Here is a 144,179-nt window from a genome sequence, read left to right on the forward strand (position 1 = left end):
ATCATATATTTGGAGCACCCCATGAACCCCTATACCTTGTTCAGGGTGACTTGGGCATTAACTGGGCATTCCTCTTTATACTAGGGACCCCTGTACGGTTCTGGGGATACTTTGCACCCCTATGCAACTTTTACCTTTCTGGTCTGTACTGAAGCAGGGACTCCGGGAGTCATAAGAAAGTTTCCAGGGCAGAATTTTCATGGGACCATTGTGCCTATATGTATCCGGGATTCCGACCTGATTCCCGGCTAAATTATAGGGGTATCCAGCAACTCTGTACCCCGACTATCTAGGCAAAATCTGACAACACATTCTCCGCGAAACCCAACCTGAAACCCATAGCCTTGCAATCTTTGCTTGCTGGCACTCCTGGAAAGGCAAAAACATAAAAATAATTTATTGTCGCACTTTATACATTCAGTAGAGCAGTATATGTACAAACAGTCAGGTCCAAAAGCTGACACTCTAGGACCCCAAAACATGGATCAGTTGTAACAAGACGAGCTTGACCTTTATTAATGAGCCTGATTACCCCCTTACCGTCACAAGAACATATTACAATTAGAGAATACACAATGAATGACCGGTGGCAAAAGTAAGTAAATATATACATACATACACTTCAAATCAAAATCATAACCCACTGTTCCTTTTACCGTTTTGGTTGGCTGTCTCCCTGGGTGAGGCGGGAAGCAGAGTGGGTCATTATCTTGTTTGTGTATGGTTTATTTATTCCTTACTGCAATCCAAAAATGAGAGTGCTAGCTTATTCCGTTCGCAAGTTAGCTTATTTAATTGAACGGGCTATGATGTAGTTTTGCTGCTTAACCCAATTCTCACGTCAATTGACTTTCCCTCTTTCAAGTTATGAAGCTAACAATATAGCGGATACATTTTTACAGCAACCACTTCAGGTAGGCCGCAAACCACTTACTCACTTAACCTTGCGGTTGTGAGGTCGAGCGCTTAGAAATGGATAACTATACTTTCAACGTGGCCACCCATACATAGCACGTGTCTTCAATCAGCGCTTGGTTTAGCGCTCACAGCTCCCTCTTGTGTCTCAAAACCAATTGGCACAGTTTGAATACATTTCTATTACTGCAGCCAGGGAATGGACTGCAAAATGGGGACAAGAAAGATGTTGTAGGGGCAAACATATCAGTGTGGTGCAAATACCGTTAACCCCTTCAGTCCCATTGATTTTTAGGGTTAATCAGCTGGGTATAATGCCTTTATAAATGGCCTGATTAACCCCTCCATCGCCACAGGGATTTCATAGTTAATGCCCCAGTCACCCAGAACCTGCATATGGGTTCATGGGTTTGTTCCCTGCTTCAGCACAGACCAAAAAGGTAAAAGGGGCATAGGGATGTGAGGTGTCCCTGAAAGAGTCATGGGGTGCCTAGGTTAATGGGGAAACCCAGTAAATGCCCAGGTCACCCAGAACTGGTATAGGGGTTCTGATGTGCTCCAACAATACACATAAGGTTGTGCGGGGACTCTTACAATCCATACTAAGTCTATGCAATAGTGTGTGGGGAATATGGCTAGTGAAAAATAAAGTGCAGCTTTTTATTCTATTTCCCATAGCAGAAAGACTTAGGTTTTTAAAGTGTATATTTTATTAACAAAGTATGTTAAGTACATATATGCTTTGTGCACAATAAGCGAGCTGGGACTCTCAGAATCAATGTTCTGACAGGCCACTGAGGCTACCAACATGGTGGAAAGTGAAGAAACAGGCACACGGTCTTAATCAGCAACAATGAGGTTTAATGTGCCATGAAAACCAACGTTTCGGCAGTACAATACTGCCTTTCTCAAGGTGAAGGCTACCAAATACAAGTGAGCTACACATATATATATACACAAATTCCCCCCTGTACTTACCCCTCCCTGCTCAGATTCACTGTCACGACGTCAACGCCCACGTGATGATGTCAGCGCGCCTCCGTGGCGCTTCGTGATTATGTCAGACGTCGTGGTGTGGGTCCCTGGTAGCACAGCACAGAGCTGCACTGGGAAAACATGGCCACACCACACACCAAGTTGTCGACGCCCCCGCGATGACGTCAGCGCGTCAGTGCGACGCCACGTGATGACGTCAGCCGTCGGGGGGGGGTGGAGTTGGAGAGGGTGGCGGGTCTCCACCAGTGCAGTACTCACGGGGCTGTGCTGGACATGTGATCCGTCGCCATGGTTACATAGTCTGAGCAGGGAGGACTGAGATTCTAAGTGCATAACCCTGTAAGTGCAGAATAACCAAAAATGAATAAAAAAATAAAGCATATGAAATATGTCAAACACACCATATACCTGTACTAATAGAAACAATGAACTGTTAGCTGCAGATGACAATATCCTGAAGGGCTATAGAGCCCTAAGTGTATATACATATACACATATCTTAACATGAGCATCAATATACTTGTAATGCTGTGTAACCTGGGGGAGAATACAAGGGGGAAACCCCAGGTTACACAGCATTACAAGTATTTTGATATACTGCTCATGGTAAGATATGGGTATATGTATATACACCGAGGGCTCTATAGCCCTTCAGGATGTTGTCATCTGCAGCTAACAGTTCATTGTTTTTATTAGCACAGGTATATGGTGTGTTTGACCTATTTCATATGCTTTATTTTTTATTCATTTTTGGTTATTCTGCACTTACAGGGTTATGCACTTAGAATCTCAGTCCTCCCTGCTCAGACTATGTACCCATGGTGACGGATCACATCTCCAGCACAGCCCCGTGAGTACTACACTGGTGGAGACCCGCCACTCTCTCCAACTCCACCCCCCCCCCGACGGCTGACATCATCATGTGGCATCGCACTGATGCGCTGACGTCATCGCAGGGGCATCGACAACTTGGTGTGTTGTGTGGCCATGTTTTCCCAGTGCAGCTCTATGCTGTGTTACCAGGGAACCACACCACGAAATCTAACGTTATCACCAAGAGCCACGGAGGCGCGCTGATGTCATCACGTGGGTGTCAACATCGTGACAGTGAAGCTGAGCAGGAAGGGGTGAGCACAGGTTGAGATTTGTGTATATATGTGTTGCTCACTTGTATTTAGTAGCCTTCACATTGAGAAAAGGCAGAATTGTACTGCCGAAATGTTGGTTTTCATGGCACATTAAACTTCATTGTTGATGATTAAGACAGTGTGCCTGTTTCTTCACTTTCCACTGGACTACCTTGGGACGTCAGGAGCTCCCCAGAACTGTGCACCGGCAGCTAAGTACCCCACATTCACCAGTATATCTGAGTGCGTGCACTACTTTCTATTTATGTATGCTACCAACATGGTGCCATTAGGTCTGGCAGGACACCAGAGATGAAAGCCACAGAGGATGTCTGAGGTGTCAAGACCATTTGGGCAGGAGGGATGAGCAAGTACCCACATCCTGGGATGAATGAAAGTTTTCTATATTAACATTTGCCCCACCAGACGTGGTGGAGCCCAATCAAGCGTTTGGTTTCTGAATAGCAAGTGGAAGAGGTGGCAACCTGGCTCATGCCCTTGGCAGATTCATAACCCCCACTTGCCATGCTTCACAAAACCTGCATCGCTCTGATTGTCTGAATCAGATTTGTAGATTCTAAGCAGTGTGTCCAGCAAGTAAATTCAAGTCCTCTAGAAAGAGGGGAGCGGTGGCATCAGGAATTGCAGTGTAAAATTGTCCTTTACTCCAACTCAGTATGGACCTTCCCCTACAACTCGGAAGACCCTCTCGAGAGGCCACAACCATCTAAGGTGCTGTATTAGGAAAAGAACGAGCGCTCGTAGGATGAAGTAAGCGAGACAGACAACAGCTCAAATACTTTCTCCTAGTTTATTAACAGTTTTCAATCAGGTTATATAGCTAAGCAAGTGAGCGAGTATACGTGCAGAAAACTTACTTCCCATTTACTAACATTAACTCCTTATCTAAAAGTCACACCAGTCTGTCTTTGAATGAAGTCATAAATTCTGACTTGAGACTTGAGACACTAAAATGCTGAGATAGTACAATGTGAAATTGTGTATGTGTCCAGACTTCCTGCTTTTACAGGAACTGCCATCTGAACACATACTTGGCATTCATCCAACATATAGGGGCAAGATGGTGAACAACAGAATGGCTAGATTATTACAAAGCAACTTTATAAATCAATATGGAGTACCCCCTATAAAATACACATTATCAATTCCCTCATTTTGTCATGAAAATGACAATTACTATTTTTGATCTTGTTGATATACTATGTCGTACTGAACTAGTGGTGCAGGTTTTGCGGGGGTCAGAGAGAAATATGAGTGCAGACACGCGGTGTGGGTGGGAGAAATATATGGTCACAGGAGCTCTTGTTTGTAGAGAGATGTGTATCGGTGTGACTGGTATAATGTATTTTCTGTTTACCAGGTTGACTATTACTACAAAACCCATTACCAATTTCTAAATTACTATTCACACTGTTCTTCTATAACTACTAGCACATTGTGGCGGCTAAAAATTTCTGTGAATTGGTGGGGGTTAATTTCTACTTGGAGCGACTGCACATGCATCCTGCTTGCACACATCTTTCATACTGCATTTATTCAGAATGGCAAAACAGCAAAATGGCTGCTATGATCAAAAATGGCTGACTTGGAATTCTTTCCTTGTGGTTGACTCAAACCCCTGGGTGACCTCACCACCTTCCTTATAGCTTCATATCCGATCCTCTGAGTCCCCTCTTATTCTTAAGAGAAAGTCTATTTAGAGAACAGTTAACCACTTTATTGTTCTGCTGGACCAAGAAAATTGTCCAATTGTGCATAACTTCATTCCTTTCCGGCCATTATGTCGGCCCAGTTGATTTCTTCTTTGGTCTCTGCTTCTGGGGGACTGCCGACATCTTTATCACCGAAAAGAGGCATTGCGTCGATGGGGGATTGCAGCGCACTTCTGGATTAAAATTTTGCTGTACTTAACACATACATAGAGAGTAATGAGTAGAACAGACACACATACAAAAACATCCGCTAGCTTCGCTTCCAGAGAACTAATCCAACCACCAAGTCCCAACTAATCCCATCCCTTATCTCTACCTTTAATCACTGGAACTACTTTTCCCAAAAATATAACCTGGTCTAGTTGCAGGGTTATTTTCTATCTGTCCTTCTACCCAGAGTTAATAACTTCCACAGGGCAAACTCGTAGTTCTACACCCTTCGTAACCAATTTCTTATAGATAGTTCTACAAATATCTTATATCATATTGTCCTTTTCTCAAGGGGTTAAATATAACACACATATTCCTGGGGTGCAACCTATTGAATATAGATAGTACATTGGGTTACATTATACATACAATATGGGCTTTGTCTACCAGGATTTCATTGTGTGACTAAAGAGAGTATATATATACCATTCACAAAACAATAAAAACAAAATAAAAAATACTAAACAAAATATACCTGTTACTACCCTATCATCTTTGTGTGTACACTACTTACATAAATCTAATAGAACATACATTATAATTAAAATAACAAAACCTGTAAAGAAAAAAAATTATTAAAAAGTTCAAAGTTCATGTGTTGAGGCCCAGACTTTTATCATGCAGGCTGATTTCAGTTCCAGAACATTTCAGGATAAGTTGCTGTCAGGGTAATCTTTGGATTTAGAAGCCCCAGCAACTAGGAAAGTATAGTTTTCACCCCCAGACTCCCAGTAAGTGTGTATTTTCTTATGTAGTTTTTGTAACATTGTGTGTCTGCCTTTTCCTGTGAATAAATTTACAATTTATTTCAATTACCTGTTTTGCTCAATGTATGATCCTGGTAAAAGGTGTAAATGCCTGGTCTCCCGTGACAGCAGGTACTGTATGAATTCAGCAAACTTAAAAAGCAATATCTATTTAATCTGATATAAACATTGAGTTTATTTATACTGAAGCATCAAGTTTGAACAAACCCCTTCACTGTCAATAGAGCCAGCCAGGGGAGTAGCCAACGCTGTTTGGGGCCCTCTCTCCCCCCCTGTCGGCGGCCATGCTGACCATCTCTCTCTTCTCACCCAGTTAGAGGCAGGCAGGGGGAGATGATGGTATGTGGCAGCGGGCCACAAGAAGGAAGTAGAGTAGCAGCTGGCAGAGGAGTTAGGAGTTACACAGAGGCAGAGCAGAACAGCCAGGGAGGAGCACGCTCCACCAGTCCAACCAGGACGTCTTTCTTATTTCCGGTGTCAATGCTGCTAGAGTGCACTCCTCCCCGGCTGTCCTGCTCTGCCTCCTTGCAACTCCTAACTCCTCTGCCGGCTGCTCCTCTGCTTAACTCTGGTGGCCATCACCGGCGCATACCATCATCTCAACCCCTGCCCCCCGTCTGCCTCAATCACCACCCTGTACCACAGGTAGGCATGGAGGGGAGGGAGAGGAGGGCAGAGAGCTGGGGGGGGGGGAGAGAGCTGAGGGGGAGAGCTGAGGAGAGATGAGGAGGGATGATGAGGAGAGGTGAAGAGGAGATATGAGGAGGAATGAGAGAGCTGAGTAGAGATGATGAGAGAGATCTTCCAATTTAAATCGAGACAAATTTTTCTGCTGTATCTATGGAAAAAGTTTACTTATAATGTGGCCCTGAAATATGTTTTTCCCGGGGGCCTGCACATGTCTAGCTACACCACTGGAGCCAGCAAAGTATAGCAAACATACAGCATTTCCTCTTCAAATAATTACACTAATCTTCAATTTGTTTCTCTTGTTTTCAGTATCTGGGCGTATTAGGAGGCCCTAAGTAAAATGTAACCCTTTCACTGCCAGAGTGACCAGCAACTAATCGCAAATATGTTCAGTATTGGTTTTGAATATACAGATGTAGCAGGCTTCACTGTTCCTTTCTGCTGTGATATTTTGGGATAGGTCGTCTGCCAGCACTGCCATTGAATGCTATGAAAACATTGTAATATTCTGCATTTTAACAGGTTTGAATTTTTTTGGGGGAAAAATGAAGCCTCATACATCATTAGGTACAATAGGGAAGGGTACCTTTATTTTGAATCTACTATAGAGTACAGTATAAAAGTAACATATCGAGTCTTGACTGATAACATCACTTTGTGATATCTCTCTATTAGAGAAATGTGGAAGATGTTGTGCCAAACAATCTTCCTGATCCTTGTCAGTATCATTGGAAGAGATTCTGTCAACAGTTCCGCATGTGACTTAGAGACTAATATGGAGCTTCTGAGCTACAGCAAACAGGGGGACCTCATCCTTGGAGGAATCATGCAGATGGCCATACTTAAGCTATATGAAGATTTTGCCCTGACAAGAAAGCCTGCAATCATTTGTGCTGTGTAAGTACACCCTTTCTGCTAAGTTTCACAATGGTTTTGATAACTAGGTAATTGTATAATGTACAATGCTACATCCAACGTGACAAAATACAAAGTAAAAAAAACAAACAATAAACGATTGTTTATTTTAGATTGACATACCTGTATACATTGAAACAAAACATAATATGAAAAAAAAGACATATGTTTACATCATATACTGTACATGGAAAGCCATACAGTATTGTAACTTCAAATCATTAGGATATCTGTCAGATACGTGAGAACTGGCTGCTTACAAATCTTCTCTCGTATTTTCACTTTTAAACATATTAACATTTAAACAAACAAACTTTTAAACAAAACAAAACTGATGGCCTCTAAGGGAATTTACGGATTAGGGTGGGGCACAGGGATATATCTTATCCTAAGCATACTGATATAAATAAAAAACACAAGTACCAGCATTGAACCAACTCGTGAGACAATTTTATTTATTTAGTTATAAAATGTTTTACCAGGAAGTAAAACATTGAGAGTTACCTCTTGTTTTCAAGTATGTACTAGGCACAGTTATGATGACAAATAATACATGGTTACAAATACAGTTACATAAGTGAACAGGGTATACATTACAGTATATACAAGACATAGCATTCACAGTTACAGATAATATATATTATAGGTGTACAGTATGTAATAGTTACAGATTAAAATGGGAGACAGCTTTAGTTTTGAAAGAACGTAAACTAGTGGCAACTGTGAGAGTCTCCAGTAGATTGTTCCAGTTTTGGGGTGCACAATAAGAGAAGGAGGAGCGGCCGGATACTTTTCTGAAACTTGGGACTATGAACATTTTTTGGGGGTCAGATCTCAGATTATATGTGCTGCATGTGGTAGGGGTGTGGATCTTGTTCAGATAGACGGGAAGCTTACTGTGGCGAAATTGTGGGTAATCAGTGCATTAATAAAGGCAGTATGCTTGGCTGGTTACCCCTATTTCATATTGGGAATGAAGGGGTTCATTTTATGTGCACTGGGCATGTATTAGTTTTCCCTCTGTCCCTTGTTATCCCCATTTTGCAGGATTGTATAGGCCTGCGGTAATGTATTGCATTGTATAACTGCATTACTGGGTTTGGACACAAGATGCCGCTGCTAGAGTCAAACCGCAAGTTAATTGGAGAAGCGTGGCGCGGTCTCTTTGTTCCATTGAGGAACATAGGTATCCATTACTGAGGCTTGACCTCGCAACCGCGAGGTCAATTGAATCAAAGGGTTGCGGTTTTCAGTCTCAAGTGGTTACCAGATACAATGTATCCCATCCCAGTGAGTAGCGTAACTTGAAAGGCGGCCGGCAATTGCCGTGGGTACTCGGTCAATTGACGTGGGAACTCTGTTAACCGCAAGTCAATTGACGTGAGAAGCCCATAGCCCAGCGTTGCCAGCTCAAGGAGAAGCCCTAACTCGGGAACAGAATGGACTAGCACCCTGAAATGTGGTGTGCAGCCCCAGAGTAACACCCCAAGCACACACATATCAAAAATATAACTTTAGGACAAGTAGAACATATATTTTTAATAAAGTACCTTTCTGACTGCAGTTTTAAATGTACAGGCAGGATTAAGTTTTTTCTACTTGCCTTTGTAATGCATCCATTGACCAAATGTTTCAACACCCATGAGCTGGGAGCACTTTCGTATCCAGACTTCAGAGACCCCATGTTGAGGCAGTGTCTATAAGTTTAGGGGAGTGTTACAAATTAAAGCCCCCAGAGCAGGATGTGTGAATTAGTCGGGATGCTCACTGAATGGGAGATCCTGTTAGTCATCGGGGCTTGTTCACACCTTTGGTCCAACTCCTAGCCTGGGAGACGTTAGGTAAAAATGGGAGTACACATATGGTAAGCAGCCCAGGTGTCAGAGTTGCACAAGCGCTGTATCATCCGGAAATCCCGGTTGTGCCCACACTGCAAACTGTGGGCAAGATAGAGATTGGTGGGATGGAGATTCCCACGAAGGGGATTGGGTGGGTACGTTGTGGATATGCTAGCAGACCTTATATCCCCATTGTCATTCATCTTTCTTTTACAATGTGAACAAATTTCCACTTTGCTTCTACAAGCGGATAAGAGCAGCAGCAACGATTCCCGAACACAACGAGTTAATTACACCGGAACTGGACGGTCTTAACCAAGCCTTCATCTTGAAGGTGGATGTGTGATGGTGAGGGGGTAACCTGCCTCAATAATAAAGGGTAAGACCACTTCATTACCCCTGATCCGTGTGTAAAGGTCCTAGAGTGTCGGCTCCTGGACCCAAATGTTGTGTATGCATCACTGAGACTGTGTATAAATTATGCGACCATTCAATATTTCTGTGTTTTTGCCTTTCCAGGTGTCCTGGGCAGCAGAGCTTGAAAGGTTGTGAGTTTAAGGGTGGTTTTTGGGGAGGAACTTCAATCATATTGTTGCTATGTAGTGGGGTTCCCGAGTTATGGGATACCACAAAGATGTACCCGGGAATCAGGTAAGATTCTCACAATGCTCCGGCAAAATCCTACTCTGGAAACGTTCTTGCGGCTCACCGGTAAGGTTCCCTGCTTCAGCACAAACTGGAAAAGTAAAAGGGCTGGGGGGATTATGTAATCCCCAGGACAGTCCTGGGTCCCTAGCCTAAGGTGGGATGCCCAGATCATGCCCAAAATTTCTTTTTCAATGGTGGCATAAGCAACTTCCCTGGGCAGCAGTTTCCTGCTCAGGTAAACCACAGGATGCTCTCCCCCCTGCTCCCCCACTTGACTGAGTACAGCACCAATACCGTAATCCGAGGCATTGGTCTGTACCAAAAACTTTTTTGAATAGTCTGGGGCTCCCAGGATATTCACGCTGGCTAGCTCTGTCTTCTGTGCCTGAAACGTTGTTTCACAGGCAGGAGACCAGGCTACCAGAACTGGGAGTCGCTCCTGTGTCAGGTCTGTCAAGGGTTTAGCCACAGCGCTGTACTGTGGGACAAACTCCCTATAGTAGCCAGCAGTGCCTGAAAAAGCCATAACCTGCTTCTTGGTTTTGGGAACTGGCCACTGCACTATAGCCTCCAGCTTTGGTGGCTCAGGCTTGAGATGCCCTCCACCCACCCTTTGCCCTAGGTACAATTCCTCCGCCATACTTCTAAACACTTGGTGGGTTTCAATGTAAGCCCTGCTGCCCTAATTCTGCTCAGCAGCACTGCTACATGCACTAGGTGACTACCCCACGACCCGCTAAAAACCACAAAGTCCTCCAGGTATGTCCTTGTAAAGCTTTGCATTCCTTCCAGCAACCTATTGACCAGGCGTTGGAAGGTAGCCAGGGCATTCTTCATCCCAAATGGCATCACTAACAATTCATAGAGGCCATTTGGAGTAATGAATGCTGACTTCTCCCTAGCCTCCTGGGTCAGTGGGATCTGCCAGTATCTTTTGCACATATCCATTGTCGTTAGATACGTTGCCCCCGTGAGCTCATCTAACAGCTCGTCCGTGTGGGGCATGGGATAAGCATCTGACACTGTTCCTGCATTGAGCTGCCGGTAGTCCACACAGAACCGGGTGGTCCCATCCTTCTTAGAGTGACAGTGAGGGGGTACCCAGGCCAGTAAATAAAGGTATTATGCCCGGCTGGGTGCCCCTGAGTCATATTGGGGCGTCAGGTCTGCAGTATTGCAACAGTTATATATCCATTATGAATAGTGCACCAGTGTTTCCCCCGCAGACCGAAGAATGAAAAAACATTTTTAAATTGCCAGCAGCATCTCGCATAGCGCATAATCATTGAGCAAACTTTGGTTAGGAACGTCCTAGAACTGCACATTTTTGCTATGAGCACGGCTGGGGGTTAATCATTAACACGGTCATATTTTACTTTTTATAAACTTTTATGGAAAGTCATGAATGAAAGTCCCCTCTTTTAAGTGTATTTATATTTTCAGAGCCAGGGAGTTTTCCTTCAAGCAGGGCGTTATAGCGGAAACACTTGATTCACAAGTACAGTTATCAAAAGCTATATGGCAGGACATTCCTGCGAATGAGTCATGTATAAGTTAACCTGGACTTCTAAGGCATCTTGCTGGGATGGCCCCAGAATGTCTGACCAAGCCCGGATTTAACAAAAGAACTGGCACATTAAAGTGTTAAGTGGGGAGGGGAAGATGTAAACAGCTTTCCCCTAGCATATGTCCAGGTGTCCGGGAGAAGGTATGTATGTATGTATGTATGTATGTATGTCTTTATTTGTATAGCGCCATAAAATGTACATAGCGCTTCACAGTAGTAATACATGTCATATAAATAACAAATATAAATAACAGATCATGGGAATAAGTGCTTCAGACATACTGTAAAAGTAACATTAAGGAAGGAGTCCCTGCTCCGAGGAGCTTACAATCTAATTGGTAGGTAGGGAGAACGTACAGAGACAGTAGGAGGGAATACTAGTAAGTGCGTCTGCAGGGGGCCAAGCTTTGTGTCATGTGTCCATGATTATCCAGTGCTACTCATATGCTTCTTTAAGCAGATGTGTCTTAAGGTGGGTCTTAAAGGTGGATAGCAAGGGGGCTAGTCGGGTATTGAGGGGAAGGGCATTCCAGAGGTGTGGGGCAGAAAGTGAGAAAGGTTTAAGGCGGGAGAGAGCTTTAGATACAAAGGGGGTAGAAAGAAGACATCCTTGAGAAGAACGCAAGAGTCGTGATGGTGCATAGCGAGAAATTAGGGCTGAGATGTAATGAGGGGCAGAAGAATGTAAAGCTTTAAAAGTGAGCAGTAGAATTGAGTGTGAGATACGCGATTTAATCGGAAGCCAGGAGAGGGATTTCAGCAGGGGAGACGCTGAGACAGATTTAGGAAAGAGTAGAGTGATTCTGGCAGTAGTGTTTAGGATAGATTGTAGGGGAGACAGGTGAGAGGTAGGAAGGCCGGACAGCAGGAGGTTGCAGTAATCGAGACGTGAGAGAATGAGGGCCTGAGTCAGAGTTTTGGCAGTTGAGTAACAGAGGAAAGGGCGTATCTTTGTGATATTGCGGAGGAAAAAGCGACAAGTTTTAGAAACGTTTTGAATATGAGAGGAGAATGAGAGAGAGGAATCAAGTGTGACCCCTAGGCAGCGTGCTTGGGCTACTGGGTGAATGATCGTATTTCCAATAGCAATGTGGAAGGATGCAGTAGGGCCAGGTTTGGGAGGTAGTATAAGGAGCTCTGTTTTTGCCATGTTAAGTTTCAGTCGGCGGATGGCCATCCAGGATGATATTCCAGAGAGGCATTCAGAAACTTTGGTCTGTATAGCAGGTGTAAGGTCAGGGGTTGAAAGGTAAATTTGTGTGTCGTCAGCATAGAGGTGATATTTAAACCCAAAAGATGTGATTAGGTCACCTAGAGAGAGTGTGTAGAGAGAAGAGGTATGTGCAGAGAGTGAGTAGAGAGGTAGACAAGATGTCGCTAGGGAAGTGGGCTTGGCAAGGTATGCTAAGTGGCAAAGGTGTGGAATTCGTGCATGCCGCAGCAAACCCTGAAGCCCTCTTCCCGGCTCCATGAACTGTGGGCAACCTTGCTATAGGCGGAATATTTGTTTCCCACGTAGCGATTGGCTGCAAAGTATACAGATAGGATTTTTGTGCCGCCAATCAGGAGATAGAATCATCTAAGCAGGATCCTAAACTTTATCACATCGTAACGCAAGTCTATAATTCTTAAGAACTAATAAATCCCAAACCAATCCTACAGCGGGAAAACGAAAAGATTATCTTCGGTGGATAAAAAGTGGTTGCGAGTGGCGCCGTGCTCCTGGGAATTTGTGCCAAGAGACATTATTTCTGTGAAGTTCGTTCCAGGGACATTTTATTTTGTTTTGCCCAGTCCCTGTAAGTGTTTATTCATAATATTTTGTAAATTAAGGTGTGTATGTTCATTTTGTAAATAAACCACAATTTATTTTATCTCTCACTTTGCTCAATCAGATGATCCGGGTATTAAGGTGTTAAGAGCTCTGGCCTCCCGTGAAACTTAGGCACTAGGACGACTGGGCAAGCCCAAGGTCTCTGGGATGGTACAATTAACCCTAGGACTAGCATCTCCTCTACCTCCCTCTCTATACTGCCATTCACTTCTGCTGATACTTGCTATGCATGCTTATGCAGAGGTCTCAGCACACAGGTGAGCACTGGGTGATTTGTGATATGTGTTCTGCCCGGCTTGTCCATGAACAGAACCCTATGCTTATCAAGCATAGCACTCACCTTGTACCCTCTGCCGCTCACTGAGCTCAGACCCTATCTCAACCTGCTATACTGTGCGCCCTTTCCTAGTCTCCCTTAGGAGGTCAGGCAGAGCATTGCTTGCCGGGTCCCCCATCGGTGGGCTACATATAGCCAGCACTGATACCACACTTGGTGCAAAAAACTCTTTCAGCATATTAATGTGATAAATTCTAGTTCTTCCTTTCTCGCCATCTAACTGCACAATATAGTTGTACTCATTCATCTTTCTGAGAACTGTGTACGGTTCAGAGCAGGCAGACATTAATTTGTTCTGCCGAGTGGGTTTAAGAACAAGTAGTTGCTGTCCTGTGATGAATGATCTGCTACGGTTATTTTGGTCATACTAAGCTTTCTGCTTGGTCTGAGCCTCCTTGAGGTTAGCCTGTACCAACCCCATAAGCATTTCTAGCCGGTCTCTGATATCGGCTACATACTGAAGCACAGAAGCATCAGTATTTGTAGTCTCCCCTTCACATACCTCACGGAATAGGTTCAGAGGTCCCAGTACCTGCGACCATATCGCAGCTCAAAGGGAGAGAACCCTGTAGATTCTTGCGGTACTTCTCAGTATGCAAATAGCAATTGCTGTAAGTGAATCTCCCAGCCCATCCCATCTACTTCTATAAACGCTAAAAGCATCTGCTTCAGGGTAAGATTGAACCTCTCATATAGCCCGTTGGTCTGGGGGTGGTAATGGGTCATGCGCTGGTGCTTCACCTCGCATGCATCCCAGAGACACTGTAACAATTCACTCTTGAATCGTGACCGTTGATTGGTTAGAATCTCAGTAGGGAAACCTACTCTAGTGAAAATCACAAACAATGCTTTTGCTACTGCCCTAGCATCGATGGTGGAAAGAGGTACAGCCTCATGGTAACGGGTGGCAAAATCCACCACCGTGAGTATGTAACGCTTGCTTGACCAAATGGGGATCATGTCCATAGCTACCCTCTGGAAAGGTTCCCCAATTACCATAACGGGTTAATCACCTGATCATCTACCTTACCCACTCGCTGGCAGGAATCACAGAAGCGGCAGAAATCTGCCACTGCCCCAAATGCAAAATAGTGGAAAGAAACTAGGGCGCTCAAACAAAGCTCCCTCTGGAGAGAAACGTATACTCTAATGTGTCTGATATGATGTACAGATGGATGGAGTAGGGCAAAGAGTAATATAGATAATACTGGCCCATCGTAGATACTGCTGCTCGACCCGAGGAGTTTTGTCCCAGTGATCCTCAGTGGATAGTGAGAAGGAGAGTAGGGGAGCGCAAAAAAGGAAAGGTAAAAATACTATAAGTATTCCTGGTATCGACAGCTGGTATAATAATATCAGCATGCAATCCAAAAGGCCGGGGATGGGTGAGGAATGACACACAAACCCAATAAAGTGCAAGTCACAATACGATCCACCCGTAAAATAGGGGAATAGCCAGGGGTGACGGGAAAAATATATAAGAAATAGGGACTCACACGACCATGTGTGAGTCTGTACCACACAGGGTGTCTTGGGCACTGATAGTCTATCGTCGCATCTCTCTGCGTGTACAGTGGTATTATAGTGCTGGGAGATAAGTCCTCGTGATGCACCAGATGTCAAATAGGGTAGAGAATGCCCAGATGGTATGGTTAAAGTACAAAGTTTAATAAAATCGCAATACATAAGTAACAAGGCACTCACATGTGAAAAAGCAGCAGTGCTCCTGACTTGTCCGGGCTGCGTCTCACTAGAAGCTACTCTTTATACCTCGTACGGTCCACAGAGCTGATGGGTAGTGATGACGAAGCGCTACGGTGGTCAGCAGGAGCCAGGACAGTGAACGTTGCCCGAACTACGCCTTTCGTATTTCGCAATACTTCATCAGGTTCGGCAACGTTCACAAATGGCAGGGCATCTCTTAAGTAGCCCACAGTCAATTGAAATAATTAAACACCTGAACTACTTACACTATAAAGCCCTAATCTATATTCTGGGCATTAGCGACAGTTGCGTCACACACAGTAGATGTGCAGTGAAAATACCCACACGAGTATTATATAAATTTATAAAATCAAACATAAACATACTGTAACTTCATACTGGGACTGATTGCAAATCCAGTACCCATAGTAGAAATACATGGCAGTGAATTACAACGTTCACTAATGACAGGACGTCTCTTGAATATCCCACAGTCAATTGCAATAATTAAAACACCTCAACTACTTAACAGTGGAGCCCTAAATTATATTCAGGGCATTGGCGACAGCTACGTCACCCACGGTAGATATTACAGAGTGATGTAAAGTGCAAACACCCACACCAGTAAAATAAAAATAAAATCACATCTGGACATAGCTACATACTGGGACTGATTACAAATCAAGTACCCATAGTCAGGGCCACCAACAGAAATCATGGGGCCGAGGACAAATGAAAGAAGCAGGCCCCCCCCCCCGAACCTATAGCACACCTACCGCAAAAAAATATTTTTACATACTGTTTTCTTATTGTGATACAGAAAAAAACATTACAATGCAACCTATTTATTTTTATATTTTCAACAAAAGATAGGTGACTGGGTGTGAGGATTCGGGGATCGCGGAGCTCACAGCGCGACCCCTCCTCACATCCTTTACCTCCTGCTGCTGCCGTGGTGCGTCCCCTTCGCTGGCGCCGGTAATCTCCCGCTGCCCTGGGGTTTCCCCGCCGTCTCCGGCGGTCCGCCTCTGCTCCAAGGCTGCCTCTCTGTCATGCGGCGGCCATTTGTCCCGGGCGCGCGTGGACAGCTAGCGCCGGGTAAAGATAATTTATTCACTGCACTAGCAGTGAAACCACACCCCCAACTGACTTACAGGCTATTTCCCCAGACCAAACTAACTCACCTACCTGCCAATCAAGGGGACCTATCCAAGACAGGTTCACGCACTCCTCCAGGTCTGTCCCCGCTTCTGATTGGTCAGCTGCAATTTATATTGCCTGTCCTGCCACTTACTCATTGCTCGACGTAGTCTCCGACCATTCACTCAGGTCATGACTCGGCTTGACGGACGGCAATCTCTGGCTATAGACCCCTGCCTGGACAACGACCTTCCGGAATTCTCCAATCCCTGACCTTGGCTAACGGCAACGACTATGTCTCTTCTTTACCGGAACCGGCAAGTATTGCAAAAGCTATCACCACCTGGCCTGGCAACGCCTAAAACACCACACTACGGACGCGCTCCTTTTGCTGCAGGTGCGTGCAAGTATACATCCCCACCTCAGTAATAGGGACGGGTCTGGTCTGCGGGCAGCACCGTCATAACATTATGTCGGGCCCACAAGACACAGACCAGACTGATCTGGCCTCCATGATAACGACCATCTATCAAAAAATCCAGGCCTTAACGGATCAAGTGGCTCTCCTCACCCAACAGGTACAGGACCTTACTCTTCAGGCACCGGCGCAGGCAGAACCGGTATCCATATCGTCCCCAGATCTAAAGATTCCAGCCCCGAAGCCATACGCAGGGGATCCACACGCCTGTCGTGGTTTCCTCAACCAATGCAAGATCCTGTTCGAGATGGCCCCGCAACAGTATTCCACTGGTCGTAAAAAGGTGGCTTATGTCTACAGCCTACTAACAGGTAAAGCACTGGCATGGGCCTCCCCAATTTGAGAACTGCGTCCTGAGATCACCCGAGATTACAAAGCCTTTAGACGAGACTTTCGACAGGTCTTCGATACCCCCGAACATCAAGAAATTGCTTCTGACTCTCTGCTTCAGCTTTCACAGGGACGTCGGCCTGTGGCCCAATACGCCTTGGAATTCAGGAACATAGCAGCTGACACGATAGGATCAGGAGGCTTTAGTCTCTGTCTTCTGGCAAAGCTTATCGAATTTTGTGAAGGACGAACTTGCATCACAACCCAGGCCAGGACTTCTGGAGGACTTAATCTCTCAAGCCATTCGTATGGATCAGCGTCTTCAGGTACGCTGCGCTCAGTGCCAGCTACCCCAGTCTATGCCCTTCTGTGCCCCTTTTTTCAGGTTCTCTACTACCACGGGACCCGCCGTCTTCCCGCTGCCCGTTCTGGATGCCGATGCAATCCGGAGTCCCGCGTCCTAGGCTACCCTCACACCAATGGCGCCCAACCGGAGGCTTGTGTTACCATTGCGGGTCTTCCAAGCAACTGACCCATGAATGTCCACCATGTCCGGGAAACAACCACGCCCAGTGAGTATGAAGGGGCTCTCCCTAGGTGCTAGATCTCTTTGTCCCCTTTTAAGGAAGGAACTTCCAAAAAGATTGACCATTCTCTATCTGGTCCTACCTTCCGCACCTCCACAGCAGCATTTATCGATTCTGGCGCAGGAGGGAACTTTGTGGACCAGATTCTCTCTGAACAGAACTAGATTCCACTCTTTAAGAAGAAGTCTCCCGTTGCCTTGGTCGGGATAGACAATCGTCCGCTCACCCCGGCATATATCTCCTTGGAGACTGGCCCCATCACCCTTTCTTCTCATTCCCACAAGGAAACCCTGGACTTTTACGTGATCCATGCTCCTGGTACACCAGTCACCCTTGGACTGGAAGACCTGGCATGGTATCCGCCTCAACAAGCCGGGAGCTTTGAAACAGAAAATCCTTTCTGTTTTTGGCGCTGCAATCTGTGCAATAATAGGACCGTGTGCATTTGTGGCCCTGAATACATTAAGGCTAACTACATTTGTATCTTCATAAGGACATAACAATTAGAGGTTGTTCAATTATTATTTTTTTACTATAATTGTGCATGATGTGAAAACTACCAGGAAAGAAGAAAAGATCTCAAAATGTACAGTTAGAGAAGAGAAGGGAGTGGGGGATGTGATAGAAATTTTGAAATACTGTACCTCAAGGGTTTAAACAAACTACAGAAGAAAAGCACATTTCAGAGATCGAGAATTGCTAAAACAAGTGATCACACATTCAAACTTGAGATTGGGAGGCTCAGAGTAAAATGTGAGTACTTCTTTATAGAAATAGTGGTGGATTCATGGAATAGTCTCCCAACAGAGCTGGTACAGGCTAATAAAGGAAGGAGCTCAACATAATACATATTACATTGTATAGCTTGCCATCCTATGTATCCTATCTTCTTACAGATATTCTATTCGTTATTTCCGACACTTCATGGCCTTTGTTTTCGCTGTTGAAGAGATAAATAAACAGTCAAAGCTCCTACCAAACATTACCCTTGGATTCCAGATTTACGACTCTTGTCTGATGGAAAATAAAGCCATAGAGAGCGCACTAAGCATATTAACAGGAGCGGTGAAAGCTGTTCCCAACTACAGCTGCTACTTGAATAGTAATGTGGTGGCCTTTATAGGACACATGATGTCTTCATCCACCTACTCACTAGCAGGTCTTACTGGGATCTACAGATATGCACAGGTAAGCAGGAGATACAACTGGTGTATTCTGGTGTCAGGGTTTGTAGGCTGCACTATTTCTTCTTTATGACTTTTTTTTCAAATAGAATAGACTGAAATGGTTCCTAAATTCCTGAATACTCAATTATAATAGGAATTATAGGACATCTCTGTAAGAGCTTTGCTTGCATATTTGAAATGTAAGTAAAGTAAAACTTAGCTAAAAAGAGAAGAAAACTGTCAAATACCCTCAATACTTTGAACATTTATTGTCAGGTCAACCTGTGGAAGAACAAAAAGGGTGATCAGTGCGCAGCTAAAACATGGTAATACAAACAGTGCTATTAAATGCAGTGTAGCGTGAAAATAAACAATAGTTGAACCTTGTGAGGGAAGTCACTATAGTAGCATCTGCAGCCTTTCTTGAGGGGTGGCTCGACACCACTTGAGCTGGAGAAAAGACATAAAGACAGGGTGCACAACGCACATAGTGAAGCACAGTAAAAAAGATAAATTTTACTAAAAGATTAAAAAACAAGCACTGGATTCGTGGGGTTACCACACAGAGGGAGGGTTGGAATCACAGCTCTTCAACACATAGGATGGAAGACACAGGATAGGAATCTCCGTGTATCCTTGAACTACGTTTCCCTCATCTCAGGGTAACCAGATGGTGGGCACAAATGAATAAGTCCCGCAAAAAGTCCCATAGCGAGGCACAAATGCCTCCTCGAGTCCCACAGCTGCAGAGCACCGACAGCACGCCTCTCAGTCCCGTGGAGTACCTCCTGATGACGTCACAGGATTCTCCTCTATTGCAATGCAGAGAGGAGTGTCCACAGCGGTGTACAGCACACAGGGCGGCGTATGGAACACAAAACAGCAAGCGGTGATACAGGGGACAGGGAGGAATACACCAAGAATATACTTGGCTAGAGTTGGGTCAGACAAATGAGCATAAAGACCTTTCAACGCGTTTCGTAACTGGAAGTTACTGCTTTCCAGTTACGAAACGCGTTGGAAGGTCTTTATGCTCATTTGTCTGACCCAACTCTAGCCAATAAGTGCAGCAAAATCAGACAATAGGAAAGGGAATCCCTGCCCGGAAGAGTTTACAATCTAAGTGATTGGAGACTTACAGAGACAGCAGGTGAGGGAATAAGTGCGGTGGCTAGCAGTGCTTTGCCTCAGTGACTGTGGGTGTTGAACACTAGCCATGAGTGCAGGTTATTGGGATGTGTGATTTGTGACGTAAGTTTTAAGGTTTGTCAGTATTAGATCAATCAGATAGGTTAACACCATTAGCAAGGAAAGAGTTGGTAGGGAGGCGAGGATGAGAGCAGGTATGTATATGGCTGGGTCCAGTATTTGGAGAGATATCCCCTGCAGAAAGAAGGAGTAGATAGAGGTTGTGAATAGAGGATTTGTGGGTGTGTCTACTATTAAGGGGTAAAGAAGTTGTTGGGAGGGAGAGGTGTATAGATAATTGTGCAGTGCATGGGCACAGGCTTAGACAGAGGGGAGGATAGAGGAAGAAATAGGGATAGGAGGGGAGAGGGGAAGTTGGAGAAAACAGAAGTGTTTACAAAGATGTGAAGAAACAGTATACAGAAAAAGCAGTAGGGATAGCCTACTCAAACCTTGGAGACCTGGTATTTTTAACAGACTATAATGATAATAATTGTAAATATAATATTTGCATTCTTTCTTTCTTGTTCCTGAATATTCATGCTTTGGAGACAGAAGTATAAAACATTATCTGTATCTTGTCTTTATATATTAAGACATTCTTAAACAATGTGGTAATAATCTGATTTATTGGCTATCATGGTGTTGCCTGTTTTCATTATATTATTTTCCTGTTCTCTGCAGATCAGTTATGGAGCTATGGATCCCATTTTTAATGACAGAATACGATTTCCATCATTTTACCGCACTGTGCCCAATGAGCGAATCCAGTATAAGGCCATCATTCAGTTATTACAGCATTTTGGCTGGAACTGGGTTGGGATTATCACTTCAGATGATGAAAGTAACTACAGAGTCGGCAGGGAACTACGAGATGAAATAATTAACAGCGGAAGCTGTGTTGAATTCCTCATAACTGTTCTCGCTGAAGACTGGTACTACAAAAATATGGATATTGTCCTAAAATCCAGCTGTAAGGTGGTCATTGTATATACCAACCCAGCACGTTTAATATCCATCTTTAAATATTCTTCCGATGTATCTGGATTAGGGAAAGTTTTAATTCTACCTGCCACATTGCTGACAGTCACAGAATTACATGAGCTCTATGGCATTGAACAGTTGAATGGCGCTCTGAGGTTTTCTGTGCAAAGAGGGGATATCCCAGGTCTGCGAGATTTCCTACAAAGTGCAGATCTCTATAAATATCCAGACAATATATTTCTCAAGTATATCTGGGGAGACACATTTGATTGTTTGCCTCAAAATATGACATTATTACCAGGCCCTTATAAGACAATAATTCCAGTCTCTGAATGTAAAGGTAATAGTGACCTCAGTGTGTTGGATCCCTCGATGTACGATGTGAATAATTTCCGATTCACCCACAGCGTATATACAGCAGTTTATGCTGTTGCACATGCATTGCATGACATGTATTTACACACTAACCACAAGCTCCCAAAAACTGATATCCCAAGTCAGACCTGGCAGCCATGGAAGGTAAATATTTGGGTGAAGATGTATATCATGAATAGGGATGGATTTTCCTTGTGAAAATGAGCAAATATCAGGAAAAAATTATGTACATGTGTTTTACTAAAGTGTAATATAGGAATTTACATCTTAAATATTACACTTTTTTCTTGACTCCTTCAGGTTGATGAGATTAATAGTTTGCATAACGCGACAGAAATTAAACAAAATATAGCTACATCTGTACATAAGTAAAGAGAAAGTTGAAAAAAGGCGCTTCCGCAAAGAGTGGTCACTAACAATAACGTGATCTGTATTAAGTGCTCTAATACACAATAATAACTTCAAGTGACAGAGCTAAAATTACCATATAAACATAATTGTGCAAAAATAGTGCAGTGAAAAAACAAATATGGTTGTTACTCCCTGCTCAAACCCTCTGGTGGGTCCTGTTTCCGCTGGTCCCAAAACACTGCATTTCTTCTTACAATCCAGGTACAATGTAATGCTGTTCCCCCTGGATTGTGAGAAGAAATACATCTGCACATAGAAGGGGAGAGAATATTACACAGGAGGGTTAAAAGGAAAATATTTTCATACTAGAAAATCCTTGATTTAAGTGATTATTTTTCCTAATTATTTTGAATATAGTAATGTTAGCGAATCTGGCAATAACTCTTTATAATATGATATCAAATGAAATTGTCACTTTATTAATGGAATTTAGTGAGTAGGGGTGCTTCAATACTATGTAATAAAATAAAATAAAAGCAGCGCTATAGCCTGTTAGAGATGTGCAGGGAGAGGGATCGCTTCTGTCTGCTCTCACTGCACAGCTCGTCTAGACTGGTGTAGCCCGGTAGGATTGCCACAGTGAGGGTCCCATTCAGAAGCAGGGAGCCCGCTATGTTAATCCTGATGGGAAATTAGTCTGGCCGCGGGAAAGCCGCGAGCAGGCAGTGGTCAGGCAGCTTTCAACTGTGGTTTCCTGGCTGAATACTCAACAATACCTCTTACTGCCTCTGTAGTAAGTTACCAAAACCAATAAAACTGAATATACCAAAATAAAAATGTTTCACAAATGGCCCTAAAGTCTAGATGTGTTTTTTATTTTTAAATATAAAGATATTGATTTATCTAAATCATGAAAACATTTTTACCACACTAATTTTCTTCAAATTGCATTAGAGTGAGTCCTCGCTTATCCGACACAAAGCGTCCCGCAAACCCCTGCCGGATAGCAGATTGTCGGAAAGCGGGACCAATGTTAACAGGTGGTGATTTCCGTCGGGTACGCGAAACTTGCGACGGATGATGCATTTTTTTATTGAATTAGCCGCTGTCGGAAAAATCATCCGACGGAAAGCGAAACGTCGTAAACCGAGGACTACCTGTATATAGTTACTGTACTTCTAATAAGTAGGGCATGCTTAATATCTATTGAGAATATCAATAAAAAAAGAGGAATCCTCATGGGATGAAGGCTCTGCACAGTAAGAACCACGAGAAAGCCTTCCCTGTTGCTGCTCCCAAACTCCAACCGCGGAGAAACTCAGAGCTCCTGAACCAGCAGGTGAGCTATAGTTCCCATGGAAACAACCATGCAGTGGCCAGATCTTCCATGGCAGGGGGGAACAGGTACTATACACTATACAGTGGTGGCGCAGCTGAGTCTAAAGGGGCTGGCGCCGCAACCCGCGTGAAGACGCGGGTTTGTTATTTTTTTCCCTCAGCGTGCCGCGCGTCACTGATGCGCGGTCACGCTTCATCGGGTGCGTGCGCACGTGGCGCGCGTGCCCAGGGCTCCCCGAAGGGAGCCCTGGTTACGGGAGATGTGGGGGAAGGCGGTGGGGGGCCCTGGGGACCCGGTGGACCCGGAGAGGGGAGGGGAGAGGCACTGATCGGAGGACCAATCTGCGAGGCTTCGGCTGGCGCGCGGGAAAATTCGGCGCCAGCCCAAAATCTGCCGCGGCACAAACCGGGTGAGAATTAGACTCAGCTCGGCCGCGACAATATTTGGAGGCACTGCTGAGATGAGCAACGGGGGCGGCAAAGTATTGCTGGAAAACCCGCTATAGGAGAAGTTAATGGGAGCATTCACCGTATCCAGGCCAGAGCATTTCTTTTCGTTTGCAAGCGGTGTTCCCTGGATGGAACTCGCTCATAACACAACCCCACCCTCTGCTGCATGAGATGTGCCTGAACCCACTGTTTCAAGGCCATCGTTTTACCTTGTCCGGGATGTTATGCAGATCTGAGAGGTGTCAGAATCACACTGTATCAGGGCCGGGTCACATCCTCTTCCAAAGGTGGAGAAGTGTCTAAACCTCACAGTATCATGACAGGAGCCGCAGATGGTATGCCTTTAGGGGATAGTCTTGAAAGATAGCACCCCGCGTTGGACTATCTGTTTGGTGCCTTTACAGTGCTATGTTCCAGGGTTGAGAGGTGCCTGAACATAACCATTTCAGCCAAGGGCACGCTGCAGCACATGCCCCAGGGGGTTGTGACTTAAAGATATCAATCCCCGCAATGGGACAGCAGTATGTGCTCAACTACTATGAGCTAGATCCCCGGGTGGGATAGGGTGCTCGAATGGGGACCTGGCGTGAAAGTTAGCCCCCCATATTGGGACTATGCGCTTGCAGTTGGGGAGGAAAAGAGTGCCTGTGGAGCATGCCAGCCGGTGTGGGGGCTTGAAACATAGCCCCCAAATGATGGAGCTTGTTGCAGGCACTAAAGGAGGAGAGTTCAGGGTCCCTTAGCAGGATAGTGATGAAAAGTGGTGCTAAGGCGCTCCTATACAGAGTAATTAAATGTGCTCAAATAGTAAACAATATTGAAACGCTAACAAGTGTATAATAAAGTGCTGAAAATTAAATACAAATAAGTGAATGTGCAAGTGCAGTAAATAGGTAATAGGTCGCAGCTCAACCCTCTGAAGAAAGATCCTGGTTTTCTTCTGTGTAGTTATATTTAAAGTTTGGGGAGTGCAGATATCACCATTTATGAAAAACATACTGTATATACTACATAGTGTAATCAGCTTCACAAGTGTTCTTAATTCTAGGATTCAGCCAAAAGGGTACTCACAATCTCTCAGATCAAAAAACATAATTTCCCACATAACATGTGGCTCAGGGTAGTCAGATGTTAGTTTATCTAGTCGTTTGGTGATGGTGGTCACAGTGTGATGTATCCTCAATGAAACAGAAAATTCCACAGTAGTGCAACACTGTATAAAATTCAGGGGTGTGTATTTAATAATATATCATACTTACATGAATAAAAGGTATCATAGGCACATAAAAATAAAGATGAGTGGCTAGTCGATATCTCCACTGCTCAGTGAGTGTCACTTCCGGTGGCGGGTCGCGTCCCTTCTGGTGCCTTCGGGATCGTGGAGGAGGACGGGCAGCAATTCTCATGGAGGATATCAGTAACGCCGACTCTTGAAGAAGCTGCAAAGTGAAACGCGTAGAGTAGGCGGGTGTGATCGGATGCGAAGCCAGTAAAGCCCAGACGCACATGTTGCTCAGTGTCGGAAGGTTAACCATTGAACTATCTCTGGTTCTACTACTATGGATATGTTTCCATTCAAGCGATATGCACTGCCTGGAGGCATTCTAATGATGTGGGACAGAGAGGAGAAATTCCTGCACTATGTGTGCCTGATTTGTGGTTACCCGGGAGGCGAGATAGGAGATGACACCCGTTGCCTGCGGTGCGATGTGGCCTATTTGCAACCGTGGCTGCCGGCCTGTTACTGGCCTATATTGGCCTTATCCGAGCGGAGGTGCGGAGTCTGTCAAACTGATCCGTAAGCTCCAGTGAGTGGCGGAGACTTCCTCTGTGGACGCAAAGAGGGACTTCCTGACAATACTGTACGATCTCTTCCACTCTGGCCGCAATGCTTCCCGCATTGTCTTTTGCGGGGAATACTATAACTCCAGCCCAGACCCCTATTGCCCGTATTACCATCCCCGCCACCTTCCCAGAGACCAAAGATTTAGATAATAAATAACGTCCCCTATCCCCTCTGCCACGATCATCTACCATGACTGTAGCACCAGAACGTACTGTTAGAAAAGTATAGGATATGTATGAATCTGATGATGCCAATGATGTGTACAGGTGATGGGATCCTATGTTCAGGGGTTATGTACCACATTTAAACAGGACATGCTTTGTTCTGGAAAGGGACAATCACTGGTGGCAGAATGCAAAGTTTACTCCAGAGCAGGAGGCGGAGATAATGAGGAAACATAACCAATGTGTAGATCAGGGACTGCTTGCACAACCAGAAAAGGGGAGGATTTCTGTGTTTCCCCTTTGGATGGACCACTATTCTGGTATTGCGTGGCCGGGCATGTGGGCAGAATCTCATGAATAGTAGCCGTGCAGAGCGAGTTCTAGTACAGCAGTTTAAGCGTTCCCATGGTATGAGTATCCTTATCTCCCCGAAGAGCTCATGAGAGTCACTGAGGCTCATAGGGATGAGTGGGTAAGGGTGGCAGTGATTGAATATATTGCTCCTAAATATAATACCACAGCTGTTATTAGGGCGGACAGCGCTGAATATCTGGTAGGTCTGGTAGGTAGGACACAATATTAATCTAGACCGGGTAGAGTATATTTTCACAGGAGAACAGTACTTTTACACCAAAACCACTGGGACCACTAGCAGCAGGCAGGGAAAAGTTGTTGAATAAAATGGGGTTTATTCTGGCACGCCAGCAGACAAAACAAAGATGTACAAAACAAGATACAATACAAACTGGGGACCTGGGGAGTAGACTCTAGCCTCAATAGGTACAGGAGCCTGCTTCATGTAGGCTTGCCCTGTCCTCTTCTCATCCAGGATACAAGAGGGCTGATCACACAGCAGCCCCTCAGAGATACATCTCCAGCTGGTCACCGTCAAGATCAAACTCCTTCACAGAATGACTCTCACTCTCTCATATAGTCTCTCATATGCTCTGAGATGCTATCAGATGTTCTCCCCACTCCTTCCCAGAGTGTCTCTTCAAATGGTCCTCTGACGGAATCTGCTCACACCTTCCCAGAGTGTCTCCCGGTCTCTGTTAGCCTCTCTTGCTCTCTGGTGCTCTCTGAAGGTAGATCTCATTCTCTGATCATCAGCACCCCTTATATAGCCCTCTGTGGCTATCCCTTGCCTGGGAGGGGGCTGCCCGCCAATCAGAGCATCGATTAGGTTGGGGCCACAACAGCCAGAAGGTGTGCTAAGAACCCATCCCCATATTGTTCAATCTTTTTCACTCAACAAATGTCTGTAACACCTCTGTTGTTGTTTGCAAACTCACAAACAAGGGTTCGTTGAATAATGAGAAGTTTATTTAATACAAAGTATGATCATACACCAAAGTCAAATAGACTCTCTGCCAGGGAGTGTCCAGGCAGTAAATGTTATACACTTTTGGATCCTTTGTCTAAAACTGTTACTAGGCAGATTATACTAACCACTCCTTAATTCTTAAACCAATCATATTACAGCTCATTAAACCTGGTTAGAACTAGCCTCAAAACAACTATGAATGGTTCCAGGTACCAAGTCTCACTAGGAATGTGGGCGTTACTTTAGGCACAATCATAATCTACAGTACTCAGAAACGAAACTCATTCACACCACATACACATTTTTACTCACAAAATGGATACTGGACATGACTGACTTTGCAAAATGGAAACTGAACATCACTTTCAATCCTTCTCCAGAGACCCCAACCAGTCCATTTCAATAATATATCAACAGTATCTTCATTTTAGCAATATTATTTTGTCACCTTCATGCTCCCAACCATTGTCTCAATACACATTTATTTGCAGGATCCTCAGATGATTAAATCAGGGTCCCCTCCATACAAATGTACATATTATCCAAATAATCCTTTACAAGGCTGTCTCCCAAATCACATCACAGTGCTTACACAAAGATCACAAACCCTTTATCTCATATTGCTTGTTCAACTAGACTTGGGAAATGAATTAACAGGGAATAAAGTGCTTTGGACTACATTCTCACATACATAGTGCATTTGGTTGAAATAAGCCTTACATAGGTGGCCAAGTTACATGGATTTAAGGGTACAGTAGCTAGCTGGGCTTCATTTCAGTTTTGTGATGCCATCAACCCCTACCGTCACATATATCAGTGAGTATGGCAAGTGCCACTCCATAACAGTGCCGGATAAAGATGGTAAGCTAGTCTGGATTCCAGACTCTGATCACTACTATTGATACAGCAGGGCAGTAATGCAAATTGTAAAGAGAGATACAGCAGGGATATAGAGCATATTGAGCCAGGAGGTAATTACAGCAGGAACTGTACTGCAACTGGGCAAAAGTTTATTTTGGATAAGAGGAACTAGTTATGTCACCAGTTATTCTAATGTATTGTAATGCTATGTGTTTTATAATTTTGTGGGCCTGCACAATTATTGATGGTGCATACTTATGCTCCTCATGAGGTTCGTGAGGAGGATTTTCACCAGAGGGAGGATGTAACCAAGTGACCCTGGCTATAGTATTCTACTGGCCTCAACACTATAAGTCTTGAGAGGAACAGGCAGAGTTGGGGTTAAACTCCTTGTGCAGGACCTGCCCTGTTATGGGGCGCGGTTACAGGCCCTTCCCCACAGGTATAAAACTCAACCCCCCAAATTGAATGTTAATGATTATGGAATTGTGTGATACCCTTTTTCCCTAGCAGAGAGTTAAGGTGATTGGGAAGGGCTCTTGGGGTCTCAAGCTCCGGTGGTCTGATCCAGGGATGGAGGACGAGCATGCAGTTGTATAATAAAACTGCCTTTGGACATACTATGGTATGTGATCATTGGAACGGAGTATTGCCTGTGGAGACCATCCTTCATCCAGCAGGATCCTCATGGAATGAAGGCGCTGCACAGTAAGAACCACGAGAAAGCTTGCCCTGTTGCTGCTCCCAAACTCCAATGCGGAGCAACTCAGAGCTCCTGAATCAACAGGTGATCTACAGAACCCAGGAAAACACCCATGTAGTGGCCAGATATTCTGTGGCAGGGGGAAACAGGTGCTACATATACAGCTGCAGCAGCCTTTATCCTAATATGGCCGTATCGGCTCAACTCTGATAACCGCGGCCAGATGCAGTATTTTTTTTTCCCCGGAATATGTTCAGGTATTTTAGCGCTCATAATATTAGCATTTTATTAGCGCTGTCTGCAACACTGCAATACCGTCTAAAAACTCAGGGGCACGTTCGCGAGCTATTGTCTTTAAAGTCTAATACTTTAGCAGTTCAACCTACAGTTCGTCAATACACAGTCTGCGTGTGTGCGTGCAGAAATTGTAAATTTGCATATTTATACATGTATGTTCAGTGCTGTACAGTATGTCTCATTTGAACATTGTTGAAACGCATAGGCGTGTATTGTAACTGTACCACATTTCGTCATATACAGCGCTCTCCCCTCGCTCGCCCCCACACACACACAGGCCAATTTACTGCACTTCAGTATTTCAACTTCTTATCTTATCTACAGTACAGTACACCTCTCCACACCATTCCTTTGAATGTGTGTCTTTCTGGTTTCAATCACATTCCTGCTTGCTAGCTGATGATTACTGCGCATGCGTCTATAACTTCACCACTGCTGCTTGCAAAGTTCAAGAGTGAGTGACCAAAAAAAAAAATATTTTTTTTTCTTGTCATTTTTTATTTTTCTCCACAAGCCTGCCTAAATCATCTTAATATTACGATATTCAATCTGTGCTGTAGCTTTTGACTGCGACACTGCGTTTGAATGCACATCGTTGATTTGTGTGGTTTTTATGTATTTGGGGGTGTGGATAGCAAATTATTATGATGACCTGCCTGTTGAAAATATGTCATGTCTTTAAAATACAATTCAGCTAATCCTTCATGCAGCTTTAGCCCCCTCCCCAACCCCCCTCCGCAGACACACACAGGGCTCGCTCAAGGATTACAACCTCTTATCGACACCTCTCCAGAACCATTTCGTTTCTAAAGCTTGTCATTGTGTTTTTAATCGTCCCTAGCCAAGCATCACCTCTCTGCGCCTGCGTGTAATCCTCTTTGGGAAGGGAGCTACATAGCTGATGATTACTGCGCATGCGTCTATAACTTCATCACTGCTTGCTTGCAAAGTTCAAGAGTGAGTGACCAAAAAAAAATATATTTTTTTTTTCTCGTCATTTTTTATTTTCTCCACAAGCCTGCCTAAGCAATCTTGATATTACAATATTCAATCTGTGCTGTAGCTTTTGACTGTGACACTGTGCGTTTGACTGCACATGGTTGATTTGTGTGGTTTTTATGTATTTGGGGGTGTAGTGATCAAATTATTATGATGACTGCCTGTTGAAAATATGTCATGTATTTGAACTACAATACAGCTAATCCTTCATGCAGCTTTAGCCCCCTCCCCCCCACCCCCACAGATACACACAGGGCTCGCTCAAGGATTATAACCTCTTATCGACACCTCTCCAGAACCATTCCATTTCTAAAGCTTGTCATTGTGCTTTTCAACCTCTCTCACATCATTCGTTAATTTTCCTATTGTTGGCTTGCCCTTATGTTAATCTGATTATGTAACCAATTATTAAAAAGGTAACCAATTATTAAAACTTTTGTCTTCTTGAAGAATCCCCCCCACACACATTCACAGTGAATTTAAAGTTCAAAGATATAAAAGCTTAATGTAATTAAATATGTATTTTATTTTATCGTGAAAGAAAAATACAAATAATCATTGAGAGAGGAGGGGGGGTGAAAATTGAGGGCCGGTGGATAATCATGAATAATGAACATTGATAATAAAAAAAACAGTAATACAAATTTTCAGTCTTTATCTTCTTCCTCATTCTGTGTAGTTCATTGAGAGAGGGGAGGGTTTGTGTAAATTATGACTGCAGTTAGATTCACTTAACTGTAGACACAGTTCACAAACTTTACACATGATACCCCCCCCACTCCCCCAGCCCATCCTTTTTTTCTGAAAAGACAAGAAATTAAAAAATGAGTGCAGTTTTGTGCATACTGTATTATGGCATTGTGTACTGTATAGCTACTCCATATTGGACTACAGTATGCAGTTAGTACTGTCAAACTAGTCTATACTTCAACTACTGTATACTGTAATTACTGTTAAATACTTTGCAACCTGATGGCTAGTGCTGCTCTCTCAGGAAAGAAAAAAAATTGTGCAGTTACTGTAGGTGCATATTATGGCATTGTGTACTGTATAGCTACTCCATATTGGACTACAGTATGCAGTTAGTACGGTCAAACTAGTCTATACTGGAACTACTGTATACTGTAACTACTGTTAAATACTTTGCAACCAGGTGGCTAGTGCTACTCTCTCAGGAAAGAAAACATCTGTGCCATACTTACCTGTATCATACTGTACTTACAGTACCATACGACAGTACAGTACTTTACCATACTACCTTCCTGATGCTTGCCCATTACGCGCGATCACAATGGGCAACACAGTCACAATATCGTCAATATATTTATTGCATCATTCCACGGTGAGTACATCGTTCCAAAAACTCAGGATGCCTTGCGCCAACTCATCCTTTCTGGAGGGTTTCACGACTTTTCGGATATGGTCCTTCAGCTCATGCCAGAACATTTCGATAGGATTGAAGTCTGGCGATCTGTCATTGGAGGGGGAAAATAAGGACAATTAGTTAAAGAGATACAGTACACAGTAAAAACAGTGGGAAAAAATGAGACACGGTTACCGCACCTACTCCGCTAGCGTCTTCACCCAGTTGATACCGCGCTCAAGAATATGCACTGTTGACGCGGTGTGCTTCGGATCGTTGTCCTGGTAGAAACATTGACCATCTGGGAACTCACGTGTGATATTCCACAATCTCAGGCACAATTTGCTCTTGGAGAAAAGCTTTATTCATGATTCCTATAACAAGAAAAGAAAAGTGCTCAAAAAACTGCACACTAGTAAAGTATAAGGCATAAGTATTTTGCATAAGGCAAAAGCGTGTGACTTATTTTACCTTCAAAGATGACAATGCATCCTGGTCCACGCCTAGAGATGGCACCCCACACATACATCTTCACTGGGTGTTTTGGACGTGGCTTCATAGAAATGCGACCTTTTTTGTGGAATACAAAGGTGGCAAATCTCTCCAGCGATACAGTAGACTTGTCAGTGCAGATGCAATCCTGGAAAGTTTCTCCACTGTCGATCCATGCCTGGGCCTGGACCACTCTCTTGATCTTGTTAACGTCCCTTATCATAGGGTACGCACTTTAACCTCCTGTACTGTCCAGTACTAACCTCACACGTCCATATTTCCATCCAATTCTGCGTCTCATCTTCTTTATGCTGGTCTCGGATACAGTGAGATTGTGATTTTGCAGCAGAGTGTATTTGACAATTAAGGCACTCTTCTCATCAGTCTCTTCACTTATTTTGTCGACCAGAAGAGTTGTCTCCCTACAGTGTACAGAAAAACAACAATCCGGTAAGATACAGTGCAGTAGGCCACAAGTACAGCACATCATTTACAGTAAACAATTATAGATGCAACAATATAAAAAATAATAGATATACTGTATTATATACTGTAGTTATATAAATATACCGAAATAACTATAAAATTAGATAGATCTATACTATATAGTTATATTAATATGCAACAATATAAACAATAATAGATATACTGTATTATATACTGTAGTTATATAAATATACCAAAATAAGTTTAAAATTAGATAAATCTGTACTATATAGATATATTAATATGCAGCAATATAAACAATAATAGATATACTGTATTATATAGTGATATAAATATACTTACTCGTTAGTTACCGTTGGTGTCCTCATGCGTTGTTTGGTTTTTCCGTGTGCACACGGTGGTTGATGGCACAACAAGGCCAGAAGCAGCTAACCAGCGTTGGATATCTGCAATTTGTTGTCTGCTCGTGTACATCTTAATTCTCATGCTGAGATCCTTTGAAATCTTTTTAACAGGCATAGCTGTGAGTAGAAAGAAATACAAGCACAAGAATGTATATTCGATGTTTAGTCGATGTGTATTCAATGTGCAGTGAATCCACAAAATGGATGGTGTATTTATACGTTAATGACTCACATTAGAGTACGCCCACTTTCAACACCTGTACCTCGTCGCCATGCATAAAAGGTTACAAACGTTGCATAGCCCACCACTCGATGATCTTTATCTGAACTTGCCCTTGTCCAGATACTGCATTGTGCCATCTGCTTCCATGGATCAACCCAGATACTACGGACACAGGAAGCCACTCGCCTCTACCGTGCCTATCACACAGAAAAAGCAAAAGGCGGCGGCAGCCGTTTCCAAGCAAGGCCAAAACGACAGGCTAAGGCTTATAAAGAAAACCTTCTGCTAGCCCCAAAGGCTAAGGGTTTTAATACACGTAAGCCTTATAATGTCGCAGAAGAAATTCGGTGATGTTCACTCAAGGCAAAACAAAAGGCAGCCAACCAATCGAACCCACAGGCCACTTCCTCGATTACGCTTCGACGTCTCTGCCGCTGCTCTCCCGGAAATCTACAGCCCATCTTCTCCACTACTCGTCCACGACGCTGCCTCTGCTCTCCCGGAAACCCACAGCCCATCTTCTCCACTACTCTTCTACAACGCTGCCGCTGGTCTCCCGGAAATCCACGGGTCACTTTCTCCATTACGCTTAGATGACTCTGCCGCTTCTCGTCCAGAAATCCACAGGTCACTTTCTCCATCCCTCTTCGACGACGCTGCCGCTTTTCTCCCGGAAATCCACAGGTCACCTCCTCCATTCTTATTCGACAACGCTGCCGCTTCTCTCCAGGGAACCCCCATCTCATCCTCCGTAGCACCCATCCATCAAGATGTCCACAGCACCCCATGCACAAGACCCAGCACGTTAGATCGCATGCTGAATGGGTTAAGAGTCGATATCCCTGGGAACTCTACTTTGCTGGTAGAGATAGATCTTCTTTTAGAGACCATGCTAAATATGGATCAACGGATGGAGAAGATGGATCAATGTATGGAGAAGATGGATCAACGGATGGAGAAGATAGAGACTGATATAGCGGGGATACATCATTTGCTCGGTGTTCATGCCCTTGTATCCCCAAAGCCGGAGCAGGAGGGTGGAATGGATGTGATGAATGGGACCTTCGACCATCTTCCAACACCAAGCACACCCCCTACACCAGAAGAATTTGTGTACATGTATGCTGTTGACAAGGAGGATAACATGACAACCCCATCAAGACCACACCAGAAGACAACACGGCGACCAAGACAGGAGGAAAGCTTCCTCCCAGACAACCAACCCTCGCCCGCCGCCACAAGCACGCCCGCTCCCAGAAGAACACCCACTTCCAGAATCAAACTTACATACGCTTGCATCGATACGGTGCCCGACATCATCCTGCGCGAGCAGCCACCGGCACTCAGGGAGAAGTATAGGGTGATGAGTGCTGGTTTACCCCAGAAGTATGGCATGCTAATTTTTAAGCATCACGTGTCCTACTTGGTGTACTGCGGGTGGGCCAAAAATGTCAACTATGAAGGAAATTGCGAAAAACGGACGCTTCCTGACTATTGTGGAGGAATTGCGGTGCTATTTTTCAATTTCAGATCCTTTAATGAAAATCGTTCGAGACTCCATTCATGGCATTTTGCATCATACAAGGCATCGGCTCTGGAAGGACAATCTGGTGGAGATTGAATTTGCATGATTGTTCAACTGTTGTTTATTTTTTGACTTGTTGCTTGTTTTAACTTGTATTAATAAAGAAATGTTTTTACTTACACAAGACCTGAACAACTCCAGTCCTCGAGGGCCACAAACATGCCCAGTTTTAAGGATAAAACCGGGCTTGTTTGCGGCCCTCGAGGACTGGAGTTGTGCAGGCCTGACTTACTGTACTGTATACCATCCTACTGTAAATATTTTGACTTTCTGTACTTTAATAAAGGAGATGTTGCGTGTTTTAACTTGTATTAATAAAGAAATGTTTTTACTTACACAAGACCTGCACAACTCCAGTCCTCGTGGGCCACAAACAGGCCCGGTTTTCATGGTTATCCTGAAAACCGGGCCTGTTTGCGGCCCTCGATGACTGGAGTTGCGCAGGCCTGACTGACTGTTCTGTACACCAACCTACTGTAAATGTTTTGACTTTCTGTACATAAATGTTTTCACTAGCAGTAAACCATACACCTTTTAATATTTTGAATTGCTGTACACATTAAATGTTTTTAAATTGTATTTGTAAATAAATGTTTTTGTACTTACTCCACCAATAACAGAAAATGTTGATTTGTTTTAAATTGTTCCATTGTCTCCTTTTATACTGTAACAAAATATAGTGTTTCTAGAACATACAGTACTGTCCAGGCATACTGTACAGTACTGTACTATATACTGTAGGCATGTTCAGTACTGTACATCATAAGAGTATTAAAACAATACATGCTGTATGGGTATAGAATACACATATGTACGGGAATAAATGTAGAATAAATGCATACTTTTTATTTTTCGGGTTTATTATACAGTATATATATATAAAAAAAAGTATTCTATACGGTCTGAAAACAACAGCATACTGTTTCAGGTATTCTATGAAGCTCTCAGTTTCAGTATTCTATCCTAATCAATAACAATGGCCACTAAACTGTAGACTTCGGTACGGGGTTTTTTAAATCCGATTCAGCAATGTGCAGGCATTGTTACACAAAGCGATATTATCCATCGAAATCCCTCCATTTGCCGTTTTCCGCATGAGATGATAATATTTTCTTTTCTGAGGAAAAACAAAAGTAAAAGTTTTACTGTAATTGTCAGGCAGTCCCTAAAGAAGTTCCCACAACAATTTTCTCTGGGGGCGTCTCCTGTTCACATGCGCATGCGCCTACTGTCGATGTGATGACACGCATATGCATTTCAAGAAGGTTCCAATGCGCATGCGCCTAGTTTTCCACCAATTGTGCAGTATCTACTGTAGAAGCTGCTCAGCCAATGATATTGCTTTACAGGAGAATCGCTTGACTGTGCATTGATATTGATATTTCAAAAATAGAATAAAATACGGCAACATTACTCACCATAGACTTTTCCAATCAGCTGGCGCCGAGCCACTGCCAGTCCTGTATTCTCGATTATACATGTAGTTGACAGGTGACAGCGGGACTACTACACCTGCAGTTGACAGCTTGGAAATCGCTTTGGTACATGCAAGCTTGCTGGACTCTGTATGCAAAATCCGGCTCAGGCTGCAGGTATCCGGGCGGGGACAGACAGCAAGGGTTGCCAGGTTTTCACTGCCAGCGACTGACGTTTCTTAGTTGGTTTTAACATGACCTTACGCCTTTTGAAGTCTCCATGATCAAAGATACGGGAAAAATCTGGTGATACACACCAATACCCTCTAATAACACCGGGATCAATACGAAAAAAACACGGATCGATACATAACTTTTTCCTTTTTGCACGCCTCTACACATGAGCATCTGGTAAAAATTTGTAAAAGTCATAGTTTTCGATAAAATACTGATAAAGTTGACCAACTGTTGCCATCTTATCATCTGTTGCATTAATCGCGGCCCATATTAAATAAGCGTACGTTCTGTCAGGTTTTTGGAACACGGACTGCGGTGGTGCACTCATTTCGGGACTCTCAGGACAATAAAACACCAGACACTGTGCATGTATTTTTTAATATGAAAGCCTAAATTGATACATTATTGTAACTTCTTCAGTACCAAGGCCAATTTACAATGGTCCACTGTGGTATTTTTTTAAACACCTGCAAGTCGACACATTACTGAAACGCATGCGCTTTACAATTCATGAAAATCTGCCACCTGGCGGATATGCGAAGAATTGCAACCAATTAAATCCGAACCATTATCAATAAACACATCAATAAACACATCAACCGCGGGTGACGCCGGCATGAATGCAACATGAATGCGGTATTAATGCGGCATGAATGTCGTGAATTGCGTTGAAGTGCGGTGAAGTGCGTGGCATTCGGCAAAATCCCGGAGATGTTGGAGAATAAAAAGGGCCGCGGCTGTACATGAAAGTTTTATAGAATATCAAACTGAACAATGATCAAATGTAATCACTGTGGGAAACACTATAAAGACGAGTGCTAATCATTGTCCTGCAACATATTTGTTGTTTCTTTCTATTTAGGTAAACTATTACTTGAAAAAAGTTCATTTCAAAACCCCAGGGGGTGAGGAAGTATACTTTGATGATGAGGAAAACTCTTTTGCAAAGTTTGACATTCTAAACTACATTATACTGCCTAACAAGACTGTGAGAGAAATTCAAGTTGGACATTTTTATTCAACTGGAAGTCAAGGTTCTCAAATCCTAATCAATGACAGTGCAATTCAATGGAATTCTTCATTTACTCAGGTAAGAAACAATTCTTTATTTAGGAAGGTTAGTAGCCCAAATGAAGAGAATATATATTCATATTCTGTAAGGAAGCTTTTCACCAGAGGACAGACTCAAATAGATGCCAGAAGACATGCCTATTGTAATTTAGAGCAGTGGGTCACGGTTAGCAGCCTTTTAGGCTTAAAGTAAACAAAGCCGCTAGTGACATTGCCCTTACACAAAGAAACCAGGAGGGCAATATTCAGCACACTGCCTTCCCTTTACTTGGTTTTGGTGCAGTACAGCAGAATTGAATAAAGTACATTTTGTTTAATACAATTAAAAAGGAAACAGTATGAAGACTTACAGTACAATGTATTATTTTGATTACATCCCTGTTCCCATCCTGTTTCTTTGTATAACTACTGGAAACACATTTGTGATATGACACCCAGGCACTGATCCCAGAATGTATTTATCCCATTAACTTTTTCATCTACAGTAGGTGAATAATAACATGGCAATTATAAAGATGGTGAACACTTTCATCCATTTCTCCAGTTCCCAGGAATTGTATTTTCTTTTATTATGTTTCATTTTGGAATGACCTGAATAAGGATCAAATGTACTATGAGTTTTTAGTAGTTAATTACTCATTCACAGCTATCCCTTGCATAATTCTTTTATGGTTCTTATAATGATGACTGGGATTTTATCAAAGTCGGACACCTACAAAATAATATTGACAGTATATTGTTTTGTTATTATGGATTTGTTTCTCTCTGACTGCCTCATTTTATACACTATGATGTTACTATGCATTCAGCAACGGTTTGCACAGTCTGAGACTCTCTCTTTCCTTAACTTTATTAGGACACTGTGATAAGAACAGGGTAAACTAAGCCTTAGAGATGGGCAAATGTGATATAAAATGCTAGGTGGACTATCCAGGGATTTCATGTCCAATCTGATCCGTGGTGTGAAATCTGGAGGGGGACTATGCCCTTGTTAGTTTGGGAGAAATGTGCATAAGCCACTGATGGATTTGGCCTGATGTAATCCACTTTTACAAGTGACATGTAGTTTGAAGCCGAAAGTATATAAATTGACACCTGCTTCCTCCCTGCACACACTTTCTGATATTTGCTTTTTAAATGTGGTTTATTTTTGGTCTTTAGCTTTTTAATAATGGTGTTAATTTGGAGTTTTCTTTAATTTATTTATGGGTTTTTTGGTGTTTTGATTTTTAATTCTGGGGCTTATTTGGCTATTGCTTTATTGATTTCTGGTATTTTTTTTGTTTACTTTGTTATTGTTGTTTATTTGGTGATTGTTTTGATTGAATTTTATATTGTTGGGGTTCTTTTTTTTTTAGGTTGACCATTGACTGTGATAGTGTTATAAAATGCATATATTATATGGGCATGATTTATCACTGTGCCAAACAATTGGTTTATTGGCATTTGGAATGTGTATATTTTTTATGTAATGTGTTTTATTTTGGGCCTGTTATTTTTTGACTTCCCCATTTATCCTAAAGTGTTAAAGCAGGCCCATATTATATGGGCCTGCTTTAACACTGTGCCAATCAATGTGTAGCGGGGTGGTGTCCCAGGGTAGGGTGGGTGGTTAGCGGGGGAGGGTGGGTTAACCTCTTAATTACTATAGCGGTAGCTAAACACTAAAGTGATTAAGGGGTTAGGGGCCATTAGATTGTATTTTTTATTGTATTCTCGATGCCCCCGGAGGACAAAGATGGTGATGTGGATGAGGACAGCAAAGGGGTTTATTGATCCGCGCTCATGCATCCTACAGTCTCTGGTGTAAAACAACTCCTTCCTTTTGCTGCTTCTGTGCATTGAGATATTCCCCTTCTCCACTGAAGACCCACCGAGGATTACTCCACAAGTAGACAAGTCATAGAAAACAAACAGCACAGAGCGCACCGAGGTTGAATAATATTATAATAAAAGTGAATACACATAACAATTATCAACTTACATATAATGAATCTGTTATCCAGTGAGCTCTTAAGAGGTACAGTCCATGCTGCCCCACCTGTGGCGAGAAGGGAAGAAACACCAAGCTCGAGACAGTCTATCCCGCGCACTGGGATCGAGTAGTATCTCCGTCTTGCTCTGCACTGCTACTTCCGGGTATGTGCAGTACCGCGCGACCGTGTGCTGTTTTGTGCATGTATCCCAAGTTCACAGTCTCTCTCTCAAGCCAAGTGGCAATTAGCCAAGGGGTTGATTTGCATGCAGTGTCCACAGTGCACTTACTACAACATGTTTCGCAGACTAATCTACTTCGTCAGGCAAGAGTGGAAAGCATCCACATCAACTTTAATATACTATCTCACACAGGTGTATTTAGATATAATCCTATTTCTTGCATGTAATTGGGTCTCATAAGAAACTCCAAGCAGAAATTCCAAACAGGTGTGTCAGATATAATCCAATTTCCTGCAAGCAATTGGGTCTATAGATCTCATAAGAAACCCCAAGTAGAAATTATAATAATCTCTATATCGATCAATTGGACAATTACAATGGCAGAGTGTGATGGTGCCGTCATTGTAATACAGATCATATGAAATTTATCTGATGTGAGTGATGCAAAGAAGCATATAAAACAATATCAATTAATATAATGATAAATAAATAAAACATAGTTCCAATACCAACCAAACAAACAAACTATGCCATCACAACAAAAAAAGGTAAATGGGAAGGGGAAAAAAGAGGGGGGTGAGAGAAGAAAAGAGAAGATGTAAAATGGGGGATGGGGAACCGAGAAGAGACAAAACAGAAAAGAAGAACAAATGTAAACATATATACAGTATATATGCATACATATATGTATATACATAACCAAAAAAATATGCATATACAGTATGTATATACATAACCAAAAAAATATTGGATTTAAAACAGGGGTTAATAACTATCCTGAAGGAATGTAAAATCTCTAAATAGACACACACGCACATAAGTGTAAGTAACTGCGTGCATAAACCATAGGTGCCAGTTCCATTAGTATAATAGATAAGTGCATGAACATATGTAGAAAACATATCCCATACACTCAAAACAAATGACCAAGCCAATATGAGTGTGAGCCCAATATTAAAGGGGGGTTAATGAAGATTACCTCCCTATTTTAGAAAGGGGGTAAGTTCTATGTAATCATTCAACCCTCCTGGAAATTTACTTTACAATGTAAAAATCCAGTACTGCTCCCTTCTGGCAATATGGAGATCACTGTCCCCTGCTCTAATGTTCTCGTTAATTCTCTCAATGCCCATATAGTTAACCCCCTCTATGCTGCATCCATGGACATCCCTAAAATGGGACAATAGATGTGTCAGTGGTTTTGATGCCTCTTCCAACTTGTGGATGTTCTGAATATTGTGCAGATGTTCCATAATCTGTATTTTAAGATTACGCTTTGTTCTGATTATGTACTGTAGTCCGCAGCTGCATTGCAGCACACATACTATGTATGTAGACAGACAGTCACTGTAGTGTTTAATGTGATACTCACTACCAGTAACATGGGATTTTATAATCTTTTCGGATTTCAGTTTCAGACAGATTTTGCATCTATTGCATTTATAATTGCCGATTATGTACAAAGTATCTCTTAAATCCTTTTTCTGAATGTTATAAGTACCTTTAAGGAGGCATGGTGCAAAAATAGTTTGGATTGTCTTTGATTTTCTAAAAACTACAGGGGTTTTGGTGGAAAGAGCTTCATTGAGAATGGGATCCATTTGTAAAATACACCAGTGACGGGATAGTGCCTTTTTAATTAATGCAGGTGAACTATTGAATTGTTTAATAAAATAGGGAAATTGTTGTTTCAGTTTTTTTGTATCAACACTAGTGTCAATTGCTGAAAGAGGATTAATAGTTACGGTATTAATTTCACCTCTCACTAGATTACCCACATTTTGTTACTTTTAATCTTTCTTGTGAAACAATGTTTCCCTGTTTTTATTCAACGCTTTCTGATATGCGGTCAGTATTAATTGTTCCTTGTATCCCTTCTGTCTGAATCTTTATTTTAAGAATTCCGATTGTTCTTCAAAGATTCTAATATATGCACAATTGAACCTTAAGCGGAGGAACTGACTGTAGGGAATATTGTCAGTGCATTTGCATTCATGGCCATTAGTAGGATGTAAATTTTGAATTGACAATTGTGGTTTTAAAATAAGTTTTGGTGAGGATACTGTTTCTCTCAATATAGATGATCAGTTCCAGAAATGTAATTTGGTCGCTACTAATCTCACTCGTAAATAGCAGATAAAATTTGTTATTATTGATGTTCTTAACAAAAGAGTCAAAGGAATCATTATCTCCGTTCCAGATAATGAGAATGTCATCGATGTATCTCCTCCACAGCACGAGCTGTGGAGGAGATACACTGGTTTTCCGTATATGCTTTTTAGGATGAGAACAGCCTTTTTACTGGCAGGGGTAAGTGCAAGTTTTATTTACTTTATGCGGTGTATTTATGTTTTATTTTAAATGGGCAAATGCACTATTATCCATATCTGGATAATAGTCATTTTGACCATTACTGTACTGTATGTATTGGGGCGGGGGGGGGAGTGTACCAATTTGAATTTTATTTTATTATGCACAGGATTGATACCGCAAGCCAGCGGGAATTCCAGACACCCGTGGGGTCCACTCGAGGACCCCCGGACACATTTGGGGCCCCCGGACACCATGGGGACCACATAAGGACACCCACAAGCCCCTGTGATCAATCCAGTGCAGAAAAGAAATGCTTTATGTGGGGGTACAGGGGTGGATTAGTTGTATATTGTTGGGTAGTACATATTGTAATGTTTATTGTCGGCAGAGGGGGTTAGTTATGGGCCAAGTACCCCCTTCACTCACCCCCTCTGCCCCCAATAAACCTACTATAGTGCCTTAACCCCTTCATTGTCTTAAGTAATGAAGCTGCTTTAATGTAATTTGTAATAATAATGTGTGGGAGCTGGGGGTCTCCTGAGCTGATCTGCTTTGATTTATGCCACAGAGACCCCCTGCTTCCTGAGTTACTGGCCCTAGTATGGGGCAACGTGTGCCAGTATCGCCGCCATTTTTAGATTGTCCACGTCACGGACCGAGGGATTTAAAAAATGGAGGAGATACCAGCACCCTATATAAGGGCCTGTAACTCAGGAAGTAGGGTTCCCTGAGGCTGAAATAAATGCGGTTCATCTCAGGAGATCTCCAGCTCCCGCGCATTATTAATAAAAATTACATTAAAGCAGCTTCATTGCTATGTGTATTATATATATGTAAGTGATCCAATGCTAGGTAAAAAACATCTCTAAATCCTCATTGAAGCCTTTGCTGTGTGTATTATATATATGCAAGTGATCCAATGCTAGGTAAAAACCATATTTGAATGCTGTTTTCTGTCTACCCCTAATCAAATTAAGTGTTGCCACCTAGGCAGGGAACACCCTGTGTAGAAAACCATCTGTTTGAATGTGCCTCAGATGTGCTAATTAAGCAGACAGAACCACACTGCCAGGTGACTTTTTAGGCCTATATAACCCCAGATAGAACAGCCCTATGCTGCCTGCAGCCCATATTCAAAGTGGCCCATTATAAGTTGCATGACTACTGAACAACTCAAGTTTAAAAGGAAGTGGCCCATTATTAGTGGCATGACTACTGAAAAACTCAAGTTTAAAAGGAAGTGGCCCATTATAAGTGGCATGATTACTGCCCAACTCAAGTTTAAAAGGAAGTGGCCCATTATAAGTGGCATGACTACTGAACAACTCAAGTTTAAAAGGAAGTTCAAAAGAAGTGAAGAAGAAGTGGACACACCAACAGGCCCTGATTCCTGCATTTGAACTACGCTGGAAAGGAGGATATCATCTATACCAGACTGCATCATTACGGCTGTGATGCTGCCTTTTCCATTTATATTTGCTGTGACTTCACTTCTTCTCAAATTATGCACTTCTTTTTACCAGCCTCAGTATGTATCTAACTCTATTCATATATCTCCATCTCTCCTTCCTTCCCCACTTCTCAGTTCACATGAACTCCTTTCTTACCTGCATCCTCTGACACCACACAGCTGTATCCCCTGCACTAAAAAACACCCCTACAAATCATCCTCACACATCCTCTTTCTATCCATGCTTCTCCTCCTTGCTTCTGGGGATATCTCTCCCAATCCTGGTCCCTGTCTTATTCCTACATGCGCTCGTCCTTGCCTGCCAATTGCAACCTCTACTCCTTCTGGTGTCAACCCCTCCAACCTCATACCCATCCCCTGCCACCCTCCCTCCTCTCTCCCTTTCTCCTGTGCCCTTTGGAATGCTCGCTCCCTTTCTAACAAGTTCCTCTCTGTACATGACTTTTTTCTCTCACTGTCTGCTCCTATTTGCTATAACTGAGACCTGGCTCACTCAGTCTGACTCTGCTCTGGAAGCTGCCCTCTCCTATGGTGGCCATTCCTTCTCCCTCATTCCGCGCACTGATGGCAGGGGTGGAGGCGTGGGTCTCCTGCTCTCCTCTCTCTGCCGGTACCGAACCCTTCCTATTCCTCCCTCTCTTGCTTTTCCCTCCTTTGAGGCTCACACTGTCCAGATTTTCTCTCCTCTCCCTGTTCATGTGGCGGTCATCTATCGTCCACCTACCTCTACTCATCCCCCTTCTGCCTTTCTCTCTCACTTTGAATCATGGCTCTCTTTCCTTCTCTCCTTAGACTCCCCTGTTCTTCTTGTTGGGGACTTCAATTGCAACATTGATGACCCCTCTCTCCCTTGGGCTTCCCGCTTTCTTTCTCTAACCTCTTCTTTTGGCCTTCAACAGTGAACTGCAGCCAGCACCCACAAGGATGGCCACTACTTAGACCTGGTTTTCACTAAGAACTTCTCTCTCTCCAATTTCTCCATTTCCCCTTTTCCTCTCTCTGACCATCATCTCATCTCATTCTCTCTATCTCGCTTCTCCCCTTCTCCACCTCCATCTACCCCCCGGTTCTGCAGAAACCTGTGCTCTATTCACTTACCTGACTTTGAGTCCACTTTACGCTCCTCCCTCTCCTCTCTCAGCTCTGCTACAGACCCCGACAACCTGGTCAGGAACTACAACTCTGTCTTGTCCTCGTCTCTTGATCTACATGCCCTGCTTTCTCTCTGCCGCACTCGCCCTTCTAACCCTAGACCCTGGCTAAATTCCCACACACGCATGCTGTGTTCCTAAACTCGTTCCTCTGAACGCATCTGGAGGAAGTCTTACACTCTCACAGACTTCCTTCACTACAAATTTATGCTATCCTGTTTCAACTCTGCCCTCTTGCAAGCTAAATAAGCCTACTTTTCTGCACTAATCAACATGCACAAGTCTAACCCACGCCGACTGTTTTCTGTATTTGATACTCTACTCAAACCACCCTCAGCTGCCTCTCCTTCCTCCATCTCTGCCTAGGACTTTGCTGACTATTTTAAGGAAAGGTGGAATCCATACGTCAGAACATCCCCTCTGTTTCTTCCTCCCATCCTACACCTCTTCCTAACTCTCCTCCTGCCTTCCTTGACTCTTTTTCCACTGTCTCAGAGGAGGATGATGATCGCCTCTTCTCCCTCTACCACTTGCCCTCTTGACCCCATTCCCTCCCATCTCCTAAAACCTCTTGCTCCTACTATAATCCCTATGCTCACACAAATTTTTAACTCCTCCCTCTGCTCTGGAACCTTTCCATCCTCCTTCAAACATGCAACAGTCATACCATTACTCAAAAACAGCAAGCTTGACCCTACCTGTCTTCTAACTATTGACCTGTCTCCCTCCTGCCTTTTGCCTCTGAACTCCTTGAACGTCTTGTATTCTCATGCTTGCTCAATTTTCTCAACACCTATTCTCTGCTAGACCCTCTACAATCTGGCTTCCACACTGCTCACTTCACGGAAACAGCCCTCACTAAAATAACTGACGACCTCCATGCTGCCAAAAACAGAGGTCATTACACTCTGCTCATATTACTCGACCTCTCTGCAGCATTTGACACTGTGTACCACCCTCTTCTCCTTCATATTCTCCATACTCTTGGAATTTGGAACAAAGCTCTATCCTGGATCTCATCCTACCTCTCCCATCGTACTTTCAGTGTCTCTTCTGCTAACACCCCCTCCTTCTCTATTGATGTCTCTGTGGGGGTACCCCAGGGCTCTGTCCTGGGACCTCTTCTCTTTTCTCTGTACACACTCTCTCTAGGTGACCTAATAACATATTTTGGGTTAAAATATCACCTCTATGCTGACGATACACAAATGTACGTTTCAACACCCGACCTTACACCTGCTGTACAAACCAAAGTTTCTGAATGTCTCTCTGCTATATCATCCTGGATGGCCCTCCACAGCCTTAAACTCAACATGGCTAAAACAGAGCACCTCATACTTCCTCCCAAACCTGGCCCTACTACCTCCTTCCACATTACTGTTGGAACTACGATCATTCACCCTGTAGCCCAAGAACGCTGCCTAGGGGTCACACTCGACTCCTCTCTCACATTCGCCCTTCACATTCAAAACATTTCTAAAACGTGTCGCTTTTTCCTTTGCAATATACCAAAGATACGCCCTTTCCTCTGTTGCTCAACTGCTAAAACTCTGACTCAGGCCCTCATTCTCTCCGTCTTGATTACTGTAACCTCCTGCTGTCCGGCCTTCCTGCTTCTCACCTGTCTCCCCTACAATCTATCCTAAATGCTGTTGCCAGAATCACTCTACTCTTTCCTAGATCTGTCTCAGCATCTCCCCTCATGAAATCCCTCTCCTGGCTTCCGATCAAATCCCGCATCTCACACTCCATTCTTCTCCTCACTTTTAAAGCTTTACAATCTTCTGCCCCTCCTTACATCTCAGCCCTAATTTCTCGCTATGCACCATCCCGACTCTTGCGTTCTGCTCAAGGATGTCTCCTTTCTACCCCCTTTGTATCTAAAGCCCTCTCCCGCCTTTAACCTTTTTCACTGACTGCCCCACACCTCTGGAATGCCCTTCCCCTCAGTACCCGACTAGCACCCTCTCTATCCACCTTTAAGACCCACCTTAAGACACACTTGCTTAAAGAAGCATATGAATAGCACTGTGAATATTCTGAACACATGATACATTAAGCTTGGCCCCCTGCAGACGCACTTACCAGAACTCTCACCTACTGTCTCTGTACGTTCTCCCTACCTACCAATTAGACTGTAAGCTCCTCGGGGCAGGGACTCCTCTTCCTTAATGTTACTTTTATGTCTAAAGCACTTATTCCCATGATCTGTTATTTATATTATCTGTTATTTATTTGATTTCCACATGTATTACTACTGTGAAGCGCTATGTACATTAATGGCGCTATATAAATAAAGACATACAATACAATACAATACCGTATAGCCACTATAGTAACAATTGTTTTTTTTATTTTTATGAGTTTTTTTCTACTAGTGTGCGGAAGCAGGGTCTCCTGAGGTTAACGCGTTGATTTCAGCATCGGGAACCGATGTGATACAGGCTCTGTTATGGGCTGCCGATATCCCAGTACAGGATTTAAATCCCACGGTTACGTGACACGGGAGATTCAAAGCACTGGGATACCGGCACCCCATAACGGGGCCTTTATCTCGGGAAGAAGGGGTCACCGAGGCTGAAAACAATGCAGTTCAGGTCAGGAGACCCCCTACTCCCACACACTATTATCAAAATCATCTTTTTTATTGCAAGATCGCTTGTAAGAGCCATGCAGTTATCGCACTATTGGATTTATAGCGCGAAAGCACAGATACAAAAAACACGTCGGACGAAAGTGAATTTTTTCAATCGATTTAAAAAAAGTGGTGTTCCTTCTTAGTGAATACCATTTTTGGCCTCATGTCTTAGTGCGCAATAAATAAATGCATAGGGAACTATGCACTAATCACTGATAAGCCACTTATCGAGGCCTTTTCGCCAATAAGGCCAACTGCTATTCAGTTAGCCCCGATAAGTCGACGATAAAAGGCCTTTTCTGCAAAAAAAAATTCAGAGAAAAAAAAAACACCAAACAAACAGCGACAAGTCACTTATCTGCAGGTTTTCAAACTTGTGTAATTGTAATAGCCCGATTAGCTTATCGAGGCTATTCGCGGCTCTAGAATAGAGATTTCCTCACTGAAGCGGCGAGGGGGACTTAGAAAAAAAGATGCTTTTATCCTTTATTGGATTGATGCCAGGAGTCTCCTGAGCGGATATCCATTAATATCAGCACCGGAGGCCCCCGACATGAATCCCATGCATTATAAATATATTTACAGGCAAATCCAATACCTTAGCGGCTAACCGCTAAGGCAATGAAGGAGTTAAGGAACAACAGCAGCTTTATTGGTGGCTGAGGGGGTCAGTGAAATGGGTACTTGGCCCTTCACTCACCCCCTCTGCCCCCCAAAAAACATTACAATATTGTCACAGGAGACCAGGTTTATCAACATCTTTTTATACCGGGATTATTGATTGAGCAAAGCAAGGAGATAAAATAAATTGTAATTTATTTCAGGAAAAGACATACACACGATGTAACACAATTTACAGGGTTAACACACTTACTGGGAACTGGGCTAATAAATAAATCTATCCTTTAAACGAAATTCACAAAAATGACTTCTATAGGGGCCTTTTCCAATGATCGGTAGGTACTCAGAGAAAATTCTGGAACTGATTTCAGCATGCATTGCCAGACGCGGCCGCTGTGTTCTTCAAAAGTGGGACTTACAGTAGCAGAATTCTTGAGTCAAAATCTTTGTAGCCGGCTCGCATCTATTCATTACAGAGCATCTTTGAATTTGCTGCTGTTGGTTTGGCACTTGGAATCTGCGCTCCGCAGCCTATCAGAGCATGGGAATTCTCCTGCCAGCAATCACCGATTTGCCGGTATTGTAAATTCGGGAGGGCACCTTTTTTAATTCTGCAAAGGGGCATGCGCCAACCTGGCACCACTGCCTCTTTGCACACTGAGCCCATTTGCTGTCCAGGCTCCACAGAGTCTGGGATCTGGCAAATGGTGGCCGGATAGCCCTGTGTTAGCCTAGGATGCGGGTACTCAAGCAGAACTGCTGAACCCCTCCAGTTCTAACGCCTTGGCATCCCTGAGACTTTCTAGTCTGTACTCCACACAGACCAATAGGCACCGAGCTTGGTAGCCAACTAGTCCCTCAAAATCCATGACTTGAAAATCCCACAGTTTATTCACAGGTTATCAGTACATATAACTATTAAACATAACTCTTTAATAAAATATACTGTTTCCTGTATCTTGTGTGATAAATGTGTAAGTCCCTATTCTGTTGTCAGGGATGGTGTGAGGGGATATACTGCTTACACTCACTAGCCTCATTCTTGGCACACATTAGAAAATACATTTTAAAACTTTTTACACACAAGAAATCACTCTCAGCTTTAGCACGTAGATGGAGCACACCCTGAACCCGTATCTCAGGTTCAGGGTACCTGGGCATGTATCTGGGCACACTTCCTTATGCTAGGAAGCCCTCTTTATACTTGGGACCTTTGTATGGTTGCAGGTATACATTAATCCCTTCATGCCCATTTACCCTTTCTGAATGATTGTCACGGGAGACCAGCACTTTTAACACCAAATTATCGGGATCATTGATTGAGCAAAGAGATAAAATTATTTGTAATTTATTTCCACAAAATGACATACACACTATGATACACAATTACACTTGAAATACCCTTACTGGAATGGGGTAAAATGAAATATCTTGTTCCCAAAACAAAATCTTTGAAATCAGACCGAGGAGCAATTTCCGAGAAGCAGGAGTTGCTCGCAAACAGAGCTGGAAACAGTCCTCGGTCAGTGGCGCCTGTCGCAACCGCTGTTACTCCGCTGGAGCTGCTTTGTTTGTTCTGCCTCTTTGGTATTGGTACCTGGAACCTTAGTTCTTACGAACTCCAGAATCTTGTCACAATCTTAGTTACCGTGTTAATCTTAGGATGAGTCTCACTCTCGATGGGCTGGAGGGATTCTTATAGGGTTAAATTGTATTGTATTGTATGTCTTTATTTATATAGCGCCATTAATATACATAGCGCTACAAAGTAGTAATACATGTGGTAATCAAATAAATAACAGATAATATAAATAACAGATCATGGGAATAAGTGCTTTAAACATAAAAGTAACATTTCGGTAGAGGAGTCCCTGCCCCGAGGAGCTTACAGTCTAATTGGTAGGTAGGTAGAACGTACAGAGACAGGAGGGAGTTCTGGTAAGTGCGTCTGCAGGGGGCCAAGCTTTATGTATCGTGTTCAGAATATCCACAGTGCTATTCTCCTATACCTAACCCATGCAGCCAATCTCTCTGTGGGAATAATATTTCTCACCTGTCCTGAGTTGCCAATACCTCAGAGCCCTGGCAGAGGAGGCTTCTAATTCTGCCATGGGCATGTGCGAACCTCGCACCTTTGCCGCTTACCTTATGAGACCCGGCCCCTCTTACCTGGTGACACTATGTGTGGCCTGGGACGCCATCTTGCCCATCTGCCAGACATTCACTAAGATGGGGATACTTGGGATATCCCTCGCAACCCGACACCTTAGTCGGTCTGAAATATATATATATCTTTTAAAGAGGACAGCGCGATTGCAAGAATCTTTATTGTGACTCAAAGGTAAATCCATCTTGTCTATACTAGATATACAGTACTGTACACCACTTTCCTTGTATATACTGAGGTTTCCCTTTTAGTACATATACACCCATATCTGTATGCTGCTACACCAGTTGCTTTTGATTAGAGTTGGTATATTCACTCTTTGCTCTAACATCTACCTCTACATAGGGGTTTACCTATCATCTGATTAGGTTTATGCCAACTGTTGTATATTTATATATACAGTAGGGCACACACTTCCAAGAGGATTTTATTTACTCCACACTTTATATGTTCATTTATTGCTATCATATGTTTATTAAAACTCTATTATTTTGTCACTTTTAGTCCTACTGTATGTGGACATATGTGTATATATATATCAGCTGATGGTTAGCCTTTGGTTAGAAACCATTTGTTAGAGATATTTATATCTCTTGGAGTAATTACTCCTTTTACTACTTTCCCCAGCGAGTGCTAGATATTGGATTCTTTTGGGTTCTCTTTGAACCCACCTTGTTAATATTACTGGGAACCAAACAATTTACTTCAGAATCATAGTCTGCATGTTTAACTTGATTATCACTGATGCTGTTCTATTAAATCTTCAACATTCCAAATTATGTATGCTTACTGTATTATTTGATCAATTCTTCTTTAGGCCTCGGCCATGTTTACCGCTTGCTCGCGGAAGCGTGCTGACGAGCGCTCCCGCTCAGCACTGAGCCCCTAGAGCTGCAATTAGAGCGGCTTTAGTAGGGGCTCACCTGCGCTTCCGCAAGCGTGCGGAAGCGCAGGTCTTAGGGGAATTTAAAATTCCCCCACTTGCCGGGCGACAGGCCGGTCACGTGAGTGGTTTGCCCAATGAGGGCGAACCAGCTCTGTGACATCACTGGCCTTCCCCCGGCCAGTGACGTGCCCACCCTCGGCCCGCCCCCGGCCCACCCCCTGACGGCCTGCTGACAGCACTTGCGGTAAGCAACCGCAAGGCCAGGGAAAGCAACCGCTTTCCCTGCGCCTCAGCGCGCCAAAAGCACGCCAGCAGGGAGCCTGGCCGAGGCCTTATCCTTCTGTAAAACCCGGGTATCATGGCTATCATCACTTAAAATTCCTGTAAAGACACACTCAGCTGGAGCAGCGGCGGTGTCCAGCGGCTCCCGGGAGAGGGTGGGAAATGGCAGGGGTTGTGCAGGGTGGCGCCATCTTGCGCGAGTTCGCACATGTGCAGTTGGAGCTCCGGCGGCCCTTTCCAGTTGCGGATGCGCGAGGACAAGCGCACGAAGGGCTAGCCTACTAGGGAAGGCTGTTGGAAGGGACAACAAGTCCCTTGAGCCTCAGGAGTGCCCCACATGACGCCCGGGAGCCAATAGTGCTGGAGTATCTCCCTACTCTCAGGGATTGATACATTTTGCGTGTTGGAGACACGGCAGTCAGCGCCAGGAGAGTCTAGGGGAAGGAGGTGAGGGTGCAGGGGTCAGTGACCCACTGCATTAGGCCAGCAGCCCCCTAGGCCCGAGTTAGCCCCTGAGCCCCTCAGTAGATTGTGTCACTGCAGGGACAGGCCCTAGGTTAGGGACCCTGCCCCTTTTAGTGTCAGTAGCACAGTTAGGGACACAGCGGACGCTGCGTTTCCCATTCTGAGGCTTGGGATCAGGCCTACTCTGCAACAAGAGCGGAATAATCCCACAGTGGACATCCCTGACTGAGCACCGCGCTGGTGGAACCGGCATCGCCAAGGAGGTCGTTGGATCCTTTTCGAAGATTTGTTGAATGCCCAGGTGCAGCCGCACAGAGCAGGTATTGTAAATTAAGTGCACCAACTACAGAGAACTCACACATTGTGGCAGCGCTAACCACGGGACAAGGGTTATACTGTGGACACAGTGTGGGGGTACACGGTGGTGGGTACAAGGTTTACACTCCTAAGTGAGAGTGAATGACATTTGAGACTTCGGTACATGGTGTGGAGTTATCCCCCAGGGGGAGAAGTATTACAGAGTGACACAGTTATTGTTGCTGATACGGGTGTAATGTGTTATGTTTATTCTGCATTTAGTAAACTGTTATATTTATACTTCTGTGTATGTGGTTACTATATGTGGGTCCTGTGTGGGGTACATTCTACACTCCTAAAATCCTACACAGGTGGAGGCACTGTAAGAAAGATCATTCCAGAGGATTCACCCCAGGTTCCCTTCAGCGGAGGCTCAGGCCTCCTGTGAACCTGCAGGTATACTCACCACACCAGGTAACATATAGGTTCCCCCCCTCACATGCACTCTATCTGCGATTGGGACTGGGGGAATACCCGTTACATATATATCTACTATATATTTCTGAAAGCATTGTATGTATGTATGTATGTATGTATGTATGTATGTATGTATGTATTTTTCCCTGGTGTGTTCCCTGTCCCTAGCGGCAATCTCATTGGTCCCTTGCCCCACCCGCCCCCGCCCGCCCCCACACACCTCTCATTGGCCTCACACACTTACACCACCCCCTTGGCCCGCCCCCCACACCTCTCATTGGCGTCACACACTCACACCACCCCCTTGGCCCGCCCCCTCACACACTAACACCACCCCCTCACACACTGACACCACCACATTGGCCCACCCCCCACACCTCTCATTGGCCTGACACACTCACACCACTGTTTCAAGGCCCCCTTGGCCCGCCCCCGCACACCTCACCACTGCCTCACTCTCCCAGCCCTCACTGAGCTTTGGGAACGCACCTAACTCTCACTGCTCTGGGAGACGACGCTTCACAGCTCTCATCTCTGAATGCACTAAACCCTCTCACCTCTCAACGCACTAAACCGTCAGCAGCTGCTACCACCAAAAGGAATCAGGTACAGACTCTCTATATATTGTGTAAGCACCTGAAAACCGCAGGACACAACATAACTCACCTTCAGCCTCATGCGACACACTGCTTCACCGGAAAAATAAAGCCTTCCTGTCGGCACCAAATTTATTCATATACCGTCCAACACAACACTCCAAAAACACTCCGTTGCCACACAAACCCACCCCCCACCCCGCCACCCCCCACATCCCCCCACAACCCTCCCCCCCCACAAACACCCCCCCAAACACCCCCCACTCACAAACACCCCCCCCCTCACAAACACCCCCCACAAACACCCCCCCCCCCACAAACACCCCACCCCCGACTCACCTTCAGCCTCATGCGACACACTGCTTAACCGTTACAATAAAGCCTTCCTGTCGTAAAACCCCTTATAACAGGGTCGCGGAAAATACAAAATGGCCGCCGCATCAGCGCGTCTTCACCCCTTCACACCGCAGGACAGGAGATGGGAGGGGGGATGCCCCTCCGGTCCCGGCTCCCCCCTGTCACCACGTGACAGGCCGCGGGACGTGAGATGGGAGGGGGGATGCCCCTCAGGTCCCGGCTCCCCCCGTCACCGCGTGACAGGCCGCGGGACGTGAGATGGGAGGGGGCATGCCCCTCCGCTCCCGGCTCCCCCCTGTCACCGCGTGACAGGCTGTGGGACGTGAGATGGGAGGGGGGATGCCCCTCCGGTCCCGGCTCCCCCCTGTCACCGCGTGACAGGCTGCGGGACGTGAGATGGGAGGGGGGATGCCCCTCTGGTCCCCGCTTCACCTTCTCCCCACCGTTGTCCCCGCTGCCTGTGCAGGAGGAGGGGGGGGAGCGGGTGTTGGTGCTGGTGTGTGTAATTGTGTGAGACTGTGTGTGAGTGTCTGTGAGTGTGTGTAAGTGTGTGTAAGTGTCTGTGACTGTGTGAAACTGTGTGTAAGTGTCTGTGACTGTGTGTGACTGTGTGTAACTTTGTGTGACAGTGTGTGTAAGTGTTTCACAGTGTGAGAGTGTGTGTGAGTGTGTGTAAGTCTGTGTAAGTGTCTATGACTGCGTGAAACTGTTTGAAACTGTGTGAAAGTGTGTGTAAGTGTGTGTGACTGTGTGTGATTGTGTGTGAGTCTGTGTAACAGTGTGTGTGTGTGTGTGTGTGTGTGTGTGTGTGTGTGTGTGTGTGTGTGTGTGTGTGTGTGTGTGTGTGTGTGTGTGTGTGTGTGTGTGTGTGTGATGCACTGTGCAGTGTGAGCAATGAGCAGTGTGTCAGTGTGTGCAGTGTGAGCAATGACCACTGTGTGTGCAGTGTGAGCAGTGTGTGTGCAGTGTGCAGTGTGTGTCAGTGTGAGCAGTGTGTGTGCAGTGTGCAGTGTGTGCAGTGTGAGCAATGAGCAGTGTGTGTGAACTGTGTGCAGTGTGAGCAATGAGCAGTGTGTCAGTGTGTGCAGTGTGACCAATGAGCAGTGTGTGTGCAGTATGCAGTGTGTGTCAGTCTGAGCAGTGTGTGTGCAGTGTGCAGTGTGACCATTGAGCAGTGTGTGTGCAGTATGCAGTGTGTGTCAGTGTGAGCAGTGTGTGTCAGTGTGAGCAGTGTGTGTGCAGTGTGAGCAGTGTGTGTGCAGTGTGCAGTGTGTGTCAGTGTCAGCAATGAGCTGTGTATGTGTGTGTGCAGTGTGAGCAGTGAGCAGTGTGTGTCAGTGTGACCAGTGTGTGTGCAGTGTGTGTCACTGTGAGCTGTGTGTGTGCAGTGTGCGTCAGTGCGAGCAATGAGCAGTGTGTGTGCAGTGTGCAGTGTGTGTGTGCAGTGTGCAGTGTGTGCAATGTGAACAATGAGCAGTGTGTGTGCAGTATGAGCAGTGTGTGTCAGTGTGAGCACTGTGGGCCTCATGCAGTAAGCCCCGATAAGGCTTTTTCGGCATTTTATAGCCGTTTTTTGCCCTCCTGATTCAGTAAGCCCCGATAAGTGGGAATTATCGGCAACTTTTCTTCCGAAAAAAAAAATTTCGCCACCCGGCTGCCGATAAGCCACTTATCGGGACTTTTTTTTCCCGCCTGAATTCAGTAAGCCCCGATCAGCTTTTCTGTGCTGATCGGCAGGCCAGATTGGAGATTTTATGGCCAATCCAGCCCGCCAACTAAAGTTGGCAACTTGCTGAAGGAGAAGCATCGGCAAGGGCGACACTTAGGAAAAATCAGCCCTTTTTCCTGCCTGTGATTGATGCCGGGGGTCTCCGGAGCTGATACCCGCACCGGAGCCCCCCGGCATGCATCCGAGGCAGGAAAAAGGCATTTAAAAGCCACTTCATTACCTTAGCGGCTAACCGCTAAGGCAATGAAGGGGTTAACCCACCGTGCCAGCGTTATTGTGGGTAGCGGGGATGGGTTAGGGGGGTATTTGGCCCTGGGTGTGAGTTTAGGACTTGCGGGGGGGATGCGGGGGCACTTAACCCCTTCACGACCGTAGCGGTTAATACCGCTACGGTCCTGAAGGGGTTAAGGCCTCCCGCTACCCACCCACAAGCCCTAAACAACCACCGTTGGGGCTAATGCCCCCTTCACACACCCCCACTACCCACAATAATAAAAAAACACACCCCAGCCACACAATAACGAAATAAATAAATAATTAAATAATTATATATATATATATATATATATATATATATATATATATATATACCCAACAACACCTATACCCCCCTAACATACAGTATAGTAATGGGCAGAATGACTATTATCCACAAATGGATAATAGTGCAGTTGTCCATTTACAATACATACACAACAATAAAGACTTTAAATACATATAGCACTCACCCATGTCCCACTGCCACGATGAAGGCCTTCCTCATCTTCATCCTGCCCATGCCCCATCCGCTTCTGCAAAACAAACACAAGAATTACAACATCCAAATTAATGTCCCCTAACCCCTTAATCACCATAGCGGTTATTAACCGCTACAGTTATTAAGGGGTTAAGCCACCATCACCCACATACCCTCCCCCACAAAGCCCCCCAACCACCCTCACCCAATACCCACAGCGGAGTCCTACCAAATACCCTTGGGCCTAATACCCCCTCCCCCAGCACATACAGTACAATAATGTGCCAAATAACTATTATCCACATAGGGATAATACATTATTTGGCCATTATTAAACACATTCAATACCGTTAAAATGTAAAGAAAATTGTACTAACCTCATCAATAAGAAGTCTCCGTCGCCAGCATCATCCTTGGGGTCCGTTGCCAACATTATAAATAGCCACAACATTTGAATATCATTAACATAACACTGAACCCCTTAATCACCTTATCGGGTACTAACCTGAAAGGTAATTAAGGGGTGAAGCCATCCTGCAATGCCTACAACAGTTATGCATAACATCCTCAGTGAAATAAAAACCAATTGCCTAACCAAATTCCATTTAATCATTCAATCTGTAGGCTCACATGCCTCATAAAACATTGCATTTACAGTGTAAACATGTAGCATAACATGTAAACTGCATGTACACGCTGCAAATCAATGTTAACAATACAATAATCTCACTCAAATCGCCATACATCACAAGAAGTATATTATTTAATCCAATAAACTCACCATCAATGAATTACCACACATCACTTACATCCCTAAACAATTAAAATACCATCCATACCAATTACACAATGAACTAAAGCTATCCTAACAGAGAACAACTTCAAAACATAGTCAAAAGTACACCAACAATTTCAATATACTAAAGCAAGGCTTTCCATATCCTACTGTATGGCCTGGAAGCCCAAAACTTACATCTGTCTAAAAATAAAATACATTTAGTACACATCAATGCATAGCCTCAATGATTAACAATACAGAATTAGAAGCTTTAACAACACTATCATTTCTTACCCTGTATATATATCTGTACACATACATACAGACATACATACAGTGGGAAGAAATGATATGCATTATAAAAAATGAAAACATGAAAAAGCAACACAAAAAACAGTTACATTAAGTACATTTCTTTATTTAACTTACCATTACTTGCCCCCACCGACTCCCGTTGATCAGCTTACTCACGTACCAATCCACGACACCATCCACGACACCATCCACGACACCATCCACGACACAATCCAGGAACAAATCCACGAACCAAACCAGGAACCAATCCAAGAACAAGTGCAGGAACCAATCCAGGAAGCAAGCCACGAAGAAATCCACGAAACAATCCACGACACGATCCAGGAACAGGAACCCATAAAAGAAAAGAAAAAAACAAATTAAACATTAAAATAATAAAACATGACAATCAAGGGTTGTACTAGTTTTATTCTTAGTGAATCTGTATTAAAATACCTTGTTCCGGGGTCTTCTTGATGTCCGGTGCCACGCCCTGGTCTTCAGTCTTCAGGAGGAGGTCCGTCCTCCTCGGCATCTGCCTTCAAAATGAGACGACATAGGCTTTTAAAGGCCTATGACGTCACATTTGTCGTCATATGGTTCCCACGTGTAAGGATGTGCTCACCACAAACGAGACGGGACCGCGGTGCTGAGGTGGGATAGGAAAGAACGCCACCCACAGCCACGAGGGCACGTCTTGATTGAAGAGTGGTCTGGGATTCCGGATCGGGGTAGGAGAGGTACGGTAGGTAGAGAGGCCGTTAGCCAGGTCCGGGGTTAGAGAGAGGGACGTTGTCGTTTACCGTAAGCCAGGATCGGGATTCCAGAGGTGCGGAGAGTCGTGTAGCCGTATGCCGAGTTCGGGATGCCAGAGGTACAGGAAGACGTAGCGGAAGCCGGTTCAGTTCACGAGGAAGTCTGCGAAATAGAATAAGGAGGCAGAGAGAGGTGAGAACAACTGGTTCTATGCTCAGCCAACGAGTCAGTGATTCTGCCAGGTATATATAGGAGAGAGGGTCCAATAGCAGTGCAGCAAGGTGGAGGTGTGTGGAAGGGCCAGGCTACCGCAGGGATAGGTCCAGAATGAGTCCCATGGGAGGAGCCATAAAGCCCAGTAGTCTGAGTGCATTTGATTGCAGCAATGTTTTGATGCGCTGTACCTTTAAGGGGTTGGAGCGACGTCGTGTGGCCAGGCCTCCGTATAGCAGGGTTTGCGTGCGCGTGACCGGGTGAAGCCGTCAGCCCGAGATTAGAAGTGCAGTCCTGGCGTGCGCGCGCGCGCCCACGTGAAGCAGTGACCGGTGCTCCGGTGAGGGAATGAGAGTGTGCTGCGGGGATCACCGTCGGAGCTGTAGGTGAGTGAGGAGCACGCCGAGGGCGGCGTGACTCCCAAACCCTCACAGTACCCCCCCCTTCAGGGGCGACCTCCGGGCGTCCATGACATGGCTTGGAGGGATGCTTGCGATGGAAAGCCTGAACGAGGCGAGGCGCGTGGAGATCCCGGTGGGAAATCCAGGAACGTTCCTCAGGTCCAAAGCCCTTCCAGTGAACCAAATATTGTAACCCTCCTCTGGAGATCCTAGAATCCAGGATAAACTGAACCTCGTACTCCTCTTGACCTTGGACCAGAAGAGGAAGTGGAGATGCCGTGGACTTAGAAAAGCGAGAACTCCGGAATGCAGGTTTAAGTAAGGAAACATGAAAGACTGAAGGAATCTTCAACGAGGGTGGAAGACGCAAACGATAAGCCACAGGATTAATCCTCTTGACCACAGGAAAGGGGCAGAGAAACTTAGGTGCTAACTTCATGGTAGGAACCTTTAAACGAATGTTCCTGGAGGAAAGCCAAACACTGTCTCCTGGGACGAATTCCGGAACCTGGCGTCGAAGACGATCTGCCTGAAGTTTCTGTCTCCCAGTAGCCACCCTTAAGTTCTCCTGAGTCCTTGTCCATAAGTCCTTTAAGCGGGAGATGCGTTTATCAACTGCTGGTACTCCTGAGGGTATAGGAGAGAAGGGTAGGCGGGAAGGGTGAAAGCCATAATTTATGAAGAAGGGCGATTCTTGAGTGGAGTCATTGCGAAGGGAGTTAAGAGCAAACTCAGCCCAAGGAAGTAGATCTACCCAATCATCCTGAGTCTCGGCTATGAAACACTGAAGGTATTGTTCCAGGTTTTGGCTGGCCCTCTCCGTCTGCCCATTGGTCTGTGGGTGGTAACCCGAGGAAAAATGAAGTGAAATACCCAACCTTCGAGAAAAGGCTCTCCAAAATCTTGACACAAACTGGGACCCACGATCAGAGACGATGGTTGCAGGTACTCCGTGAAGACGAAAAATCTCCTGGATAAAAATGTCCGCAAGCCTGGAGGAATTTGGAAGACCCCTTAAGGGCACCAGGTGAGTTTGTTTGGAAAAACGATCAATTACCACAAGGATGGTATTCTTTCCTTTGGAGTCTGGGAGCTCCACAATGAAATCCATAGAAATATGGTTCCAAGGACGGTCTGGAATGGGTAAGGGAAGAAGAAGGCCTGCAGGTCTAACCCGGGGTACTTTATTGCGAGCACAAGTGCCACATGCTTTGACGAACTCCTCCACATCCTTAGCCCTCTCAGGCCACCAGAAGGTACGTTGAACAAGGTCGTTGGTTTTCCGTATCCCTGGATGTCCTGCAGACTTAGAGGAATGGCACCACTCGAGAACCCTTTTGCGGTGTTGAGGCGCCGTGTAGAGTCTTCCCTCTGGAACCTTGAGCCCCATAGGAATCTGTGATTGCTCGGATTGGATCTTGCCCATGATATCAAACGAGTTGGCGGACAGGATACATCTAGAGGGAATAATTGTCTCTAGCTGCTCTTCAGACTTGTCTTCAGCAATGAATTGTCGAGACAGAGCATCCGCCTTTAGATTTTTGGAGCCAGGGATGAAGGAGATGAGAAAATTGAATCGAGAAAAAAATAATGCCCAGCGGGCTTGTCGAGAGTTCAAACGACGTGCCCCTTCTAAGTAGAGAAGGTTCTTATGGTCTGTAAGAATGGTTATAGGTGTCTCAGTACCTTCTAAGAAGTGTCTCCACTCTTCTAGTGCCAATTTGATCGCCAAAAGCTCCCGGTTCCCGACATCATAATTCCGTTCTGCGGCCGAAAATTTCTTCGAAAAGAAGGCACATGGATGCAGTTTAGCTAAGGGAGATGTCCTCTGTGACAAGACGGCCCCAGCCCCGATGTCCGATGCATCTACCTCCAAGGTAAATGGAAGTTTAGGATCCGGGTGGTTGAGGATGGGAGCAGACACAAAAGCCTTTTTTAGCAGATCAAATGCCCGTATGGCGGTTTCAGACCATGATGAAGGATCTACACCTTTCTTAGTGAGAGCCGTTATGGGAGATACTGTAGAGGAAAAATTGCGGATGAAACGTCGGTAATAGTTTGCAAAACCCAGAAAGCGTTGCACGGCTTTGAGAGTGGTAGGACGAGGCCAGTCCAAAATAGCCTTAAGTTTCTCTGGATCCATGTTGAAACCGGAGTCAGAGATAACGTATCCCAAAAACGCCACCGATTTGAGGTGGAACTGACATTTCTCCAATTTCGCAAAGAGATGGTTCTCCCGAAGGCGTAACAGCACTTGTTGAACATGGTCGATGTGTTCTTGAACGGATTTAGAAAAGATGAGGATGTCATCTAAGTAAACAATAAGAAATGAATTAAGAATGTCCCGAAAGATCTCGTTAACAAAATCCTGAAAAACTGCTGGTGCGTTGCACAAACCGAATGGCATAACCAGATACTCGTAGTGGCCGTCATGGGTGTTAAAAGCAGTCTTCCACTCGTCCCCCTCTCGTATCCTTACTAAATTGTAAGCACCTCTCAGGTCCAGTTTAGAAAAGATAGTAGCTCCCTGGAGGCGGTCGAAGAGTTCCGGAATCAAAGGCAGAGGGTATCGATTTTTGCGTGTGATATTATTCAAACCCCGGTAGTCGATGCATAGACGGAGAGAACCGTCCTTCTTCTTGACGAAGAAGAATCCTGCTCCGACCGGGGAGGAAGATTTTCTGATGAAACCCCTTTCTAAGTTCTCGGCAATATAAATGTTCATGGCTTTAGTCTCTGGAAGAGAGAGAGGGTAGGATCTTCCCCTGGGAAGAGGTGCTCCAGGAAGTAGGTCAATGGGACAATCAAAAGACCGATGCGGTGGTAGTACCTCGGAACGTGCTTTATCGAATACGTCACGAAATTCCCAGTACACAGAAGGTAAGGAGTTGATCTTCTCTGATATGGTAGATACGCCACCGATCTTCTGGAAAACCCTGGTACATGTCTTGACACAAGAAGGAGCCCACTGTACAGGTTCCCGATCCGTCCAGTCGATGCGAGGATTATGAAGTTGGAGCCAAGGAAGACCCAAAATCAACTCAGCAGAGGGAGTGTGGATTACATCGAGAGTAATGATCTCCGTATGGACGTCGACGAACTGCAGTAGAAGAGGTACCGTCTGTAGTGTGATGAATGCCGGATTTAGAGGTCGACCGTCAATGGCCTCCAGACCTACAGGCGTCCTCCTGTTGATAAATGGAATATTGTTCTGTCTAGCAAAAGTCTCATCAATGAAATTACCTGCAGAACCGGAATCAATGAACGCACGTGCCCGGGTGTGAAACCCTTCTCCAGACAGTATTATAGGCAAGACTATCCTGGTAGGAAGGATGTTTTGGACGATGGGAGAAAGGGTCAGTATTCCCAATGAAACTCTCCGGGATCTCATTGGGAGCTGGCGTTTCCCGGTCTGTGGGGACACTGGGGTAAAGCGTGAGTGGAATTGCCACAATACATACAAAGTCCGGCCGTGCGCCGACGTTGCTTCTCAGCAGACGACAGCCTGTTGCCCCCCAACTGCATTGGTTCAGGAATGTCCCCGGAAGAAGGTGACGGAGCCACGAAGGTGGGAGCAAGACTTCTTGGAACCCGTTGACGGTAATGAGAACGTTCGTATCTCCGCTCCAGTAGGCGCTGATCCACACGGATAGCCAGAGCGATTAACTCCTCCAGGTTAGTAGGACGATCTCGTGCGGCGAGTTCATCCTTTAGAGTTTCAGCCAGACCTTGCCAGAACGCAGAAGATAGAGCCTCGTTGTTCCAACCCGTCTCAGCAGCAAGAGTGCGGAACTCCACGGCATACACGGCAACCGAACGATCTCCTTGAGTTATGTGGTGTAGAGCAGAAGCTGCCGTTAACTTCCGTGCTGGAGTATCGAAAACTCTTCGGAATTCCTCGACGAAAAGATCGATGTCCTGCGTGAGAGCCCCCTGTTGTTCCCAGATGGGAGAGGCCCATGCCAGTGCCTGGTCGGTGAGAAGGGAGTAGATGTAGCCAACCTTGGAGACAGAAGACACAAAGCGAGAGGGGGAGAGACGAAATTGAACGAGACATTGGTTAATGAAACCCCGGCATCCTTGTGGATCCCCCGCGTAGTGTTTGGGAGGAGGAATACGTGGTTCTGGAGTGAACGGAGGTATCGGGAAAGGATTTGCCGGTGCCACGGGTGGAGATTGGCGCGTGAGGCCTCGAACTTGAAGAGTAAGGGCGTGGACGCTTTGCTGTAAAGCATCCATTCGTTTATCAGATTGGTCCAGATAAGACTCTAATCTTGTAAAAAGAGCAGTATGGGCATTTAAAGTCCGCTCCACCTCAGCGGGGTCCATTTTTGGTGGGCTGAGCATAATGTAAGGATGTGCTCACCACAAACGAGACGGGACCGCGGTGCTGAGGTGGGATAGGAAAGAACGCCACCCACAGCCACGAGGGCACGTCTTGATTGAAGAGTGGTCTGGGATTCCGGATCGGGGTAGGAGAGGTACGGTAGGTAGAGAGGCCGTTAGCCAGGTCCGGGGTTAGAGAGAGGGACGTTGTCGTTTACCGTAAGCCAGGATCGGGATTCCAGAGGTGCGGAGAGTCGTGTAGCCGTATGCCGAGTTCGGGATGCCAGAGGTACAGGAAGACGTAGCGGAAGCCGGTTCAGTTCACGAGGAAGTCTGCGAAATAGAATAAGGAGGCAGAGAGAGGTGAGAACAACTGGTTCTATGCTCAGCCAACGAGTCAGTGATTCTGCCAGGTATATATAGGAGAGAGGGTCCAATAGCAGTGCAGCAAGGTGGAGGTGTGTGGAAGGGCCAGGCTACCGCAGGGATAGGTCCAGAATGAGTCCCATGGGAGGAGCCATAAAGCCCAGTAGTCTGAGTGCATTTGATTGCAGCAATGTTTTGATGCGCTGTACCTTTAAGGGGTTGGAGCGACGTCGTGTGGCCAGGCCTCCGTATAGCAGGGTTTGCGTGCGCGTGACCGGGTGAAGCCATCAGCCCGAGATTAGAAGTGCAGTCCTGGCGTGCGCGCGCGCGCCCACGTGAAGCAGTGACCGGTGCTCCGGTGAGGGAATGAGAGTGTGCTGCGGGGATCACCGTCGGAGCTGTAGGTGAGTGAGGAGCACGCCGAGGGCGGCGTGACTCCCAAACCCTCACACCACGGCCCTGATTGGGCCGTGAAAACCATGTGTTTTGGCCGATGTAAAAAAATTGATGACGTCACTTAAAGGCAATGCCAGCACAGCCAATCAGAATGGCTTTGCTGCTATTGCCTTTAAGAAAACGTCATGAAATGACACATGGCCGGACTCACATGGTAAGCCAGCCAATCAGAGTAGGGATGGAGTTGCCACGCTCTGATTGGCTGGCTTACCATGTGAGTCCGGCCATGTGTCATTTCATGACGTTTTCTTAAAGGCAATAGCAGCAAAGCCATTCTGATTGGCTGTGCTGGCATTGCCTTTAAGTGACGTCATCAATTTTTTTACATCGGCCAAAACACATGGTTTTCACGGCCCAATCAGGGCCGTGGGAACCATATGACGACAAATGTGACGTCATAGGCCTTTAAAAGCCTATGTCGTCTCATTTTGAAGGCAGATGCCGAGGAGGACGGACCTCCTCCTGAAGACTGAAGACCAGGGCGTGGCACCGGACATCAAGAAGACCCCGGAACAAGGTATTTTAATACAGATTCACTAAGAATAAAACTAGTACAACCCTTGATTGTCATGTTTTATTATTTTAATGTTTAATTTGTTTTTTTCTTTTCTTTTATGGGTTCCTGTTCCTGGATCGTGTCGTGGATTGTTTCGTGGATTTCTTCGTGGCTTGCTTCCTGGATTGGTTCCTGCACTTGTTCTTGGATTGGTTCCTGGTTTGGTTCGTGGATTTGTTCCTGGATTGTGTCGTGGATGGTGTCGTGGATGGTGTCGTGGATGGTGTCGTGGATTGGTACGTGAGTAAGCTGATCAACGGGAGTCGGTGGGGGCAAGTAATGGTAAGTTAAATAAAGAAATGTACTTAATGTAACTGTTTTTTGTGTTGCTTTTTCATGTTTTCATTTTTTATAATGCATATCATTTCTTCCCACTGTATGTATGTCTGTATGTATGTGTACAGATATATATACAGGGTAAGAAATGATAGTGTTGTTAAAGCTTCTAATTCTGTATTGTTAATCATTGTGGCTATGCATTGATGTGTACTAAATGTATTTTATTTTTAGACAGATGTAAGTTTTGGGCTTCCAGGCCGTACAGTAGGATATGGAAAGCCTTGCTTTAGTATATTGTAATTGTTGGTGTACTTTTGACTATGTTTTGAAGTTGTTCTCTGTTAGGATAGCTTTAGTTCAATGTGTAATTGGTATGGATGGTATTTTAATTGTTTAGGGATGTAAGTGATGTGTGGTAATTCATTGATGGTGAGTTTATTGGATTAAATAATATACTTCTTGTGATGTATGGCGATTTGAGTGAGATTATTGTATTGTTAACATTGATTTGCAGCGTGTACATGCAGTTTACATGTTATGCTACATGTATACACTGTAAATGCAATGTTTTATGAGGCATGTGAGCCTACAGATTGAATGATTAAATGGAATTTGGTTAGGCAATTGGTTTTTATTTCACTGAGGATGTTATGCATAACTGTTGTAGGCATTGCAGGATGGCTTCACCCCTTAATTACCTTTCAGGTTAGTACCCGATAAGGTGATTAAGGGGTTCAGTGTTATGTTAATGATATTCAAATGTTGTGGCTATTTATAATGTTGGCAACGGACACCAAGGATGATGCTGGCGACGGAGACTTCTTATTGATGAGGTTAGTACAATTTTCTTTACATTTTAACGGTATTGAATGTGTTTAATAATGGCCAAATAATGTATTATCCCTATGTGGATAATAGTTATTTGGCACATTATTGTACTGTATGTGCTGGGGGAGGGGGTATTAGGCCCAAGGGTATTTGGTAGGACTCCGCTGTGGGTATTGGGTGAGGGTGGTTGGGGGGCTTTGTGGGGGAGGGTATGTGGGTGATGGTGGCTTAACCCCTTAATAACTGTAGCGGTTAATAACCGCTATGGCGATTAAGGGGTTAGGGGACATTAATTTGGATGTTGTAATTCTTGTGTTTGTTTTGCAGAAGCGGATGGGGCATGGGCAGGATGAAGATGAGGATGGCCTTCATCGTGGCAGTGGGACATGGGTGAGTGCTATATGTATTTAATGTCTTTATTGTTGTGTATGTATTTTAAATGGACAACTGCACTATTATCCATTTGTGGATAATAGTCATTGTGCCCATTACTATACTGTATGTTGTGTATTGCTGCTATGTTTATTGGGGGCATTTGTCCCCAATAAACATGCTACTATGCGTTAACCCCTTCATTGCCTTAGCGGCTATCCGCTATGGTAATGAAGCAGCATTAATGTATTTTAATAATATTGTGCGGAAGCAGGAGGCCCCCTGAGCTGAAGCGCATTTATTTGTGGCTCAGAGACCCCCTGCCTCCCGAGTTACAGGCCCTGGTTTGGGCCATCGGTTACAGTGTGGACGCCATGTTTATTGCGGGGACGCTATAAACATGGCGGCGACACTGCCACCCGATGACACATACCGGGGCCTGTAACTCGGGAAGCAGGGGGTCCCTGCTCCACAAAGCAATGCGGTTCAGCTCAGGGGACCCCCTGCTCACTGTACAGTATAATTAAAAAGACATTCATGCTGCTTCATTACGGTTGCACATAGCCGCCAAGGTAAGGAACGAGTCTTTATTGATGTGTGTGTATTTTATTCATACTGTACATGTGCAGAGGGTCTCCGGAGCAGAACCGCGTTGGTTTGAGGTCCGGGGACCCCCTGCCCCCCGAGATACAGGCCCCTTTATGGGTGCCGGTATCCCTCTGGTTTGTTTACAGGTCGCGGTCACGTGATCGGGACTTTTAAACGCCGAGGGATACCGGCACCTCATAAAGGGGCCTGTATCTCGGGGGGCAGCGGGTCCCCGGACCTCAAACCAACGCGGTTGAGCTCCGAAGACCCCCTGCACATGTACAGTATGAATAAAAGTTGTTTTTAAATACTTTTTTTGGTGCCTATGTTTGCGCTGAGAGAGCGGCTTGTCTCTCTCAGCTGCAAACATCTATCGGCACCAAAGGCTTATCGGGAGCCTTATCGGGAGCCAGGCTGTATCGCCACAGGTCATCGGCAGCTTTGCTTTCGCAGTGCTTCAGCAGGGATCGGAAGGATTCGGCCCTTACTGAATACTGCGAGGGCAAATCGCCCAAAAAAAACATTTTCGCAATTCGTGCCGAAAATTTTGTATCGGGGCTTACTGCATGAGGCCCTGTGTGTGCAGTGAGCAGTGTGTGTGCAGTCTGTGCAGTGACAGTGTGTGCAGTGTGTGCACTGTGCAAAAAATACAAAATAAAAACATTTATTTCAATTTACAAATTTATTTATTTATTTATTTCGCCGTATAACGAGGCGCGTTATAACGGCCTTTCCCTGTACATTTATATACTGTTTGCAAACACTCCGGTGCCACACAACCCCCCCCCCCACCACAACCCCCCCCCCCCCCACCACCACAACCCCCCCCACTCACCTTCAGCCTCATGCGACACACTACTACACCAGAAAAATAAAGCCTTCCTGTCAGCACCAAATTAATTAATATACCGTGCAACACAACACTCCACAAACACTCCGGTGCGACACAAACCCACCCCCCCCCACCCTACCACCCCCCCTCCCCCCAAAAACCCCACAACCCCCCACAAACACCCCACCCCCAACTCACCTTAGGCCTCATGCGCCACACTGCTTAACCTTTAAAATAAAGCCTTCCTGTCGGCACCAAATACACGTAAACCCCCCCCACCCCCCCACAAACCAAACCCCCCACACACACCCCCAACAACCCACCCCCCCATACCCCCCCCCACCTTTCCTAGCGGGAAATTTAACTCACGGGCAACGCCGGGTCTCTCATTTTATATATATATATATATATATATTTTTATATATATATATATATATATATATATATATATATATATATATATATATATATATATATACTAGCTGAGAGACCCGGCGTTGCCCGTGAGTTAAATTTCCCGCTAGGGAATACTCTATAAGAATAGTGTGAGAGCAGCCAAAGACCCCTTTATCTACATCAAATACCCACCACTATGGACTAACTATTGAAGGACTGGTTGTACTTTTTTATACATTTTTCTTGTTCTTTTTTTAGCACCTTTTTGCACTTTTAAGCTTATTTATATTGGTTGTGTTTTAATAGAGTTTATTAGGCAGTATAGTTTATATTTATATGTAATTATATATATATTATCATGCACTTTACACAATCCATTTGATTGATGGAACTATAGTTCACTTATTATATAATATATCACGTTACTGTTTTTGGCGCTACAATTTTTTGCTTTTATATATATATATATATATATATATATATACTGTATATATATATTAAAATTGCTGACTTCTCTATAACAGCAAGCAAAACAAGATACTTTATTTAAACTTTTTATTTTTAGTCACATATTCTACTTTTGTTCATATTGGTTCTCACAAACCTCGGGGGGCCACAACTAATACTTTGGTCTGGTAAAAAATATATTAGTGAACTATACAGTACAATCATTTAAACTGGTTACAAAAGAATCTTAAAATAATATTCCATACAGTACCTCTAATAGGTATTTCATACACTGTGATGTCCCGTAGAACACAGACACAGTGCTTTCACTCAAATCACTAAATGTGGCAAACTAACATTTCACTCCATGACATATAATAATTACTCCTAAACTATTTACCATAATCTATCTAAAACAAAAAACAAACCAACAAACAAAAAACAAACCAACAAACAAAAAACATTTGAAAGGATGTCCCCTTTTGCCAATTCTGCGATCTGTCGCAACTGGAAGTGACGCGATGGACCAAACCGGAAGTGATGCGGCACGATCTCGGGAGTGGGGTTGAAAGCGAACTCGAAAGCTGCGCTCCTTTAATTTTTATGTGTCTATGCACATAGTGCTAAATGTGAGTGTAATATTTATTGCTTTATAAATATATATACAGTGAACATGCAATGTTGCACTAAGAGTGTCATCTCTTTTATTGAGAGTCTGTCCTGCTGAAGCCTGGCACTTCATATCAAGAAAGTCTTCCATACTACTTACACACTGCTGGTATTTTATTAAGAAATTGAGAGTCCCCACTTGTGATTTTTGAAGTTGTTTTTCCTGTAGAACATACTACACTATATATTTTCATTTTTTCCACATACGGTGACATCTGCGCTCCCCACGAGTTTCTTTGAGCATATAAACGGCAGGTGCCCAATGATCAGCTAGCAGCGAAGAGCTTAACCGCCCACTGTCACGGTAGACCAGGTTTTACCAACACATTTATACCGGGATTCTGGATTGAGCACAACAAGAAGGGCAAAATACATTGTACTTTATTTATTTTCAGACAAACACACAAAATTCACAATTACACTGGATAAAACACTTACTGGGATGGGGAAACGAAATCAAATGTCCATTGAACGAAACAAAGTCTCTGGACACCCCTGCACTCATGCAAGTAGGTGCGAGCTTTGAGTCGTGTGACAGTCCTTGGCTAGGGGCGCAACTTGTCACCCCTATATCATTGCTGAAGGGAAAGATTTTGTAATGTAATGTGAATCCCCAGCTCAAGCTAATTCTGGTAGAGGGTGTAAACCTTCGTTACGATGTAGGTTAATCCCTCACACTCCAGAACCGTTGATGCTAAATCTTGGACGTTTCTTGGTTGCTCTTAGGTGAATCTCACTAAGACTGGACTGCAGGCATGTTTATAGGGTTTAGCGCCCTATCCCTAACATCCACAGTCAATCCTCCCGTGGGAACAATGTTTCCCACCTATCCCAGACTTGCCAGTAGTTTGCAAAGAGGGCAGAAGTTGCTTCCCTGTTTTCTCCGAGCATGTGCCAACTTGACACCTGAGCTAGTTAACATACCGGTCCCAACCTTCTACCTGACGACAGCAAGTCTGGGGTTTGGCTACCAAGTGTGAAGTGTCCGTACTTCACACCGGTATATGGCACTTACAAATATCCTGGGTACCCTAACACCTCAGGTCTCTGAGGCTTTTCAACTCCGGACTTCTCATAGACACTGGGGCACACCTTAGCAGGGTGCCTTTTGAAGTTCGGAGATGAAAAATCCCTCAGCTCATTCATCTATAACACAGGGGCGTGTTAATAGATTCATTGCCGGGCTGGCAGGAAAAGATTCCTGCCTGTACATTTAAAACTCATTGAAATACATTTTATTGATAAATCTATGTTCTGTGTATGGAACAAACATAAAACTCATGTGTATCTTAATGGTTTCTTTTCCACTAGCTGCACTCCAAAAATTAGAGAGCTAGATCTTTCCTAGCGTGAGCTATCCACTTAATTGAAGGGGCTCTGTGATATGGGTTGCGGTTTGATCTATAATCGGTCTGGGTTACAAGCCGGCATACAATGTATCCGTCCTGGCTTTTGATCAGTAACCGCAGACGGGAGCCACCAATTCAGCTCAAGTGGATAACGAGACAGCAGGATAGTAAGTATCAAGAAGGCACTTCAGCTAAACCGCAGACCACTTATTCAATTGACTTTGTGATTTCAATGTCTGGGGTCTGAAAACTGATACTTATCTTTAACACAGTTACTTATTCACAGTCACACTACTTCAATCAGCACTTGGCACAGTGCCAGCAGCTCCCCCTTGTGCTGCAAATACAGTTAGCACATTTTTCATTCATTCCTTTAACTGCAGCTAGCTGCTAAGCTGCAAATCAGGGAAAATAAAGGTAGTGTAGGGGAAAACATGGTGTTATGTTGGCAATACATTTTAACCCCTTCTGTCCCAACACGGTTTAGGGTTAACCAGCTGGGCATAATACCTTTATTATTGGCCTGGTTAACCCTTCCACCACCACACCCACTCAGTAGTGAGCGGCCAATGGTGGAGTGGAGGCAGAGAGAGCTGCAGGTGCATTTGATTAAGGATGATGTGAGTAACGATTAACTCGTTGTGTGCTGTTAGTTGCACAACACTGGTGCGTGGTTCACTTTGTGCGTAAAGCATCACAGGACGTGGTGCAGGGGTGGGGCCTGGATATGGCAGTGTCCTCTTGTCTGATGACGTGGCACCTGGGAGTAGCTTCCCTGGTCTGATGGAGCTTGTTGCAGTGGTGGGACCTAACGCTGATCCTTACAGGGAGTAGGTTTTGATTTTGCCTTAAAAGGAAAGTGTGCCTATTTGTTTTATTTTGGAAAGTAAACAACTGCAGGTTTAAAGTCTAAAAACATACCTTTCGACTCTTACTGACCCTACCACGAGGCCATACTGCCCCAAAAGTTAGACCCTTTATGCGCTGACACTATGTAACAGGGAACGGCTGTATTACTTATTCTGCGCTGTGTATGCAGCAATGCTAGAAATGAAACATTATTATATGGGACTCATGGCTTTCCATTGTATGACACTACTGATAAAACCGCCGTTATTCGACCTCTTCACGCGTTGTGTATATCGGAATACCGATGTCATGACATGGGATGTCTTCCAAACTTCTCGCGAGTTCCTGTGAGTGTAGCGAGTGTAGAAAATTGCATTTTAGTGTTCTGTTTTTTAAACACATAAAATAGACACATGAAATAGATACAGTAGCACAGTGCTGTACACATTGCAATTCATTCATTTCATTGCAACCAAAGAAACAGAATCCGTGAAATTCAAATAAAGTATCCGCGATAAGCACCGGTGCCTGGGGCGATTGGCCGCGTTCATGCCACGTGGAGTACAGCAGAGCAGGTGAAATTGGCACCGTGATTTGATCGAATAACGGCCACTGTATGAGTATGTAACAGGGAAAGGCTGTATTACTCATTCTGCGCAATGCTAGAAATAAAACATTATTATATGTGACTCATGACTTTCCATTGTATTTTTTAGAAACCCCGCTCTGTGTGCACTGAGAGCTGCCTGCCTGGGTACAGAAAAGCTCAGCAGGAAGGAAGACCCAGATGCTGCTATGACTGTGTTCAATGCACAGAGGGGGAGATCTCCAACAGCACTGGTTAGTAACCCCTAACTCAGTCATATTCTGTTTTGCTGCCCATCACCTGGTTTAGGTCACACTGCTAGAGTTGCTAATCAGAATAGCAAATGTTCTAATTAGAAATGGGCAAAGCAAGTGTGTGTGCGTGCGTGTGTGTGTGTGTGTGTGTGTGTGTGTGTGTGTGTGTGTGTGTGTGTGTGTGTGTGTGTGTGTGTGTGTGTGTGTGTGTGTGTGTCTGAACGTGTGTGTGTGTGTATAGATTGTGAATTCAGTCCACGGATTGCTAAAATACGGAATCCAAAAAACACGTTTGCAATGTTAAAAATACAAAAATCTGAGGCGCATGCGTGAAGCCAGAGTAGATGGAAGCTTAGGTTTCTAGCTCTGCTCGCATCGGCACAATAATCTATTAAAAGCGGCAATCAAAGTGACCCCCCACGAATCAGTCCAGTGAATTCAAGTAGGGGAATACCTGGTGATGCCGGCACGGGGAAAAGCAAAGCCGAAAGACCCCTCGGTCACGACTTATTTCAATTAAAAAAAACCTGCAGCAGGAGACAGCCCTGATCCCCCTACAGCAGGGATGGCAGCAGAGGCTGAGGTTGCCAGGCCGGCTGCAAGAGCGGATGACAATGAACCAGTAACTAGAAAAGACTTCAGGGAGCTCTGCGCAGAGATGAAACAGTTCTTCAACAGAGAGCTGTGGAATCTGCGGAAGGACCTCGATGGACTGGGGGAGAGGACCGGGTCCCTAGAGACCAAAATGGACGCTAACACGAGGGCCATCCAACAGACAAACAAAACAGTAGCCCAGTTACAGGATAAGTTCCGTGACCTCTCAGACAAACAAGAGGACACCGAAAATCAGGACAGACGAAATAATGTCCGTATCCGTGGGGTGCCTGAGACAGTAACAGACGCTGAGGAATTTGTTCAGCAGTGGCTGGAGCATATACTGCCTGATAAATCTGCCCAGGACTTGCACCTTGATAGAGCCCTCCGTTCAAGACCACAGGCAGGAGCCCCCCCTCGGGATATCATAGTACGCTTTCATTTTTATAAAATAAAAGATGCAGTTTGCCGGATGGCCAGGGAGGCCAGGTCCATGGAGTATGAGGGTGTCAAGCTTCAGATCTTTCAGGATCTATCCCCGGCTACCCTCCTAAGACGACGTAGCCTGGGACCGGTAACTAAAACCCTGCAGGACAGGGGGGTCAGGTACAGATGGCTGTTTCCCTTTGCCCTGCTAGTGGTGAAGAACGGTGTGGCGAATACCCTACGGAGGGCCGAGGACGGCAACAGCTTCCTCAAGAAGCTGGGACTACAGCAAAGCCCCCACAGCCCTGGCCCCTCTCATCCACCTTACCTGGAATCCGAGGCTGATCCGACCCCGTCGATGTCCCGGAACAGAGTGGGAGCCGCGCTGGAGGAAACCCTGTGAAACCACGAGTTCTACACAGCTCCGCCGGTCTGGTAGAGCTCTTAAAGGGACCTGATTCATGTCTCCCTCCCTCGTGTCAAAATGGCCGGCCATGGGTACTCCTGCGATGTCCCCCCCTGGTGGTCTTCTCCGAATACTGCAGCTGGGAGACGCCGGATCCCTTCTTCTCCGACAGGCAGTGAAGATGAGAGCGGGAAAGCAGGATAAAGGCGCGAACAGGAGGAGGGAGGAGCTCCAGACCGGCACACACCGCGACGTCATCATCAAGACTCCCTGGCGCTCGGGCACTTCCACCCATTGAGGAGACTTCCGGGTCAGAGGGTATCGGATGCGGAGGGAGGGACACTGAGCCTGATGGGAGAGGGGGGGAAACGGGACTGGATGCTGAGGCGGGGGTCGGCGGCTGTGAGGGGCTAGCTCCCCTGAGAACCCGGGGCGGGCCTCAGAGTAGGGGGCAGCCCTTCATTGGCGACGCATCAGAAGGGTTTGGAAAATTCTCACCCGTGCCGCTCCCCCCCTCTCGGCCCCCCCCTCCTCTTGCCGCCTCTCCCTTGTTATCTCCTCTTACCCATGGCCTCCTCCCTCCTGCCTTCCCCCCCCCCCACCTGTCTGCCCCATCCCCCCCCGCCTTCCCCCCCTTCTCCTTCCTCTCCCCCCCCTCTCCGCTTTCCCCGCCACCCCCCTCCCCCCCCTTAACCTTCCCCATTTATCCCTTCCCCTCCCACTATCCTCCCCTCCCTCTCCCCTCACCACCCCCCCACATCATTTCCCCTCCTCTGCACCACCCCACCTTTTGCCCCTAACCCCTCCACCCCCCTCCCTCCACCCCTCCCCCCACAGGTTATACTAACAGTATGCAGGGGGAGATGAGCAATACGCCCTAGGCTGAGAGGAGAGCAGTTAAGGGAGAGAAAGAAGTTCCGCCATAGGGGTGCTCCTGCCAAGGCCAGACTGACACATATACATCTTAAAGGGATGTTGCATATAGGAGACATTACAGGCTCAAGAGAGATAGATTATTGTTGGGTTCATGTTTGACCCAGGTTTGTTCGTTCAACCTTAATGACTTTGACTCTACATGATGACTATTGATTAATGCACTTTGTCTACCTTAGGGTCAGGAATCGCTCACGGCGGTCGGCTGGCGGGGTATCGGGGTGCTCGGGGGCACCCTCGATGGGGTCCCATCTCGGTGGACAGCTCCGTGACCGAGACACAGGCCCCCACTCCGCATGAGATCTACGGATGGGGCAAGCGAGGATACGTAAGCCACCAACGCAGAATCCCACAGAGGCATTAACTTCGGGAGTGGGGAGACGTCGGTCTGGGGAGGCCCCCTAGCGCCGGGATGCGCCCGTGGAGCCGAAGCTGAATTACGCTAAGTCTATAGTTATTGTTTTACTTTTTGAAGTTGTAATAAAGAATGTTATGTGATGCCGCAATACACACACAAAGTTCAATGTCGGTGCGAGACACCTTTGGTCTTCGCCGGTGCCTCACAAGGTATCTCATGGAGGTAGTCCATGGGAGCCAACACGCCCTACAGAGGACATGCCCACAAAGACTGGCACTCCCGTTTGATGGGTGCCAGTCGGCGGTCCGACAAACAGGGCATAAGAGCCGACTCTGGATCAGCCCAGACAAGGCTTTTCCCATTTTCTTTTTATTTACCCAGTTCTTCCCCCTCTCCTTCCCCCTCTCCTCCCCCCCTTCCCTATCCTTGGGGCTGCGGGCCTACCATCAGAGCAGGGCAAGGCCAACCCAGGGGCACATACCTATCACAGGTCACACTCACGATAATAGGAGGCCCAGATTTGGACCGCCTCAGAACCATAACATCTGTACGCAGATCCCAGACACCAACCTAACTATATGGCGCTGAATTTTATATCTATAAACGTAAAGGGATTTAACAACCCTACGAAAAGAAAAGTCGCCTTTACAGATTTTAAGGCAAAACAGGCCGACATCCTCCTAATACAGGAAACACATTTTAGCCGTAACAGTGTACCCAAATTCCTAGATAGACAATTCACACAATTCTATTGGGCGTCCGCTGCAGAAAAAAAAAGAGAGGTCGGAGTTATCTTCCACAACAGGGTTCCATTCACACTGGACACGATTAGGAGAGACAATGAAGGCAGATACTTAATAGTAGTGGGTTCAATACAAGAACAGCCACTGACAATAGCCTCGGTGTATGCCCCGGGTGAGCAAGGACACAAATTTATCAAGGATTTTTTTCAGAAACTGACGCAGGTAGCCAAAGGTCAGATAATCCTAGCGGGAGACTTCAACCTTACTATGAACCCCAAGCTAGATTGAACGGGAATTGCTAGAAACGGTCGTAAGAAAGTGATTGACACCCTAAAATCAGGTCTCAAGAAAGCCCAGCTAGTAGATATCTGGAGGGAACTTCACCCCACAGAAAAAAACTATACTTTTTACTCCCACCCCCACGACGTCTATAGCAGAATCGACTACTTCTTCATTTCTAGTAGACTGGTTCCCTTGGTCGCCCAGGCTTTGATCCATGATATTTCATGGTCAGACCATGCGCCTATAGAGCTGAGGTGCAACCAAATTCGCCCTGATAGACCCGGTGCAAATTGGAAAATAAATGAGTCACTCCTTAAGATCCCAGCTATATGCGACTCAGTCGGAGAGGAGATAGATAAATTCTTCACGACTAATTATGGTTCGGTGAGCTCCGACCTCACCCTCTAGGAGGCCCATAAGGCAACCATAAGGGGCACTTTAATTGGTATTGCCGCCCGTAGAAAGAGAGAGCGTAGTAACAAGATAGCAGCCCTCCAATCCAAAATAAATTCCCTCACATCAAGACACAAACTGACGCAGGATCCGAGGGTCCTATTGGAGTTAAAGAACATCAAAATCGAACTAAACCTACTATTGGTCTCCCAGGCTGATAAGTCTCTGAGTTGGTCACGGAGGAAATTTTACGAAAAGGCGAACAGGCCGGATACCATGCTAGCGCGCAAACTAAACACTAGACAGCCTAATTATAACATACAGGCGGTGCGTCTGAAGGACGGCTCCTCCACATCCAACCCAAAAAGCATAGTCGAGGAATTTAAATCATTCTACGAAAATTTATATAATGGAGAGAAAGTGGCACATAACTCCAAAACGGCAAGGGCCACGGAAGATTTTATAGCACGTTCCAACCTAACAGGGCTGAGCGAGCAGGACAGGGAGGGGTTGGAGGCTGATTTCACATTAGAAGAACTTACCCATGTCATCACGGACCTTAAACCCTCAAAGGCCCCGGGGCCAGATGGGTTTTCGGGGCAGTATTATAAGGCGTTCGCAGAGAACCTTGCCCCATGGCTGCTCCGAATGTATAATGCTGTATTAGCAGGAGCCCCGTTCCCGGAGCAGATGCTCCAGGCATCAATCTCAGTTATCTATAAACCTGGGAAAGATCCGCAGGACTGTAAAAGTTATAGACCAATTTCCCTAATTAATACAGATGTTAAAATATACGCCAAACTACTGGCCAATAGATTAAGTCTTATCCTGCCCAGACTCATACATCCAGATCAAGTTGGCTTTATAATGGGTAGACAAGCTGCGGACAACACCCGACGAATCATTGTTCTGCTAGAAATAGCCACTAATCAGAAATTAAGCGTTATGATGTTGAGTCTGGATGCGGAAAAAGCGTTTGACAGGATTGACTGGCCCTACTTAAAACAGACGCTTGGGGCATTCGGCTTTGGGGAAAGGGTAAGTGGGGCGATAATGTCGCTATACTCGGGCCCCACAGCCAAGGTCATACATCAGGGTTTCCCCTCTAATTTATTTCAAATTAAAAGCGACACACGTCAGGGGTGCCCGTTATCACCCCTGTTATTCGCCCTATGTATGGAACCTTTAGCTGCGCAAATCCGTAACAACCCGGATATTTCAGGGATTACGGTGCATTCACAGTCACATAAGATTGCCCTGTACGCAGACGATATACTGCTGCTAATCTCCAGGCCTCTAACCTCCCTGCCGAACCTATTTGACCTGTTGGATAAATTTAATAGAATATCAGGATTCAAAATAAATCAAACCAAATCAGAGGCCCTGAATATCAGCCTCCCAAAGGAAACTGAAAAACTACTGAGTCTGAACTTTAATTTCAATTGGCAACCAAAACATATTAAATATCTAGGGATCTACATCACTAAAGATTACAAGGGCGTCTATGATGCTAATTACCCCAAACTAATCAAGACACTAAAAGCAGATTTAAAAAAATGGACGCCCTACAAGATCTCCTGGATAGTAAGGATACATAGTGTCAAGATGAATCTCCTCCCCCGTATCCTATATTTGTTTCAGACTCTACCAGTGCCACTTAGACTGAAGTATATACTCTCACTTCAGTCTGATATCTCCGAATTTATCTGGGGAGGGAAAAAACCTAGAGTAAATAAGACAATAAGACAAAAATAAAAAACCACCCGGACAGGAGGCCTAGCGGTACCTTGCCTGGTCTCTTACTACAAAGCGGCGCAATTGTGTCAACTCACACAATGGCAGACCAACCCCGATCTGAAAAGATGGGTGGATCTGGAAAAGAGGGCTTGTGCCCCACTAGAGATAGAGAATTTGCTATGGTTACCCAAAACAGCTATTAAATGGGCTGAACGACCGCTCTCATCGGTGGCCAACTCACTGTCGGTATGGGAGACCACAAAATATAAACATACCCTGACCACAAGGCGCTCTATGATGGCCCCCTTGTGGGGCAAACCTAACTTTGCACCGGGACTAGTGGCAAATGCCGCAGGGCCCTGGAAAAAATATGGATATCTTAGGTTAAGAGATCTGGAGGGTATACCGAACAGAGTTAAATCATTCGAACAAATTAGATCTGAAAAAAACATCCCACATTCCGAATTTTTTCGCTACCTCCAGATACGAGCGTTCTTCGCCAAAAACTCCCCCTTCCCACCATTAACCACATTCGAAAAGCTCTGTCTGATGAAAACAGACACACAGGGACTTACATCGCACATCTATAGAGAAGTGATCGGTTCTGGGAGCTCACAGCAACGACAAAAACTGACGTACCAACTTAGATGGGAAACAGATATTGGGGAGGAATTGGAGGAGGACGACTGGACTGCTATAATAGAGGCTACTGCCAAGAGCTCCATATGCACTACTTTGAAGGAGAATGCATATAAAGTATTGATGAGGTGGTACCTCACCCCATTAAAATTATCAAGGTTTGTCACAGGATACTCCCCGCTGTGTCCCAAACAGTGCGGAGAATCGGCGGACCTGTTGCACATGCTGTGGTCTTGCCCTCGGATCTCACACCTGTGGGATGAAATTAGACATTGGATCCAGAGGATTTTTGACCTCACAATTCCCCCTGATCCATGGCTGTTCCTATTGAACAGACCATGGAAGGGTCTTTCAAAATCAGGTAATAAACTAGTTGCACATTTTGCAACAGCAACGAGGTGCGAGATCGCAGCTATGTGGAAACAACCAGAGATCCCAAATATCCCAAAAATTCGGAATCGATTATGGTACATATGCCAGATGGAGAAATTGACGAGTCTGGTCAATAACACTGGCGAAAAATATCTAAAAGTCTGGACGCCTTGGCTGGAACAGACAGACATCCCGGGGGTTGAGGTAGCCACGATATGGCAGTGATTATTCCAAGTGCATTCTCGTACAAAGTAAGCGGAACGGACTACGAGACCTAGTTGAGGACACACCATGTGAACACTTTGCGCGGCCCTAGAAGTCGGCAAACAAACGGTGTATAGTAAATCTACCAGCCACCTATGGGAAAGTGGCAGTGCAGCGTGCCCGCGCCCCCCCCCTCCCCTTCCCTCCTTCCCACCCTCCCCCTCCTTAATTTACTTTTTTTTTGTGTTGTTCCCCCAAGTTTAACCTACTGGTTTTAGAGATATCATGTGCAACGCATGAACGCTTGTGGCTCCAGAAGGAGAATGTAGCAGTATCGTACATGACTGTAATACTGTGAATGTTCGTGTTATTTGTATTGCGATGCTATTTATATTGAAAATATTCCAATAAACTTGAAGTTATAAAAAAAAAAAAAAAAATACAAAAATCTGCATTTTTGTGACTGATTAATGGATTAATCCGCGGCTAAAAGGAGCTGGCCAATCTTCAGCAGATTGAAATTTGACCGCAAAATTCTGCCATGTCTATTTCTTATCCTTGGTGGGCCGGACACCAGTAGCTCACACGCTACCTTAGACTTATCAACTCAATATAGTTCTTATTGAAATCCTTTGGGCTGACAGAAAATTACACCACTCTCTACCATAGCCCCATTTTAAGCGTTTTCTGCGGGACAGATCTTTAGTGATCAGGGGAAAAAAAGAATCAGCCTTTTTTTAAACATCTCCACCAAAATCCGCAGCTGAAGGGAACTGGCTAGTCTGCAGTGTATTCGAATTCCGGTCAATTTGCGCCGATGTCCAGTAACAGCAAGATTGAACGCCATGTTCTGTATCAGGACTTCTGGCAAGAGAGTGCAGCATCATGAATCCTGCTTCATAACCAATTTACTCTGAGAAATCTGTCTCTATATGCCTTAGAATAAAATACCTTAATTGTTAGTGCTGTATTTGCTTTGCTGTTAAAAACCAATTAACATTATTCTTCATCAGACATTTGCACTAAAAGAACTGAACTTTGATGTGTGAGTGTAATGCGTGAGGCTCATAATGCTTAAATTGCTAATGATGGAGTGTCCAATAAATGTGTCCACTTACATTTTTCTGCACCCTTTCATTGATTGTTTTAAGTGACTGTGAATTGTGTATATTTCCAAGATTTACTGTCCCTAAACTTTTACCACATGACAAAGAGTCAACGCACACTGGGGTTTTTCCACGGAAGCAATTACAAATAGCAGATTGCTGCCTGCTGAATTTTGCAGCTTCCATTATTATTTTGTGGCACTGCTACAACTGTTACCGTTTCTAACAATCCAGATTAAATAGTCACTAAGGATGAAAATGCATTAACATTCAACTTCATTACCTTTGCAAAGCAAAGACAATGGAGGGGTTAAGGAACAACAGCAGCTTTATTGAAGGCAGTGGGTGTGGGTGAAGTAGGTACTTGGCCCTTCATTCACCCCCTCTGACCCCAATAAACATTACAATATGTACTACCCACCAATACACAACCCATCCCCTTTGCCCCCACATAAAACCATAATTGAATTATTTATACACATGATTGATACCAGAGTCCAGCAGGTGTCTCCGGGTGGTCCCCGCAGGTGTCTGGGGGCCCCAAAGGGTCCCGGGTGGTTCCTGTGGGTGTACGGGGGTCCTCAGGTGGTCCCCACTGGTTTCTGGGGGCCCCCAGGTGTCACAGGAGACCAGGTTTATTAATACCTTTTTATACGGGGATCATTGATTGAGCGAAACAAGGAGGTAAAATAAATTGTAATTTATTTCACGAAAAGACATACACACAATGTAACACAATTTACAAGGTTAACACACCTACTGGGTGTGATGGTGAAGGGGTACCCAGGCCAGTAAATAAAGGTATTATGCCCGGCAGGGTGCCCCTAAACCATATTGGGGAATTGTGATTGTCAGCTCTTCAACCCAATCATGGCATGTAACTGCATTTGTAATAAAGATGTATGTGTATTTTTACTGTTCCAGGAGTGCCAACCATTGGAGAAGTGCAGGGCGTGAGTTTCAGGGGTGATTTCATGGTAAAATTTGTCAGGGTGTGTTTGGGTATGAGGGGGCCAGTGTTGCGGGTTACCTCGAAACATGTACTCAGGAATCCCCCCAGATTCCAGAAGACATGAGGAACACAGACCTCCGGATAAAATCCTCCCTAGAAAGCATAGATGTGTAGAACGCTAGTACATCAGAAAGACAAGTCCTTAGTGTATTCGTAACATCTGCAGTTGAGAAGCTCCCAATAATCTGAATAACACAATAAAGTTACCCTAATAGGGTTTAAGGGACTAGTACTTAATGCCACAGGCACCAATAAAGAATTGTACAATAAATGTCCCATGTAGTGAGAATGAAGGGGTATGGCAACCCACAGGTATAACTCACTTTTGAATTGCAGAATCCAGGGGAGTGTTCTTCAGCAGGTATCAATAGCATGCAGTACACCAGTAACAGGAGCAGTTTGCAGCTCACCGCCAAATCTCCATGCTTCAGCACAGACCAGAACAGTAAGACCGGGCAGGGGAAGGAATCAAATGGAAGAGCAGGATAGAAATCCCAGAAGCAGCGCTTCAGCATGTTAGATACATACGTAGGCAATTAATATCAATGTATAACCAAGATAAGGAGAAATAGAATAAAGCTATGTCAAGTATTGGACCCAGTGCAATTGAAAGCAGGAATATTCAATAAGATATAATGTCTTTAGGTGAAGAAGTATCCCAAAAATTGATGGCACTTCACCAGACCAGAAAAAACAATACAGACCGGCGCCTTAGAGTCCAAATAGTGGGATAAATAAAAGTCCAATGGATGGCTTAGGATATCCAATAGATGACAATCAAGTCCAGTGGACAGCAGATTCCTCAGCAGCAAACAATGTATGATATGCAGGGGAGACAAAAGAACAAGATCATAGTGTACCAAAATATGGTTAGAACATGTAACACATAAACAAACAGGCACATACAACAATAAACATGTAGGTTGACTAATAACAATTTATTTTAATGAACACAATAAAATTCAGCAACTGATTGCGAGCAGATCCAGGATCCGGTTGTGCAAAACCGGAATCCTACTTACAGCCAGTCCTCAGGATAAGCGCAGATATAGGGATTAAAGATGATCCGGCGGTGGGTGATACTGGATGCGTGCCTGTATGTGATTCCCCGCAGGTGACTCCTCAGTAAGTATAGGCAGACTTGCCTTCCGCTCCACGAGGCGCCCTCCGCTCGCGGCCGGAACTGCGTCACAGCCCGGATACACGTCACAGGGGGCGGGACACCGCTCCGAATCTCCCATCCTCGCCGGGTCTCGCTGACAATATAATCCAAAATCCAAAATTGCTGCTGTTCCAGGGACTGCTATAGCGATCTGCTCATCTGTCAGTTAAAAGCTGATGAATGATACTCAAAGGCCCAACGTGTTTCGTGCGCAGATATCAAATATCAAACAATAAATGTAAATACAAGAATATTGTAAAAGACACAGAACATATGCAGATATCAGATGTCTATCACTGAACAAGTATAAGCAAACCCTCTTCCTGGTTTTGATATTTGATATCTGCTTATGTGATTTGCCCTATTTAGACTTTAGATTTATATCATTAGCTGAGTGTGGGATTATTTGACAGTGGGGAGGGAAGGCTTAGGGAAGTACCTCTGGGACCCTTTGGGACCAGGGGGAATGGGCCAGATGAAGAGGTCACCCCTCGAAACATCGCCCCCCTAGTTTGCTTTCCTTTTTCCATTTTTGTGATTTTTTGCTTTTCTTTTGTGTTTTTTCCCCTCCTCCTTCTTTCCCCTCTACCCCCTTTTATTTTTTGATTTTCTCTATGGTGATATTTATTCTTGCATTGGCGTATTGGCTATTGTTGCTATATTTTCAGTTTATTATTAGTGTCATTAAATTATTCATATTCCCTACACTGGTATTTGCTTATATCTGTAGCTATGAGACAGAGAGTGCAGGTACTATATTTTGATTTGTTAGTACTTCTGAAGGGAATTAGGGTCCCTTCCTGTTCCGTGCATCCTGCAACCTTGCTGAGTCAGTGTGTCAGAGTGCTGTCTATCACCCCCCCCCCTTTTCTACACTAGTCAAAGACAGTTTTCGGCTCTGTTTGCGCACAACTCCCGCTCCTGGAAAATTTTGCCTGGAGACTCTATTTCTAAAGATTTTGTTTTGGAAGTAGAAGATTTCGTTTTGCCCCGTCCCAGTAAGTGTATTTCAAGTGTTTTTTGTCAACTATTGTGTGTGTGTTCATTCTGTAAATAATTCACAATTTATTTTATCTCTTGCTTTGCTCAGTCAAAGGATTCGGGTAATTTTGATATTAAAAGTTCTGTCTACCGTGACACTGGGAACGGGGCTAACGAATAAGTCTATCCTCAGAATGAAATTCTCAAAAATTACCACTTTATGAGCCCTTTTCCTTGACCGGTACAGTAGTTACTCACGAAAGTCCTGGAACTGATTTCGGCATGCAATGCCAGATGCGACAGATGCGATCACTACATTCTCAAAGGCAGGACTTAGAAACTTTTCTGAGTTCAAAATCCTTGAAGCCGGCTTGCGTCTATTTAGTCCAGAGCATCTTTGAATTTGCCGCTGTTGGTTTGGCGCTTGAAATCTGCGCTCCTAATTGGCTGCAAGCTCACTTAAGTCTTTCAGGCTCTCATTCACTAACCAGTGCAGCCTATAAGAGCATGGGAATTCTCCTTCCAGCCAATCACCGATTTGCCGGTATTGTAAAGCCGGGAGGGCACCTTTTCTCAGTCTGTAAAGGGGCATGTGCCAACCTGACACTTCTGCCTTTTTGCATACTGAGCCCACCTGCTGCCCAGCTCCAAAGAGTCTAGGTTCTGGCAAATTATTGCCGGATAGACTTGTGTTAGCCAAGGATGTGGGTACTCACGCAGAATTGCAGTATCCCTCCTGTTCTAACACCTTGGCATCCCTGAGGCTTTCAATACGGACTCCGCACAGACACAGTGGCACCAAGGTTCGTAGCCATCTAGGTTTTCCGGAATCTATGACTTGGAAATCCCTCAGTTCATATACAGGTTTTCAATAAATATACCCATTAAAAATATAACCATTTAATAAAATATATTGTGTCCTGTCTTCTGTGTGCTAAAATATGTAAATTCCTATTCTGGTGTCAGAGATGAAATGAGTGTATAATTCACCTACATTCACTAGCCTCATTCTTGGAACACTTTATAAAAATAACTTTTAAAACTTTTAGACAATGCAATCATGCTCAGCTTTATCACTTAGCTGGAGCATCCCCCTGAACCCCTACACTAGGTTCAGGGCACCTGGGCATATATCTGGGTACCTCTGCTATACTGGGGAACCCCTGCTACATTAGAGACTCTGTGTATAGCTGCAGATATAGTTTATCCCCTTCAAACCCATTTACCATGTCTGGATGATGCTGCAGCAGGGATCTTGGCGTGAGTCGTAATAGCGCTTTCAGAGTCAGAGTTTAATGTGCTTGGCTGTAATCTGGAACCCCGATACATAGACACATTCTGTAAAGACTTTCTCCGACAAACTGTAACACCTGTATGCCCACAGACCTGACCAGTCCCCAATACTGAGGTGGGAATGGTATTATCACGCACCCACAGCAGTGAGGGCATGTCCGGAGTGTGGTATGGCATTCCCGGGCCTGTAGAAAGATGGTTAATAATACTTGCAAAGCCTTTGGGGTTCAGAGTAAGAGTAGTGGTTTCCATGTGCCAGGGTCCAGGTATATAGAGATCAGGATCGTGATGTTCATAAGCCAGAGTCCAGGGATCACAGAAGTTAGCAGAGTCGTATTCGTAAGCAGGTTCCAAGGGCAGTAGCGAGCAGGCTAATCCAGTACAAGCAGAGGTCAAGCCAGGGAAATCTAGGGGTAAGCAGGAGCAGGAACAGATGCTGGAAAACACAGGAGAGCCAAGCATAGGACTGCACACACAGAGGTTACAAAGAACTATGCAGAGCAATGATAGACAGGACAGTCAGGGTTTATAAAGGAGGGAACACCAGTGGGAGAGAGAGGAGGAGCAGAAGGTGAAGTGGGAGGCAGCAGGGATAGGTGAGGAGGAGAAGAGGAGGACCCAGGTGAGCCAGTGAGGGAGAGAGCCTGAAGGGTATGAGAGGAGGAGCCAGGGGGCTGAGAGAGCCTACAAGAGGAGCGTGTGCGCGCCCTCTGTAAGGTGAGAGTGCACACGCACAGGCTGTGTCATGAGGCGCGCGGAGCGCCGCGCCACGGGGACATCTGCCGAGGGTAGAGAAAGGACAAAAGGGGAGACCGCAGGAGGTAAGGAGGCAGGAACGGGAGATGAGGGGGCCTTGAGCAGGAAGCACCGCGACGGGGAACGGGAACGCAAGAAGGTGCGCGTGTCTTGCGGGGTGTACGCGCAGATGCCGAGAGAGCGTCAGAGGCTGCCGCAGAGGGGAGAACGGGTAAATAAGGGACAGGAGAGGCAGGCATGAGCGGAACTTCAGGGATACATAGAGGGGAAGGACTCCCATGAATCATCACAGTATCCCACCCTTGAGGATCGATCTCTGAACGATCCAACCACGGCTTCTGGGGAAATTTTAGATTGAACTGCTGAAGAAGCTTGGGAGCATGGATGTGACGTTCTGGAACCCATGAACGTTCCTCTGGGCCATACCCCTTCCAGTGGATGAGGAACTGAAGCTTGTTTCTTGACAAACGAGGGTCGATTAAAGAGTGAATTTCGTACTCTTGTTGTCCTAGGGTAGAGATTGGGTTGGTTTTTGGGAAGGATCTGGAAAGTGTGAACTCTGGATGAAAGTCTTGAGTAGGGACAAATGAAATACGGACGGGGTCCTCATGGTGGGAGGTAGTGCTAGACAGTAGGCGACTGGATTGATCTTTTCTGTTATCTTGAAAGGGCCAAGGAATCTTTGGGCCAACTTTGGAGATGGAGTTTTAAGCCTAATATTCTTAGAGGAGAACCAAACTCTGTCACCCGGTTTAAATGAAGGACCAGGTTGGCAATGTCAATCCGCTTTAGTTTTTTTCCTAGAGACGGCGGTTTGTAGAGACTTAAGGATCCTTTTCCAAGAATTCTGAAGGGTCGTAACATGGGAGTCTGCAGCGGCAACGCCAGAAGGGGGGGAGGAGAGGGGAAGGGTGCTAGGATGAAAAACAAAATTGATGAAAAAAGAAGACTCTTGTGTAGATTCATTGTTAAATGAGTTGATAGCAAATTCGGTTCATGGTAACAGGTCCACCCAGTTGTCTTGTGACTCAGAGACAAAACATCTAAGATATTGCTCTAAGGTTTGATTCATCCTTTCAGTCTGACCATTGGTCTGAGGGTGGTATCCGGAAGAAAAAAGAAGAGAAATTCCGAGTCTCTGGGAAAACGCCCGCCAAAACTTAGAGATAAATTGAGAACCTCTGTCAGAGACAATCGAAATGGGATCGCCATGTAATCTGAAAATCTCCTTGTAAAAAATATCTGCCAAAGTAGCAGAATTAGGTAGACCCTTGAAGGGAATAAAGTGTGAGTGTTTAGAAATTCTGTCTATTACGACAAGAAAGGTATTCATTCCTTTGGAATTGGGAAGTTCGACAATGAAATCCTTAGAGATGTGTTTCCAGGGTTGCTCCGGATGGGAAGAGGCATGAAAAGACCCGAAGGTTTGTGATGGGCAGTTTTACTCTGGGCACATACCGGACAAGCACTAGTGAAATAAAAAATGTCCTTGTGCATCTTAGGCCACCGAAATGTCCGTTTAATAAGATCCACTGTCCTCTTGAAGCCTGGATGACCGGCAGACCTAGAAGAAAGATCCCCAAAGTAAGATCTATTGGCGAAATGTGGAGATGCGTATAGACGTCTCGCTTGTACCCTGAACCTGCTGGGAATATGAAGAATCCAATGCAGTGTTTGTTCGTGCAACGCACAGCAAAAAAGGGGTAATAGCAGGTCTGGCAAAAAATTCTTTATTCAAAGGGACATAAAAACGGAAGGCTGCAACCTTCTACGCGTTTCGTGCAATCAGATGCACTGTATCAAGAAGTGAATTTAATATGGTACATACAACATTATATATAGCGCGTCAGTCTGCCGATTTGGCGCCAAAAACTTACTAATTAGTGACCTCATACTTGATTAGAGATGTGTGACAGCCGCGCTGCGCAAGCGCCAAGCAGACCGCCTAGTTACCCAGTCACACTACGAGAAGCGTGCCTAACAACACACAGATCGGTGACACGCACCACAGGGCAATGGAAGGCCAACTCTCGCGAGATGCGGCTCAGGCAGGCCACGTCCGCTCGCGCATGCGCAGACAGTGCTTGAAGAGAAAAAATCAACCAGTATGTTAAACGCGGACAAAGTCCCGCGAGAAGGGACCAAGGAGGTCCTGAATACTCGCACATACGTACAAAATGCACTTAATAGGGTTAGTAACTACAAGAAATCATTGAATAAACAATTAATAATAATTAAAATGTGCCACCAGTTACTGCTAGAGGGCCAAGTGTGGGCTCTTCTCATGTATGAATAAGAACACCCACAGATATGCCATATCAGAAAAGGGGATATATATAAAGTGTATATACATTTAAAGAGCAAAGTGCAGGGACTGGTCAATATTGGTGAGCCCAATCAGGCAGACTGCGCCATATATTTACAAAACATACACTAATAATACAATCTAATCACAAACAAAATAAATAAAAATCAAATGAAAAAATAATTCTAATCTAATACCTATATTAAAAACATATATATACAGCCTTCCAGTAAGGCAGAGGATAACTAAATTGACTAATTGTTCTACTGTATAACAGAGATATAAACTCATAGAGAAAAAAACTCATAAAGAAAAAACACATATAGTACTCAAATATACCTATAATAAATAAAGGATATGATTATGATTTTATATTTAAATTCCTTGTTGCACTAGGTGATATTCTTTGAGTACAGTAGTGTGACATAACTAATTGTTTGAAGTCATTAATGACTCATCAAATAATTTCATAAAACTTATTTGATCACAATAGGGATCTGAAATTATTATTCGTGGGACAGTTATATAGTTAGGAGAAGTACACCATCATATATTATTCAAGTATTACATCAGAATATTTGTCTAATCTTGAGAGAAAAATAAACAAGTTTATATATATAAAATTATTAAAATACATATATATAAAAAAGAAGAAAAGACCAGTCTGTTTGCTGAATCGTTCAGGTCAAAAAATGATTAATGCTCCATTCAATGTTCATTCCGTCTGGAAACCGGGTTCTAAGCATGAATATCCAGAATGACTCTCTGCAATCTAACCGTTTGACCTGATCACCCCCCCTTACTTTTGGTAAGATTTTCTCAATGCCCATAAAAGAAAAGTTCTCAATGCCCCCCTTCCCACATTCTGAAAAATGTTTAGAAACAGGATGCATTAAGTCTCCCTTCTTAACGAGTCTACAATGCTCCTGCATTCTGATTTTTAGGGCCCTTGTTGTCCTTCCGACGTATCTTTTCCCACAGCCACAATTGATGACATAGACCACAAAGGACGTATTACAATCAATAAAACTATTAATGTTAAACCGTCCATGGGGGCTGTGGGAAAAGACACATCTGGAAGGTTTCATATATTTACACACATTGCAATTGTTGCATCTGAACGATCCCTTTGTAATGAATGTGTATGTATTAGTGATTAGATCAGGAATAACACTTGGGGATACATAGTTGGCTATGGTTTTCGCTTTCCTATACACAATCTTAGGTCCCTTTTTGGTGTACTCACCAAGAATAGGGTCCATACGTAATAGACCCCAATGTTTATTGATTATCCTATTCACTTGGCCACTGGCCTTGCTGAATTGTGAGATAAACAAGGGGGATGTGTTTCCCAACCCTTCCATATCTCTTTTATGGCCACCGTCCTTCACCCTCGATCCTTTAATGGGAAGCAATGTATTTCTATCCCTTCTAGTTATTTCATCCACTATGGATTGGAGGGTCTCCCTGTCATAACCCCTTTCAATAAAACGATTAGTGAGAGCCTCAGACTGGGACAGGAACCCGCTAAGAGTGGAGCAGTTCCTCCTCAGTCTGAGGTACTGACTTTTGGGAATGCCAGTAATTACCGATCTGGGGTGACAACTGTCCGCCCTAAGAATTGAGTTCCTTGAGTTGCTTTTCCTAAAAATGTCTGTTTGAATCTATTGATTCATATCTACAAATAGTAGAATGTCCAGGAAGCTAATGTGATGTGGATTGAAATTAGAAGTGAATTGAATATTAAGATCATTATCATTAACATATTCGAAAAATAATTTTAAAGTGTCTGTGCTCCGTGCCAAATGATAAGTAAGTCGTCAATAAAACGTTTGTAAAAAACAATATTGTGTCTAAATTTATTTGTGCTATTATAGATGAAAACATGCTCCCACCACCCCATAAAAAGGTTCGCATAAGAGGGGGCAAAACTTGTTCCCATTGCTGTTCCCCGCTGTTATAAGTAAAATTGGTGCTCAAAAAGAAAATAATTGTGCGTGAGAAGAAAAAGAATGGATTCAGTGATAAAAGTGGTCATTAAGATTGAGCTCCCTGGACATTCAATGAAATGGCGAACAGCCGTCAACCCCAGATCGTGCTCTATAAATGAATACAGGGAGACCACATCCATAGTCACCCATAGAAAGTCAGGTTTCCATGAGATACTTTCCAGTTGTACCAATAAATCCCCAGAATCGAGGATAAAGGACGGCAAGGCCCTAACAAATGGCTGCAAATAAGAATTAACATAACGGGATAAGCCATCTCCCAAAGATCCAATGCTTGAGACAATTGGCCGACCAGGAGGGTCGACCAATGTCTTATGGATCTTTGGGAGATGGTGAAAGATAGGGATAACCGGATGGGGGTTAACAAAGAATCCAATCTCTTTTTTATTAAGAACTTGAGTTGCAGACCCTAAATCAATAAGATCCAACAATTCCTTCAAAAAGGGAGCAGTTGGATCATATGGTAGTTCAGAGTAGGAGGACACATCCCCAAGTTGGCGAAAAGCTTCCTTGAGATACTCTGAACCACCACGGCACCCCCTTTATCTGCATTTTTGGTGACTAACATAGGGTTATTTCGTAATGTCTTAAGGGCCAGACGCTCCACCCCATTCAAATTGTCATTGCTTAAACTGGAAAATGAAAAACCCTGAGCCAAAAGCCTAAGGTCACGAATGACCAGGTTTTCGAACATGGAAAGATAGGGGCCTTTGACAAAAGAGGGGTAGAAAACAGACTTTTCTTTAAACTTAGAACCCCAGTCACCAAAAGTATAGGTCTGGGAATCCTCAACATAATTACCCTGTTCAGCAAGATCGTCCAAGTCTCTCAAGGCACATATATCTTGAAAAGAGTCCAGAGAAACCTGAAGAGGGGGAGTATCAGAAGTTGCTTGGGGTGAGGCAGAGCCAATGGAATTCCCCAGAGGAAGATCCTCAGGAGAAGTCTCAGTCAGAGATTTGTCTCCACTATCATGCTGATGAAAAAAAAAAATTAAAGTTAACTTGCGGACATACTTGTGTACATCCACAACTGTTCCAAAAAGATCAATGCCCATGGAGGGCGCGTACTTCAACCCTTTGTTGAGGAGAGAAATCTCTGACTGGCAGAGATTATGCACTTGGAAGGAAGAATAGGTTCCGTGGATTCATTGGATTCGTTCTCCGTGGCGAACTGGCGAGAGAGAGCATCTGCTTTGATATTTTTGGTACCTGGAATATACGAAATGGTATAGATAAAACGTGAAAAATAAAGAGACCAACAGGCCTGACAGGATCCCAAACGACGAGCCCCCTCAATATACAGCAAATTTTTGTGGTCGGTGAGGATGGCAATAGGTTCCTTAGTGCCTTCTAAAAGATGCCTCCACTCCTGAAGAGCCAACTTAATGGCCAGTAGCTCACGATTCCCAACATCATAGTTTCTCTCGGCAGACGAGAATTTCCGAGAAAAAAAAACACAGGGAGGGAGTTTTTCTTGGGGGGAGGACCTCTGAGAAAGAACTGCACTGGCTCCCACATCTGAGGCGTCAACTTCCAAAGTGAAGGGAAGATAGGTACAGTATAAGGAGGACGTAGGATGGGTGCAGAGACTAAGGCTTTTTTGAGGAATTCAAATGTGTCAATAGCTTTGGAGGACAAAGACGTGGGGTCGGCACTTTTTTTAGTCAAAGCAGTGATGGGGAGAGCAATGGAAGAAAAATTACGGATGAATTTCCTGTAATAATTGGCAAAACCAAGAAAACGCTGCACGGCTTTGAGAGAACTTGGCAGCGGCCAGTCGAAAACCGACTTCACCTTCTCTGGGTCCTCAGAAAAACCTTGGTTAGAGATAATATAGCCTAAAAAGGCAGTAGATGTCTGGTGGAACAAACATTTCTCCATCTTGGCGTATAGGCGGTTAGCACAGAGCCTAGAGAATACTAGTTTGGTATGGTGAATGTGTTCCTCTAAGTTTCTAGAAAAAATGAGAATGTCATCCAAGTATACGATAACAAATGTTCCCAATACATCCCGGAAGATGTCGTTCATGAACTCTTGGAAGACGGCAGGAGCATTGCATAATCCAAAGGGCATTACTAGATACTCATAATGTCCAGATCGCGTATTAAACGCGGTTTTCCATTCGTCCCCCTCCCTTATGCGGATGAGATTATAGGCCCCTCTTAAATCAAGCTTGGTAAAGATAGAGGCTCCCTGGAGGCGATCGAACAGTTCAGAGATTAAGGGAAGGGGATACCGATTCTTTACCGTGATTTTATTGAGTCCACGAAAGTCGATACAACGTCTTAATGATCAATCCTTCTTTTTCACGAAGAAGAAGTGTACCCCAGCGGGGGAGGTAGAATTGCGGATGAATCCTTTCTCCAAATTTTCTTTGATGTAAGACGTCATGGAATCCATTTCAGGAACAGACAACGGGTAAGATTTCGACTTTGGGAGAATGGTTCCTGGAATTAAATCAATAGGACAATCGTATGGACGATGGGGAGGTAAAACCTCAGCCTGTACCTTATTGAACACGTCCAGGAATTCATGATACACGGTTGGAAGAATCGAGAGATTGGAAGGGACAGAATCCAGACTGGCAAGAACCGCAACAGGAGGAACGGGAGAAGCAGACTCAGCGGAAGGAGGCCATTGGATAGGCATGGTGCCGGTCCAATCAATGCGCGGATTGTGGAGTTGAAGCCAAGGCAATCCTAAAATAAGTTGAACGGTAGGAGAATGGAAGATATCAAAAACAATTACCTCCTTATGACCACCGGCCAAGGTCAGTGTAAGAGGAATGGACTCCCAGATGATAAATGCTGGCTGGAGAGCATGACCGTCAATGACCTCGAGACCAATAGGTGATTTTCTCTTGACCATAGGAATTTGGTTCTCTGAGGCAAAGGTCTGATCCAGGAAGTTACTGCCAGATCCAGAGTCAATGAAGGCCTTTTCTTCCAGTAGGAGGTCAGGGCCCTCCAGAGTAGCAGGAAGCAGGGATAGAGGGGCAAGAAGAGAATGTACCCAGTAGAAGCGCCTCTACCTTTACTGGGTGTTCCCGTTTCCCGGCTTCAGGGAAAAGTTCTGGAGGCGATGTTCCAAAGAACCACAGTAGAAACAGAGTCAATTCTGACGGCGTCGCATTCTCTCCGCGGCCCGAAGTTGTTGGCTACCGATTTGCATCGGCTCCGGAGAGTCCAACGCCAGGAGAGGCGAAGAGGGCGACCTGTGTGAGACAACAGGGGAAAAAAGAGAACGAGAACAGTGTCTCTCGTGCCGTCATTCCTGGGTGCGCTGGTCCATTCGTAAACTGAGGGTAATCAACTCCTCCAAGGAAGAAGGCCAGGCATGAGTAGCAAGATCATCCTTCAAGGTATCAGAGAGACCATGCCAGTTAGCGGCGGCGAGCGCCTCATCATTCCAGTGTGTCTCCACGGCGAGGGTACGGAACGCAGATCGCGTACTTGGCAGCCGATCTTGGAGCCTGTGAAATATGGAAGAGAGAGAATGCGGCCATTTTGCGCCGTGCGGGAGTGTCAAATATTTGCTGTAATTCACGCCTAAATTTGGAGTAATCTTGTGTCAATTCCCTCTTGTGTTCCCAGAGGGGAGAGGCCCAAGCGAGGGCGTCACCGGTGAGCAGAGCATAGATGTAAGCCACCTTAGAATGGCCAGTAGGAAATTGAGAGGGAGACATTTCGAATTGCACCTCGCATTGGTTAAGGAAACCGCGACAAGTGAGGGGGTCCCCATCATAACGATTAGGCGGTGGAATTCGGGGTCCAGCGTTAGCATAAGTCATAGCAACAGGAGGTGACAGAACCATAGGAGACTCCTGAAGGGAGAGGTTAGCAAGCTGCTGGGAAACAGTGGACTAGTAGAAATTGATAAACAATTTATCCCATCAGGTGCATCAGAAATGATTTGGTAGTCGCTGCAGACATGAATACATAATGTGTGAATATATAGCACGATATAGCAACTGGCCCAGCTCTGGGCACCAATTGTTGCAGACACTCACGGTTAGGAGAATAAAAAGCGCCTTGGCTAGGTCCTCAGTATCTTCAGTGTTGCACCGCCAACCCTTCCGTGACTGTGACGTTACGTGGGGCGGTCATGTGACTGGCGGTGATCTCCTCCGGGAGCAGCGACTACCCGGCGTGCAGTCCAGCAGGGAAATGCAGGGAAACTCCTCCAGCAGCAGCAGGAATCACAGCAGAGCACAGCCGTAAAGCAGACAGGGTGTAGACGTGGGTGGTGACTAAAAAAAGTTTATTGCAGCAGACATGTGTAGCTGATGGATCCTCTGACGCGTTTCAGCCCTCAGGCCTTTGTCAAAGAAGTCAGCAGAGTCGTATTCGTAAGCAGGGTCCAAGGGCAGTAGCGAGCAGGGTAATCCAGTACAAGCAGAGGTCAAGCCAGGGAAATCTAGGGGTAAGCAGGAGCAGGAACAGAAGCTGGAAAACACAGGAGAGCCAAGCATAGGACTGCACACACAGAGGTTACCAAGAACTATGCAGAGCAATTATAGACAGGACAGACAGGGGTTATAAAGGAGGGAACACCAATGGGAGAGAGAGGAGGAGCAGAAGGTGAAGTGGGAGACAGCAGGGATAGGTGAGGAGGAGAAGAGGAGGAGACAGGTGAGCCAGTGAGGGATATAGCCTGAAGGGTATGAGAGGAGGAGCCAGGGGTCTGAGAGAGCCTACAAGAGGAGCGTGTGTGCGCGCCCTCTGTAAGGTAAGAGTGCACACGCACAGGCTGCGTCATGAGGCGCGCTGAGCGCCACGGGGACATCTGCCGAGGGTGAAGGAAGGACAGGAGGGGAGACCGCAGGAGGTAAGGAGGCAGGAACGGGAGCCGAGGGGGGCCATGAGCGGGAAGCACCATGATGGGGAATGGGAGCACGAGAAGGTGCGCGTGTCTTGCGGGGAGCACGTGCAGATGCCGAGAGAGCGTCAGAGGCTGCCGCAGAGGGGCGAACGGGCAAGGAAGGGACAGGAGAGGCAGGCATGAGCGGAATGTCAGGGAAACCTAGAGGGGAAGGAATCCCCTGAACCATCACACAAACCCACCCTGAAACTTGCAGCCTAGAAATCTCCCGATCCAAGCACCCTAGTAAAGGTAAAAGACAAATAGATCTTTAATGTCGCAAACGTTGCACACAGTCTCAACAATGTATTTTCGACATCTGGGGTCCCAGATCTGACATTTTAGGACCCCAACACATGAGTCAGAGTTAACCAAGTGGGCTTAACCTTTATTGTTGTGCCTGGTTAACCCCTTCACCGTCACTTCAGGTGGATCCCATTGGTGTCTGGGGGGCCACAGGTGGTTCCCATGGGGGTCTGGGGGCCCTCGGTAGTTCCCACAGGTGTCTGGGGGTCCTTAGGTGGTCCCTGTGGGTGTCAGGGGTCCTTGGGTGGTCCCTTGTGGTGTCCGGGGGTCCTCGGGTGGTCCCCATGAATGTCCGGGGATCCTCGGGTGGTCCCTGGCCCACAGGATCAATCCTATTGCAAAAACAAATTAATGTGGCATACATTTCAATAAATAAACCTCCCTGCCACCCCCTACCACCCCAACACATATAGTACAGTAATGGGCAAAATACACATATGGATAATAGCTCATTTGCCCATTATTAAATCAAACATTAGGCTGCCAGCATAAATTAAGTAAATAAACCTTTCGACTTATCCCTGCCATTATGAAGGGTGTCCTCATAAGCATACTGCAGGACCATGTCCTCCATTGCCAGAAATAATACATGACATAAAACAATCTAATGGCGTCTAACCCCTTAATCACCTTAGAGGTTAATAACCACTATAGTAATTAAAGGGTTAACCCACCCTCCCCGCTACCCACCCTGGAGTCCTAACCACCCACCCCGGGCCCACTAAACGCACGCTGAACTCATTGATTGATTTTATAGTCGTACTTCATACCTATATAATATGGTCATGATAAGCCACTATAGCACTCAATGGTCACCCTAATTAAAAAGCATGAATGTCAAAAAAAACAATAATCAAACATGTACACAATCACATTAACACCACAATTCAAGAAATACAAACACTAGCCAGCAAATATAATAAATAAAAGCAGTAACCAAAAATAAATTCATTAATTTTAACCACTAGTCAACAAATTAATTAATTAAGAAAATCACTATCAAACACATGAATTGAAAGCAGGAGCCAACACACAAAATAATTAATAAAAAACAATAAACTATCGGAAACAATAATAAAACCAAGCCATGAAAATGACAAGCAATGTACAGTATGCCAAAATATAAACTGAAATAAAAAAAAATAACACTCAATAGAAAGTAAGAATTTACCCAAAAAGGCATTGGCTATCACTGTATTAATGTTTACCCTAAACGGACACAGATTAATATAATTGCAATAAATGGGCAATATAATAAACCTTAAAAGAACGAAATTCAATAATTAACCTGAAAAAGACAATTACTGTACATACATTCAATATTTGTCTTACAGTACCTTTAGAAGTTTTCACCCTCAGAATTCCAGTGTATGAGGAAGTTCTCAACCAAAGACATCATCCGCCGCCATCCTCGGTGACGATCAGCATCAGGTATAAAAAACCTTCTTTTTCCCATCCTCTTTCATCTTCTTTAATTGTTTTCTGCCATCTTGAATCTTCTTTCCTTGTAATCCATTCCCCATGTTAAATCCAAAATGGATGTTGTCTAGTCGGCATATTAAGCTAAAATGAGACGAAACAGGCCTTACATAAGGCCTGTGACGTCACATTTTAGGGTCAGATGGTACAGGTCCAATTCGATTAGGCGATGTATGATGTGACAGGCTATTTTATTTTTTTATGGATGTGACATAATCCCTTAAAGTGATGTTACATCCTTTGTTAAAAAATGGAACACATCACATGGTACAGGAACCAATATTATTGTCTTCAATCCCATTCGCTGTAGTACATGTGATATCACACATGTGGTTTTAAGATGGTGAAGTACCTCCCTTGGAGATGACGTCATACTCTTATTTTTTTTAAAGCCTGTCACTTGATACAGCGTCCAATCGGATTGGACCTGTACCATCTGACCCTAAAATGTGATGTCACAAGCCTTATACAGTATAAGGCCTGTTCAGTCTCATTTTAGCTTAAGATGCCAAAGAGTCAACATACGTTTTGGACTTACCATGGGTTACATTAGATCACAAAGAAAGAAGATGGAAGAAAGAAGATTTTTTTAACTGATGCTGATCATCACGGAGATGATGGCGGATGATGTCCTGGGTTGAGAGCTTCCTGATACGCTGGATTCGGAAGGCGAAGAATTCTAAATGTACAGTAAGATAAATATTGAATATATGTAATTTTATTTTTTCAGATTTTTTTATTGTATTTTTTTTTAATGTTTTTGATTGCCCATTGACTGCTAATGTATTGATCGGTGCCCCTTTAGAGTGCAGATAAATACAGTAACACACAATGGGGCCTATGCAGTAAGCGTTCATAAGCCACTTATCATGCACTTATCACCCAAAATGCCTACTGCTATTCAGTAAGCAGTGATAAGTGGGTGATAAAAGACTGAATCGCTCAAAAACAATTGCTCATAAAAAAATCACTGAGGCAGCGGTGCTAAGTCACTATAACCGCTTTTCGGCATGTTCATAAACTCGCGCAATTCTAGTAGCAGTGATTAGGCTATGAACGCCTATCGCCGCTCTAGAATGGTGATTATATCACAAAATCCTCACGCCAGAAAACGTTGGCTTAAAGGTGTTGGAAACCTGTAGAGAAGCGGCGAGATGGGACTTAGAAAAAAAATGCATTTTTCCTGCATAGGATTGTTGCCGGGAATCTCTTGAGCTGATATACAATAATATTAGCACCAGAGACCCCGGCATGAGCCCTATGCAATAAAAATGCATTTACAGTAAACTTCATTACCATAGCGGATAGCCTCAGGGACCCCCTACTTCCCGAGATACAGGCCCTGTTATGGGGTGCCGGTATCTCCTATGCATTTAAATGTCCGCGTCACGTGACCATGGGAATAAAATGCATAGGAGATACCGGCACCCCATAACGGGGCCTGTATCTCGGGAAGTAGGGTGTCCCTGAAGCTGAAACCAATGCGGTTCAGCTCAGGAGACCCCCTGCTCATCTAAGCTATTAACAAAATTTAAATTTATACACATAAATTTCAGGCGATATTTGCACAGAGAGAGATGGGTTAGGCCTTTTCAGAGGGTCGTTCATCAGATCACCGGCTAATCGCCCGTTTTGTGAATTTTGTTATGACAGGTAATGAAGGCCCGATGATTTTTTTTATGACCCTTTAGTGCATAGGCTCCAATGCATTTTTTGGCAAATGCTTGTTTTGAATTGATTGTTATTTTTTCTATTTCTGTTTATTGTTATGACTAAATTGTTATGTATTTGTAGGGCTTGTTATTATTACATTTTAGGATTGATTAGGGGTTACATTTCTTTAATTGTTAATTGTTCTGTTGGATAGGTGTTTATTTAATGGTATTATTCTTGTGTTTTGAGCTTACATTAATTTCATAAATTATTTTGGTGTTAGATTAATTGTATTGATGTGTTGGCTAGGCTTTTTAGTTATTTTCTTCTCCTGGTGTTTAGGTGCTTGTGTATTTATTTTATTCTTGAATCTTTTTGGTGAGGTTGTTTTATTTCTTGTTGCCCATTGACTGCTATAGGGGCTTATCATTCCCATATTTTATGGGCATGATGTACCACTGTGCCAATCAATGGATAGAGGGTGGGATAGAGGCCCCCAGGTGAGTGGTTAGGCCTCCTGGGTGGGTATAGTGGGAAGGGTGTTAATCCCTTAATTACTATAGCGGTTATTAACCTCTACAGTGATTAAGGAGTTAGGGGCCATTAGATTGTATTTTTTATTGTTCTTTTCCTGCCAATGGAGGACATGGACCTGGAGGATGATGATGAGGACATCCTTCATATTGGCACTGTTAAGTGCAAGTTTTATTTACTCTATTTATGCTGGCTGGCTAATGTTTTATTTAGAATGGGCAAATTAGCTATTATCCATATCGGGATAAGAGTCATTTTGCCAAATCCTGTACTGTATGTGTTGGGGGGGAGGGATGGAGGTTGTTGAGGGTAGAGGAGGAGGGTAGTAGGGTTGTTGCATTTATTTATGTTTATTGGGGTAGAGTGATTGGGTAAAGGGATTAGTTGCAAAAAGGTGTGTGTTTAGGCCTACCGGGTGTGTAGCGGGTTAACCCCTTCGTTACCATAGCGGTTCCAACCACAGTGTTGGTGAAAGGGTTAGCTCCTCCCGCAACCTACCAGGAAGGCCTAAACACCCATCCTGGGCTACTACCCCCTTCATCCCCCCTCTCTGCCCCCCAATAAAAAGACTATTCAAGTTTAACTCCTTCATTGCATTAGCGGATACATGATATGGTAATTAAGCTGTTTTTAAAAAAAAATAATACTAGTGTGCGTGAGCAGGGGGTCTCTGGAGCAGAACATCATTGATTTGAAATCCGGGGACGCCCTGCTTCCCGAGATACAGGCACCGTTATTGGGTGCCGGCATCCCCATACAATGTTTAAATGTCCTAGTCACGTGACTAGGACATTTAAACTCATAGGAGATACCGGCAGCCCATAACAGGGAAGCAGGGGGTCCCCAGTGCTTAAATCAACGCGGTTCTGCTCCTTGAGGCCCCCTGCTCACGTACACTAGTATTAACATTTTTATTAAAACTCTGCGATCGCTTGCGAGATATATACAGGGAGAGACGGCTCTCTCTATGCAGCTGGGCCAAATCGCACTAAGGAGAATTTTGAGTGGGGCTTGCGATCTTATCGCTGTTGACCGCACGGTTTGGGCACTTTCCTGCCTCATGGTTTGAGATTGGTCACAGAGCTTTCTGAATACCGTGGTAACTCATCTGACAAACCATTCAGCGAAAACATGCCAAACCTTGCGATGTAGCAGCAAAATTATCAAGGCTACTAGAATTAGCCCCTATATATCAACCTCATCAGTTGGTTCCTTGGCAGGCTCTTTTTTGTTCATTGGGTATGAAATCTTGAGCTAATAACATAATGTACATTTTTTGCTTATTGAGTATAGTTATCTGTTCTCAGACCCTTGTCGATTTGTATGTTTAATGATACCACGTTAGTAATGCTGAGGTATGGATGCTAATGCAAAGCAAACTGTTTGAAATGTTTCCATAAAATGTAATGTTATAAATATTTGTAATTATTATTTTCTCTTGTCAGATATGGAAAACTGTTTGAAGTGCCCTGAGGATCACTGGCCTAATATAAGGAGAGATACTTGTATCCCAAGAATGATAGATTTCCTTTCCTATGAGGAACCACTAGGTGGCGGTATTGCAGTCCTTGCTGTTTCCTTTTCTGCTGTCACTGTTGCAGTGCTGGGGATCTTTATCAAGAACAAGGACACTCCAGTTGTACGAGCCAATAACCAGAACCTCAGCTACATCCTTCTTATCTCTCTTGCGCTGTGTTTTCTCTGTTCTCTGCTTTTCATCGGTCGTCCTCTGAAGGTGACCTGCCTGCTACGGCAAGTGACTTTTGGGATTATTTTTACTGTTGCTGTGTCTTGTGTTCTGTCAAAAACCATCACAGTTGTCATCGCCTTTAATGCTATGAAACCCGACAGCAAATTGAGGAGGTGGGTGGGCACCAGAGTATCCAGCTGTCTTGTCCTCCTCTGCTCACTGGGTGAGGTTGTGATTTGCATTGTGTGGCTAATTCACTCTCCACCATTTCCAGACTATGACACCAAATCAGAAGTTGGGAAGATGATATTACAGTGTAATGAAGGCTCGGTCACTATATTCTATATCGCCCTCTGTTATATGGGACTTCTGGCTTTCTCAAGCTTTATTGTTGCATTCCTAGCAAGGAACTTACCAGACACTTTCAATGAAGCTCAGTATATCACCTTCAGCATGCTGGTGTTCTGCAGTGTTTGGGTCTCCTTTATCCCAGCATATCTGAGCACCAAAGGCAAATACATGGTGGCCGTGGAGGTATTTGCCATCCTGTCCTCCAGTGCAGGAGTTCTGTGCTGTATCTTCATTCCCAAGTGCTATATTATCCTAATGAGACCTGAGCTGAACACTAAAGCCCATTTAACCACAAAAAATTAAAAATTATGGTTGGTGTCTTCTTATATACATCTAATATACTCCAAAGAAAGTTATGACTTAAAGGAACCAAAATATACTTAATACTAAAGTAAAACAATTTTGATCTATTTCCTTTTAGGGTTAGTATAATGTGCTTTAATTTTGCATTAGAGGGAACTTAGTTAAGAATTTTAAACTCTGTACATAATGTTAGAATTGTCCAAATTAGCATGCTGTTATTAACACGTTTAGTGCCAGGGGTGTTTGCCATCTGCGTGGTGACAAAACTATTCAGCATTCGTTGTTAAGCTTTTCATTGGTATCTCTCACCTTGGGTTGATTTCATATCATGTGACCAAGATATGCTGTCATAAATATGGGCGTGAGGGGCTGTCTATTTACTTTTCATAATATTGTTTCTGGATAGTATTGCCTTATATCCCCTAATTATACGGATACTAGATATGTATAGATTTACTATTCTATCCAACACCGAAAACAAATTAGCAATTCGTGTAACCTGAAACATTTAGATCTGAATGCAAAAAGATAATTTGATTGTTTTTATATAATTGATACAAATTATGATTGTGATGCTACTTTGACTAAGATAGCCATTATATAGTAGTAACATAACATATTAGCAAGTCTACTGATGTTTGAAATGAATTACATACAAAAATAGAATGAATTAGCACTCATCCTGTCTAACACAATTCAGCTAGATGAGCTATGATACTGCATCCACACCACAAGATGCATATAACTGTACAAAACCCAAACTGGATCAGCACTCAAAAATAATAATTAAGGACATACAGTACTGTACTGTACATTTTGCTTTTGGTCTCACCAAGTTTTTCTTTAATGTATAAAAAAAAGAACCAACACAGAAAAGATAAGGACACACAAAGATAGGAAATGTTAGCAGACCCTGTTATACAGTATGTGCGCAATAGAGCAACGTTTCAAGTCCTCCTGGCCCCTTCATCAGGCTTAATCATAATGTCCATCCAAGGAGGTTTAAATAGTCCCTGTGGACACACATGTGCCCCTGATCAGTGTCTCTCTGCACTGTGCAGCCATTACAGTGACGTCAGACAGCTGCTGTTGGAGCTGGCTGCACTTCCTATCATACACAGACATAGCATCTGAAGCCTCACAGCAATACTGACAGACTGAACCATTAGGTCGCCGAGCATAGGAGAAAATGGAGCGGACCTGTGCAATGCACTCCAAAAGCAAGAGGGCTAATCCAGTTTGGATTTTGAAATGATTGACGTCACTTAAAGGGATGTGATTAATGACATCAGATAATTAACATTTGCTGTACATATTAGAACTGGATTGTGGGAAATGTATACCTGTATTTAAACACTGATCTTGCACGTTTGATCTCTATACACCTGAAAAAGGTTTAATTATTTTTACCTGGAAATGTTGTTCTATTGCTTGTCTTCTTGTATACTAATAAATGGTTGGAGGACCTTTTTGGACATCACAAATATGACTACATCTGCTTTATTTTTTATTGTTGGAAATTGTGATGGTTTGAGGGGATCCCTCCACAGATATGCAATGCACCACTGAAAATATATAGCTATTTTTCCCAACAACAGGAATTCAGAGCAAGTATACATTTTTCTGTATTAAATAAACAGTCCACACGTCTCTATTTTTTGGAGGGAGGAAATTGCTCTTGCAATTATCTTTCAGAGATGATCCGCATCCCCCTAGCCTCTGTAGAGACCCTGTTTCCAAGATACAAGCATTTATTCTCACAAGGTAAGAATAGGTTTCCGTTGGACACAATATGACAGAAGGACCAGGATGGCTTCTGCAGCTAACAGATAGATGCAACATCATTGGTACTGTAGATCAGTGGGTGCGCAAAGTGGGGGGCGTGCCCCACAGGGAGGGCACAAGATTTTCTGGGTGGTCATGGCTGTTACAGGGGCCGCATGTTTCCCCTGAAAGCATTTAAAATAAATGCCGGGGATCACGCAAGTCCTCTATCACTTTTTACTTACCTTCCTTCCAGCGACGCGTCTCCATTGCCTCCCGGCGTCAAATGACGCAGTGGACGTGACTTCCCATGACCCCCGATACGTCATTTGATGCCGGAGCTGTGCAGGGAGGGGGTGTGCGAGCCGGAGGGGAGAGGAGACAGGGGGGCGCATGTAGGAAACTTTGCGCACCCCGGCTGTAGGTGATATTATGACTTTCTATTTGCAGGCATAGAGTATTTGTACGTTTTTTCTCTTAAACACAGACCTAAAAAACTCAGATATCAACTAGAGGGGTTCTGGCCATTACTCAAAAACTTAAAAGGACTTCCTCATTCACATCAATAACATACAAAAGACAATAATTGTATTACTGCATTAAAAATGGAATCTCTGTCATTTTCTTCATACTGATTAAATGCACGAGGCCTGAAGTTGCATTAACCTTTGCAACTATAAGTTTAAGTACTGTATACTGACACAAGGAAAGGATTGCACTGTGTAAATGCCTATTTATCATCAGTGTGATACATAGCCTACCATATTCATCAAACTCTGTTATGGGTCAGTGCAAATGAATGGGACTTAACTCTGATTCAAGGTGAAGGAGCTTTAAAAAATTGGGGTCTAGTGAGATAATTACTCTGCTATCAATCCCTTACAATTGTTCACTTTCTACAAGTCTTTCTACATAAACAACCTCAGTTCTGTAATCTAGGAGTAAAAGTTCCTGGCTGAGCTTCAATAGCTGATTGAAACCTGCATAACTTTAATTTGTGCTAATTCATTCTAAACAATGGGGCATCTGGCAACCTCTTCTTCCACCTGTTCAACATCTCTCTAAATCACTCTCACTATGGATATTCCTTCTTTCTGAGCTGCTGTGCTTCATCTTTGTGTTGTTTCTACTAGTTGCTATAACAGTGCAATCTCACTTCTAAACACACAATATACTGGAACTGCAATAAAGCTTCAAAATATTCTCTACTGACTTTCAATATTAGTTCATAATTAGAAATATGTGCACTGGTAAGGAAAATTTAGACTGGAAGGCATAACTGTGAAGATCACATGAAAAAGTGTAAGAAATTTAAAATGTGTGCACATATTGCTTGTGTTATAGGCTAATTAGTAAGTAGAGATGGGCACATTTCTTTTCTGGTTTTTGATCCAGTCTCCAGATGCTCTACCATGGCTCAGAGGGGGGAGAACAAGGATGTCCCAGCGGGAGGAGAGGTAAAGGGAAAAATGTACCCAAACAGAAAAAGTTGAAATCACAGAGGAGAATCTGAAAGAGAATGGAATCTATAATCTGTCTGAGTTCCAGTTAACATGTGCACAATTCAGTTTACTCAAAAAGAGCTTAACTTTTGCACCGATGAACAAACGGAGCGAATTTAACTTATATTTAGATATGTAGAAATTCCTGTGAAAATTAACACTGAAAAGGCATTTTGTTACAAGTGCACCTACAGTCATTTGGATTTGCCAGAGACAAATATGGGTGAATCAAATGTAGAAAGTACTGATAGAGAGAACTGTAAGAGAAAACACAAGAGAAGTAAGATCTCAAGGAACAATAGATTCCATAGGGAATGTACAGATTGCTGTTAATACTTCATTTGACTGGTTGAATAATTTTGGGGAATCCACTTATAACGCGATGCAAGCGTGGCTCTCAATTGTTTTGAAAGTACTGCAATGTGGATTTTTCTTGTTAACACTGAACACGTGATATACATATATACAGCATATACAGTAACATGCAGATCTTCCTATCATGCTGTTTTCCGATGCCACCTGCCCCTGATTCCCTCTACCCTGCACCCTCCGCCCCTCTGCCCCCAGACACCAGGCCAGATCTAGTCTTACCTGTGCCCTGCAGGGGTGACCAGGTCTTATCATGTCTCAGGTGGCAGGGAGCTGGGTGTCTCTAGCTGCTTCTGTTGTCCTGTGACCTGTGTGCATCAGCAGCCTATAGGATTCTGTTTCCTGTTTTTACCCTGGCTTTGTATTGGAGGATCTCCCTTTATATAATCTCTTATTCCAGACTTTCATTGCTCAGCATAGTCTAGTGTGACGCTGTGCCATGCTGCATTCAGTTCTTGTTTCTCCTGCCTTGCCTGTTTTTCCTGCCGCTGCTTGTCCCTGCTATGTACCTTGGACTCCGCACCGCTCTACTTCCGATCCAGCTTTCGTACGACCATCATCCAGTCTCCAGTCCTGATCTTGGCTAGTACCCCGACAATCCCCTACACTCCAATCCTGAACTTGGCTACTTATCCTGACGATCCACTACTCTCCAATCCTGATATGGCAGGTACCCTCTACTACTCTCACATCCCTACTCCTGACCTTGCTTGTACAACCAATCTACATTCTAGGTGTGCCCGCGTGGCTGTGGGTTGGTGTTACTCAATTCCCTACCTCAGCACTGCTGTCGCGCTTCTTTGTGGTGAGCATGCGTTACAGTGGGATACCCCAGACACAGTGATGTTCTATGCTGTCAATTATTGGACGTGAAACTTGCGTTGGTGTGTGACACCATAGCGCTAACGTCCCCATGTGATAAAGCAGCGGGACGGCTGAATAAGCAAGCAATTTACTGGCAGCGACTTGCATACTTAATCCTGAGTATTGCAGAGGAGTTAGATGTTCACTTGTTCTAATAGGGACACAGAGCTGCCAGTACCTTTGTTGATAAATAACCTACCTTGAATTATCAAGTTCAATGATAGCTGTATGCTGCGGGCTATCTGAGCCAGAGGAACTTTGCTTGACGCACACTTTGTGTTTACATACACTTCCACTGCTGTTTATAGTATGGTGAAGCTCATGTCAAATCTTTATATCTGCAATAGTTGACACAAAAATAATTACACTATTGTGTTTTCTCTCTCATTGCATGTAAACATTGAGAAATAAAGCTAGTTTCTTACCCACTCCTGAGCCTCCACGAGTCCCTGATGGCGTGTCAAGCCGCTAATGTGAAGATCCAATGCAAAAAGAAGAGACCAGCATCACACTGCCAGGGAGCCAGGTGGTTAAAAATCAATAAATGTATTAATCAAATAAACATCACCCACGGGGTATTGCCTCCCTCCTACGCGTTTCGGACATAAATCCTTTAACAAGGAGTATAATACAATGGTGCCCTGGACCCTACTTATATACCCAATATCACTGTATTAAAATAATTGAATTTCACGCCAAAACTGGCTCCTAGTGTGACGCACACATCAGGGAACTCGTGCCCGCGTGCACACTGAAGATGGCATGCGCATGCCCCCGAGCAATCTCCGTCGCATCCGCACGCGCCTATCATATCACTGCCTGGGTTGGATGTCAGCAGCATGGCAATAAGACCCTCCCACCCGCCTGAGGCCCCCAAGGGACGAACGGAGACCCACGGCCATACACTCACCATCTAGGAAAAATGACAGGTCTCCATGGAAAAAAAGTTTATGGCAGTCATAAAGGGTAACCCCAAAGGCCAATTCCTCAGACTGAGGAGAAATTGCTCCAATACTGAGGATTTTGTCCGTCAGTCTGGGGAGTTGTGCTCAAGATTTATCCAAAGGGTATACAAACATGAGGAATTATCACAGACTTTTAATGAAGTGTTAGCGATGGATAGACAGCTACTGTATTACTGAGTCCACAAAGTGAGGGCACCCTGGCGTATGGAGGTAGAGCTGGAAAATCCTCAATGAAGAAAAAGGTAGATTATACAGGCATACCCCGGTTTAAGGACACTCACTTTAAGTACACTCGCAATTAAGGACATATCGCCCAATAGGCAAAAGGCATCTCGTGTATGCGCCTGTTAGCACGTCCTGAACTGCAATACAGGCTTCCTACCTGTACCAAAGCTGTGCGCAAGTGGGGTGACTATAGAGCCTGTTACAAATGCGTTATTTACATCAGTTATGCGCGCGTATATGAAGTTTGCAGTACAGTAGATGCACAAGTAGAAAAAAGGTAGTGCTTCACTTTAAGTACATTTTTGCTTTACATACATGCTCCGGTCCCATTACGTACGTTAATGCGGGGTATGCCTGTAAACAAATGTAGTAGAAAACAGGGTCAAGTTGGAGACAGGACAAGACTGGACGGGGATGATGTCCCTTTATTCATTTTACAATTTAATAGACCAAGCCATCAGGTCCAACTGATCATATGCAAACATTGGGATCTTCTTTGTATGGACCGGAGTCTGGTCCAATATGTAGAAAATGGGCCCCGTTTTGTTTACCGTAAAGCTAGAACTATTAAGTCCGTTGTAGCCCCCAGTTATGTGGCCTCTTCACATGCAGTGACCAAGACCTTCACTACTAGGGGTTCCTTCAGTTGTGAGGGCTGTCATATTTGTCAATATATGTGACCCTCTTCACATTTTTCTAGTACCCCTTCAAGTAAACAATTTCCCATCAAATCTTATATTAATTGCAATACGCAATACGTCGTGAACATTCTAACGTGTATGCGGAGCCAACTACAGTATGTTGGCCGAATGACTAGAGCTCTTAAAATAAGAGTGATGGAGCATGTGAGACTAATAAAAAAATGTGATTGCTCACATCCTGTATCTAAACATTTTTCTGAATGTACATCAGGGAGTATTAGGAACTTAACAGTTAGAGGAATTGAAAAGTTTTCCCTGGATGAACGAGGGGGAGATGGACTCAATCATTTGGACCGCAGGGAGGCCTATTGGATCTTCATTTTGAGGACCCGGGCCCCCTGTGGTCTGAATGTTGAATGGAATTTATGCCATTTTTACGTTCTTTATGTGGAGTCCACTCTTGTTATCCATATGGAATTGTTCTGTTTATCTGATTCAATTGTGTTTTCCTGACAGATCCTTATATATTTCTGTTGGTTTTCCAAAAAGTGATGACTTCCCCATTTTTCCTTCTCCTTTCCCCCTCCCCTTCGCCCCCCCCTTTTCCTTATCCTCTTCCTTCCTTCTTCTCCTTCCCTCTCCCCCTTCCTCCCCTTCCCTTTTCCCATTTTCCCCTTCTTTCATTTCCACATGAAATTAGTAGTCATTATTACATCTTAAAAGTTTTGAACTTAATATTTAAGGTGGCAACATATCCATGTATCCTGCATTTAACTATAACCTGCACTTTAGGGAGTTGTTCTTTAATTAACCAGATATTTCTGTACCCTATTAACTGAATAAATGCTTAAGATGTTGAAGGTTATTTATATATCCTCTATTATAGGGCTATCCTCCATTAGAGTTTTTATTTATGTTTCTATATAAATTTAGTATAATATTGTTAGGAGGTTTTATTACAGATGTTATTTGTTTCTATTATGGTCTTACTGGACTTTATGTATAAATTATGAGTTTATATATTTAATGTTCATGTTGTATTAACTTGTTTTATGCTATTCTTTTTATTGTGGTTCGTGCCAATCCCTGTTATGACAGGTCTCTATTTTATGGGAGGACTTAGCCACTTCCCCCGCCTTGTTGTTATTGTTTTGACAGGTTTCCATGGAGACCAGTCCTTGTTCCTGGATGGTGAGTGTATGCCCGTGGGTGTCGGGCTCAGTGCCTGCCGGGCGATGACCCCCGAGGAGAGGAGGGGCACAGATGGCCATGGGGGGGATTGGGAAGAGTGTGTCTTTGCCGCTCACTGGCATGGGTCTCTGTTCTTCACCCGGGAGCCTCGGGCAGGTGGGAGGGGCTTGGTGCAGTGCGGCTGACATCCACCCCAGTCAGGAATATAATAGGCACGTGCGGACGCGACGGAGGTTGCTCGGGGGCGCACGCATGCACATCTTCAGTGCGCATGCGGGCACGAGAACCCTGACTATCGCGTCATGCTAGGAGCCGCTTTGGCGCGAAATTCAATTATTTTAATACAGGGATATTGGATATTTAAGTACAGTCCAGTGCCCCATTGGATTATACTCCTTGTTAAAGGACTTATGTCCGAAACGCGTAGGTGGGTGGCACTACCCCTGCGGGTGATGTTTATTTGATTAATACATTTATTGGTTTTTAACCACCTGGCTCCCGGCAGTGAGGTAGAAGAGAATCGGGTTTGAAGAGGAGATCTCATTTCTTCCCCTCATTCATGAAAGGCAAATTTTTGTCAACATTTGAGAGTCTCGTTGAACGAGACTTAATTCTTTTACATAAGGGTTTCACTTTTGATTCTCCCTCACATACTCACTTTGGCAACAATTTAACTATAGGTGAACGTAAAGCACTTAATGATCTTAAAGCCAATACATCGCTTATTATTAAAAATGCTGATAAAGGGGGGGCGGTTGTAGTGCAGCATAGGGATGACTATCACAGGGAGGCTTTACGCCAACTTTGTGATACTTGTTCCTATGCTGTACTGCAATCTGACCCTACCCCTAAATTTCTTGCTGAATTGAGGAACCTCCTTGATGAGGGTTCTATGTTGGGTATCCTTAATGATATTGATATGGAATTTCTTTATAACTCCACTCCTACCACGGCCATGTTTCACCATCCCCCAAAGATTCATAAATCATTAGTCTCCCCTCCTGGAAGACCTATTATATCCAGCATTGATTCTTTGGGAGATGGTGTCTCACGGTACGTGGATTGTTTCCTATAGCCATTGGTACAATTATCACCTTCTTACATCTTAGACAACGGAGATCTCCTTAAACAAATTGAATGTGTTGTCTGGAAAAAGAACTGCTTATGGGTGACCCTGGACGTTACGTCACTTTATACTGTAAGCTCTCATTCTCACGGGGTGGCAGCTGTTAGACACTTTTTGAGTCGTTCTGATTTATCACATGCACAAATTGCTTTTATTTTGGATTCAATTTGGTTTCTTCTCACTCACAATTATTTTTTGTTTGATGGGGTTCATTATCTCCAAACGCATGGAACGGCCATGGGGACAAGCTTTGCCCCCTCATACGCCAATCTTTTTATGGGTTGGTGGGAGTCGTTCCACGTGTTTGGAGATTTGAACATTTATAGGGAGCACATTTTATTTTATCGGCGGTTTATTGACGATCTATTGTTTATTTGGGAGGGTGATGTCCCCACTTTATTATTATTTATTAATACACTTAATACTAATGATTTCAATCTCAAATTCACGTACACTTATAATTATCACCATATACACTATTTAGATTTATACTTGTATATTGATAATTCACTAAAAATTAATACTGATGTTTTTCATAAACCTAACTCACAAAACACTTTTTTACGTGCGAACAACTGCCACTCTAAAGCCTTAATTAAAAGCATTCCGAAGGGCCAAATGATACGCCTCCGGTGCAATTGTTCTACAGATGAGCTATTTAACGTTCAGGTTAAAGACCTATATAATCGCTTTATTAAGCGAGGTTATAGTCATAGTGACCTAATAAAAACAATACAGGAAGTTTCCTCTATGGATAGAAGATGTTTGCTCCAACGGTCCCCTAAAAAAACTGTATTAAATGATTGTCCATTGTTCATCACATCTTTTAGTATTCAGGGAGAACAGATTAAACGCATTCTGAAAAAACATTGGTCTATCTTGTCGTTAGACCCTGTTCTCAGACCTATAGTTTCTTCGGGCACTAGAGTTATTTTTAAAAAAGCTAGGACGTTAGCAAATACTCTCTCACCTAGGGGCCTATGCAGAGAGCAGCGAATTTTAAAATTGGCGAATTTATTAAAAAGTAGCTTTTTTGGAGAGTTTTATTCTCCATACAGTATGCAGAAAAGTGCGAATTCTGCTATGTTTAACATGGATGCGTGTGGCGAGTTTAAATTGGCGAGATGCGCGCTTCAGAAACGTGTAAAAACAAATTTGCGCCTTTTTTTTCCCTTTGCAATGGCCGCGAGCGGCAGCTTCTTGCCAATTTTTTCTGGCGAGGCAAAAAGGAGACAATCGCGCCATTTTATTGGCGCGAACAGCCGCTAGATGCCGTTCGCGCCTCTCTGCATTAGGATATTTTTAAAACTGGCGAGATTGAGGTTCTCGCCAGCCGCGAGGCGAGTTTTAGAAATAAAAAAGAAAAATTGGCGCGTTTTTCGGAACTCGCCATTTTCTGCTGTTTTCTGCGCGATTTTCTCCAAAAAATGGCGAATTTCGAAATAGCGCTGCTCTCTGCATAGGCCCCCTAGTCTCTTTAAAACATCAGCTGAAAAACATTCGAAACTCCCTAGGAGGTAATTTAGATGCAATAAATACAAGATTTGCCCTAAAATGAAACAAGGTAGAACTTTCACTTCCACTGTGAATAGAACAACTCATAAAAATATGATGTTTATTAATTGCAATTCATCATTTGTTGTATATTTAATCACATGCGGATGTGAATGTCAATATGTGGGTCAAACAACCAGATGTCTTAAGATCAGAATGATGGAACACTTCAGACTCATATCAAATGGGGATCTCAGTCATCCGGTTTCAAAACATTTTTCCAGCTGTATTAGGGGCGGTCCTGACAACTTTTCCTTCCAAGGAATTGAGATGGTTGCACCTTTGACAAGAGGTGGCAACAGGACCTTACAGCTGGATCGCCGTGAGGCATTCTGGATCTTTACTCTAAGGACCAGAATGCCTCACGGAATGAACATAGACTGGGATCTTACTCATTTTTTGTAATTATTTTTTTGTAATAAAACTTTTAAAAAAAAATTGTTTTATTTTACAAATTTATATAGTTGGGAAAAGTATATATTTTATATATTTTTTATGTTAATTACACTTTATTGTTTGTAAATTTTACATATTGGTCTGTAGTGTTCCATTGTCATTCTGGGATATTATCAGATGTTCTAATGTTTTTGATTATAATCATTTAATGTCTCTGGTGTGTTAGTTATTAAAACTTTTTTTAATATAATCCCCATATCTTTCAGGATTCCTGTAGATCTGATTATAAGTAATATATTTTTTCTCTTAGGGAGAGACGATCTCTGCTTTGACCCTTGACCCTTGACCCTGTCATAGGTCTGGCAGATTTCTATCTCACCCTGAGTTAACATATATTTATATATGTAGAATTATTATCTATTATTATCTTTTATCTTTTTTTCCTTTTTTTTAAGTTATATTTCTATTTTCTATTCTTTGTGCAGTTTCTATATTGGCAAATATGTATGTGCCATGAATATGTGGATTAACATATATCTATGTTAGCTGATCTATTGATTTGGTTATGTTGACCATTAACTGACACATGCATGTTTTCCTTTTCCTTTGTTAATAGGACGGAGGGTTTTTGTATCCTCTTGGAACTTCACTTTTATATATGTTGGGTGTAGGGTTGTCAGTGTATGTAGGTATGACAATATGAAAAAAATATATTTTTCTATATAGATTTCCTATATGGATGTTTCTTTTTTGGCTATACATCTTCTACTATATTCTGACAATCACTGCACCATGCATATTGCATATAATTTATTTATATTCTCATTTGTTCTTCCTTTTCTTCTTTTTTCTTCTATAATAATTTTTCTTTTTTGTTCTGGAGGTTTATAGTTATACCATTTGTTTATCTTATTTGTTCTTCATATGATATTTGTTTCGTTATCCTTTTTTTAAACAATGTGTTTATTAAAGTTTTTTTTATTCAATGTTTTCTTCGAACAGCTAATCCAGACACTCTGTGTACTTCCTCTATTGCGAGCGCGACCCAGTATTGAGCCGCGCAGTAATATTGCGACTCTGCTTGGAGACGCATATAGATGACGTCACGAGTGCCGAGTTTTGGCGCAAATTCTTGTTTAGATAAATGGTGTGCTATTATGTCCCTCATTACACCTTGAGAAAGTCTCGAGGGACGAAACACGTAGGTGCGTTGTCCTATTTGTGTGTCTGTACTGACCATTAAAGGTTTATTTATATTTTATCCCCGGTTGGAGTTGCCCTTATTTTTTGCGTCTGACTTGCTGTGAGCTGTGCTCCTTTCCACTTCTACTATTGATTTTTAACCACCTGGCTCCCTGGCAGTGCGCTTCTGTTCTCTACTTTTTGCGTTTGATCTTCACATCAGCGGCTTGATACACCATCAGGGAATCGTGGAGGCTCAGGAGTGGGTTAGAAACTAGCTTTATTTCTCAATGTTTACAAGGATATGCAATGAGAGAGAAAACACAATAGGGTAATTCTGTATATATTCGGTATAGATAAATATGGTAATGCACTCACATCTAGTAAGATAAAGCAGGCATCTCGGTTAATCAGTTTAACCAAACTGTAATAGAGAAACGTCAGGAATCAGGAATCTTATAAGGTCTCTGACGGCAGGATATTCCCAATTTCTCCCAAGCTCACAGGCCGCAGGATATTATGCAGATATAGAGAAATAAACACACATAGTGTAATACTGTATATATAGAAATAAATTCTATAAACATATAGTGTATCAACTCATATTGTGTATATAGGTAATACGCATTTAGGTTGTTAAAGTAACCAATTCTTATATGGTCTCTGACGGCAGGATATTTCCAATTTCTCCCAAGCTCACAGGCAGCAGGATATTATGCGGATATGTAGAAATAAACACACATAGTGTGATACTGTATATATAGACATAAATTCTATAACCATATAGTGTATCAACTCACATTGTGTGTATAGGTAGTACGCCTTTAGGTTTTTAAAGTAACCAACTTTAGATGTCTGGAATCACAGGAAAAATCCCAGGCAAAAAAAGAGGAAAAGGATGCAGGAAAAGGTAGAACAAACTTTATAAACAAAAAAGCACTTACAGAGCTGAATACAAAAAAATATCCCTGAAGAAGTCTTTTTTGGACGAAATGCGTTGAAGCAGCTGCTGACAATCTATAGACTTTGAGGAGCTGTCTGAAGCTCTGTACCCCCGCAGTGTGGTATTCCCGGGTGCATGGCCAGCACTAGGTTTTACTGAGAGTGGGGATACATGTTTTGGACTACCTTGAATTCTTCTTTTTTTGTATTCAGCTCTGTAAGTGCTTTAAAGTTTACTCTTAAATTTGTTTGTTAATGTATGCTTTCGTAATAGTAGAATAATCATGGAGTGCATTATGTTTTCCCTTGTCTTCAGAATTATAGCCCCATAGTTAATTTTAAAACACGAATGTAACTGTAATGTTGAAAAGCAGTTGTGAGTACAGTACTATATTTTACAGTACAGAATGTGTTTTTGTCTATGCGGAGCCAAGCTCTGAGGAATCCTTGAAAACCCTCCATGGGTGCGCACGCTATGTAAGATGCACAGGAGGTTGCACAGCGGGAGGAATAGGAAGCACGCTGCGGGGGACGTGCAATATGATGCTCTGCAGGAGGCTGTGCAGCAGAAGGTAAAGAAGGAGCGCTCCGCGGGGGACATGCTCCCTGATTCCTTACACATACATGCCGTCTCTTAAAGGGAGCTGGCTCTTGCGCTGATTTTTCTCTCTCCCTGTCAGTCGGAAGCTTACGCCAGAAGCAGGGAGAGGAGAGAGCTGCCAGCTGATGCCAGGTCAGTCCTGCATGTGGGTGCCGCTGCTCTGCCAAAGCTGGGACAGCTGTGAGAGTTCTCCCAGTTCTCCCACTCCGGCAGACATGGAAACCCTGAGGGGTGCAATTCTGTCGCACAAATATTAGACCCGCTTATAACGCGATCCGCTTATAACACTATATGATTCTTTGGACCCCAAGCAGCGCTTTATAACGGTGTTGAGCTGTTTTATGAGTAGTCTAGACAATGATATGAGATACCAGGATCGATTGATGAGACTTTACAAGACCTAATGCACATTTTTGAAGAATGTGATGGGAATAAGGATATAGCACAATACATACACAATTGAGATAAAAATCGATTTTTTTATCCTTATGAATCGTGCGACCTAACATTGAATTCTTCTGCAAATATAATAGAAAAAGTATTTAAGAATCTATGCAGCAATAATAGGTATTATGTATTTAATTACAACCTAACCCATTGTGAAAGACAAGCCTAAAGGAATTAAATATATGGTTTGACTCCCACTTAACATTCGGAACGCACATTCCTGACATCCCAAACCTATGCCAAACTTGGTGTACTTTACAGGAACAAATCATCCTTATGTCTGCTGGTCAGAAAGCGTATCGCACAGCAGATGCTAATGCCAATTATCGACTAAGGAGACATAGTATATGGCTCGGCACCTCAAACCCACCTTAGCAAACTTGACATCCTCCATGTGATCCATGTGAAATGCTTGGCATCCATGTGAAATGCTCAAAGAACTAGATTGGTCATCACTTGAGTCTAGGCAAAAAGTTCACCTTTCCTGTCTTGCCTTCAATTTTTTTCTGGGCAAGCTACGGGCACACACGCGCGCGGGCGCGCAGAGACATCCTGTGAAACCGGAGGAGGAAGTGAGGAGAGCGGCCACACGTGGTGCAGAGCTGTGGACCCCACTAACTAGCCTCCGCCACCGGCACTGTTCCGGTGAATACCTGAAGGGCGGTTTCGGACTTGAGTCGCAGCGGAGCAGAGATACAACTCTGCAAGGATACCATCTGCGCCAAGAGGACTCGTTCCTAACAACGCGTGTTTATGCCTTGCTGCTTGTAAGTAGGGCTCCAATTTTTCTATCCCGGATGACCTGCGGTTCTTTGTATTTGTCAATACCATTTTATGGCATGGTTCACAAGTAAGGCTATCTCACATTTTAATCTGTAAATGTTTCATAAGCCTGTAATATATATTATCTTTAACTGTGCATGCAATGACTTGTATATAATGTATACCCTGTTGATTTATGTAACTGTATTTGTAACCATGTATTATTTGTCTTAACTCTGTGCCCAGGACATAATTGAAAACGAGAGGTAACTGTCAATGTATTACTTCCTGGTAAAATATTTTATAAATAAATAAAAACAGGAATTTGATTATCCACCAAGCGGATAAAGGGAGAGTTACGGTACTATAGAACCGGCTGAATTATTTAAAAGAAGCTAACCGTCTCCTAGGGGATAATGTTTCATATCGCTGCCCAGATAAAGATCCAACGGCATCCTAACACTAAAGGAGTTTCACTACATATTTAATGCCCATCCCCGCATTCCGATTTTAAACCACATCCCAAAAATTCATAAAACCTTGAAGAACCCGCCGGGCTTTCCCATTGTGTCTGGAATTGGTTCTATGACCTCCAATTTATCACGTTATGTTGAAACCTTTTTAGCTCCCCTCACTTGTGCACTGCCTTCAAGTTTAAGAGACAGTAAGAATGTTTTAAACTCACTACAGACTATCGAATGGCACACACTTTATTTGGGTCTTGTTTGATGTAACTTCACTGTACACTTGCATACGTCACACACAAGGTATTGAAGCAGTAGCACATTTTCTTTATCACCAGGATCATTTAAACGACTTAAACAGAAATGTATAATTAACAGTATCACATTTATACTTAACCATATTTTATTTTTTTAAGGCAGGTATTATATCCAGACCAATGGGACGGCCATGGGTACACGCTTCTCCCCTAATTCTGCAGGATTGTTAATGGGTTTATGGGAGTGTGAGTATATATGGGAAGAACATAGATTTAGGAAGTATATACAAAACTATTGAAGATATATTGATGACATTTTAGTCATCTGGTCAGGGTCCATAGAAGAGCTAGACGCATTCACTATATATTTGAATGATAATGATAAAAACATCATTCAAAGTGGAGAACAAAAAGGAATATTCATTTTTATTTTCAGACAGCCCCAAAACTCCTATTATTTATCATCTGCCCAAGATACATAAATCCCTCACAGCCCCACCTGAGAGACCTGTTGTGTCAGGTATTGATTGATTCATTAACATCAAACCTGTCACAATATGTTGATTTTTTCTTACAGAATTTTTTTGGTTTATTACCTTCTTACATTAAATACAGGACACCGGTGCTTTGTTTATTTAAAAAATTTGAAATGGAAGACAAGCTACAAATGGGCCACGTTTGATGTACAGTACAGTCTCTATATACAGTACAAATATTCCCCATATGAAAGGTGTACAGTAGCTGCAATAGCACTGTATTTGATAAACGATCCTGAATTATATGTACTAAATGGGCATTTTATTCTGGAGTCAATTAGATTCATACTCTCACATCATTATTTTATATTTTTAACACAGTGTTTTATCCAAGTCTGTGGAACAGCAATGGGTACACGCTTTTCTTCCAACTATGCAAACCTTTTTATTTTTATTTATTTATTTATTTATAAAATGTTTTACCAGGAAGTAATACATTGAGAGTTACCTCTCGTTTTCAAGTATCTCCTGGGCTTAGAGTTAAGACAAATAATGCATGCTTACAAATACAGTTACATAAATGAACATGGTATACATTATATCAAAGAATTTGCATGCACAGTTAAAGAAAATATATATGTTATAGGCTTATGAAACATTTACAGACCAGATTAAAATGTGAGACAGCCTTAGTTTTAAAAGAACTTAAACTGGTGGTGGATGTGACAGTCTCCGGTAGGTTGTTCCAGTTTTGGGGTGCACGGGAAGAGGAGGAGCGGCCGGATACTTTGTTGAGCTTTGGAACTATGAACAATCTTTTGGAGTCTGATCTCAGATGATAAGTGCTGCATGTGGTAGGGGTGAGGAGCTTGTTCAGATAGATGGGTAGATTGCCCACAAAGTATTTGAAGGCAAGACAGGAAAGGTGAACTTTGCGCCTAGACTCGAGTGATGACCAATCTAGTTCTTTATATGGGAGCTTGGGAGCAAGGCGTTTTTGGAACAACAACCCATTTGCAACTAAGATCATTACGTGGCACAGATTTATAGACAATATTTTATGTATTTGGGAGGGAGATTATGACTCCTTAAATGAATTCACTGTCTATTTAAATCAAAATGATTTTAACCTCACATTCACGGCAGAAAGTGACAAGTTTAATATAACTTTTCTGCATTTACATTTGGTAGGTATGGAAGATAAAGTTTCTTCCAAGACTCTCTTCAAGAAGGTTGACACCAATAGCCTACTATTGGCTAGTAGTAACCATAAGAAAACATGGATTGAGTACATCCATATTGGCCAATTTATGTGTGTAAGACGTAATTGTATTGAAATGAAAGATTTTTAACAACAACCTGAGTAATTATTTAATACATTTATTCAGAGGGGCTACAATGGTGTCAACCTTCTTGAAGCATTAACAAAAGTAATTAATAATGATAGGTACTCAATTTTAAATAGCAAGAAAAACACTGAGAAAAATATGAACCAGTTAAACTCAGAGAATCAATTAATATCTGTTCCATTTGTTACTCATTTTAACGCAGTTAGTCATGAGATAAAAAATATTATTAATAAAAATTGGAATATTTTGATTAATAATCCGTTACTTTGTCCACAATTAGAGAAAAAAATGAGTTTATTTTCCGGAAAGCTAAAAATCTCAAGAACTGCGTGGCTCCTAGTGATATTGGGATGTTACTTACAAATAAAACCAACTAGTTAACACAGAAACCAGCTGGTAATTTTTGTTGCGGGAAGTGTAAAGCTTGTAAACTGCAGTATTAAGCAAAGATAGAAAAAGCTCCACCTTTGTAGTATACCTGTCAGAGTGTCCCTGTTTCAAACAATACATTGGACGGACCAAACGTAAACTTAAGGTCAGGATTTTAGAACATGCCAGAATTATAAGAATTGGGTATGAAAAGCATAGTGTGTCCCGCCAGTTTAAAATGCATCATGATAGTAATCCATTCTTATTGAGCTATAAAAGTATTCAAATAGTAACACCTAATCGCAGAGGAGGTCATAGGCTGAAAGCTTTCTCTAAGCAAGAGAGCTTTTGAATTTATTGACTCCGGACTGAAGCACATCTCAGCGAGACGGGGACGGATCATCGTGGTTCTCCATTGTCAGAACATAACTGGGAAGTGTATCTTGCTGCCATTAGGAGAAGATTTATCCGCAGGAGACTTTACCGGCGATCGGCTTTTGCCGGCGATATATATGAGGAGTTCTGCTGAATGCTGTTTTTAGTAACATGTGCCAGAATTCATGTATTGCCCATATTTTTAAGTTTTGATGTACGTGCAAATTTGTCACCTTCACTTTATTTCAATGTAGCCATGCTGTAAAATGGTCTGCAGTTTCTTCTCCTGCTGGCAGTAAACCTGGTAAGTTACAGGGATGCCAGCAGTAATCATGGAGGTTTGCCCTCACACCCTGGTGAGGTGCCCTATGTATGGATGGGAGTGGCTACATACTCTGAGTCCACAGTTAGTGACATCAGAGATGTGCCTGCTTCCTAAGGTATATAAGGCACAGCCCAAAGTTAGAGTGCGTGTTGTGTTGGAGAGTTTGGAGTACGTTAGAAATGTAGGGTCCACTAGTGCAGTAACTAGTGGCCCGTTTCTACATCAAGTAGTATCAAACCGATAAGACCACACTGTGTCCAGGGACCTCGCACAGGGGTGATCTCCCTGTGGGGAGAAGGGATCCCACTCCATTGGGAGGGCGTACCTTTTATGGGACAGTACGGAGAGATGTGCAGCTGAGCTGATTGCTGCAAGGGGCAATCTGTCCATACCATCGTCAACAATAAAGATGCCCTGTTCAAAGATACCCCCACCGTGTGAGTGTGAATTTACTCTCCAGTGGGAGGCACCACCAAGAAGGAGTTCCTCATCAGGACAATCTCCCTGCGGACGCATAGATCCTGATGAGGTGGAGGCGCTGCACATGATATAGGTAGGACTCGCACATACTACCTCAGCTGCCTGTCTGGTGTGACAATCCCCAAATAACACCATGCGGGAGACTCAGGAGTCCTGTTGCCTACAGGTGCACCACCAGGCACGACCATGTAGTGGGGCTTGGTTAGACCACACGGGCCAATATGAGATTGGGTGGGTCAGACAGGAGGGAATACCCGTTACAACAATATAATTGAATAAACTACACTATGAGTTGTACGCTGTTTTTTCTCTCTTTTTTTTCACTAAGTGGAGAACATAACCCCAATACCATTAACTTCCTGCATCTCAATCTTGAAATTGTGGAGAACTGTCATTACGATAATTTTTTTCAAAAAGTTGGATGTGAACTCCTATTTAGAGTACAATAGTAATCACTCTTCTCAATGATTAAACAAGATACCCTATGGGCAATTTCTGAGATTGCGACGGAATTGTTCGGCTTTTTCAGATTTTGATTGTCAATCCGATATGTTAAAACAAAGATTTTTTGACAAAGGGTACAGTGAGAATCTAGTGGAGAAATCAATCACTAGAAGAAAAGCACGATATACGCTGTTAATACTTAGAGAAAAGGATACTCTCTCAAACATTCACAAAACACCTATGTTTATTGCCGACTTCTGTAAGCAGAAGCCCAAAATCAGGAAGATCATCAGAAAACACTGGGAGATTCTCAAAATGGGCCCCATATTAGGCCAAAGAATTCCAACTAAACCTAAAGTGGTTTTTAAAGGCCTACAATTTTGAAAAGCATTTTAGCACCCAGTGTTCATAAAAAACATAATGTGAATGATAAGTCACAATAAGGATTCTTGCGCTCCCGCAATTGGTGGTTAGGGGACATTCTTCATAGTGTATTTTATTGTTACATATATTTTGCTTAGTGTTACATGATGCACAGATTAATTGCATCATGTACACACAATGCAATTGTGTGACATTTGATATACATTTGTTGAGCTGCTGATTTGTTGGCTTATATTTACAATAGATGCTGGATTTATTGTAACATGCAATGTTGTGATTTTAAGATTAAAAATTCATGTTTTGATTTATGCATGTTTTATGTGTTTCATAATGGGCAAATAATATATTATCCATATCTGGATAATAGTTATTTTGCACATTTTTGTACTGTATGTGTTGGGGGGGAGGAAGGGGGTATTGGCCCCAAGGGTATGTGGGTAGGCCTCCCTTGTGGGTAGTGGGTGAGGGTGGTTAGGCCTCATGGGGTGGGGGGAGTAGGGGAGGGTATGCAGGCCTCCCGAACAATCAATTAATCCATTTTCTCAAACAATTAAAATACAATACAAATCAATAATACAATTCCCTATTCAATTACTAAAGCCAAACCATTGCCAAACAATTCTAATTTAAAGTAACCACCATCATTCTAATTTAACTACAAGAAAGAAGCCATTACAATTAACCTATAACTAAATACAATTTACATTATTCACAACAATGACAAAATAAAGCTGCTAAATACATTAGCCATACATGAAAAGAACATAAAGCCTATAAAAGCCTATATTTATACAGTAGCCTATAAAAGCCTATGTTGCCTCATTTTGAAGCTAGTCACAGAGGAGGGAACATCTCCCCTCCTAAGAAGAGAAGATCCCTGCTATGTCAGTCTCTATCTTCTCCATGTGCTTATCCATCTTTCCATCTGCTTATCCATTTTCTCCATCCGTTGATCAATGTTTAGCATGGTCTCTAAAAAAAGATTTATCTTTACCAGCATAGAGTTCACAGGGATATTGACACTTAACCCCTTCAGCATGCGGTCTAACAAGTTGGATCTTGTGCATGGGGTGCTGTGGACATCTGGGTGGATGGATGCTGAAGAGGACGATGAGATTGGGGATCTCTGGAGAGAAGCAGCAACGTCGTCGAAGAGGGATGGAGAAGTTGACCTGTGAATTTCCGCGAGAGAAGCGGCAGCATCGTAGAAGAGTTATGGAGAATTTGACCTGTGGATTTCCGGGAGAGCAGCGGCAGTGTCGTTGAGGACTGATGGAGGAGGTGACCTGTGGGTTTCCGGGAGAGCAGAGGCAGCGTCGTCGTCAAGGAGTGATGGAGGAGGTGACCTGTGGGTTCGATGGGTTGGCTTCCATTTGTTTTGCTTTGTGTCTACATCAGTGAATTTCTTCTTGACATAATACAGCTTCTTAAAACCCTTAGCCTTTGGAGTCGTCAGAAGGTTTTCTTTATTAGCCTTAGCCTTTTGTTTTTGCCTTGGCTTGGAAATGGCTGCCGCCTTTTCGCTTTTTCTGCACAACAGGCACGGCAGAAGAGAGTAGGTTCTTGCATCCGTAGAATCGGGGTTGATCCATAGAAGCAGATGGCACAATGCAGTATCTGGACAAGGGCAAGTTCAGATACAGATCATTGAGTGGGAGGCTATGCAATGTGTGTCACCTTTTATGCATGGCGACGAGATGCAGGTGTTCAAAGTGGGAGTACTCTAATGTGAGTCATTATAGTATAAATACACCATCCATTTTGTGGATTAACTGCACATTGAATTCACATCGACTAAACATCGTATATACATTCTTGTGCTTGAATTTCTTTCTACACTCAGCAATGCCTGTTTAAAAGATTTCTAAGGATCTCAGAGTGGCCTCTGTGTGAGGTGCGGGAGCGGCCCATGGTACCGGTAACTGCAAAGGGAGAGGGCAGACCGGGTTAGGCACACCGCAGGACAGCACTGGCTGATAGGGAGGGAGGGAAGATGCTTTACTGTGGGAATCTTAGGTTCATGTTACGCCTGTATGCCCGCAGACCTGGCAAGACCCCAGAACTGAGGTGGGAAGTGTATCACCACACACCCACAGCAGTGAGGGCGTGCCCGGAGTGTGGTATGGCGTTGCCGGGACTCTTGAGAGATGGTTAGATATACTTGCAACGCCTTGGGAGTACAGAGTAAGAGAAGTGGTGTCCATGCGCCAATGTCCAGGGATCCAGAAGTCAGAGTAGTCAAGATCGTAAGCAAAAGTCCAGGGGTTAAAGATTGCAGCAAGGTAGAGTTCGTAGATAGGGTTCAATGGCAACAGAGAGAAGGTTAGTCCTAAACAAGCCATGGTCAAACCAGGGAAATCCAGGAATAAGCAGGAGCAGGAACAAGCTGAAACACAGAGGAGAACCAAGCATAGGACATCATACACAGGGGTAACAAGAACTATGCAGAGCAATGATAGAAAGGACAGACAGGGGTCATAAAGGAGGGAACACCAATGGGAGGAAGAGGAAAAGCAGAAGGTGAAGTGCGAGAGAGCATGTAGAGGGAGAGGGGGTTGGCCCGGTATTAAAGGGGTTGCACCCCATATGGCCACCCCCTGACCTCACCAGGGAGGCAAGGGGTTAACTGGACTGTGGTCCAGAAATGTGGCTTACACCTTGTCAGGTCAGGAAAATGTATGTTCCCCTGTTTCATTATAATCCTGTATTTTAAAGATGTTTTAAAGTGCATTTCTATATCTCCAGTTCTGGAGGTCGCAGAGAGTTGATATTTGGCCAATATGTGGAGTCACTGTAGGCATTATAAACTGGCAAATTTCAACCCCTGAGCCCACCAGAATGGAACTTATTAATATGTGTAGATATTAAAGTGTATATGTATGGTATTTTGGATCTGTTCTGAAAATGCAGACTTCATCTGCTATGCTAATAAGTCATGAAGGGCAGCCGGATGATTGAGCCTAAGCACTGTGATCAAAAGTTAACTGCCTGATTGTTTACACTAAGTACTAATCAACAGACCAAGTACTAATCAACAGACTGCCACTCTAATTGTTACCTGAGGGTGGAGAATCATCAAACTGGAGTGGTTTGTAAGTGTTATGTCTACACCTACAAACAATGCAGATACTTCATTTGGAATGCTGGTCGTTGCCCCTGATTTAATTATGGGGCTACCCATAGAGTCCCAGTACACATGAGCTAACTAGCTGGGGGGCATGGTTTAAGCTGTGTCTCCACGTTAGGGATTGGATACAGTTAATTGTTCACCAATAGTCTGTATTCAATATTAAGAATAGGGTTACACAGGTATATAAACTGTGTCAACCCTACAGTTTTTAGTTGTTCTTCTTCTGATACCATCTTGAATGTCACCGGATTGCTGGAGAATTGCTAGCTGATACTTCTCCATCCCCCAACCCTAAGTAAGTGTTACCTTCTTGCCTGTTAATTGTACTATTGCTGTGTTCACCTTTTTTAAGGAATAAATATATTTTATTATATCTAAGCCTCGTTCAGTTCAACCCAGATATTTGGTGTTCATTATATCTTGTCATAAGCTACCGTGACAAGCTCTATAATTAACTGGTGGCAGCGGCGGGATTCAACTGGACCTATATTAGAGTGTACTGCGGGACCCTGTAATATAGTGAGAACTCGAGAGTAATTGCGAGTTCCTGGGACTAAAGATATTGAACACACAGTAGTGCAACAGTTAACACAAGTTGTAACACCACCTCACTGCTGCGACCGTGAACCATGAGCGAGGCTGGAGGCTCATCTAACATGAGGATCCGGGCTCAGCTGAAAGACAAGTGCCGTGAATATGGACTGCCCTATCAGTTCCTCCAGGTCGCAGACATGGTTGACGCAATCGGTGACTATGAAGCCCGGCTTGCAGAGCCTCAGGATACGGCTCATCTTGCCCTTTTACAGCCACCTGGAGATCAGGGAAGGAACCCAGTGCCTGGGCGGCGGAATCTCGGGGAGGGAACGAGTGCACCTCCCGGGAGCAGTGCAACAGGAGGGGTACTGGTTGCTGCGGCTACCAGTCCATTCACCCCTGAAATGTTGGCACTGATTACTGCGTGGGTTGACAGAGGGACACCGGAGGAGCGGCTGCAGTTTATCACTATGGCAGTGAACAGACCTGCTTATTGCCCCCCTGTCCAACCCAACACAGATGAACTCAAACTGGATCAGCACAGTCTCACCGAGTTCGTGGAAGGTACTGATCAGATCAACAGTTTTCTAAAGAACTTAAAGACACAGTGTCGCGCGGTAAAAAGTGCTTCCCCAGCATAGGGTTGCACGTTTGGACCCCTTACTGTCCGGATTGGCTAAGCAGACGATGATGACGCATCCAGATGAGTATGCTGATGACTATGACCACCTGAAAGAACTGTTATTGTTTCAGTACGGTTTTACCCCCATAGCCTACCGGGGTAAATTTCAGCAGGAAGAGAGGCAGCCCCAGGAGTCCTATGTTACCTACGTGACCCGCATGGATTTGTACGGGATATGCTGGGTAGAGGGCTATGAGGCACGTACTTACCAACGCCTGCTAGACCTCATCTTTCAAGAGCAGCTCGTGCCCGCCGGCGGTAAGGGCTCGGGTGTACGACAAGATGCCCAAGACTTACCAGGAGGCGGCGAGGCTTGCAGATGACTATGTGGCCAGCCGAGCCCTGATGCTCGCCAAAGCAGTAGCCAAGGCGGCGGTGGCGACGGCACCAGCCAAAAAGTCTGCCAATACCCCCCATGAACTCAGAGGCCACCTGCGGGCAGCAGTCCACTGAAGGCAGGGGAGCCCCGGTACGAGCGCTGGTGCTAAAAATGCAACCACACTGGTCACATCAGACCAGATTGCCCGGAACCCCTGCATTCCGGCAGACCCCATCTGGGGCAACGCACCCCAGCTGCGATTCCGGTAACCTGCGTGCGGGTTGCTTCCACCAAAGACTCCGGACCGGCCATGGAACCAACGCCCAGCGAGACGTCCCATGCCACACCTGTCCCGGTTTCATCGGTGCCGACAGCCATTAGCGGAGGACATCTCAGAACGGACCTGCAGCAGACGGACGGCCGTAGCAGACATCTCACCCCGGTCACAGTCGGTGACCGGCAAGCAGTCGGCTTGATGGATTCAGGAGCTGCAGTGACCCTGGTCCGACCTGATATGGTCCGGCCAGAGGAATTACTCCCAGGCCCTGGGATACAGATCACTGTGGCCGACGGAGAGCCACGTTTCCTGCAAGTGGCCAGAATCTTTTTGGATTGGGGGAGGGCCAGGGTATGCGGGAGGTGGGGGTTTTACCAGGTTTGGATGCCGATGTTCTTCTTGGCAACAATCTGGTACCAATGACCTGCACCTATGACCGAGTGCCCAAGCCCGCTGCAGTGGCGGCGGTTATCCGGAGCCAGACAGCGGCAATGGCGGTGGCGCCAGTCCCCCAGCCTTTGGGACCAATGTTAGCGGAGGGCGCAGAGGAGCCCGTGGAGGTAAGCCAGGATCATTTGCAACCACAGTATGACTTACTGTTTCCCCTCACCCTTCCCCATTCTGGGGTGGCCAGAATTAGGAGCCCAGTTTAGGGAGGCAGTGAAGACAGACCCTACCCTGGCCAGCGTGAGACTTCGGGCATCCAAATCTCAAGCAGGGGAAGGCACTGAGCACTGCCTATGGTATAAGGGACTCCTGTATAGAGCATAAGGGAACCCAGGGATAGAGGAGGGATTGACCGGTAAGCGACAGCTAGTCCCCAGGGGTACCGACAGCAACTGTTACGGGTAGCTCACTCTATTCCGTTAGTGGGACATCAGGGGGTCAACAGAATGCGAGCCTGGTTATTACAGCGTTACTACTGGCCGGGGGCATCTCGAGATGTGGGCACTTTCTGCCGCTCTTGTGATGCCTGCCAGCGAGTGGTTAAGGCGGGCAACCGTGTGAAGGCACCCCTGAAACCCCTACCGATAATAGGGGAACCCTTCCAGAAAGTAGCGATGGATCTTGTAGGACCCCTTATGATTCCTAGCAGGTCAGGGAAGTGCTACATCCTCACGGTGGTGGATTTTGCCACCCGGTATCTTGAGGCGGTAGCGCTGGGCACTATAGATGCCAAGACAGTGGCAGCAGCTTTGCTGAAATTTTTTTCAAGGGTAGGTTTCCCTAGTGAGATCCTAACCGATCAGGGGTCGCAGTTCATGAGTGAACTGTTACATTGTCTCTGGGATGCATGCGGTGTACAGCACCGGCGCACTACCCCTTACCATCCCCAGACAAACAGATTATGTGAGAGGTTTAACGGTACCCTGAAGCAGATGCTTCGGACCTTTATAGAGGTGGAGTGGAAAGACTGGGAGATTCAGTTACAGCACTGGCTGTTTACCTACCGAGAGGTACCGCAGGAATCTACAGGCTTCTCCCCTTTTGAGCTACTATATGGCCGTAGGGTACGTGGACCTCTGGACCTATTCTGTGAGGGATGGGAAGGGGAGGCTACTGCTACTGATGCTTCAGTGATCCAGTATGTAGTAGATCTCCGAGACCAGTTAGAGATGCTCTAGGGGGTGGCCCAGGACCACCTCAGGGCCGCTCAGACCAAGCAAAAGCAATGGTATGACCGGCATGCCCTTAGTAGAGAATTCATCCCAGGACAGCAGGTGCTTGTTCTCAAACCCACTCGGGAGAACAAGTTGATGGCTGCCTGGTCGGGACCGTACCCGGTCATCTGAAAGGTAAATGAGTACAACTACGTTGTACAGGTAGAGCCTGAGAGGCACAAGACATATCACGTCAATATGCTGAAATAATACAGAGCACCGAGTATTGGAGCAGTAATTGCCATTTGTTGCCCACTGCTGGAGGATCCGGCGAGCAATGCTCTGCCGGATCTCCTATGGGAGGCAAGGCAGGGAAACACTGTGGAGCAGGTAGAGATAGGGGCACAGTTGAGTGCTAGGCAGCAGGTAGAAGCCAGGGATATGCTTGCTAAGTTTAGGGCCCTCTTCACTGACATGCCAGGGACCACACATCTCACAAAACACCCAGTGCACACAGGGGATCTGCAGCCTCTGCAAAAGCACGCTTATAGAGTGTCAGCAGAGGTCAAGACCAGTATGGAGAGGGAGATAGAGGAGATGCTGACCCTAGGGGTAATTACTCCGTCCCAGAGTCCTTGGGCAAGCCCGGTAGTTCTAGTCCCAAGAAGGACAAGACCACCTGGTTTTGTGTGGACTACCGCTTGCTCAATGCTAGGACGGTGTCAGATGCCTAACCCATGCCCCGCTTGGATGAGTTACTAGATGAACTCGCGGGGGCAAGGTATCTGACTACTATGGATTTGAGCAAAGGCTATTGGCAAATCCCACTGACCCTGGAGGCTAGGGAGAAGTCAGCATTCATCACTCCAAGTGGCCTCTATGAGTTTTTAGTGATGCCATTTGGGATGAAGAATGCCCCGGCTACCTTCCAACGCCTGGTCAATAGGTTACTGGAAGGGATGCAGAGCTATGCCAGGGCTTACATAAATGACATTGCTGTCTTTAGTTATTCCTGGGACTCCCATTTAGGACATGTAGCTGCGGTGCTAGATAGGATCAGGGAGGCTGAGCTTACCTTGAAACCCACTAAGTGTATGGTAGGGATGGCAGAGGTCCTTTACTTAGGGCACAGGGTGGGTGGAGGCCACCTCAAACCAGAACCAGCTAAGGTAGAAGCCATAGTTCAGTGGCCTGTTCCAAAAACCAAGAAACAGGTCATGGCATTTTTGGGCACCGCAGGGTACTATAGGAAGTTTGTCCCACAGTACAGCGCCGTGGCCAAACACCTGACTGATTTTACTAAGAAGCAACTGCCTGTGCTTATCACTTGGACTCCTGCCTGTGAAACTGCTTTCCAGGCACTGAAAACTGCGCTTGCTGGGGCCCCCATACTGGCTGCCCTGGACTATACCCAACTTTTCCTTATGCAAACTGATGCCTTGGACTATGGCATTGGGGCTGTTTTGAGCCAGGTGGGGGACGACAGTAGAGAGAACCCTGTGGTGTACCTCAGCCGAAAACTACTCCCCAGAGAAGTGGCCTATGCCACCATTGAGAAAGAGTGCTTGGCCATTGTGTGGGCACTCAAAAACTCCAGCCCTATGTGTATGGAAGGGCTTTCACGGTCCTCACAGACCACAACCCCCTGAGTTGGCTGCAGAGGGCATCAGGGGAGAATGCCAAGTTGCTTAGGTGGAGCTTGGCCTTGCAAGAGTTTGAATTTTCCATTCAGCACAAAAAGGGTAATGAAAACAGCAATGCTGATGGACTTTCACGTCAGGACTATCCCTCTGCGACTGAGTTCATTAATGGTGCCATCAGTGCCCCACTCCCTGTTAGGGCCAGTGGGCCACAGGTCACCCATTAAGAAGGGGAGGTGTAGAGGGAGAGGAGGTTGGCCCGGTATTGAAGGGGAGCACCCCATATGGCAACACCCTGACCTCACCAGGGAGGCAAGGGGTTAACTGAACTGCAGTCAAGGAATGTGGCTTACACCTTGTCAGGTCAGGGAAATGTATTTTCCCCTGTTCCCATGTTTCATTATAATCCTGTATTTTAAAGATGTTTTAAAGTGCATTTCTGTATCTCCAGTTCTGGAGGTTGCAGAGAGATGATATTTGGCCAATATGTGGAGTCACTGTAGGCATTAAAAACTGGCAAATTTCGACCCAATGAGTCCACCAGAATGGAACGTATTAATTTGTGTAGATATTAAAGTGTATATGTATGGTATTTTGGATCTGTTCTGAAAATGCAGACTTCATCTGCTATGCTAATAAGTCATGAAGGGCAGCCGGATGATTGAGCCTAAGCACTGTGATCAAAAGTTAACTGCTTGATTGTTTACACTAAGTACTAATCAACAGACCAAGTACTAATCAACAGACTGCCACTCTAATTGTTACCTGAGGGTGGAGAATCATCAAACTGGAGTGGTTTGTAAGTGTTATGTCTACACCTACAAACAATGCAGATACTTCATTTGGAATGCTGGTCGTTGCCCCTGATTTAATTATGGGGCTACCCATAGAGTCCCAGTACACATGAGCTAACTAGCTGGGGGGCATGGTTTAAGCTGTGTCTCCACGTTAGGGATTGGATACAGTTAATTGTTCACCAATTGTCTGTATTCAATATTAAGAATAGGGTTACACAGGTATATAAACTGTGTCAACCCTACAGTTTTTAGTTGTTCTTCTTCTGATACCATCTTGAATGTCACCGGATTGCTGGAGAATTGCTAGCTGATACTTCTCCATCCCCCAACCCTAAGTAAGTGTTACCTTCTTGCCTGTTAATTGTACTATTGCTGTGTTCACCTTTTTTAAGGAATAAATATATTTTATTATATCTAAGCCTCGTTCAGTTCAACCCAGATATTTGGTGTTCATTATATCTTGTCATAAGCTACCGTGACAAGCTCTATAATTAACTGGTGGCAGCGGCGGGATTCAACTGGACCTATATTAGAGTGTACTGCGGGACCCTGTAATATAGTGAGAACTCGAGAGTAATTGCGAGTTCCTGGGACTAAAGATATTGGACACACAGTAGTGCAACAGTTAACACAAGTTGTAACACCACCTCACTGCTGCGACCGTGAACCATGAGCGAGGCTGGAGGCTCATCCAACATCAGCTCATCAGCTGAAAGACAAGTGCCGTGAATATTGACTGCCCTATCAGTTCCTCCAGGTCGCAGACATGGTTGACGCAATCGGTGACTATGAAGCCCGGCTTGCAGAGCCTCAGGATACGGCTCATCTTGCCCTTATACAGCCACCTGGAGATCAGGGAAGGAACCCGTGCCGGGGCGGCGGAATCTCGGGGAGGGAACGAGTGCACCTCCAGGGAGCAGTGCAACAGGAGGGGTACTGGTTGCTGCGGCTACCAGTCCATTCACCCCTGAAATGTTGGCACTGATTACTGCGTGGGGTGACAGAGGGACACCGGAGGAGCGGCTGCAGTTTATCACTATGGCAGTGAACAGACCTGCTTATTGCCCCCCTGTCCAACCCAACACAGATGAACTCAAACTGGATCAGCACAGTCTCACCGAGTTCGTGGAAGGTACTGATCAGATCAACAGTTTTCTAAAGAACTTAAAGACACAGTGTCGCGCGGTAAAAAGTGCTTCCCCAGCATAGGGTTGCACGTTTGGACCCCTTACTGTCCGGATTGGCTAAGCAGACGATGATGGCGCATCCAGATGAGTATGCTGATGACTATGACCACCTGAAAGAACTGTTATTGTTTCAGTACGGTTTTACCCCCGTAGCCTACCGGGGTAAATTTCAGCAGGAAGAGAGGCAGCCCCAGGAGTCCTATGTTACCTACGTGACCCGCATGGATTTGTACGGGATATGCTGGGTGGAGGGCTATGAGGCACGTACTTACCAACGCCTGCTAGACCTCATCTTTCAGGAGCAGCTCGTGCTCGCCGGCGGTAAGGGCTCGGGTGTACGACAAGATGCCCAAGACTTACCAGGAAGCGGCGAGGCTTGCAGATGACTATGTGGCCAGCCGAGCCCTGATGCTCGCCAAAGCAGTAGCCAAGGCGGCGGTGGCGGCGGCACCGGCCAAAAAGTCTGCCAATACCCCCCCATGAACTCAGAGGCCGCCTGCGGGCAGCAGTCCACTGAAGGCAGGGGAGCCCCGGTACGAGCGCCGGTGCTACAAATGCAACCACCCTGGTCACATCAGACCAGATTGCCCGGAACCCCTGCATTCTGGCGGACCCCATCTGGGGCAACGCACCCCAGCTGCGATGCCGGTAACCTGCGTGCGGGTTGCTTCCACCAAAGACTCCGGACCGGCCATGGAACCAACGCCCAGCGAGACGTCCCATGCCACACCTGTCCCGGTTTCATCGGTGCCGACAGCCATTAGCGGAGGACATCTCAGAACGGACCTGCAGCAGACGGACGGCCGTAGCAGACATCTCACCCCGGTCACAGTCGGTGACCGGCAAGCAGTCGGCTTGATGGATTCAGGAGCTGCAGTGACCCTGGTCCGACCTGATATGGTCCGGCCAGAGGAATTACTCCCAGGCCCTGGGATACAGATCACTGTGGCCGACGGAGAGCCACGTTTCCTGCAAGTGGCCAGAATCTTTTTGGATTGGGGGAGGGCCAGGGTATGCGGGAGCTGGGGGTTTTACCAGGTTTGGATGCCGATGTTCTTCTTGGCAACAATCTGGTACCAATGACCTGCACCTATGACCGAGTGCCCAAGCCCGCTGCAGTGGCGGCGGTTATCCGGAGCCAGACAGCGGCAATGGCGGTGGCGCCAGTCCCCCAGCCTTTGGGACCAATGTTAGCGGAGGGCGCAGAGGAGCCCGTGGAGGTAAGCCAGGATCATTTGCAACCACAGTATGACTTACTGTTTCCCCTCCCCCTTCCCCATTCTGGGGTGGTCAGAATTAGGAGCCCAGTTTAGGGAGGCAGTGAAGACAGACCCTACCCTGGCCAGCGTGAGACTTCGGGCATCCAAATCTCAGGCAGGGGAAGGCACTGAGCACTGCCTATGGTATAAGGGACTCCTGTATAGAGCACAAGGGAACCCAGGGATAGAGGAGGGATTGACCGGTAAGCGACAGCTAGTAGTGCCCCAGGGGTACCGACAGCAACTGTTACGGGTAGCTCACTCTATTCCGTTAGTGGGATATCAGGGGGTCAACAGAATGCGAGCCCGGTTATTACAGCATTACTACTGGCCGGGGGCATCTCGAGATGTGGGCACTTTCTGCCGCTCTTGTGATGCCTGCCAGCGAGTGGTTAAGGCGGGCAACCATGTGAAGGCACCCCTGAAACCCCTACCGATAATAGGGGAACCCTTCCAGAAAGTAGCGATGGATCTTGTAGGACCCCTTATGATTCCTAGCAAGTCAGGGAAGTGCTACATCCTCACGGTGGTGGATTTTGCCACCCGGTATCTTGAGGCGGTAGCGCTGGGCACTATAGATGCAAAGACAGTGGCAGCAGCTTTGCTGAAAATTTTTTCAAGGGTAGGTTTCCCTAGTGAGATCCTAACCGATCAGGGGTCGCAGTTCATGAGTGAACTGTTACATTGTCTCTGGGATGCATGCGGTGTACAGCACCGGCGCACTACCCCTTACCATCCCCAGACAAACAGATTATGTGAGAGGTTTAACGGTACCCTGAAGCAGATGCTTCGGACCTTTATAGACGTGGAGGGGAAAGACTGGGAGATTCAGTTACAGCACTTGCTGTTTGCCTACCGAGAGGTACCGCAGGAATCTACAGGCTTCTCCCCCTTTGAGCTACTATATGGCCGTAGGGTACGTGGACCTCTGGACCTATTCTGTGAGGGATGGGAAGGGGAGGCTACTGCTACTGATGCTTCAGTGATCCAGTATGTAGTAGATCTCCGAGACCAGTTAGAGATGCTCTTGGGGGTGGCCCAGGACCACCTCAGGGCCGCTCAGACCAAGCAAAAGCAATGGTATGACCGGCATGCCCTTAGTAGAGAATTCATCCCAGGACAGCAGGTGCTTGTTCTCAAACCCACTCGGGAGAACAAGTTGATGGTTTGCCTGGTCGGGACCGTACCCGGTCATCTGAAAGGTAAATGAGTACAACTATGTTGTACAGGTAGAGCCTGAGAGGCACAAGACATATCACGTCAATATGCTGAAAGAATACAGAGCACCGAGTATGGGAGCAGTAATTGCCATTTGTTGCCCACTGCTGGAGGATCCGGCGAGCAATGCTCTGCCGGATCTCCTATGGGAGGCTAGGCAGGGAAACACTGTGGAGCAGGTAGAGATAGGGGCACAGTTGAGTGCTAGGCAGCAGGTAGAAGCCAGGGATATGCTTGCTAAGTTTAGGGCCCTCTTCACTGACATGCCAGGGACCACACATCTCACAAAACACCCAGTGCACACAGGGTACCTGCAGCCTCTGCAAAAGCACGCTTATAGAGTGTCAGCAGAGGTCAAGACCAGTATGGAGAGGGAGATAGAGGAGATGCTGACCCTAGGGGTAATTACTCCGTCCCAGAGTCCTTGGGCAAGCCCGGTAGTTCTAGTCCCAAGAAGGACAAGACCACCCGGTTTTGTGTGGACTACCGCTTGCTCAATGCTGGGACGGTTTCAGATACCTAACCCATGCCCCGCTTGGATGAGTTACTAGATGAACTCGCGGGGGCAAGGTATCTGACTACTATGGATTTGAGCAAAGGCTATTGGCAAATCCCACTGACCCTGGAGGCTAGGGAGAAGTCAGCATTCATCACTCCAAGTGGCCTCTATGAGTTTTTAGTGATGCCATTTGGAATGAAGAATGCCCCGGCTACCTTCCAACGCCTGGTCAATAGGTTACTGGAAGGGATGCAGAGCTATGCCAGGGCTTACATAAATGACATTGCTGTCTTTAGTTATTCCTGGGACTCTCATTTAGGACATGTAGCTGCGGTGCTAGATAGGATCAGGGAGGCTGAGCTTACCTTGAAACCCACTAAGTGTATGGTAGGGATGGCAGAGGTCCTTTACTTAGGGCACAGGGTGGGTGGAGGCCACCTCAAACCAGAACCAGCTAAGGTAGAAGCCATAGTTCAGTGGCCTGTTCCAAAAACCAAGAAACAGGTCATGGCATTTTTGGGCACCGCAGGGTACTATAGGAAGTTTGTCCCACAGTACAGCGCCGTGGCCAAACACCTGACTGATTTTACTAAGAAGCAACTGCCTGTGCTTATCACCTGGACTCCTGCCTGTGAAACTGCTTTCCAGGCACTGAAAACTGCACTTGCTGGGGCCCCCATACTGGCTGCCCTGGACTATACCCAACATTTCCTTATGCAAACTGATGCCTTGGACTATGGCATTGGGGCTGTGTTGAGCCAGGTGGGAGACGACAGTAGAGAGAACCCTGTGGTGTACCTCAGCCGAAAACTACTCCCCAGAGAAGTGGCCTATGCCACCATTGAGAAAGAGTGCTTGGCCATTGTGTGGGCACTCAAAAAACTCCAGCCCTATGTGTATGGAAGGGCTTTCACGGTCTTCACAGACCACAACCCCCTGAGTTGGCTGCAGAGGGCATCAGGGGAGAATGCCAAGTTGCTTAGGTGGAGCTTGGCCTTGCAAGAGTTTGAATTTTCCATTCAGCACAAAAAGGGTAATGAAAACAGCAATGCTGGTGGACTTTCACGTCAGGACTATCCCTCTGAGACTGAGTTCATTAATGGTGCCAGCAGTGCCCCACTCCCTGTTAGGGCCAGTGGGCCACAGGTTACCCATTAAGAAGGGGAGGTGTAGAGGGAGAGGAGGTTGGCCCGGTATTGAAGGGGTGCACCCCATATGGCAACACCCTGACCTCACCAGGGAGGCAAGGGGTTAACTGGACTGCAGTCAAGGAATGTGGCTTACACCTTGTCAGGTCAGGGAAATGTATTTTCCCCTGTTCCCATGTTTCATTATAATCCTGTATTTTAAAGATGTTTTAAAGTGCATTTCTGTATCTCCAGTTCTGGAGGTTGCAGAGAGATGATATTTGGCCAATATGTGGAGTCACTGTAGGCATTAAAAACTGGCAAATTTCGACCCAATGAGCCCACCAGAATGGAACGTATTAATTTGTGTAGATATTAAAGTGTATATGTATGGTATTTTGGATCTGTTCTGAAAATGCAGACTTCATCTGCTATGCTAATAGGTCATGAAGGGCAGCCGGATGATTGAGCCTAAGCACTGTGATCAAAAGTTAACTGCCTGATTGTTTACACTAAGTACTAATCAACAGACCAAGTACTAATCAACAGATTGCCACTCTAATTGTTACCTGAGGGTGGAGAATCATCAAACTGGAGTGGTTTGTAAGTGTTTTTTCTACACGTACAAATACTGCAGATACTTCATTTGGTAGACTGGTCGTTGCCCTTGATTTAATTATGGGGCTACCCATAGAGAGTCCTAGTACACATGGGCTAACTAGCTGGGGGGCATGGTTTAAGCTGTGTCTCAAAGTTAGGGATTGGATACAGATAATTGTTCCCCAATAGTCTGTATTCAATGTTAAGAATAGGGTTACACAGGTATATAAACTGTGTCAACCCTACAGTTTTTAGTTGTTTTTCTTCTGATACCATCTTGAATGTCACCGGATTGCTGGAGAATTGCTAGCTGATACTTCTCCATCCCCCAACCCTAAGTAAGTGTTACCTTCTTGTCTGTTAATTGTACTATATTGCTGTGTTCACCTTTTTTAAGAAATAAATATATTTTATTATATCTAAGCCTCGTTCAGTTCAACCCAGATATTTGGTGTTCATTATATCTTGTCAAAAGCTACCGTGACACAGCAGGGATAGGTGAGGAGGAGAAGAGGAGGAGACAGGGGAACCATTAAGGGAGATCGCTGGCAGGGTATGGGAGGAGGAGTCAGGAGGCAGGAAACCCCTACAAGAGGGCCATGTGTGCGCGCACCCTGTAATCTGAGAGTGCGCGCGCACAGGCTGCGTTACGAGGCACGCGGAGCACCGTGCCAAGGGGGAATCCGCAGAGAAGGATGGGGAAATGGAGGGAACAGCCGCCAGAGTTAAGGGGATAGGAGCTGATACCGAGGGGGGCTGAGAGTTGGGAATGCCGCAGTGGGGGCTAGGGGACCGCGCGGGTGCGCGAGTCTTGCGGGGCACACTCTGATGAAACGGAGCGGTATCAGAAGCTACCGGAGGGGACAGGTGTGGCTAAAGGAAGGGAGGCTGGCAGGGGAAGGAACAGAGAGTGTAAGGGAGCATGTGACATCAGGGACACATGAATGGGAAGGAATCCCCTGAACCGCCACAGTATCCCCCCATTGAGGATCGATCTCCGAGCGATCCAGCCATGGTTTCTGGGGAAATTTTAGATGGAACTTTAGATGGAACCGGTAAGCGACAGCTAGTAGTGCCCCAGGGGTACCGACAGCAACTGTTACGGGTAGCTCACTCTATTCCGTTAGTGGGATATCAGGGGGTCAACAGAATGCGAGCCCGGTTATTACAGCATTACTACTGGCCGGGGGCATCTCGAGATGTGGGCACTTTCTGCCGCTCTTGTGATGCCTGCCAGCGAGTGGTTAAGGCGGGCAACCATGTGAAGGCACCCCTGAAACCCCTACCGATAATAGGGGAACCCTTCCAGAAAGTAGCGATGGATCTTGTAGGACCCCTTATGATTCCTAGCAAGTCAGGGAAGTGCTACATCCTCACGGTGGTGGATTTTGCCACCCGGTATCTTGAGGCGGTAGCGCTGGGCACTATAGATGCAAAGACAGTGGCAGCAGCTTTGCTGAAAATTTTTTCAAGGGTAGGTTTCCCTAGTGAGATCCTAACCGATCAGGGGTCGCAGTTCATGAGTGAACTGTTACATTGTCTCTGGGATGCATGCGGTGTACAGCACCGGCGCACTACCCCTTACCATCCCCAGACAAACAGATTATGTGAGAGGTTTAACGGTACCCTGAAGCAGATGCTTCGGACCTTTATAGACGTGGAGGGGAAAGACTGGGAGATTCAGTTACAGCACTTGCTGTTTGCCTACCGAGAGGTACCGCAGGAATCTACAGGCTTCTCCCCCTTTGAGCTACTATATGGCCGTAGGGTACGTGGACCTCTGGACCTATTCTGTGAGGGATGGGAAGGGGAGGCTACTGCTACTGATGCTTCAGTGATCCAGTATGTAGTAGATCTCCGAGACCAGTTAGAGATGCTCTTGGGGGTGGCCCAGGACCACCTCAGGGCCGCTCAGACCAAGCAAAAGCAATGGTATGACCGGCATGCCCTTAGTAGAGAATTCATCCCAGGACAGCAGGTGCTTGTTCTCAAACCCACTCGGGAGAACAAGTTGATGGTTTGCCTGGTCGGGACCGTACCCGGTCATCTGAAAGGTAAATGAGTACAACTATGTTGTACAGGTAGAGCCTGAGAGGCACAAGACATATCACGTCAATATGCTGAAAGAATACAGAGCACCGAGTATGGGAGCAGTAATTGCCATTTGTTGCCCACTGCTGGAGGATCCGGCGAGCAATGCTCTGCCGGATCTCCTATGGGAGGCTAGGCAGGGAAACACTGTGGAGCAGGTAGAGATAGGGGCACAGTTGAGTGCTAGGCAGCAGGTAGAAGCCAGGGATATGCTTGCTAAGTTTAGGGCCCTCTTCACTGACATGCCAGGGACCACACATCTCACAAAACACCCAGTGCACACAGGGTACCTGCAGCCTCTGCAAAAGCACGCTTATAGAGTGTCAGCAGAGGTCAAGACCAGTATGGAGAGGGAGATAGAGGAGATGCTGACCCTAGGGGTAATTACTCCGTCCCAGAGTCCTTGGGCAAGCCCGGTAGTTCTAGTCCCAAGAAGGACAAGACCACCCGGTTTTGTGTGGACTACCGCTTGCTCAATGCTGGGACGGTTTCAGATACCTAACCCATGCCCCGCTTGGATGAGTTACTAGATGAACTCGCGGGGGCAAGGTATCTGACTACTATGGATTTGAGCAAAGGCTATTGGCAAATCCCACTGACCCTGGAGGCTAGGGAGAAGTCAGCATTCATCACTCCAAGTGGCCTCTATGAGTTTTTAGTGATGCCATTTGGAATGAAGAATGCCCCGGCTACCTTCCAACGCCTGGTCAATAGGTTACTGGAAGGGATGCAGAGCTATGCCAGGGCTTACATAAATGACATTGCTGTCTTTAGTTATTCCTGGGACTCTCATTTAGGACATGTAGCTGCGGTGCTAGATAGGATCAGGGAGGCTGAGCTTACCTTGAAACCCACTAAGTGTATGGTAGGGATGGCAGAGGTCCTTTACTTAGGGCACAGGGTGGGTGGAGGCCACCTCAAACCAGAACCAGCTAAGGTAGAAGCCATAGTTCAGTGGCCTGTTCCAAAAACCAAGAAACAGGTCATGGCATTTTTGGGCACCGCAGGGTACTATAGGAAGTTTGTCCCACAGTACAGCGCCGTGGCCAAACACCTGACTGATTTTACTAAGAAGCAACTGCCTGTGCTTATCACCTGGACTCCTGCCTGTGAAACTGCTTTCCAGGCACTGAAAACTGCACTTGCTGGGGCCCCCATACTGGCTGCCCTGGACTATACCCAACATTTCCTTATGCAAACTGATGCCTTGGACTATGGCATTGGGGCTGTGTTGAGCCAGGTGGGAGACGACAGTAGAGAGAACCCTGTGGTGTACCTCAGCCGAAAACTACTCCCCAGAGAAGTGGCCTATGCCACCATTGAGAAAGAGTGCTTGGCCATTGTGTGGGCACTCAAAAAACTCCAGCCCTATGTGTATGGAAGGGCTTTCACGGTCTTCACAGACCACAACCCCCTGAGTTGGCTGCAGAGGGCATCAGGGGAGAATGCCAAGTTGCTTAGGTGGAGCTTGGCCTTGCAAGAGTTTGAATTTTCCATTCAGCACAAAAAGGGTAATGAAAACAGCAATGCTGGTGGACTTTCACGTCAGGACTATCCCTCTGAGACTGAGTTCATTAATGGTGCCAGCAGTGCCCCACTCCCTGTTAGGGCCAGTGGGCCACAGGTTACCCATTAAGAAGGGGAGGTGTAGAGGGAGAGGAGGTTGGCCCGGTATTGAAGGGGTGCACCCCATATGGCAACACCCTGACCTCACCAGGGAGGCAAGGGGTTAACTGGACTGCAGTCAAGGAATGTGGCTTACACCTTGTCAGGTCAGGGAAATGTATTTTCCCCTGTTCCCATGTTTCATTATAATCCTGTATTTTAAAGATGTTTTAAAGTGCATTTCTGTATCTCCAGTTCTGGAGGTTGCAGAGAGATGATATTTGGCCAATATGTGGAGTCACTGTAGGCATTAAAAACTGGCAAATTTCGACCCAATGAGCCCACCAGAATGGAACGTATTAATTTGTGTAGATATTAAAGTGTATATGTATGGTATTTTGGATCTGTTCTGAAAATGCAGACTTCATCTGCTATGCTAATAGGTCATGAAGGGCAGCCGGATGATTGAGCCTAAGCACTGTGATCAAAAGTTAACTGCCTGATTGTTTACACTAAGTACTAATCAACAGACCAAGTACTAATCAACAGATTGCCACTCTAATTGTTACCTGAGGGTGGAGAATCATCAAACTGGAGTGGTTTGTAAGTGTTTTTTCTACACGTACAAATACTGCAGATACTTCATTTGGTAGACTGGTCGTTGCCCTTGATTTAATTATGGGGCTACCCATAGAGAGTCCTAGTACACATGGGCTAACTAGCTGGGGGGCATGGTTTAAGCTGTGTCTCAAAGTTAGGGATTGGATACAGATAATTGTTCCCCAATAGTCTGTATTCAATGTTAAGAATAGGGTTACACAGGTATATAAACTGTGTCAACCCTACAGTTTTTAGTTGTTTTTCTTCTGATACCATCTTGAATGTCACCGGATTGCTGGAGAATTGCTAGCTGATACTTCTCCATCCCCCAACCCTAAGTAAGTGTTACCTTCTTGTCTGTTAATTGTACTATATTGCTGTGTTCACCTTTTTTAAGAAATAAATATATTTTATTATATCTAAGCCTCGTTCAGTTCAACCCAGATATTTGGTGTTCATTATATCTTGTCAAAAGCTACCGTGACACAGCAGGGATAGGTGAGGAGGAGAAGAGGAGGAGACAGGGGAACCATTAAGGGAGATCGCTGGCAGGGTATGGGAGGAGGAGTCAGGAGGCAGGAAACCCCTACAAGAGGGCCATGTGTGCGCGCACCCTGTAATCTGAGAGTGCGCGCGCACAGGCTGCGTTACGAGGCACGCGGAGCACCGTGCCAAGGGGGAATCCGCAGAGAAGGATGGGGAAATGGAGGGAACAGCCGCCAGAGTTAAGGGGATAGGAGCTGATACCGAGGGGGGCTGAGAGTTGGGAATGCCGCAGTGGGGGCTAGGGGACCGCGCGGGTGCGCGAGTCTTGCGGGGCACACTCTGATGAAACGGAGCGGTATCAGAAGCTACCGGAGGGGACAGGTGTGGCTAAAGGAAGGGAGGCTGGCAGGGGAAGGAACAGAGAGTGTAAGGGAGCATGTGACATCAGGGACACATGAATGGGAAGGAATCCCCTGAACCGCCACAGTATCCCCCCATTGAGGATCGATCTCCGAGCGATCCAGCCATGGTTTCTGGGGAAATTTTAGATGGAACTTTCGGAGGAGTTTCGGGGCATGAATGTGACGTGCCGGTACCCATGAGCGTTCCTCCGGACCATAGCCCTTCCAGTGGACGAGGAACTGGAGCTTATTCTTAGACCAGCATGAATCGATGAGAGATTGAAACTCGTACTCTTGTTGTCCTAGTAGGGACACTGGGTTGGGTTTATGGGCAGAATCTGGAAAATGTGAACTCTGTACAAAAGTTTTAAGCAGGGAGATGTGAAATACAGAAAGAATCCTCATGGTGGGAGGCAGAGCAAGACGGTAAGCGACTGGGTTGACGTTTTCTATGATTTTTAATGGACCCAAAAATCTTGGTGATAATTTAGGAGATGGCGTTTTAAGCCTGATGTTTTTCGAGGACAACCATACTCTGTCACCAGGCTTGAAATAGGGACCAGGTTGGGGATGGCGATCCGCCTTGGTCTTTTGTTTGGCAACGGCAGATTGTAGGGATTTGAGGATCCTTTTCCAAGAGTTCTGCTGGGTCGTAACATGAGAATCATCTGCAGGAATGCCAGGAGGGGCAGAAGAGAGAGGAAGACTGCTGGGGTGAAAGCCAAAATGAATAAAAATGGGAGACTCTTGGGTAGATTCATTCTTGAGCGAGTTGATTGCGAATTCGGCCCACGGTAACAGGTCCACCCAGTTGTCCTGTGACTCTGATACAAAATATCTAAGGTATTTCTCAATGGTTTGATTCATCCTTTTGGTCTGACCATTGGTCTGAGGATGATAACCAGAAGAAAAAAGGAGAGAAATTCCGAGTCTCTGGGAAAACGCCCGCCAGAACTTAGAGATGAATTGAGACCCTCTGTCGGAGACAATAGAAATGGGAACGCCATGTAATCTGAAAATTTCCTTGGAAAAAACATCGGCCAGAGTAGCAGAATTTGAAAGACCCTTGAAGGGAATAAAGTGTGAATGCTTAGAAAATCTGTCTACAACAACAAAGATGGTATTCATTCCTTTGGAGTAGGGAAGTTCGACGATGAAATCCATTGTAATGTGTTTCCAGGGTTGTTCCGAAATAGGAAGAGGCAAGAGGAGACCAGAGAGTTTGTGGTGGAGCGTCTTACTCTGGGCACATACAGGACAAGCACTCGTAAAGTCAAAAATGACTTTGTTCATCCTCGGCCACCAAAAAGTCAGTTTAATAAGGTCAGCAGTCCTTTTGAAGCCTGGATGACCGATAGATCTAGAGGAATGACCCCAAAGAAGAATCTTGTGGTGAAATCATGGAGCTGTGTATAAGCGCCCTTCTGGTACCCTGAACCTGCTGGGAATGTGAGCCTGGGCTTTGTTGATTTCGTCCAACACATCGAAATTACTAGCAGAGATTATGCATTTGGCAGGAAGAATAGGTTCCATGGCTTCATTAGATTCACTTTTTGTGGCGAACTGGCGAGAGAGCGTCCGCCTTGACATTTTTTTCAACCAAAAATGTTTTTATTGAGCGCATGGTACATTCATTACAGTAGCTGCCAACCCAATGTCATACATATATGTAATCATGACTACTCATTATTAATGTACAACTCAAAACTCACTTTCTGGGGAGACACACTGACGAACACGATAATAGACAAGAGACATACCGGAGGAGGAGGGGAAGGGGGGTGGGAAAGGGGGAATTTAGCAGTCCTTAGATGTTATCGGTTCTCTGGAGCGTCGCAGGAAGAGTCCAATGATGTTGGCCCCTGGGATGGGTTATCAATCTATGGGTCACACCTTTCATCTGCTCGTGTGATTATGCTGAATCTAACCCTTCGACCTATCTATCTATCGGACTGGCCTAGGGTCTTGTCTCAATTAATTAGTTTGTAAACATCAATCTAGTGTCTTCCAGCATCAAAGGAGAATGCGTCAATAACTATTAAAGCAGTATGTTAGCGGCACTGACCCCCGGGATATCCATTTGGGCCAACCAAGGCGTCCAAACTTTTAAGAATTTTGTACGAGTGTCATTAACCAAACTTGTTAATTGCTCCATCTGGCAAACATACCAAATTCTATTCCTGATTTGTGGGAAATTGGGTACTTCGGGCTGCTTCAACAGTGCTGCGATTTCACACCTCAGGGCAGTTGCAAAGTGTGCAATTAATTTATGTGCTGATCTGTTTAGCCCCCGGGTGTGTCTGGCCAGCAGAAAAAACCAAAGGGACCGCGCAACTGAGAATTCTCTGGAGCCATTTCCTGATGTTTTCCCAAATTGGGGTTAACTTGGGGCAACCCCACAGCATGTGCAGCAAGTCTGCCTGTTCCCCACATTGTTTGGGGCACAATGGGTGGTAATTCTTGACAAACTTAGATAATCGTAGTGGGGTCAGGTACCATCTCATTAGCACGTTATACGCATTCTCCTTTAATGTGGTGCATATAGAACTTTTAGATGCTGCTGTAACTATATGGTCCCAGTCCTCGTCCTCTAACGTCTCTCCTAAGTCCCTCTCCCAGTTGGCTCTGTAACTCAGTACCACGTCGTCGTCAGTCGCTGGGGAGACCACCTCTCTGTATATACCAGAGATAAGTCCACTGGTATCTGTCCCTCTGGAGCAGAGCTGTTCGAAATTAGTGTGCTTAGGGCGAATTGGGAATTTAGAGTAGAATGCTCTAATCTGGATGTATCTAAAAAATTCTGAGTTTGGAACTGCTTTTTCAGATTTAATTTGCTCAAAAGATTTTATTGTTATCCGTCCCTCCAGATGTACTAGGCGAGTGTAGCCTTTCTGTTTCCATATTGTAAAGTCTTTATTGTTCTTTCCCGGAGCGAAATCAGGGTTCCCCAAAATGGGGGTCATCAAGGAGTGCAGGCGTGTAAGGGCAAATCTAAACTTGCTCCTGTCCCATACTGGTAAAGAGCTGTTGACCGCAGAAAGCAGATTGCTTATGGTTTTATGCACCATTTTTGGTAGCCATATTAGGTCCTGCAGCGCCACCGGGGCGCAACAGTCCGCCTACAGTTCACCTATCGCTTTAGTCTCGGCTGAGTGTGCCACTGGGTAATTTGGGATAATTGAGCCGCTCTGAAATACGATAACAGGCAAGGTACCGCTAACCCTCCTCTTGTTGTTGGCTGAATCATTGTGCTAGTTTTAATGCAGGGGGTTTTATTACCCCAGACGAATTTCACCATTGCGGACTGTAGTCGGAGGATGTCTTCCCTAATTATAGGGATCGGTAGGGTCTGAAATAGGTACAGGATTCTGGGGAGGAGATTCATTTTGAGCGTCTGGATCTTACCGATCCAGGATATGCTGTACCCTGCCCACATCCGGAGATCCTCCTTCAAAGTCTGTATTAGTCTGGTGTATTTTGCTTATAGACGGTGTCAAATTGCTTTGTGATATTTACCCCTAGGTATTTAATGGAGGAGGTTTGCCATTTGAAATTAAAATCAGTTTTTCAGTGACTTTAGGTAAGTTTATGTTTAAGGCTTCAGATTTTGCCAGGTTAATTTTGAACCCTGATACTGCGTTGAACTCCCCTAATATACTGAAGACATTTGGCAGAGAGGTGAGGGGCTATGATATTGTTAGTATCACGTCATCAGCGTACAGGGCCACTTTATGTGGCTGCTCCCCAATTTGGATACCCGTTATGTTTGGATTGAGGCGAATTTGTGCCGCGAGGGGCTCAATACATAAGGCAAAAAGAAGGGGGGATAGGGGACATCCCTGTCTGGTGCCGCTCTGAATCCAGAATTCGCCCAACGGGAAGCCCTGGTGCCTGACCTTCGCCGTCGGCCCCTGGTACAGAGCGAGAATCACCTCTAACATTCTCCCCCCCAGCCCGAACTCCCCAAGCGTCTCTCTCATGTAGGGCCAGTTGATTCTATCGAATGCTTTCTCTGCATCGAGACTAAGCATCATCGACGGGATAAGTTTTTTTTGTGCCAGATCTATCAAATCTATGATTTGTCTAGTGTTATCCGATGCCTGTCTCCCACAGTTGAACCCTACATGATCAGGGTGGACCAACTGCGGCAACACCTGGTTAAGGCGATTAGCCAGTAACTTGGAAAAAAAAATTGTGTCTGAATTAATCAGGGAGATGGGTCGGTAGCTTTTACAGTCGACTGGGTCCTTTCCCTGATTGTGAATCACAGAGATAGACGCCTGCAGCATCGAAGCCGGGATGGGGGCACCATCCCTGAATGAGTTACACAACTTTAGCAGGTGGGGAGCTAACAGATTGCGGAATTTTTTATAGTATAGATTGGAGAAGCCATCTGGGCCGGGGGCTTTGGATACTTTCAGTGATTTCATTACTTCCAGTAGCTCCTCCATAGTGAAGTCTGACTGTAGTGCGTCCCTCTCCTCTCTGGACAATTTAGGTAGTTTGGACTCTTTTAAGAATGTCTTCAGACGAGCCTGAGTGGTATTATTGTGGACCACTTTCGCACCATCATACAGGGTCTCGTAGTATGATTTGAATTCCTCTACTATTAATTTTGGGTCGGACGTGAGATTCCCTTGTGCTGTCCGGATTGACTGAATTTGGGAGACTTGATTTTTGTCTCAAAGCTTATTGACAAGTAGGGTATCATGCTTGTTCGCCTTCTCATAAAATTTCCGTTTCGAC

At 44.8% G+C, this 144,179-nt stretch overlaps 1 protein-coding gene across 1 annotated transcript; it reads left to right on the forward strand.

The window, feature by feature from the left end:
• The first annotated feature begins 23,123 nt into the window (after positions 1-23,123).
• LOC142492234 (vomeronasal type-2 receptor 26-like) lies at positions 23,124-99,926 on the forward strand. The gene is made up of 4 exons (XM_075594903.1): positions 23,124-23,219; positions 36,891-37,118; positions 70,914-71,037; positions 99,028-99,926. Exons 1-4 carry the CDS (start codon positions 23,124-23,126, stop codon positions 99,924-99,926), a joined length of 1,347 nt encoding a protein of 448 aa, XP_075451018.1.
• The last annotated feature ends 44,253 nt before the right edge of the window (positions 99,927-144,179 follow it).

The sequence above is a fragment of the Ascaphus truei genome, chromosome 4, assembly GCF_040206685.1.
Source record: "Ascaphus truei isolate aAscTru1 chromosome 4, aAscTru1.hap1, whole genome shotgun sequence".
Lineage (NCBI taxonomy): Eukaryota > Metazoa > Chordata > Amphibia > Anura > Ascaphidae > Ascaphus > Ascaphus truei.

Excerpts from the sequence above, each read along its gene's own strand:
- LOC142492234 (XM_075594903.1), top strand. The coding sequence starts at position 23,124 with ATGAAGGCTCTGCACAGTAAGAACCACGAGAAAGCCTTCCCTGTTGCT. Across the intron at positions 23,220-36,890 it reads CAGAGCTCCTGAACCAGCAG|GTAAACTATTACTTGAAAAA; the intron begins GTGAGCTATAGT and ends CTTTCTATTTAG. Across the intron at positions 37,119-70,913 it reads GGAATTCTTCATTTACTCAG|AAACCCCGCTCTGTGTGCAC; the intron begins GTAAGAAACAAT and ends TGTATTTTTTAG.